Here is a 144179-nt window from a genome sequence, read left to right on the forward strand (position 1 = left end):
TTGTACATAGGAGCAGTATTATTGTAGTTATATTCTTGTACATAGGGACAGTATTATAGTAGTCATATTCTTGCACACAGGAGCAGTATTATACTAGTCATATTCTTGCACACAGGAGCAGTATTATAGTAGTTATATTCTTGAAAATAGGGAGCAGTATTATTGTAGCTATATTCTTATACATAGGAGCAGTATTATAGTAGTTATATTCTTGTAAATAGGGAGCAGTATTATAGTAGTTATATTCTTGTACATAGTGGCAGTATTATAGTAGTTATATTCTTGTACATAGGAGGCAGTATTATAGTAGTTATATTCTTGTACATAGGGGCAGTATTATAGTAGTTATATTCTTGTACATAGGAGGCAGTATTATAGCAGTTATATTCTTGTACATAGGTTGTGTTGGTGTGATATGCAATGTGGATATCATTTTGTGTATATTTCTATTTCACTGATTTTCATAGTGTTTTTTTTGTGGCCTTGCATGTCTATAGCCTTAAGCCCCCGTTACACATAGCGATATCGCTGGCAATATCGCTGTAACGTCACCGATTTTGTGACGTAGCAGCGATATATTGCTAGCGATATCGCTATGTCTGATACTTACCTCCAACCGGCTCCCCCGCTGCTCATCGCTGGTCGCGCGAGAACGTCCTGGATCATTTCTTGTCGGGCGCTTCCTGCTGGGCTTCCTGTGGCGCCGACGCGTGGATGCGGGCGGGAGGACGTCAGGATTGCCTCGTCTGACAGGTAAGTAGCAACCCCCGACCCCTGCGATGTCGCTGGTGAGATCTGCCTGTGTGACAGCTCACTAGCGACCACTTAGCGATGCACCAGCGATCCATATCGTTGTCGGGATCGCTGGTGCATCGCTAAGTGTAACGGTACCCTTACTGTATCTGTCTCTTGATGACCCCCTGAAGTTCCTTAATCCCCAAGGCTCCTTTGTCTCCTCAACCTGTCTGACTACCCCTGGACATAAGGAGGGGGCTGGGGAGGACAGGAGCTGTACACAAGGAAGGGGGTGAGGAGGTGGACAAGTCAGTTCCTGTTTGGAGAGCTTCGTGAAGACTGCACCCCAGAGAGAAGGACCCATTTTATCCTCTGGTGCTAGAGTTTTGGAATCTCGTCTCCCTGGACATTTTATCCTGTTACTGGACTGCATTCTTGTTCTGGACTATTGCATCCTCAGTGTGGTGGATTGTTTATGGACCTTCTAATTTTGCCTGTAATAAAGGTCTTGGGATTGTTCACACTTCCCTCGCTCTGTTGATTGTGTGGTATAGGAGAAGGACCCCGTGACAATAGGGGCAGTATTATAGTAGTTATACTCTTGTACATAGGAGCAGTATTATAGTAGTTACAGTATATTCTTGTACATAGGGGGCAGTATTATAATAGTTATATTCTTGTACATAGGGAGAGTATTATAGTAGTCATTTTCTTGCACACAGGAGCAGTATTATAGTAGTTATATTCTTGAAAATAGGGAGCAGTATTATTGTAGCTATATTCTTGTACATAGGGGCAGTATTATAGTAGTTATATTCTTCTACATAGGGGCAGTATTATAGTAGTTATATTCTTCTACATAGGGGCAGTATTATAGTACAGTAGTTACATTCTTGTAAATAGGGAGCAGTATTATGGTAGTTATATTCTTGTACATAGGGGCAATTTTTATTATAAAACCAAACAGAAAAACAATTATAATAAAACAAGAATTATCCAGCATTACAAACACAAATCACATAGGTTACATACACAAGCACTAAATAATCAGATCATATTCATAAATAAATTAAAGTGTCCACACCTGGGTGAGTGGGGAATCATATTTCCTAACTGAATTTTACGTTCCTCCATAACGTTATGTTTCCCGGACTCCTTCCAACTTCTAGTGATTTTATCCTCCAGAGTTCTGACATAACCTGATTGGCGGCAGCGGTGTGATCGAACGGCTCATTGTGTAGTGACATCCGGGTTCTCATATACCAGTGATAATATTTGATGACACTGATTATAATGTACATCGTCTCTCTGTCGATGTCACTAACATTGGAGGGGACACCATAGACTATGTCAGGGTACTTTAGGGTCCGCAGTCTGGGGATTTTTAGATTAACTGACACCTCCTCCCAGATCTTCCTCCCTCCCCAGCAATTACCTATAAAGTGCTCCATAGTCTCCTCCTGCTGACAACTGTAAAATAATGCTTATCTTGTAAAATACTCAGGACTAGTTACCAGATAAAAATATAGTGGTTTATTTGGATTCTTCCATCAAAGAAAAGATTATTACAGAAAAACATAAAAATAGGTGAAAGAGAGGATTGTCCATTAGTTCATTGCAAAAGCTTGTCACCTTCTTTCTCTGAGATCCCACATGGCAAAATGGTAAAATGGTGTTTGGCTCTGTTCAGCTTCTCAAATAGCAAGGTTACATACCAGCTGTTCAGCTACGTCCGTGCAGAAATGACATCTTGCGTCTGTGTCTCATGATGGTGAGGGAATGATCGAGCGACCTCTACAGTTAGCCATGAATTATATACGTCTCTTAAAGCACGTGATCCAGGTATATATGGAGTTGTCCTGTACCATGAGCCAAGCTTAAAAATAGCCTATGTCGTGTAAGCTAAAGCAAGGTACAGAACTGAGTCTTATAAGAAATTAACAACCAAATTATTAATATTTAACAATTCCCCCTTTTGAGGGAGACAGACATTAATTGGAACCCTCAAAATATATAACAAGATCTTCTTTCTTCTTTTCTTCTTCTTTGACAAAATAATTTAATATCAATAATAATGATAATATCAGATTACCGTTATAAGTACTCAATGACATAATTGATGTGAATTCATGTTATGGTAAGCCGTGAACAATATTCATATAAAATATGTATAATTATACTTCCCTAAGTCTAAATTGAAGCATCTCAGGTCCAGTCATCATCATCTGGTGTCATCTGGTCTTCATTTTGATGTCTTCTGTCTTCTTCTTGGTTCTTTTAGAAACACAGTTTTTCTATAGCATATAGATGTTGTAGAAATCGTGTTGTGTATCAAATCAAAGACCATAAATTCAAATGTTGATAAGAAACAAAGTCTATGGATGAAATGCAGCTTTAATATCTGTGCAGTGTCATCTTTAAAAACCTGGGCTTACATTGGCTCGCCTTGGATATTTCTGGAATCCTCCATCGGCACTTGTCTTTGAACAGGTGTCACGTCTTTGGTCAGCAAAGCAAGGGTTAAAATGACTCTTCCTTGCTAAACATAGCACAATAACCAGTCCTTGTCCTAATGCACTGGACATATGTCAGGGTTGTAGCTTCCTGACAATTACCTTATTGTTCACCAGCCTTCATTGAAGCTTTACAGGTGATTGGAAACCCCTGGAACTTGATAAGAACGTGATAACACCTTTCATCTCAGCATCATAGGATCATCGTCCTCTGGTTATCAGGTTAGACACTTTAATTGTGACTGTCAGTGGTGGATACTGCACTTGTAATTAACACAGTTCATTTCTCAGAAATCATAGCTTTGTTACCTTCTGGGACTTGTGGATAGCGGCATTCTTCTTCTTGCAACTGATAAGAATCAATAAAGTTTAGAAATATGAAAAGTCTTTATTAACGTAATTTCAGTATCTTGCTTGAAGTCTTCATTCCCTTTTCTATACCAAATCTGGTAATTTTCCTATCCTATATCACAGCGTACCATAGCAATCAGTAATATCCATATAATTATTATCAGAATTTGTACCATATATGGATTTCAATGTTTGAAATAATAAACCAATAATAAGTGATAATACATTATTATCCATATTTTTTCATGTGATAGAACATTTTTTATGTCATAGATGTAATTACCTTTTTCAACCCATAGGTGTCAGTGTGTTTTATGTAACCAGTGTTTTCATCTTTATTAATAAGGAATATATTTATTATACTAATAATATGTAGGAATGTGTAGCCATGAACCAAAATAAGAATATATGAGTGAGCGAATGAATGAATAAAAGAATTGTTGCATATAACTCAGAAGTGAAACATTTTTCTTTGTAATAGAACCATATCATTGCTATATTTAATGAAGCAATATTCTATAGTTATAGTAGATATTACTTTACTAAATATTGCTGAAAGAAAAAAATAAAAATTTAAGAATTAAAATAAAAATAGATTAAAAAATTGAAAATTAAAAATAATAATAATAATAAAAATAAAAATAAGAATAAGGCCTTTATGTTGATGCAGAGTAGTTATGTCTTCAGTAACATATACCCTTAATATTTTCATGATATGGATTATTTCATAATTGTCATAAACTTGTGTTACCAAAATATTCAAATTATGCAACTTTGCATATAATTCTTCTCAATGTTAAGAAATGACTCTTTATAATACCTAATGTTATTATACCCAATACTTATACCATTGTACCTTATTAATAATTATTTTCTATTAAAATGTGTGAAGAAGAGGTATTAATCAAATGTGATGATGTAGTCAGGATCAAAAACATATTTCCCCCTTAATACCAAAAAATATTGTTTCATAAAATAATTCATTTATCAAAACCAAAATGAAAAATAATTAATTTATAAATTGTGTAAATATTATACTTGCTTATACCATTATTTGTCTGAAGAGGTGTGACCATTAAAATTAATTTGAATATCATAAAATTATCCTTCGGAAAAAAAAATTATCCTTTGGAAAAATTAATTTAAATGTAGATTTTCTTCATAAACCATTTTGATGTGCAATTGCACTTATCCACAATTAACTAAGTCAAGAAATAATAATTACTATAGAAATATATGTTGTAAAGGTAATATTTCATTATATCTTAATATTCTAATAATTTAACTGATCTGCATATTTCTCCTAAAGATAAAGGCTTTTGGGTTTTTTCTTTCTCTCTTGCATTCAGAATCCTGAGGCCTCACATACAAACGTATCACATTACTCGCTCAGCAGCTGCTCATACACTCAGTCACTGTCACTCAGACTGTGTCATATATTATCCCACATACGAAGGTGTGATGAATACACATATTTTAACCCTAATTATCAATGCATTGTAAACTATTTAAATTTAGTCTTAATATTTCTTTGAATATTCCCCAAATACACATGACATAAATATATGTTGTATAGCTATACTTGACATTTAGGCCTGAAAAAAAATTCCATTGGTTTGCAAAAGTTGAGACCCCCTTAAAATTCTTTTCCTAAAGAACAGGGACATAGTATACTGGTATACCTATTAGAACAAGATTCAAATTTCACATGCTGTGGTTGTCATGTCATGCCATGCAGTAAAGGCACACACACAGAACACTTTTTAAAATACAGTTAGTTATTTCCTTTTAAGTGTTAAATATAAAATCATGCAATTATTGCAACTTCCTGTGTAAATAAAGGCAGAAATTCTTGTAAGAGAATTTTTCCCGATTAAGTCCTGCTTTGAAATGAAAATTCTAAGGAAAAATAAAAGATAACGTTAATATCATATTCATAATTCTAAATATTACTGGAGTTTCATTAAAAAAAACAATTCTACAATCTCTACTTCTACAAACACTATATACTGTATATACTGTATGAATGTATATCTATCTACCAAACTATAGAACTACAGATTATACTCTATAAAATAATTACATGTAACTGACTAATACATTGCATAACACTTTTACACAATATATATAATTACTTTTTCTAGCCAATTCCTACTCCCATACTTATTTCTCTGCAAAAAATATCCTGAAAGGTTCTTGCCATTTTGAAGCTGATAGATTCTTGGAGCAGAGTATTCAGTTTACAGGCCATGATGTCACTCACCACCTGCTTCTGTCTGTCACATTCGGCCATCTTTGTTACAGAAAGAAGATCAGAACTCATCATTTTTCTTAATTCATTCTGTGTCTTTTCGGTGATCCTTTGCATCATTCCATATGGCTTAAAACAAACATGTGATTTTCTTCGTTCTTCATAGATTTGATTTTGAGGAAAACTCATTTTAGAAGGCTTTGCTGATACAGGCTTCTGATAAGATTTTACTCTGCCTGTCTTCACAAAATTAGCACAATTTCCTTTCCTTTCACGATTCTCGTGTTTCCTGGCAAAATCAAGGGATTGCGCACATTCAAATAAAGAATCTTTTTGTGACGCAATAACACGAGATGCAGGATTTAAAAACCAAAATTTGCTTACAAAACTCCTTATGAGGGACTGTGTTTTGACATTCTCACTCAGCATTTTGTACAGACGTTCATATATGGACATAAACGTAAAAGTACATTCCTTCCGACCAATCCTTAATTTTAGAAGAATATCAATATCTGGATGATTTTCACTTGATGAACAAAAAATGAGAATTTGTAATCTATCCTTATCAGTTAAATTCTCATGTGTTTCACCAGATAACTTTAAAGTCAATCTCCTAGCAAACTTTACAGGGATCCACATTTTGAACAACTGATTCTTCTCCTCGTTAGATAAATCAAATTTGTCAACACAGCTTTCAAAAACCTGAGTTTCTACAAACATGGATTTTGTTATCATATGCAGGAATGATTTTGCATATTTTTATCAAATTTTTCCTTACGTTACTTCGGAGTTGGGCCCGTGAGTCGTCTATTTTTAGTGGTACGTCTTTCCCTTGTACGTCATCTACGTCAGTTCTGAAGTCTCCTCCTACTTCTCCATCTTGTTCCACGTCTGCAAGGTCACCTTCAATGGCTGCTTCTACTTGTAACTGTTTCTCCACATTACAGTGAATCTCGGGAACATCACTATTTTCCTTCACACAATCATTTTTGGATTTCTCTGACACAGATCTATGAAATATATCTACCATCTGTAGAATATTTTTTAATTTATCTCTTTCTCTGTTGAAAAACTTCTGATTCTCTTTTTCACACTCGGCATATAAGCTGAGCCATAAAACGGCTACATTAGACTCATCTACAGAATTAAATTTCAATTTACTCTGCTTAGCATAAGAAGTAATGACATCCATTTTATTTCTCTTACCTTGAAATGTCTCAGCTTGTTCCTTTGATGGACAACGCTGGGCTCTTGTCTTCACACGTCTGGCTTCAGCACTTCTGGCACTTTGGCACTTGTAGAACTTCTCAATCTATCTGGCAATTCTTAGTCCTCACTTCTAGATTCTGTCTGATTCTTGTGATTAGTGGAGTTCCTGATAACTTGCACATATGACTGACGTTAGCAAAGTTCAATTCCACTTTTGGGCAAGTTGAGGGAAATCCGCAAAAAAATACAAAAATTCAGATCTGGCTGGCTCTCCAATGTAAAATAATGCTTATCTTGTAAAATACTCAGGACTAGTTACCAGATAAAAATATAGTGGTTTATTTGGATTCTTCCATCAAAGAAAAGATTATTACAGAAAAACATAAAAATAGGTGAAAGAGAGATTGTCCATTAGTTCATTGCAAAAGCTTGTCACCTTCTTTCTCTGAGATCCCACATGGCAAAATGGTAAAATGGTGTCTGGCTCTGTTCAGCTTCTCAAATAGCAAGGTTACATACCAGCTGTTCAGCTATGTCCGTGCAGAAATGACATCTTGCGTCTGTGTCTCATGATGGTGAGGGAATGATCGAGCGACCTCTACAGTTAGCCATGAATTATATACGTCTCTTAAAGCACGTGATCCAGGTATATATGGAGTTGTCCTGTACCATGAGCCAAGCTTAAAAATAGCCTATGTCGTGTAAGCTAAAGCAAGGTACAGAACTGAGTCTTATAAGAAATTAACAACCAAATTATTAATATTTAACAACAACCAAGGGGACAATTCCGATCAGAGACACACAGATGTTTCAGGTTCCCCCTGACAAAGAGCAGAGTATGCAGTGAAAGCCAAGTGACATCGAACAGTTTAGGAGGAAGTCGTTTCTCATTTAGGAACCTAAGGCTTTCCTGCAGGGTGGTGGTGACACAATCTCTCAGGGCCAGTGGAGAGTAGAAGAAAGTCCTACACACACGAGCATACAGGTCTCTTCTCGTACTGCTCTCAATGTAAGACCTCTCCAGTTCCCACCTCCTAACACACTTCAGACTGTAGTCCAGATACTGGGGGAGGTGGTCACCTGTCCATCTCCTCCTCTTGAGACTACCGCCTCGCACCCAAGATTCTGAAAAAGGCAATATCCAGTACCTGATACTATTTACCCACAGGGAGCTACTGTTTGAGTCCATGTTCCCAAAATTCACCTTTAGAAACAAGGAGTCAAAGTAAACCCTTGGATTCAACATATCCAGCCCACCCTCTCTCTGCGGTAGGTACGTTATTCCCCTCTTTATTAGGTTCAACCTATTCCCCCACAAGAGCTGGAAGAACAGGCTGAAGAGCCTCGCTGAGAAAGATTCTGGCAAAGGAAAAATGACAGAGACATACAAGAAAACGGGGACCATGTAAGTCTTCAACATCCTGACTCTTTCTCTGTAGGTCAGCCTCCAGTTCTTCCATCGCTGAACCTTTGCATTTCCGGTTTCCAATTTCTCCTCCCAATTTAGTGTGGCATTATCATCCCTCCCAAATTTAAGACCTAGGATCTTAATATGGGTGGAGGCTTTGGCAAACTGTGGGAGATCAAAGCTGGGCTCAGTATCTAATGTCCACAGAGCTTGACTCTTTTCAAGGTTGACCAGAGACCCAGAGGACTCTGAGTAGCTTCTGATGGACAAAGATAACATCTGCACCTCTCGAGGATTGAAGATCACCATCACATCATCCGCATAGGCAGCAACATTCAGAGGCAGGCAGTGGGGGACCGGCACCCCCTGAAAATCGCACTCCTGCAGTGACCTCAAACGGGTCTAGGGCAAAAACATACAGGAGCGGACTCAGTGGGCAGCCCTGCCTCACCCTCGCCCAAACTCCAAAAGTGTCACCCTGTCAACCATTAATCAGAGGAATGCTCACCGCCTCTCTGAACAACGTCTTCAGCCAATCCACAAATTGGCCCGGATTACCGTACTTTGACAGAGTGGCCCACAGATAGTCATGATCAACCCTGTCTAAGGCTTTAGCCTGGTCCAGACTAACAACATATCTCCCACACCGCAGAGCTTTACATCTCTCAAACATCTCCCATATCGAGATGACTGCTCCAAAGATGTTCCGCCCTTTTACTGTGCCAAACTGAGAGCCTGCCAACAGTACCGGGGACAAACAGACTAATCTAGAAAATAGGATCTTTGCTAGAATCTTCCTGTCTACTTTCAAGAGGGCAATCGGCCTCCATTTCTTGATGTCGCTCGGCTCTTTACCTTTAGACAGCAGAATTAATGAGGACACTCTCATGGATGGAGGCATCAGGTGATTTTCTAGACAATTTCTATACACATCCACAAGGATTGGAGCCAGGAGGTCTCTGAATTTCTTATAAAATTCTGCTGTTATACCATCTGGACCTGGTGCCTTCAGATATAATTTATCAATAGCATCCTTAACTTAGAATCATAGAATCGTAGCATTGGAAGGGACCTCCTGGGCCATCTGGTCCAACCCCCTGCTCAAAGCAGGATTCGCTAAATCATCCCAGTCAGATGTCTGTCCAGCCTCTGTTTGAAGACTTCCATTGAAGGAGAACTCACCACTTCTCGTGGCAGCTTGTTCCACTCATTGATCACTCTAACTGTCAAAAAGTTTTTTCTAATATCTAATCTGTGTGTCCTCCCATTCAGATTCATCCCATTGCTTCTAGTCTTTCCTTGTGCAAATGAGAATAAAGTTGATCCTTCTACAATGTGACAGCCCTTTAGGTATTTGTAGACAGCTATTAAGTCTCCTCTCAGTCTTCTCTTTTGCAAACTAAACAATCCCAAATCCTGCAACCTTTCCTCATAAGACAGGGTTTGCAGACCGGTCACCATTCTCGTTGCTCTTTTCTGAACTTGCTCCAGTTTGTTGATGTCTTTTTTAAAATGTGGTGCCCAAAACTGGACACAATATTCCAGATGAGGTCTGACCAAAGAGGAGTAGAGGGAAATAATGACTTCACGTGATCTAGACTGTATGCTTCTGTTAATACATCCTAGAATTGCATTTGCCTTTTTTGATGCTGCATCACACTGTTGACTCATATTCAGTCTGTGATCTATTAGTATACCCAAGTCTTTTTCACATGTGCTGTTGCTTAGCCCTATTCCTCCCATTCTGTATATGCTTTTTTCATTTTTATTGCCCAGATGTAGTACTTTGCATTTTTCCCTGTTAAAAACCATTCTGTTAGTTGCTGCCCACTTCTCCAGTTTATATATATCTTTTTGAATCTTCTCTCTCTCTTCTCTAGTATTAGCTATCCCTCCTAGCTTTGTGTCATCAGCAAATTTAATCAGTTTACCTTCAATTCCTTCATCTAAATCGTTGATAAAGATGTTGAACAATACAGGGCCCAGGACACAGCCCTGTGGTACCCCACTTGAGACATTCTTCCAACTCGATGTGCAGCCATTTATGACCACTCTTTGGGTCCGATCACTAAGCCAGTTATGAATCCACCTAACAGTTGCCTTGTCCATTCCATACATAGTCATTTTTTCAATAAGGATTGTGTGAGATACTTTGTCAAATGCTTTGCTGAAGTCAAGATATGCTATATCTACAGCATTTCCTTGATCCACCCAAGCAGTGATTCCATCATAGAAGGAAATTAAGTTAGTCTGACATGACTTATTAGTTACAAACCCATGCTGACTCTGTTTAATCACTTCATTCTTATCCAGGTACTGACATACATGTTGTTTAATAATTTGTTCAAAGATCTTTCCTGGTATAGAAGTCAGACTCACCGGCCTATAGTTGCCTGGGTCCACCTTCTTCCCCTTTTTGAAGATAGAACTTCCTCCATCATTAATTCTGCTGTCAAAGGAGAAAAGTCCAGATCATTAGTATCAGGCACTGCAGTTGCCTCCAAGAATTGAGCCATCTTATCTTTATCCAAAACTTTCCTCTGAAACAAGTCAGCATAGTAAGATCTCACCACCTCCAGGATACCCTCCCGTGAATCCTGCAATACACCCTGGGAGTCAATGAGACCCGTGACCATTTTTTTGGCCACCCTCTCCCTGCAATTCTCAAAGGGATCTGGGGCCCCTAAGGACCCATAATCCCGTTCAAGAACCAGGGAGGTATACCTGCTATACTGATACTGCCTTATCTCAGATTTCAGTCGGTCGATCTTCACTTTGTCATCCCCGCCCGCCGAATACAGTGACTCCAATTCTTTGCGCAGCTTTAGGTACTGGCTGTACTTATTCCTCCCTTTATTAACTGACAGTCTCTTTAAGAGGGATCTGATATCCTCCTTGACGTCCTCCCACCAGTCGGTCATGTTGTCATAGAAGTCAACCCTGTCTAGATGAAGCTGGATAAGGGAGTGAACACGGCTCTGAACATAGGCATCATCCAGGAGACTGAAATTGAGCTTCCACAACCCTCTACCAATGTCCGGACGGTTAGAGGTCACCAGAGAGAAGCACAAGGCGAGGTGATTAGAGTAAGGGACGACCATCTCACTCAAGGTGCTGACAGCCTCAGTAGGACTCACAAAAGCAAAATCTATCCTACTGCTCCTGTTGGAACATGAATACGTGAATTTTGGCTGTCGACCACCCTGTGTGAAAACGTCAGTCAGTCCTGCCTGCATTATGATGTTATGTAGGACCTTACCGTCCCTGGTCACTGTCCTGCCTGAGGAGCTGTCACCTGATGTCAGTATGGCATTAAAGTCCCCCGCCATCACCACTGGAAGAGAAGTGAAGAGGTAAGGCTCTGTGCACACGGTGCGGATTCTGCTGCGGATTCGCAGCAGATTTGGGCCTGCGGATCCGCAGCAGACATGCAGGTGATGTACAGTACCATTATTGGCTATGTGAAAAAAAAAAAACGCTGTGCGCATGCTGCGGATTTCGTGCGGAATAAAAAAAGCAGCATTTCACTTCTTTTGTGCGGATTTGCTGCAGTTTTCCACCTGCTCCATTCTACAAATCCGCAGGTGGAAAACTGCAGTGGAAAACCGCACAAAAATGCACTAAATCCGCAGGAAAAATGCAGGTCTTTTGACCTGCGGATTTAGTAAAATCCGCGCGGAAAAATCCGCGGGAGGATCCGCACCGTGTGCACATAGCCTTAGGCTTGACGTAATTAAACAGCTGGATCCTGTCAATCACTGTGGCCAATAGATGTTAATAAGCCGGAGTCGCCTACCATGGATAGTGACTTCCAGGACCAGACATCTTCCCATGACCACCTCCATCATCCTATGCACAGTCACATCATTGGTGTTAAACAGGACAGCGACCCCGGCGTAAGGCTCCACAGCCAGTGACCAGAAAGAAGGACCGGACCACCATTCCCTCTTAGCCTCTCTCATAAGCCCCAGAGATGTCAGTCGTGTCTCCTGCAGGAAGATGACATCTTTGTCCAGATATGTGAGATGTTCATACATCGCGTGTCTCATCCTCCTCAGCTTAATGCTATTCACATTACTCAAGGTCACTGTCAATGAGAACCCCGCCATCACAACACAATATAGAAGGAGCAGAGTAACAGCCATCATCATGAGTCAGATGTTCTGTCCACCACCGATGTCCATGTCAGACTCTACCTGAGGGTCTACAGATAAGGGCTTCCGCTTTGGCGGGGAATGGTCCTCCATGTCCCTGTCACACTCATCCTCCACTTTCCTCAAATCTTTCTCATAATCGTCATCATTAGACAGATAAAACTCCATACTTGTTGGACATGACCATCGCTCCTGCAGAATTCTGAACCTTCTTACTAGCACTCTGACCAGTGTCATATTCTGCCTCAGGTTTACGGGAGGATGTGTTCTTTTTCTTCTTTTTATTATGATTAATGCTCCAGTCATCAGATACAGACAGTGATGCTGAAGGGGGGGGCTATCTGAGGCTGCTGGACCTGATGGACGACCTCCATGTTCCCCTCTGCACCCTGCTTCTCTGGTGCTGCATGAATGGACTCCTGGTGGGCATCTGAGCTGGTCAGCATCTCTCCTGAGCCTCTGCCTCTGCCATCACAAACTCATCAGGGAAGACTCTGCAGATGTTGTGCCAGGCGTCTGGACAGTCCCTGTGAGGGTGGCCCATCTTACTACAGAGATTGCACCTGACGTCCCAGCAGTCAGGAGCGACATGGCCGATTGCCCCACACAGACTGCACTTCGCCACAGTACAGGCGTTATCCAGATGACCTTTCCCACCACATTTGAAGCACTTTCTGGGTTGCCCGGGATACTAACATCTTCCCTTCTCCCTCCCAATGAAGAAGGAGTTGGGTAAGTGGGCAGTGATGTTATCATATTGCCGCAGCTTCATCAAGACCCTCCAACCCACTGTCCAGATACCATCCTCATCTCTGACCTTGGTCAGTCCAGAGACGAGGTCACAGTGTCTCCAGAGCCACACCTCGATGTCCTGTGGAGGAACGGCCTAATTCCAGAAGGTGATGTTTACTGTGACTGTGTCCGGCCTGGAGATAGGAACCAACACAAACTTATTCCAGCCCTCAGCATCTCTGAACTTGGGGTAATTGGCCAAGAATCTGTCCAGGTGAGACATGAACTTGAAGCTGACCTCGTAGCCCTGCCTGTCCTGAAGATTAGACACCGCCAGTATCTCATTTAATACAAACCCCATCTTGCCGCATAGCAGCTCTCTCACCACATACCTGCCTTGTGGCAGATACTCCTTGGCACCTATGTATTTAAACCGCACCACATTAATACGTTTGAATGTCTGGCCGGTATACCTGGCGCTGGAAGTGAAGGATGCAGCTCCAGGCATTCCTGGGGGGCACCTGCCGGGTTACACTGGGCTCACTGACAGGGAGAGGGCCTGCAGCAGGGGGGGCTGTCACACCTTGTGGACTAGATGGCAAAGGGGGATAGTCACACATATCATTCACATTATCATGAGCAGCATCATTATCATCAGACAGTGTGACGTCAATTACAGAATGTGAAACCCCTCCAACCCCCGACCCCATGGGCACAGCATCACCAACCTCAGTCTGTGCCTCAGCCACAGTCTGTGCCTCAGCCTCATCAGCACAAACAGTCACACAAATACTGTCCTGCACCTGTGTGGGGCACTCTGGGACCTGTGGTGCCTCAAATGGAGTCTGCAGTGTGTGCTCTTGTTCACACTGAGCTGCCTGCTGCTGCAGTTGTTTTCCCTCCTGGAAGCAGAGGCGGGCAGCCTGTAACACTGGCCATGTCCACTGCTGGGGGGGTCCCGTCCTGAATATCAGAGGTCCTGGTCTCTACAGCATAGTCCTGCTTATAGGAGGCGAACCATTCCCATTTCCTGTAGGTCTCTGCCAGGGGCCCCATGCTCTCCAGCACAGATTCAGTGTCCTGCACAACACTTGCCAGCTGTACACCCAGTGTGTTCAGTCTCAGGTCATATGCATCATTACTGGCAAGATTAGTGGTCTTTAGGCTATAGATGAAGTCTACCTCCATTTGCAGTGCTTTTTTTTGCTGCTGTAACTCAGCCAGTTTTCGGACAAGTCCCAGTATCTCATTCGATAGCTGCAGCTCGGGTGCACGCGCCGGCCCCACAGGCTTAGTCTAAACCACAGGTACAGGGCTTTTGAACACAGTCTTGTGCTGCTCCACCACGGATGGTTTTGTGGCTCCTTGGCTGGATGCAGGCTCCACAGCAGGCTTATCGCTGCCACCTGATTGTGACCATGTGCATCCTGACCACGCCATACTGCCATGTTGCTTTAAGTTCTCCTGGATTGTCTGTCTTTCCAAAGACGTCCGTCTCTGCCTGGGAGCAGGAGAGGTGATCTGCACAGCTGGGGCCGATCTCACCTGTGCACCAGGCAGGAGCTGCTTACCAACTGGGGAGTTACATGACTTCACATTGTGCTGGATTCCATCACTCACTGACACTTTTCCTTCTTGTTTCTTTGCTGGGCTTGGAGCAGATTTTCCTCCCAAAACTTTACTCACAGTTTTTTCCTCCTTCATAGAACTGCTGCAGCTTTGACTCGCTGCATTCACTGGTCTCACAGTGGCTTTGGGATTAACATTTCCATTGGTAGAAGCCTGGGAGGCTTGTACCAGTGTAGGCCGGGAAGTCAGGGCCTTTCCTGGGGAGCTTCCCCGCCCAGGGTGGCCCCTCCCTGGGCTTGCTCCAGACATGAGGAGATCCACAAAACACAACCTCACAGCTAGGAGGCAGTATTATAGTAGTTATATTCATGAACATATGGAGCAGTATTAGGCCTCTTTCACAGAGGGAGAGAGAATTTTTATGTGCCAGAATGGTTGAAGGGGTTAAATTAAAGGAATAGAAATCATTCCGGGCATGTTCAGTTTTAAAAAACGGAATCCGTCGCCGTATTCCGTCTTTTGACAGACAGCGATGGATCCTGCACCCATAGGCATCCATTATAGCCAACGACGGACAGCGCTGGATCCGTCATTGTCCGACTTTTCGATGTAGACAAAAAACGTTGCTATGTCCGTTGTATCCGTCCGACAGACACAGAATTTCCGACGGATCTGTCGAACGACAGATGAAACGTGTGGCCGTCAATCGCTAATACAAGTCTATGAGAAAAAAACGGATCCAGCGGCATCAGTCACCGGATCCGTTTTTTTTTTTCACAAAACGACGGATTGTGACTGATGGCAAAAAACTGATGTGTGAAAGAGGCCTTAGTATTACTGCCTATCAGCAGGATTCAGTTTTGGATGTGACATGAGATTGTACTGATCACCAATAACAATGTTCACATTTTGGTTTCCCATCTCCTTTTCTGTTTGTTTTCAGGAACTGATGAATAATTAACAGGAAAGTCTTGTTCGTTTTGCATTTATGATTAAATTGTGGAAAACTGCGGACTGTGTGCAGCGATTCATCTTTAATGTCTCAATATCATAAGATTTTAGGTTTCATCTGTTGTTACCATTGGTTGCAGCGGAAACGAAGAGGAAATTAAACTGAAAATTGAGTCCAATTATTATTTTATGATTCATATCTTAGTTTGTGCCTTTACTTGATACAAGAAGACAAAATAGGCAGTTAACTATTACAGTACTGATTCTCTACACTAAATAAGATATTTTCACCACAGCACATCTGATGCCAGAGAAAAATCACGACACAATGAGCTGTGTATCTAATCTTATCCTGTGTGATACTGTCTGCTGATCTGTGTATCTAATCCTATCCTGTGTGATACTGACTGCTGAACAGTGTATCTAATCCTATCCTATTTGATAGTGACTGCTGAGCTGTGTATCTAATCCTATCCTGTGTGATACTGACTGCTGAGCAGTGCATCTAATCCTATTCTGTGTGATACTGGCTGCTGAGCCCTGTATCTAATCCTCTCCTGTGTGATACTGACTGCTGAACCATGTATCTAATCCTATCCTGTGTGATACTGTCTGCTGTGCTGTGTATGTAATCCTATCCTGTGTGATACTGACTGTTGAGCCGTGTATCTAATCCAATCCTGTGTGATACTGTCTGCTGAGCCATGTATCTAATCCTATCCTGTGTGATACTGACTGCTGAGCCGTGTATCTAATCCTATCCTGTGTGATACTGACTGCTGAGCAGTGTATCTAATCCTATCCTGTGTGGTACTGACTGCTGAGCCGTGTATCTAATCCTATCCTGTGTGATACTGACTGCTGAGCCGTGTATCTAATCCTATCCTGTGCGATATTGTCTGCTGAGCTGTGTATCTAATCCTATTCTGTGTGATACTGACTGCTGAGCCGTGTATATAATCCTACCCTGTGTGATACTGACTGCTGAGCCGTGTATCTTATCCAATCCTGTGTGATACTGACTGCTGAGCTGTGTATCTAAACCTATCCTGTGTGATACTGTGTGCTAAGTAGTGTATCTAATCATATCCTGTGCGATACTGACTGCTGAGCCATGTATCTAATCCTATCCTGTGTGATACTGACTGCTGAGCCATGTATCTAATCCTATCCTGTGTGATACTGTGTGCTGAGCTATGTATCTAATCCTCTCCTGTGTGATACTGACTGCTGAGCTATGTATCTAATCCTCTCCTGTGTGATACTGACTGCTGAGCTGTGTATCTAATCCTATCCTGTGTGATACTGTGTGCTGAGCCGTGTATCTAATCCTATCCTGTGCGATACTGTCTGCTGAGCTGTGTATCTAATCCTATTCTGTGTGATACTGACTGCTGAGCCGTGTATCTAATCCTATCCTGTGTGATACTGACTGCTGAGCCGTGTATCTAATCCTATCCTGTGTGATACTGACTGCTGAGCAGTGCATCTAATCCTATTCTGTGTGATACTGGTTGCTGAGCCCTGTATCTAATCCTCTCCTGTGTGATACTGACTGCTGGCCATGTATCTAATCCTATCCTGTGTGATACTGACTGCTGAGCCGTGTATCTAATCCTATCCTGTGTGATACTGACTGCTGAGCTGTGTATCTAATCCTCTCCTGTGTGACACTGACTGCTGAGCCATGTATCTAATCCTATCCTGTGTGATACTGTCTGCTGAGCTGTGAATCTAATCCTATCCTGTGTGATACCGTGTGCTGAGCTGTGTATCTAATCCAATCCTGTGTGATACTGTCTGCTGAGCCGTGTATCTAATCCTATCCTGTGTGATACTGACTGCTGAGCCGTGTATCTAATCCTATCCTGTGTGATACTGTCTGCTGAGCCGTGTATCTAATCCTCTCCTGTGTGATACTGACTGCTGAGCCATGTATCTATTGCTATCCTGTGTGATACTGTCTGCTGAGCTCCTGTATCTAATCCTATCCTGTGTGATACTGACTGCTGAGCTGTGTATCTAATCCTCTCCTGTGTGATACTGACTGCTGAGCCATGTATCTATTGCTATCCTGTGTGATACTGTCTGCTGAGCTCCTGTATCTAATCCTATCCTGTGTGATACTGACTGCTGAGCTGTGTATCTAATCCTCTCCTGTGTGATACTGACTGCTGAGCTGTGTATCTAATCCTATCCTGTGTGATACTGACTGCTGAGCCGTGTATCTAATCCTATCCTGTGTGATACTGACTGCTGAGCCGTGTATCTAATCCTATTCTGTGTGATACTGACTGCTGAGCCGTGTATCTAATCCTATCCTGTGTGATACTGACTGCTGAGCCGTGTATCTAATCCTATCCTGTGTGATACTGACTGTTGAGCAGTGCATCTAATCCTATTCTGTGTGATACTGGTTGCTGAGCCCTGTATCTAATCCTCTCCTGTGTGATACTGACTGCTGGCCATGTATCTAATCCTATCCTGTGTGATACTGACTGCTGAGCCGTGTATCTAATCCTATCCTGTGTGATACTGACTGCTGAGCTGTGTATCTAATCCTCTCCTGTGTGACACTGACTGCTGAGCCGTGTATCTAATCCTATCCTGTGTGATACTGTCTGCTGAGCTGTGAATCTAATCCTATCCTGTGTGATACCGTGTGCTGAGCTGTGTATCTAATCCAATCCTGTGTGATACTGTCTGCTGAGCCGTGTATCTAATCCTATCCTGTGTGATACTGACTGCTGAGCCGTGTATCTAATCCTATCCTGTGTGATACTGTCTGATGAGCCGTGTATCTAATCATCTCCTGTGTGATACTGACTGCTGAGCTGTGTATCTAATCCTATCCTGTGTGATACTGACTGCTGAGCCATGTATCTATTGCTATCCTGTGTGATACTGTCTGCTGAGCTCCTGTATCTAATCCATCTAATCCTATCCTGTGTGATACTGACTGCTGAGCTGTGTATCTAATCCTATCTTGTGTGATACTGACTGCTGAGCCGTGTATCTAATCCTATCCTGTATGATACTGACTGCTGAGCTGTGTATCTAATCCTATCCTGTGTGATACTGTCTGCTGAGCTATATCTAATCCTCGGTGACTCAGGTACACAGCACAATAAGGCTATGTGCACACGCTGTGGATTCTGCTGCGGATTTGCAGCGGTTTTGGCCCTGCGGGTCCGCAGCAGAATTAGCTGTGGTGTACAGTACCATTATATCCTATGGAAAATGGTAACCGCAGTGCAGACGGTGCAGATTTTTCCTGCGGTTTCTAATCCACAGAAAGAATTGACATGTACTCTTTTCTGCGGATTCCGCTGCGGTTTACCATCTCCTCCATTGTAGAGATGATAAACCGCAGCCTAATCCGCAGATAAACCGCTGGTCAGGATTTACCTGCGGATTTTTCAAACTCCGCAGACCAATCCGCAACATGTGCACATAGCCTAAGGGTTCTGCGGTTTTTGCTGTGGATCCGCTGCGGATTTGGCCTCTGTGGATCCGCAGCAGTTCTGCAGTTTACAGAACAATGCAAGTCTATGGGATTTACATTCTGCTGTGCACACGCTGCGGTTTTTCAACTGCGGAAAAGCTGCGGTTTTAAATCCGCAGAAAGAATTGACATGTCAATTCTTTCTGTGGATTCCCACCTATTCCATTGCCCAGGTGTAAAACCACAGGGGGAAACCGCTGGCCAATCTGCAGGTAAAACCGCAGGTCATTTTACCTGCGGTTTTACCTGCGGATCCGCAGATACAAATCCGCGGGTGAATCCGCAGTGTGTGCTCATAGCCTAAGGGTACGTGCACACGCTGCGGATTGGGGTGCGGATTTGGCCGCGCGGATTTTGTAAAATCCGCAGGTAAATCTGCAGGTCAAAAGACCTGCGGTTTTACCTGCGGTTTTGCCCTGTGGTTTTTCATCTCCACAATGGAGGAGATAGGAAACCGCAGCGGAATCCACAGAAAGAATTGACATGTCAATTCTTTCTGCGGTTTTGAAACCGCAGGAAAACCGCGCGGAAAAATCCGCACCGTCTGCACAGTGGTTTTTAATATCCATAGGATATTATGGTACTGTACACCGCAGCAAAAGCTGCTGCAGATCCGCAGCGGCCAAATCCGCTGCGGAACCGCAGCAGAACCTGCAGCGTGTGCACACACCCTTAAGGTACTGTCACACTTAGCGATATCGCTAGCAATATCACTATAACTTGTGACGTTATAGCGATATTGCTAGCGATATCGCTGTGTCTGATACTTACCTACGACCGGCTCCCCCGCTGGTTATTGCTGATCGCGCGAGAACGTCCTGGACTGTTTCTCGTCGTCAGCTTCCTGCGGCGCTTCCTGCTGTGACGACGAGCGACGTGTGGAGCCGGGCGGGAGGACGCAGGATCGCCTGGTGTGACAGGTAAGTAGCGATCCCCGTCCCCAGCGATGTCGCTGGTGAGATCTGCCTGTGTGGCAGCTCACTAGCAACCACTTAGCGATGCACCAGCGATCCTGACCGCGTCATATCGCTGGTCGGGATCGCTGGTGCATTGCTAAGGCTGGTTTCACATTTGCGCTTTTGTGCGCAGCGCATCGTGCGCACCCGTGCGCATGCGCACTGCGCACCTATGTTTAACATGACGTGCGCATGTTTTTGCGCACACTTGCGTTTTCGTGCGCATGCGTTTTTTTGTCTTTTGCGCCAGGTGCGCCAGACGCAACATGTTGGATTTTTTGGTGCGCCCTGTCTCGGCAAAAAAACGCATGCGCACGCTTGCGCACGGAATGCGCAAAAACAACACATTGAAGTCTATGGTAACGCATGCGTGCGCATGGTCTTGCGCACGGTTGCGTTTTTTTACGCATGCGTTTTTGAGTGAAACAAGTCTAGAATGTTCTCTAGACAATGGAAAAAACGTCACACTTAAAAACGCATGTGCATAAAAAACGCCAACGCATGCAAAAAACGCATGTAAAACGCAAACAACGCTGCGTTTTTTTTACACATCAGCGTGCGCATGACGTTAAAAAAACGCGCGTTTGTTTTGCGTTTTTCTTTGCGTTTTTTATGCGCCCGATGCGCTGCGCAAAAAAACGCTAATGTGAAACTAGCCTTAGTGTGACAGGACCTTTAGACACCTTATTCCTGCAGGTGACAGTTGTCAGATCCTATGTATATGTGATAGTGGGAGCAGAACAACCAATCAAATCGCGACTTTTGTTATCTATTTCGCTAAGTAGGTATGATAGCAGTGATGTGATTAGTTACTGTCAGTAACGCCTTTCCTCTTCTTTTATTCAGATTGTAGCTGTATGTAGATGCCTACTCCACCTGCGAGAGACGATGGGGGTTATTATACTCTGTATATATGTGTATACAGTGTATTCTTAACACACCTCTAGCATCTGCCAGCATTAAGCATGGCCGCTCTGGCGCCGCCGATTCTGACCAATGAGCTCTTCCGGTTTGGTCACATGATCGCTCCTCTCCGGCAAGATGGCGGACGAGCTGCCTGCAGAGGTGGACGTGGTGCTGCTGGGCACAGGTGGGGACACGGTAGGATGTGGTATCGGTGTGTGTGAGTGACCCGGCTGGTGGGAGTCCAGGGGCCACGGAATGTGGGAGGAGAGCGGCATGTGTCCCCCCAGGGGCCCCTCATATACTGGACGCTGCTGACATCACCTCCAGCCATGGCGTCACGTGTATTCCTACCCTCAGCTGCACTTATAGATACAGTGTGGTAATGGGAGAAGCGAAGAGCGGTGTCGTGGCCACTGAGGTATGTGCAGAACACCAAAGCCTGTCCCAGAATGTGTCGGAGTACAGGGGGGATATAGATATTCAGGGAACAGGGGGGAGGATACAGATGTACAAAAAACATGGAGAATATACAGTAGCTCTGCAAGTATCAGGGGTGATAGATAGATACAAACAGCGCAGATATAGATGTACGCGGCCCAGCTGGGACATAGATGTACAAGGAACAGCGGGAATATAGATATTCAAAAAACAGCAAGGATATAGATCTATAAAAAGGGGGATATATACTCCCCCCTTCTATCCACTCTACTTCTCTACCTTTTATTCTTTCTACGGCCTGTTTCACACAGCAGTTTTTTTCTCTTCAGTCAAAATCTGCTAAAATAGCGGATCCGTTTCTGTACTGACCACAACGTTCGTCACCGGACCGTTATTTTAACGGATCCGTCAAAGGAAGAATTTTAAAGGAACCGCTGCCTGGGGAAGGAGAGACAGAATGAGAATTTTTCAGCCGCCAGAACAGAGTTTAGGGTTAAATTTGCGGCAGAGTGAAGTCTTTCGGGCATGCTCAGTGAGAAGTGCAGATCCTGCCGCCCAAAAAAACGTTGCATGGTCCGTTTGGGCATGTCGGCGGACGTCAAAATTTTGGTAGATCCACAAAAAACCGGATCCAACAGATGGCCATCCATCAAGATCCGCCGGTAATGCATCTCAATGGGAAAAAAAAAAGGATCCACCAAGAATAATGCAAAACGGCGGATTTTGACTGATGGACACAAACAGATGTGTGAAACAGGCCTACTCAGTTAAAAATTTGTATTTTGTTACAACTGATGTGCACATCTTTTCCAGGGATCTACGTCAAAGATTTTGTCTGTGACTCACGAGTTTAAGCAGTAAAACTTAGACGGATACTACCTGGTTTACTGCATAGCAACAAGTATCAAGCAGTAATATATGAGATGTAAATATACGATTAGTAAGATCAAACTGGAAATGTAACAAACTAATAATGCTTGATCATATCAGTCACATGTAATGTTATTTCTCTTTGTTAAACCAATAAAAAGATGTTTAAAACAAACCAAAAAGAGGGATATAGCTATACAAGGAACAGTGGGGCTATAGATGTAGCGGCACAGCAGAGATAGATGTATGCAGCTCAGCGAGGATATGGATATACACACGTGGTCAAATTTATTGGTACCCCTCATTTAATGACAGAAAAACCCACAATGGTCACAGAAATAACTTGAATCTGACAAAAGTAATAATAAACCAAAAATCTATGAACGTTTTCAAATGAAAGTCAGACATTGCTTTTCAACCATGAGGACAGAATTTTTTTTAAACAATAAAACATGAAATAGGCCTGGACAGAAATGATGGTACCCTTAACTTAATATTTTGTTGCACAACCTTTTGAGGCAATCAAGCGATTCCTGTAAAGGGCCTGTCACACTAAGCGATATCGCTATAACGTCACTGGTTTTTGTGACGTTATAGCGATATTGCTACATGTGATACCGCTGCCCCGCTGGCAATCACTGATCGCGCGAGAACGTCCTGGACCGTTTCTAGTCGTCGGCTTCCTGCTGTGGAGACGAGCGACGCATGGACGCAGACGGGAGGACGTCAGGATCGCCTCGTCTGACAGGTAAGTAACGACCCCCAACCCCTGCGATGCCGCTGGTGAGATCTGCCTGTGTGGCAGCTCATTAGCGACCACTTAGCGATGCACCAGCGATCCTGACCGCGTCATATCGTTGGTGGGGATCGCTGGTGTATTGCTAAGTGTGACAGTACCTTAACTGTCAATGAGACTTCTGCTCCTCTCAGCAGGTATTTTGGCCCACTCCTCAAGAGCAAACTGCTCCAGTTGTCTCGTGTTTGAAGGTTGCCTTTTCCAGACAGCATGTTTCTGCTCTTTCCAAAGATGCTCAATAGGATTTAGGCTCATAGAAGGCCACTTCAGAATAGTCCAATGTTGTCCTCTTAGCCATTCTTGGGTGTTGTTAGCTGTGTGTTTTGGGTCATTATCCTGTTGCAAGACCCATGACCTGTGACTGAGACCAAGCTTTCTAACACTGGTCAGCACATTTCTCTCTAGAATCCCTTGATAGTCTTGAGATATCATTGTACCCTGCACAGATTCTAGACACCCTGTGCCAGATGCAGCAAAGCTGCACCAGAACATAACAGAGCCTCCTCCATGTTTCACAGTAGGGACAGTGTTCTTTTCTTGATATGCTTCATTTTTCCGTTTGTGAACATAAAGCTGATGTGCCTTGCCAAAAAGTTCCATATTTTTTTTCTCATTTGTCCATAGGACATTCTCCCAGAAGCTTTGTTGCTTGTCAACATGTAGTTTGGCAAATTCCAGTCTGACTTTTTTATTTTTTTTTTTCCCAACAATGGTGTCCTCCTTGGTCGTTTCCCCTGAAGTCCACTTTGGCTCATACAACGACAGAGGGTGTAATCTGACACTGATGTTCCTTGAGCTTGAAGTTCACCTTTAATCTGTTTAGAAGTTTTTCTGGGCTCTTTTGTTACCATTCTTATTATCCGTCTCTTTGATTCGTCATCAATTTTCCTCCTGCGGCCACGTCCAGGGAGGTTGGCTACAGTCCCATGGAGCTTAAATTTCTGAATAATATGTGCATCTGTAGTCACAGGAACATAAAGCTGCTTGGAGGTGGTCTTATAACTTTTACCTTTTAACATGTTTGTCTATAGTTTTCTTTCTAATCTCCTGAGACAACTCTTTCCTTTGCTTCCTCTGGTCCATGTTGAGTGTGATACACACCCTGTCACCAAACAGCACAGTGAGTATCTGTAGCCCTCTATACAGGCCACTCACTGATTCCAAGATTGTAGACACCTGTGATGCTAATTAGTGGACACACCTTGATGTAACATGTCCCTTTTGTCACATTATTTTCAGGGGTACCATCATTTCTGCCCAGGTCTATTTCATGAGTTTTATTTTTAAAAAGATTCTGTGGAAGCATGGTGAAAAGCAATGTCTGACTTTCATTTGTTCATTTTCATAGATTTTTTTAGTTATTACTTTTGTCAGATTCAAGTTATTTCTGTCACCATTGTGGATTTTTCTGTCATTAAACGAGGAGTACCAACAATTTTAACTGTGTGTATATGCGGCACAGCGGAGATATAGCTATATACGCTGCAGAGCAGGGATATAGATATACGTGGTGCTGTAATAGTGGGGTCAGTCACCAGAGAGGTGGAAACTGACAAAGCGGAGTCACCTGGAGGATTGCGGCGAAGAACGGCATTATAGCAGGATGAGCAAAAGATCAGTGTGGTTGGAACATGGTGTTTTATGTGGCACAGAGGGGATATAGATATTCGCAGACCTCCACATGTAGTCAGTCCTCCAACCACAGTAAGTAATGCCAAAAATCCCATGCATAGTAAAGCCAACAGTAACAATGGGTGGGTACAGATGTACGAAGACAAACAAGCCCAATAACAATCAGTGCAGATCCCATATTAAAAAGATCACTTCTGTCCAGGGAAAGAGATGAAAATGAGAGGGACACGGGCTGTATGGTGCCAAGAGGACAAACGGGAATACAGAGGCGGCAAAAAACCCCAAACATATTACTTGTAAAATCCTCGACATGCTTTCACTTAAAAGTGCACACAATGGGGGAGATGAATAAACTGTCTAGTAGCAAAACTGGCCTGGTTGCCCATAGCGACCAAGCAAAGCTCAGCGTTCACTTCTCAATAGTAATTGTAATGAAAAATTCACAATTAAACACTTCAAAGTTAAGATTTTTTAGTTTCGTTCAACTTGTAAAGAATTTTTTTGGCCGTCAATGCACAACCATATGAAATGGTCATAAATACTAAGAAAATGGATAATCAATAATCACACATAAGATCATTACCTCGATAGGTAAATCTAAACAGGAATCCATACATATCTGTACAGGGACAGCCTACCTACAAGTATCTGGAGCCCCGACGCGCGTTTCACCCTTCTTCAGGGAACGTCTGTGACATCATATATGATTGATATGAGCCCCTCTTATAATACTTCAGTACTAATATCTCCAGACATTACACCATATATGAATATCAGCCCCTCTTATAACGCTCCTGTACTGATATAATATCTCATATTGGGGTTGCGTTTTACATCTCCTTGCGCTGCCTCTGGTCTCTCCTGTTGACCGATCTCTGTGGTTAGTGGGGGGTGGGGGATCAGTATTTACTAATGGTCACAAGTTGCATCCATCCCTTGAAAATTGTGTATATTTCCGTCTGGCCGAGCGTCCTGCCCATTAATAATCAGTAATGGAGCATGAGGGAGCGATTCCGCCTCGCGCTCCTGGTAAAGTAAGATCTATTCGTCCTCCGTGGTTGTCAGGGGGCTCCGTGCCCCCCCTGCACTCACACACCAAGACTTATCTTCATTTTTGCCTCTGATATTTTTTATCTGCTCATTGTGTATTGATTTCTCTTCTGCAATGATAAAAATAAATGTGGCAGCTGCAGAAGTTTTAGAAAGTTTGTGTCTTTCATCTTTTCAGTGGAGGGTGAGTATTAATTATGTCTGCTCTCAGAGCAGTCAGGTCTATTCACAAGGGGTTAATCCTAAGTAATGAGGGAGGCTTTCGCCCCCCACCCCAGAGAATGCCTCACACTATCTTACACTGGGAATGTCTATGAGAACAGAGGTCTAAGGGTATGTGCGGATCCGCAGACAGTGTACAGTACTTTGTTATTCAATGGGATTTTAAATCCGTAGTGCACACGCTGCGGATTTTTCCGTGCGGAAAAGCTGCGATTTTAAATCCGCAGCATGTCCATTCTTTCTGTGGATTCTGCTGTGGTTTGACACCTATTCCATTGTCCAGGTGTCAAACCGCAGGTCACTTTACCTGCGGATCCGCACAAAAAAATCCGCAGGTGAATCCGCAGTGGTGTGGTCTATATTTTTTTTTTTTTTTACTCTGTCAGCAGCCTTACATTATACTATAGCTTCCAGCACATTGTACTTTCCATTACCTACATGTGGTATGTATTGAGTACAGCCTATACTAGTACAGGTTTAGTTGCGAGCAACTGTCATTGCTTATCTTCCTATATTTTCACCGAGGTCTAAGGGGTAAGGTTTCTCCTTGTGGAGAGTGACATGCCAGCTCTGGCTTGTCAAGGTAAGGAGGCTGATTCGCCATGCAATGCTCCTCTGGGGAAAAGTGGGGGTGCGTCTTATGGTCCAGATGCACTTACCAGGAGACACCATCCGAGGCTGATGGGCGGCGATTTGGCAGATGATCGGTGGTGCGGGGGCTCTGCCGACATTGGTGGAAATCCCAGAGCCCCCGCACATCCATCCCGGGCTGGTGCGGCACTTTTGCAGGTGTTCGGCGGTGCAGGGGCTCCGCCGGCATTTTGTGAAAGGAGCCCCCGCACTTCCATTGTTGTAATGCTGATTTGAAAATGGCCGTGCATAGTGAGCACTCGCGAGACGAGATGTCGTCCCGGGAGACGAAATCTCGTCTCCTGAGATCTCACTCTGCGCTTGCGCCACCTCCGGCGGCCATTTTCCTGAAGCTCAATTCAGCATTACAACAATGTAATGATGAATTGAGCTTCAGGAAAATGGCTGCCTCCGGCGGCACATGCGCAGAGTGAGATCTCAGGAGACGAGATGTCGTCTCGGGAGACGAGATCTCGTCTGCCGAGATCTCACTATGCGCGGCCATTTTCAAATTAGCATTACAACAATGGAAGTGTGGGGGCTCCTTTCACAAAATGCCTGCAAAAGTGCCGCACCAGCCCGGGATGGATGTGCTGGGGCTCCGGGATTTCCACCAATGCCGGCGGAGCCCCCGCACCACCGATCATCTGCCAAATCGCCGCCCATCAGCCTAGGATGGATGTGTGGGGGCGTTCACAAAATGGCAGAGCCCCCACACCACCGAACCTGCTGCACCAGCCAGGGATGAGCCACACCACCTCCTGTGACCCCACTCCACCAGCGTTCCATATCACACCCTACCCTCCAGGTAAGCTGAATAATTCGGACTGTGAGACGGACCCTCATTTGACGCATTAATTTTTTTCCCTATTTTTCTTCAGAAAATTTGGGGTGCGTCTTATAGTCTGAAAAATACGGTAATATGCAAATTGCCTCTTCAGAGAAAAAGAGGACTTGAACTCTATTGCCCCACCTGTTGGTAGTAGCGATCCTACAAGTCACAATCAACCCTTTAACGTGTCTTGTAATATGACTTAGGATAAAAGCCAAATCAGAATCGCTATTTGCAGACACGGGTTTCGAACTATTGGCCCTCATCAGTGCAAAGTATGAGAACTGATTTGGCTAGGTGAGAGGCCCTGGACTGAGGTCTAAGGGGTAAGGTTTCTCCTTGTGGAGAGTGACATGCTAGCTCTGGCTTGTTATGGTAAGGAGGCTTATTCACCATGTAATGCTCCACAAGGAGAAACCTTACCCCTTAGACCTCAGTCCAGATCACTAGCCAAATCAGTTCTCATACTTTGCACTGACGAGAGCCAATAGCTCGAAACACCGTGTCTGCAAAGTGAGATTCTGATTTGGCTTTTATCCTAAGTCATATTACAAGACTCATTAAAGGGTTGATTGTGACTTGTAGGATCGCTACTACCAACAGGTGGCACTATAGAGTTCAAGTCCTCTTTTTCTCTGAAGAGGCAATTTGCATATGAGAACAGATAAATTTGATCAGTGATAGTCTTTTCGATAGATGGAAAGGAAAGTGAGGGATTTTTTTTAAAATGGCATCTTTTTATTTTACTCCAGAGCTGCACTCGCTATTCTGCTGATGATCACTGTGTACGTACTGTACATTACATCACTGATCCTTAGTTACATCCTGCTGTATTATACTCCAGAGCAGAACTCACTATTGTGCTGGTGCAGTCACCGTGTACATACATTACATTACTGATCCTGAGTTAGGTCCTGTATTATCCTCCAGAGCTGCACTCGCTATTCTGTTGGTGCAGTCACTGCATACATACATTACATTACTAATCCTAAGTTACATCCTGTATTATACCCCAGAGCTGCACTCTCTATTCTGCTGGTGCAGTCACTGTGTACATACTGTACATACATTACTGATCCTGAGTTACATCCTGTATTATACTCCAGAGCTGCACTAACTATTCTGCTGGTGCAGTCACTGTGTACATATATTACTGATCCTGAGTTACATCCTGTATTATCCTCCAGAGCTGCACTCACTATTCTGCTGGTGCAGCCACTGTGTCTGCTGACATCTGAGGTGACTGCAGAGTTCCCCTTTCTCATTAGAGCTCCATCTTGTGGCTTTGTTCCTTGCTTTACACTGCAGTTCTGTTTTGTGTGTACTGAGCTGTGATTATTGCCCCAGGTTCAGTCTTTGTTGGTGTCAGGGTCTTTCTGACCTCCCCTTTCCCGTTACCGGTGTAGATTATGGCTCTATATTCCTTGTGATGTCACCTCCTCCCTGTTCTGTTGTCCAATGATCCAACTTTTTTAGCTCCCATTGATTCCAGAATATTGGATTTTTGCTTTTTAATTTGTCTCTGAAGAATACCTGAATAGTGATTCTTCCTCCCTGACACTTCACACCTGGAGATCCGTCTGTGCTAATAATGATAATGTCTGTTTCCGCAGGCCTGCCGGAGTCGATCATTGCAGCTGCCTGCTCCCGGATCGGACAGCGCGTCCTCCATCTTGACTCGTAAGTAGCCCCAGATCTGCGGCTGTGCCCACCATGGTTTCCAGTAAAGCCTTTCTTGGTTGTACGTTGGATCATCTACAGTAGGTACTGTGGCAATTCTGGACAGTGAGAATGTTATCAGGAGCCCTGGAGATAATGGTTAGAGACTTTACAGAGCGATTCTCTGTCATGTGACTTTCCGTTACTGCCGGGTGTACGGAGACCCGGAGCCATCTGCTGCTTGCCAAGTGGTGATAACAAAGGTTATACAAATGCCATTGAGGAGGATTTATGCTCCGTTCTGGTCATTTGCATTTCGATTGGCTGATGTCATTAGTTCCCATTGACTGATCTGACCGGTACCAGGTTGTAATTGAAGGAGGGTGGTCTGTATGTACCTGCCGCCAGTGTCAATCACCACGGCCTCAGAGAGGCGCCTCCATGGAGGGCGGACATGGCAATAACAGCAATTTATTATCAAATATTATAATGGACATGTACATTCTTGAAGATGCTCCAAGCCCTGGTCCGGAGTAACTCCACAGATTATGATATCATCGTGAGAGATCTGTGCATCACCTGACTGTGCACATCCATTTGCTGCAGAATGTAGTGTCCATTCTGGTGATGTTAGGGGGAGGCCGGACCGCTCACAGCTTCCTTATGTGGTGTTTTATCCCTTCTGCACCCCCTTTTTAAGTCAGTTGTTTTCTGTCACGTCATTAGAATTCACTCTGAAATTGGGGTCTGCACCCTAACTGGGGTGTGAAGCATACCAACAAGTAGTAAAATGAGCCCAAGTTGGGGAGTGAGGAATTGTATGCCCATTATGTGACTGCATCTTGCTAAATCGTTCCACGTCTAAATGATCCGGATGGATGAGGTCTCTCCCAGAGGACCGAGAATGTATCACCAAGAGTTATATTATTACATGCCATTAACACCCGGCTACACTCTGTTGTTCCCTCTTGCTTTCCCCGTGCTTTCTTTCTTCCCTGCTCTTTTTTTTTTCTTTCCTTTTCCCCGCCTTTCTTTTTTTTTCTCTCACATTTGCTTTTTTTTCCTTCCTTTTTCCTGCGCTTTGTTTGCCTCCCTTTCCCCACATTTTCTCCCTTGTCTTTATATTTCCTTTTTGTGTTTCAGAAAAAATTACTATGGTGGAAATTGGGCAAGTTTTACATTTTCTAGTTTACAGACGTGGATTGCAGACTGTCAGGTACGTGATGTTCAGTAACCTTCTGACAGTCTGGGATGGGGGATTGCTAGCAGCACAGATGTACATGCACATACATTGTGTACAGCATCTCGCAAAAGTGAGTACACTCCTCACATTTTTGTAAATATAACTTTTCATGGGACGATACTGAAGACTGTCTAAACCTCTGGCAACAAAGTGAGTACACCCCTAAGTGAAAATGACCAAATTGTGACACTTTTGGGTGTTGATCATTATTTTCTGCCTTAACTCTCTTGCGCATGGAAGTCATTATTTTCACTCTTCCCTTCTCCTTGACGACGATATGGAGCTGGTGGATGTTGGAGACCTTGCACTCCTCCACCTTCTGGTTGAGGAGGCACCACAGATGCTCAGTAGTATTTAGGTCTGGAGACGTGCTTGACCAGTCCAGCACCTTTACCCTCTGTTTCTCTACACGGCAGTGGTGGTCTTGGAGGTGTTTGGGGTCGTTATGTTGGAATAGTGCCCTGTGGCCCATTTTCCCCAGAGAATCATGCCCTGCTTCATTATGTCACATGTTGGCATTCATAGTTCCCTCAGTGACCTGTAGCCCCTCCCCCTAGAGCCGGCAGCCCCAAACCAGTTTTTTTTATTCCATTCACACAGGATAAAATCTGTCAGGAGGAAATATTACTCACTACACAATCTGAAGAACCTCATCCAGAGACATTGAGAGCATCAGGCCTCTGATCTTACTTGGATATTGGGACTATAAAACTTTCACACCACTAATCTAATCCAGTTAAGGATTCATTATCTTACCTCAGTTTGTTTGTATGTCCACTTATTATGCCTTGCCACTGTTTTGTTGTTTTTTTTTGTGTGCATATATTTGTTTCTTTAGATACTTTGTTATACCATGCCTGAGGTGAGACATAAAAGAGGTCTTGAAAGCTGCTGTGTAGCATCATTTATTTTGTTTGTTTGCCATTAAAAGGTGGTATAACTATAAGATTGTCTTGTTTTTCCCACTGAGAGCATTCTTGAGTTATTTAGAGGACACTAGATTTAGACTGTTATACAAGCTGCACATTGACTACTGTACATTGTGTCAAACGATCAGATCTTCAGTGTTGTCCCATGAAAATTTATCGGGTGTTAACCGAAATGTCATGGGGGTGTACTCACTTTTGTGATAACTGTATATTTAGACATGTATATACAGTTGCTCATACATATAGATCGGGGACACTGAGCTTGTCTTCTCCTTTCCCGCATCCTCTAACATGTACTGTATGTATCACCTGTTACCACTCATATGACAAAGCTGAATGATTGCGGACCCCCGGAGTCCGCACACTACGCTGATGACGCCACAACCTCTCCAGTACCTCGGTCACATCGGACACGTGTTGATCACTGTGTAGTCACATGACTCTTATTTATTTTAACTTGCATTTTTTTCTTACATTAAAGCTGAGGTAGATTTTACAGAAATATTGCGATTGTTACAACATAATGTTTCCCGTTTCCAATGTCATCTGTTACCAGAAAGAAAACATCCGCACAGAAGACACCGGGATAGGAAAGGAAAACATCCTGGAAAATGAAGAAGCTCTGCTCCTGAACCAGCGGGACAAGACCATACAGAATATCGAGGTTTACACTTACTCCAGGTAAGAGACAATCCTGCCATAGTGTAGCGTTGCACGGCCAGCTCCAGGACACTGGCCAACTGGAAACAGTCAGTAAGCTTAAAGACTGACGCCACCATGACAATTTATCTGAGTTTCTATAACACAAGGGCACTTAATTCTCCTCCATCAAATAATTGTAGAAAGTGTGGCATAAGGATGGCATATGCCAGAATGCATATCACCAGCACAAGCTCAGCAGAATAGTGAGTGCAGCTCTGGAGAATAATAATACAGGATGTAACTCAGGATCAGTAAAATTGTATGTACACAGTGACTGCACCAGCAGAATAGTGAGTGCAGCGCTGGAGGATAATACAGGATGTAACTCAGGATCAGTAATGTAATGTATGTACACAGTGCCTGCACCAGCAGAATAGTGAGTGCAGCTCTGGAATACAGTCATATGTTAAAGTTTGGGCACCCCTATTAATGTTAACCTTTTTTCTTTATAACAATTTTGTTTTTTGCAACAGCTATTTCAGTTTCATATATCTAATAACTGATGGACTCAGTTATATTTCTGGATTCAAATGAGGTTTATTGTACTAAGAGAAAATGTGCAATCTGCATTTAAACAAAATTTGACCGGTGCAAAAGTATGGGCACCTTAACATAAAAGTGACATTAATATTTCGTAGATCCTCCTTTTGCAAAAATAACAGCCTCTAGTTGCTTCCTGTAGCTATTAATGAGTTCCTGGATGAAGGTATTTGTGACCATTCCTGTTAACAAAACAGTTCCAGTTCAGTTAAGTTTGATGGTCATGACAGCCCGCTTCAAATCATCCCACAGATGTTCAATGATATTCAGGTCTGGGGACTGGGATGGCCATTCCAGAACATTGTAATTGTTCCTCTGCATGAATGCCTGAGTAGATTTGGAGCGGTGTTTTGGATCATTGTCTTGCTGAAATATCCATCCCCTGCGTAACTTCAACTTCGTCACTGATTCTTGCACATTGTCAAGAATATGCTGATACTGAGTTGAATCCATGCGACCCTCAACTTTAACCCCTTCAATACCAAGGGTGGTTTGCACGTTAACTACCGGGCCAATTTTTACAATTCTGACCACTGTCCCTTTATGAGGTCATAACTCTGAAACGCTTCCGTGGATCCCGGTGATTCTGACGTTGTTTTCTCGTGACATATTGTACTTCATGTTAGTGGTAAAATTTCATTCATATAACTTGCGTTTATTTATGAGAAAAACGGAAATTTGGCAAAAATTTTGAAAATTCCACAATTTTCCAACTTTGAATTTTTATGCCCTTAAATCACAGAGATATGGCACACAAAAAAGTTAATAAGTAACATTTGCCACATGTTTACTTTACATCAGCACAATTTTGGAACCAAAATTTTTATTTGTTAGTAAGATATAAGGGTTAAAAGTTGACCAGCGATCTCTCATTTTTGCAACACCATTTTATTTTTACGGACCACATCACATTTGAAGCCACTTTGAGGGGTCTATATGATAGAAAATACCCAAAAGTGACACCATTCTAAAAACTGCACCCCTTAAGGTGCTTAATACCACATTCAAGGAGTTTATTAACCCTTCAGGTGCGTCACAGGAATTTTTTGAATATTTAAAAAAAATTAACATTTAACTTTTTTTCACAAAAAAAATTACTTCAGGTTCAATTTTTTTTTTATTTTACCAAGTGTAACAGGAGAAATTGGACTGCAAAAATTATTGTGCAATTTGTCCTGAGCACGCTGATACCTGATATGTGGGGGGGAACCACTGTTTCGGCGCATGGCAGAGCTCAGAAGGGAAGGAGCGCCGCTTGACTTTTTCAATGCAAAATTGGCTGGAATTCTGATCGGACGCCATGTCGCGTTTGGAGAGCCCCTGATGTACCTAAACAGTGGAAACCCCCCACAAGTGACCCCATTTTTGAAACTAGACCCCCTAAGGAACTTATCTAGATATGTGGTGAGAACTTTGAACCCACAAGGGTTTTTTCCACAAAATGATCTTTTCACCCCCAATTTTTATTTTCCCAAGGGTAACAGGACCCTAAAAGTTATTGTGCAATTTGTCCTGAGTACGCTGATACCCCATATGTGGGTGTAAATGACTATTTGGGCACAAGGCAGAGCTCGGAAGGCAAGCAGCGCCATTTGACTTTTTTGGCTGGAATTGAAATCAGACACCATGTCGCGTTTGGAAAGCCCCTGATGTACCAAAACAGTGGAAACCCCCCACAAATGACCCCATTTTGGAAACTAGACCCCCCAAGGAACCTATCTAGATGTGTGGTGAGAACTTTGAACCCCCAAGTGCTTCACAGAAGTTTATAACGCCCAGGCGTGAAAATAACAAAAAAATTTTTTTTCCACAAAAATGATATTTTTGCCCCAAAATTTTTATTTTCCTAAGGGCAACAGGAGAAATAGGACCCCAAAAGTTGTTTTGCAAATTGTCCTGAGTAGGCTGATACCCCATATGAGGGGGTAAAACACTGTTTGGGTGCATGGCAGAGCTTAGAAGGGAAGGAGCACCATTTGACTTTTTCAACGCAGAATTGACTGGAATTGAGATCAGATGCCATGTTGCGTTTGGAGAGCACCTGATGTGCGCAAATAGTGGAAACCCCCAATTCTAACCCTAACCCTAGCCCTAACCCTAATGGGAAAATGGAAATAAATACATTTTTTTAATTTTATTATTTTTCCCTAACTAAGGGGGTGATAACGGGGGGTTTGATTTACTATTTATGGCGGTTTTTATGTTTGACAGCTGTCGCACGCTAAAAGACGCTTTTTATTGTAAAAATAGTTTTTGCATCACCACATATTGAGAGCTATAATTTTTCCATATTTTGACCCACCGAGTCATGTGAGGTCTTATTTTTTGCGGGACGAGTTGACGCTTTTATTGGTATCATGTTCGGGCATGTGACATTTTTTGATTGCTTTTTATTTCGTTTTTTGGGACGCAGAATTTACAAAAACCAGCGTTTCATGAATTTCTTTTGGGTGGTGCGTTTACGCCGTTCCGGGTGCGGTAAAATTTATAAGGCGGTTTTATTCTTCGGGTCAGTACGGTTACAGCGATACCTCATTTAGGTCTTTTTTTGTTTTGGCGCTTTTATGCAATGAAAACAATTTTATATAAAAAATAATTATTATTGCATCACTTTATTCTGCGAGCTATAACTTTTTTATTTTTTCGCTGATGATGCTGTATGGTGGCTCGTTTTTTGCGGGACAAGATGACGTTTTCAGCGGTACCATGGATATTTATATGTGTCTTTTTGATTGCGCGTTATTGCACTTTTTGTTCGGCGGTATGATAATAAATCATTATTTTTTGCTTCGTTTTTTATTTTTATTTTTTAAGGGGTTCGCTTAAGGGGTTAACTATTGGGACAGTTTTATAGGGTGGGTCGTTACGGACACGGCGATACCAAATATGTGTACTTTTATTGTATTTTTTTTTTATTTTTTCACTTTTTTTTATTTATTTATTTTTTTTTTACTTTATTACAATGTCCCAGGGGGGACATCACTGTCCTGTGACAGATCGCTGATCTGTCACATCACAGATCACTGTGACAGATCAGCGATCTGTCACAGGCACTGCACAGGCTTCCGCATGCCTGCGCTTCCTGCAGGCCCCCGGAGGTCCCCGTCGCCATATTGGATCCGGGGACCTGCAGGAAAGGAGCCCCCCGCAGCAGCGCTGCACATTGCGCTGCCGTGGGGGGCTCAGGGAAGCACGGAGGGAGCCCCCTCCCTGCCGATGCTTCCCTTTAACCCCCGGTACACCGCGATCGTGTTTGATCGCGGTGTGCAAGGGGTTAACGTGTCGGGGGCGGTCCGTGACCGCCCCTGACACATTGTGCCGGGTGTCAGCTATGATAATTAGCTGACACTCGGCCGCGATCAGCGGCGCTCACCACGTGGGCGCCGCTGATCGCAATGACGTAATATTCCGTCCATGGTAACTAGGTCCATGGTCACATGGACGGAATATTACGTCATTTGTAGGTAAGGGGTTAACAAGATTCCCGGTGCCAGCATTGGCCACACAGCCCCAAAGCATGATGGAACCGCCACCAAATTTTATTGTGGGTAGCAAGTGTTTTTCTTGGAATGCTGTGTTTTTTAGCCTCCATGCCTAACGCCTTTTTGTATGACCAAACAACTCAATCTTTGTTTCATCAGTCCACAGGACCTTCTTCCAAAATGTAACTGGCTTGTCCAAATGTGCTTTTGCATACCTCAGGCGACTCTGTTTGTGGCGTGCTTGCAGAAACGGCTTCTTTCGCATCACTCTCCCATACAGTTTCTCCTTGTGCAAAGTGCGCTGTATTGTTGACCGATGCACAGTGACACCATCTGCAGCAAGATGATGCTGCAGGTCTTTGGAGGTGGTCTGTGGATTGTCCTTGACTGTTCTCACCATTCTTCTTCTCTGCCTTTCTGATATTTTTCTTGTTAAGCCCAGAAGTGGCAGGCCAAGAACTGTACCTGTGTTCTTCCATTTCCTTACTATGTTCCTCACAGTGGAAACTGACAGGTTAAATCTCTGAGACAACTTTTTGTATCCTTCCCCTGAAAAGCTATGTTGAATAATCTTTGTTTTCAGATCATTTGAGAGTTGTTTTGAGGAGCCCATGATGCCACTCTTCATAGGAGAATCAAATAGGAGAACTACTTGCAAGTGGCCACCTTAAATACCTTTTCTCATGATTTGATACACCTGGCTATGAAGTTCAAAGCTCAATGAGGTTACAAAACCAATTTAGTGCTTCAGGAAGTCAGTAAAAAGTAGTTAGGAGTGTTCAAATCAAGAAAATGATAAGGGTGCCCATACTTTTGCACCGGTCAAATTTTGTTTAAATGCAGATTGCACATTTTCTGTTAGTACAATAAACCTCATTTGAATCCAGAAATATAACTGAGTCCATCAGTTATTAGATATATGAAACTGAAATAGCTGTTGCAAAAACCAAAATTGTTATAAAGAAAAAAGGTTAACATTAATAGGGGTGCCCAAACTTTAACATATGACTGTATAATACAGGATGTAACTCAGAATCAGTAATGTATGCACACAGTGACTGCACCAGCAGAATAGTGAGTGCAGCTCTGGAGTATAATACAGGATGTAACTCAGGATCAGTAATGTTATGTATGTACACAGTGACTGCACCAGCAGAATAGTGAGTGCAGCTCTGGAGTATAATACAGGATGTAACTCAGGATCAGTAATGTAATGTATGTACACAGTGACTGCACCTGCAGAATAGTGAGTGCAGCTCTGGGGTATAATACAGGATGTAACTTGGGATCAGTAATGTATATACACTGAGGCTGTTCTTGTATATTCCTCCTTGGATACTGTCTCATTGATCCACCATGGTCTCCTACCTGTGGTTTCTGTAGACAGTACAGGAGGATGTGCTTCTCCCGAGCATCTTTTTATAATACACACTACCTTTCTTCTTTCTCACTCCACAAGTGACGGCTTCTAGTAAAATCCAGATTACCCGGCGTCTGTATTTATTAGTGCAGTGAAATAAGGGAAGCAGGTAACGGCCGTTGTTTACGCTTTGTAATATTCTCTCCGAGCTTTGTGGCGGGAGAGTCCTTGAGGAAATTTGCTCATAAATATTATGACCGCTCCACATAAAGCAGGTTTGTCCAGGTAGCGGCAGAGAGCTCCGTGGACCGCCTGAAACAATCTATGAATTCGGATATTTTTTATGCAAACTATCAATCTCCTGAGCGGTGTAATGTGTCATTCAAGAGAGTGAAGCAAAGAGGACGAAGACAGGACAGTGGACGTCCGGGACGCTGGCGTCCAGAAAAGTATTCAGAGAAGTGTCGCGAGGTTATTATCGTTTCTTTGTAGTGAGGTGTAACAAGGAGTTTGAAGGTGGAAACATTGAGGAGACTTCACGCAACCTGGTGAAGAAGTCGCCAAACACGCTGCTCTGGATTATCGGAATCTCCACTTAGCGCTTTGCCACCACGGCACTGCTTGCTGTACATATTAGGAGATTTAGAAGACAAAAGCCAATCATAAATTGGATAGCACGTTTTTAAGATATGCACACCCAGTTCTAATTTTTGTGTCTTTCTTGTGCGCTTGTTTTGATTGTCTTCTGAGTCCATAGCATTTTTTTTTGCAGGACAAGTTGTATTTTAGTAATTCAATATTTACTGTACTGTGTATTGTACTGAAAAAGGGGGAAATAAATCCCAAGTGCACTGACGCGGTGTAAATTACCGCCATTCTACTATTTTGTGTTTAAGGTTTTATTTTTATGGCATTCGTGGTGCTGTATAAATGACCCGATGCCGTGATCCTCCAGGTCCGCATCATTATGGCGATAACAAATTTAGATGGATGTTTATGCTGTGGTTTTTTTCTTATTGGAATGTGCACATTGTAGATTCAGACTGAATGCAGCAAAACAAAGAGAGGGAGGAACAGAAATGGAAACAAAGAATAAAGAAACAAGTATGGGGAAAAAAACTGGAATATTTGTTACACCTCATATTGCTTCTGTGCCCCCTGTTACTCTGATGATAACAATACACTCCTTGACTTTATTCTGCCACATTAGGTTGTCTTCTGGAATGGCTCTCACCCGTCCCGGGGGAGGACCCTGAATGGATGTAACCTGTCCCGGGGGGAGGACCTGGAATGGCTCTCGCCTGTCCCGGGGGATGGCCCGGAATGGCTAAATGCTTGTTACCTGCTTTTCACCTTCACTCTGCTTCCAGCTCATCCCAAACTATCTCCATTTGGTGGAGTTCAGTGATTGTAGAGGCAGTGTCATCTCATGCAGCCTCCTTGTCGCTTATTCTTGGTCACACAATCCGTGCATTGCCTGGAAGTCTTTTGTGTCGTTGGTTGCTGTAGATCACTGTGGTGGCCTTGCTTATAGAATCGTAGAGTTGGAAGGGACCTCCTGGTCCAGCCCCCTACTCAAAGCAGGATTCGCTAAATCATCCCAGATAGATGTCTGTCCAGCCTCTGTTTGAAGGCTTCTATTGAAGGAGAACTCACCACCTCCTGTGGCAGCCTGTTACACTCATTGATCACTCTAACTGTCAAAAAGTTTTTTTCTAATATCTAATCTGTGTCTCCTCCCATTCAGTTTCATCCCATTGCTTCTAGTTTTTCCTTGTGCAAATGAGAATAAAGATGATCCTTCTACAATGTGACAGCCATTGAGATATTTGTAGACAGCTATTCAGTCTCCTCTTAGTCTTCTCTTCTGCAAGCTAAAAAATCGCAAATCCTGCAACCTTTCCTCATAAGACAGGGTTTGCAGACTGGTCACCATTCTGGTCTCTCTTTTCTGAACTTGCTCCAGTTTATTGATGTGTTTTTTTAAAATGTGGCGCCCAAAACTGGGCACAATATTCCAGATGAGGTCTGACCAAAGAGGAGTAGAGGTAAATAATGGCTTCACGTGATCTAGACTGTGTGCTTCTGTTAATACATCCTAAAATTGCTTTTGCCTTTTTTGCTGCTACATTACACTGTTGACTCATATTCAGTCTGTGACCTATTAGTATACCCAAGTCTTTTTCACATGTGCTGTTGCTTGGCCTTATTCCTTCCATTCTATAAACTGTGTTCCAAATTATTATGCAAAAAGAGTTTCGGAGTGATAAGGTTAGAATTTTTTTTGTTTGTCATTTAAACTCAATGATGGTGATGTGTGTCAGGGCTCTTTATATCACTGAAAGCAATTGCAGATACCTGTGCAAATTAGTTTGGCAGGTGTGTCCAAATAAAGGCAAGACTACTTAAGAAGGCTGTTCCACATTATTAAGCAGCCTACATTTTTTGCCAAAATGGGAAAGAAAAAGGATGTGTCGGCTGCTGAGAAGCAACAAATTGTGGAGTATTTAGGTCAAGGCATGACTACAATCAACATTGCCAAGACACTTCATCGTGATCATCGCACAATCAAGTATGTTGCTGATTCCCAGCACACACGTGTGCGTGCTGATAAGGAAAAATTGAGGACTCTTTCCAACAGGCAATTGCGTCAGGTTAAAAGAGCAGCTGCAAAAATGCCTTGTCATAGCAGCAGACAAGTTTTTGAAGCTGCTGGTGCCTCCAACGTCCCCCGAACAACAAGATGCAGGGTCCTTCAGAGGTTTGCAGCTGTGCGTAAGCCATCCTGTCGACCACCTCTATCCACTGCACACAAGCAGAAACGGCTCCAGTGGGCCAAACGATACATGAAGACTGACTTCCAAACTGTTTTGTTCACCGATGAGTGCCGTGCAACGCTCGATGGTCCAGATGGATGGAGTGGAGGATGGCTGGTTGATGGACACCCCATGAAAACACGGCTAAGACGCCAACAAGGAGGAGGTGGAGTAATGTTTTGGGCTGGAATCATGGGGAGAGAGATTGTCGCCCCCTTTAGGATCCCTGAAGGGGTAAAGATGAACTACATAATCTATGTGGAGTTTCTAAAACAGCACTTCCTGCCATGGTTCAAGAGGAAGAACCGTGCTTTCCGCAGCAAGATCATTTTCATGCATGATAATGCACCGTCTCATGCTGCAAATAACACATCTGCATCTCTGGCTGCTATGGGCATAAAAGAGGACAAACTTATGGTGTGGCCACCATCTTCCCCTGACCTCAACCCCATTGAGAACCTCTGGAGCATCATCAAAAGGAGTGTCTATGATGGCGGGAGGCAGTTCACATCTAAGCAACATCTCTGGGAGGGTATTCTGTCCATATGCAAAACAATTGAAGCACAAACCATCCAAAAACTGACAAATTCAATGGATGAGAGAGTTCAGAAGCTTCTTTCCAACAAGGGGTCCTATGTGCAAATGTAACATCACCTAGAATAAATTTGGACTTGAAAACTGTTTTGATTTCATTTTGTTATAAGCTGATAATGCTTATAATTTCACAATTGACCATTTTTTTTGTTCAAAATAAAAAAGGTTGAAAACTCTGCTGTGCATAATAATTTGGAACATGCATTTTGAGTGTTTCTTATTTTTAAAAATATACTGTTTTCATTGGCAGTTTGTTCAAAAACATTGCAATTATACTAGAATATTAGATGACTGGAAAATAACAATGACTGCAATTCATATAGGTAATTTAGAGAAAATATGAGGAAATATTTTTTGCATAATAATTTGGAACACAGTGTATATGCTTTTTTCATGTTAAAAACCATTCTGTTAGTTGCTGTGGTACCCCACTTGAGACATTCTTCCAACTGGATGTGCAGCCATTTATGACCACTCTTTGGGTCCGATCACTAAGCCAGTTATGAATCCACCTAACAGTTGCCTTGTCCATTCCATACTTAGCCATTTAATTTGGTCGTCCATGACAGCACCACCTGAGAGAGGGGATCCGCCCTCCAGGAACAGGAAATCCTACAGATACATAAGGGCGGCACCTCTCCCACGCATCAGTTGGTTTCCTGTTCCTGGAGGACAGGATTCCCTACAGATCATGCCATCATGGATGAGGAATCCCCAGGCCTGCTGTCCGACTCAGGTAGCGGGGGTATCCTACTTCGGGCAGTGCGGAGTCCCCTGGAAGCACCACGGTGGCCCGCGCAGGGTTCCACGTCATTGTGCGGGGCAGGTGGGTGCGGGGTCCGGCGGATGCCCGTCTCCTGGGTCGGGTCGGCGCCGGCAGGTACGTATGGCCTCTCCTCCCCTGATCCCGATCCTTGTTCTGGCCGGTGCGGTCCCCCTCAGCCTGGATCGCGTGCGGGGGGGGGGGCTGTGTGTCAGGCGCCGCCATGGCGCTGGTGGCCTGCGCGTCCTCGCGCGCCCGTACCGGAAAGGATGCGGGGGGCGGGGCCGGTAGCGCTGGTGGTCTGCGCGCCCGGACCGGAAGTTACGCGGCGGGGCCGGCGGTGCCGGACCGGAAGTGACGAGGCAGGGCCGGTGACGCTGGAGGTCTGCGCGTCCTCGCGCGCCCGGACTGGAAGTGACGCGGCGTGGGGCGGGGCCGGCAGCGCCGGACCGGAAGTCGGGTGCCAGCGGTTTTCTCCCTCCCCGTGTCGCCAGGCGCTGGCAGAGCGGTGTGGGCGGGGGGCGCGGCACGCAGAGGGAGGGACGACAGGGAAAATGGGGGAGGGAGGCAAAAATCAGCCCCTGGCCACATCACCTTTGAACCCGGATTACCGGGGAGAAAAGGCACAGAGGCACTGACTAGCGGCTTCAGCTCAGATCCATACCCCAGCGGGAGTCGTCTAGGAAGAGAAAGAGGGCGAGTTTTTCCGGGTCATGCTCTTCAGCTGACCCTAGAGGGAATGAAGAGTCCTCAGAGCCCTCCACTTCTGCGTCCTCTTCAGAGGAAGACGCCAGTCGTGTCTGCCTAGGTCTGGAACAAGTGGACAAACTAGTCAAGGCAGTCAGAGCGACCATGGGGGGGGGGTTAACAGATACAAGACCTGAACGGTCTGCAGAGGACCTAATGTTCGGGGGTTTAGACCCCAGGAAACGTAAGTCGTTCCCGTTAAACGACAAGGTCCAAAATTTGATTAACAGGGAATGGAGGAAACCTGAAAGAAAAGGCTCCCTACCACCAGCCTTTAAACGGCGATATCCCTTTGAGGACCCTGTGGTGAATAAATGGGATAAAGCCCCGAAATTGGATGCAGCAGTGGCTAAGGCGTCCAAAAAATCCGCTATCCCCTTTGATGACATGGTCTCGTTTAAAGAATCCGCTGGATAAAAAGGCGGACTCCTACTTGAAAGGCACATGGGAGATGTCGGCTGGCGCCCTGAGACCGGCGGTTGCAGCTACCTGCACGGCCAGATCTATGATGGTCTGGCTGGACCAGCTAGAAACGCAGTTAGAGGACAGAGTTTCGAGGGAATCTGTCTTGAAAACCCTACCCACCATCCAGGATGCGGCAGCCTTTTTTAGTCGACGCTTCGGCAGATTCCGCAAGAATGGCGGCCAAGGCCGCAGGGCTATCAAATGCAGCCCGACGGGCTATATGGCTAAAATGCTGGCCCGGGGATATCCAGGCCAGATCCCGGCTGTGCTCCATCCCGTGTGAGGGGGAATATCTATTCGGACCAGTCCTGGATGAACTCCTGGAGAAGGCTGGCGACAATAAAAATAAATTCCCTTCCCTGCCCACCCCTTCCTATAGACGTCCCTTTGCTAGGAAAAGATTTTTTCGGAGGAGGTCATCCAGAGACCAGGGCAGATGGGAAGATAAGAGGAAAGGTACCGGCTTTATGTTTGGCGGGGGACGCCAAGAAGCATCCCGTGAGACCAAGAAACCTCCCCAATGACTAGAGGCCCCGGTGGGAGGTAGACTATCGGCCTTCTTCCAAGCCTGGTCGCGGATCTCGAACAGTAACTGGATCCTGGGGTTGGTAGGCTCAGGCCTAAAGCTCGAATTTGCCTGTGTCCCCCAGAACAGTTTTAGGGTCACCCTGCTCAGGTCTTCCTTGGCGGAACAGACTGCCCTAGAAACCGAAGTTGTTGACCTATGTCAGAAGGGAGTATTGATAAAGGTACCAGAGGCGGAGAAGGGCGAAGGCTTCTACTCCACCCTATTCTTGGTCCGTAAACCAGATAATTCCTACAGGACCATAATTAATCTGAAAGCACTCAACAGATACTAGGTCATTCGGCCTTTCAAAATGGAAATGATCAGTTCCACAATAAAGTTGCTGTTCGAAAATTGCTTTATGGTGGTGTTGGATTTAAAAGACGCTTATTACCATATACCCATCTATGCGTTTCCTTAGAATGGCAGTTCATTTGGAGGGGTCGTTACAGAATTTTCAATATGTCGCCCTTCCCTTTGGTATAGCAGTCGCCCCCCCGGGTGTTCACTAAAGTTATAGCTGAAGTTATGGCCCATCTACGGGAGCTAATCACAAGCCTCAGCAAAAAGGTGACTGAAGACTGGGACGTCATCGCTGCCCGTCTCGTCGAGCCCCCTGATCTGGCACCAGTGAGAACATCTGGATTATCCGAATATATCCGCATGGTTATACTCCCATCTTTCTGCAGGTGTTTGTTGTTTTTGTTCCTGTGTCCTAATAATGAAAGTCAGTAATCGAGCAGACTCGGCGCAGACATCCCCACCCCGCGACTCTTTATAAGGTCGATTCTATTTTTTTTTTTTTTCCTGTCGCACATCATCGGTTATTACACACGAAAAATGATTGTCCAGCGAGGCGTAAACCCGAGCGCTTGCGTCTCTGAGCGTGTTCAGCACAAAATGTGCGCAGAGCGTGAGATCAAGCAGAAGCCATCATTAATCCGACAGCATTAACCTAAATAAAAAAACAAAACTTTCTCATCTGCATTTCCTCTGTGAATTTCGCGAAGGGTGTGTGTGTGTGTGTGGGGGGGGGGGGGCGCTCACTGCTGCCGCTCCGCAAACTGGTGTCTTGGATTGTTTCCAGCATGTTCTGTCTGGCTGATCGCGGCGGTACCCCCGGCGCAGTGTCCTCAGATTCTGCCGTTACCTGTGGTGTGATGTATAAACACAGGACTGGCAACAGATTGTTTATAGATCGGAGACTGCTCCATTCTCTGCCGTTATGTCACAATCTGCCCACTTCACTGTGAGGGGCACAGCAAGTGCAGAAAGGTCCTCAACTTTGCAGCCATCTTTGTGTTTTACCTTCTTGTCATTTTCAGTATCTCTGCTTACTGCATCCCACTATATGGAGCGACAGAGGCTGGTTATCGTTCAGATTTACCTAGCCTCTGAATGTCCAACCTGGAGTCCTTCCACCTCCGAGCCCCGGTGCAGTCGCACCGGCTGTACATGCGCTATGTCTGCCCCTGATGTGACTTAAATATGAGCGTCTGAGCAAAGGGTCTGAATACTTATGATCATGTGATATTTCGGTTTTTCTTTTTTAATAAATTTGCAAAAATTTCTACCTTTTTTTTTTTCCCGTCAAGATGGGGTGCAGAGTGTACATTAATAAGAAAAAAAATGAACAATAAACTTTTTTAAATTTACCAAATGGCTGCAATGAAGCAAAGAGTGAAAAATTCAACCTCTTTCTGACATCGGACGTAATGATTCGTCCATGTGACCTGGCACAATTTGACAATAGACGGATCATTACGGAGGTGGATGATAAGGTTTCCTCGGAGCTGGAGGGCTACTTTTCAAATAAACGATAATGGGGAGGTCTCTGATGAGACCATTTGGTCTGCTCACAAAGTGGTGGTTAGGGGGGTTCTCCTACAACAAGCTTCATATTTAAAGAAGAAAAGAGAAGCCAGTAGAGAGGCTCTGCTCTCCCGTTTACATTATTTAGATGCTATTAATAAGGCTGCACATACGTCCTCTGTCTCTGAGGAGATCTCCCAAATTAGATTTAATTTAAGGGAAAATTTCCTATACAAATATGCATACAATATGAGGAGACTTAAAACTAACTTATATGCTACCGTGGACAGGGCGGGAGCGCTTCTAGCTCGCAGAGTTCATAAACAGGAGGTCATGTCACGAATTGACCACATATTGGATGAGCAAGGTAGAGCCCTAAGGAACCCATGGGACATAGTGCAAGCCTTTGCTCAATATTACACTGCCCTCTATAATTTAAAAGATGCCTCCACCCCTCAACCTGACCAAACATCTATTGATGCATACTTAGATTCTGTTAATTTGCCATGTATTACCATTGACCGATTAAATTATTTAAACGCCCCCTTCGCGGCTGCAGAAATTCAGCAGGCGATTAAACAGACTAAACTTCATAAAGCCCCAGGCCCGGATGGCTTAACGAATGATTATTATAGGACCTTTTCTCAGCAATTAACACCATATCTACAGCGTCTGTTCACACACTGGAGAGACGCTGGTACTGTGATGGCCCCTAATTTAGAGGCCACTATTTCCACTATACCAAAACCGGGGAAATCACTCACACATCCCGGAGATTTCAGACCCATTGCTTTGTTAAATTCAGATGTCAAACTGTTTGCTAAAATCATAGCATCTAGACTGAAACGAATTATACCGACTATAGTGTCACCAGATCAGGTGGGCTTTGTTGCAGGACGGGAGACGAAGGATGGCATACGACGTATGTTGAATTTGATTAAAATATCTGAGCTGTCTGGCCAACCCAGTGCATTCCTGTCACTTGATGCTGAAAAAGCTTTTGACAGGGTGCACTGGGGATATTTAAGAGCAGTCCTGAAGAAATTTGGACTGTCGGGCCCTATATTATCCGCAATCTGTGCCATGTACTCGACCCCCTGCGCCAGGGTTTTGACGTCTGGCTTCTTGTCCGGCTCGTTCCAGATCACGAACGGTACGAGACAGGGGTGTCCGCTCTCACCTGTTATTTTTGCGCTGTGCATGGAGCCGCTTGCCGAGCGCATTAGAATGTCGGCGGGCATTTCTGGGTTTAGGGTTGGACAGGTGGAGTACAAAGTCGGTCTATACGCCGATGTCATTCTATCCTGTGTAAATTTCGAATATTCGTTTTCTGCGATTATTTGTGAACTTGGGGAATTTAGCAAGGTCTCATACTATAAACTGAACCCCACAAAATCCCTGTTTCCGGTGGCGGTTCCTTGTGCGGCAAAGACAAGGCTGGAGGCCATTTTTCCGTTTAAGTGGATGAGAGAGGGTATTCCATATTTGGGCATTACACTGACGGGTTCTGAGCAGATTGTGGATAGGAACTTTACTAATTTGGAAATACAGCTTAAGAAACAATTGGAGCAGCTTCATGCTGTCCAGACCTCCTGGATTGCAAGGATTAATGCCTTTAAGATTGTCCTACCTAAAATATTGTACCTACTCCGGTGCATACCAATGATAATCCCTAAAAAAAGAATTCTAAGATTACAAACTATGGCATATAGTTATATTTGGTCATATAAAAAGTCTAGGATCTCCAGGGCCCTAATGTATTTCCCGTATAAAAAAGGGGGACTGGGGGTACCAAACTTGTTAAAGTATCATAAAGCCGCTATAATGACGGGACTGAGAGACTGGTGGCAAGCGGACAGAGACCATAAATGGCTTCAAATAGAAAACTATTATGCTACCGCCAGGTCTACCCGATATATTTTGGAGGCTGAAGCTATTAAAACTACTAAATATTCCCCACTTTTGCCAACTATGAAAGCTGCGCTACATCATTGGCGGACAGTGGTCGCATCTCTTATTAAACTATCACGCCACTCCATATCGTTAAAGGCCCTTCAGATGAATATTCCATACCTTAATCTTCAGTCATGGGTTGCTGCCGGAATTGTGAGTCTGGGAGACCTAGTGGGGAGTGGTGGGTTAATCCCGTTTGACCAACTGGCTGCTGAGTTTCCGGCCACCCGGAGGTGTTTTTACCAATACCTACAAATACGTCATATGTTGCATAATTCACCGGACTCTGTTTTTTTCAATTCACAACTAAATAACACAGTTAACGGTTATTTTCTGCTGCCTGATTCTGGCCCGAGAGGTATCTCATTATTATATAGAGCCCTGAATGACCCGCCGGATAATACAAAACTGCCCTCTATGATCAGCTGGGAGCCGGATCTGGGTTTTCTCTCTGAACCTGTTGACTGGGAGGAAGGATTGTGTGAAGTTGTACGGGTCTCTTCATGTGTGAACCATCTGGAGCAGTTGAAAAAGACGCACCTGAGATGGTACCATTTCCCGGTCCGAACGGCACATTTTGGAGCTGGTGGGTCTGGTGAATGCTGGAGAGGGTGTGGGATGAGGGGTACTCTTGAGCATACTTGGTGGTCCTGTCCAGTGCTTCAGCCTTGGTGGAGGGGTGTTGATTTATTGATCTCACAAGTCTTGGGTATCCAGATGACTCTGACCCCAAGCCAGGCCATTTTACACATTGGCCTGAATGAAATTCCTCATATTCTTAGAGGTACGCTGTCACATATTTTGATAGCTGCTAGTGTGACAGCGGCTAGATGGAAAGATCCCACCCCCCCCCCCAGAGGTTGCAGGACTAATTGATAGAATTAACACTCACTGCCAGCTTGAACTAGCACTAGCTCACTCCATGACCGCCATAATAAAAAGACAGAGCATTTGGCACCCCTGGATACATAGTAGACACTCCACGGTTGCCCCGCTCCAGCCTGCTTAGCCGTATATAATTAAGATGCCGGATATTAGATATTGGATGTTGTTTGTTTTCTTTCCTTTTTGGAATATATTACTGTACTGCAGTCTGCAGAACACTGAGACTTATTGTGTACTTGCTGTTACACATAGTTCTATCGATGCCACTAATGCCTGTTCCTCCCCTCACCCCTTCCCCTCCCCCTTCCTTTCCTGTTTTTCATTTGTCGGTCCCCACTTTCTGCTCCTTATTTTCTCCTCTCGTTCCCCTAGTTTCATATATATGGTGGTTGTAACTATGGTTGTCATTGTTTTGACTTGTTTTCTTGTTCAACCTCAATAAAAATAATTGAGGAAAAAAAAAAACAAAAACATGCAAACCACCCTTGGGGGTAAAGGGGTCTGAATATTTTCCGTAACCACTGTAACTCAGGATCAGTAATGTAATGTATGTACACAGTGACTGCACCAGCAGAATAGTGAGTGCAGCTCTGGAGTATAATACAGGATGTAACTCAGGATCAGTAATGTAATGTATGTACACAGTGACTGCACCAGCAGAATAGTGAGTGCAGCTCTGGAGTATAATACAGGATGTAACTCAGGATCAGTAATGTAATGTATGTACACAGTGACTGCACCAGCAGAATAGTGAGTGCAGCTCTGGAGTATAATACAGGATGTAACTCAGGATCAGTAATGTAATGTATGTACACAGTGACTGCACCAGCAGAATAGTGAGTGCAGCTCTGGAGTATAATACAGGATGTAACTCAGGATCAGTAATGTAATGTATGTACACAGTGACTGCACCAGCAGAATAGTGAGTACAGCTCTGGTGTATAATACAGGATGTAATTCAGGATCGGTAATGTATGCACACAGTGACTGCACCAGCAGAATAGTGAGTACAGCTCTGGAGTATAATACAGGATGTAACTCAGGATCAGTACAGGATCAGTAATGTAATGTATGTGCACAGTGACTGCACCAGCAGAATAGTGAGTGCAGCTCAGCTTGTAATGTGTTTTTGTGATGAAAATTGGTAATAGTTTACTTTCTTTTCTGTGTTGTTGATTAGATACAATTTTCTTAGAAGAAGTGATTTAGCTTCTGGTGTCTATAAATTACAGATTTTAAGTTTTCATTTTTCTGCCTTTTTTACCTTTTAGAAATGAAGATTCAGAGAATGTTCAGGAAGTTGGGTCGCTCCGTGTAAATTGTGAGCTTTTAACTACAGAGTCCAAGGAATCGGATGCTCGATCCACCACCTCTCAAAATGTCGATATTGCTGATGTTACAGCAGAGTCACAGGACGAGCCACAAACAGAAATTGCAGCCACCGCTAACAGAGAAGAGTGTGTGGACAGTGACCAAGCCAGCGGTAATATCAGTGGGGTGGAGCCCGGCTCCAAACTGGGGAATCAGACTGAGCCCCAAAGAAATGTCACCTACTCTGATATTGTCAGAGAAGGAAGGAGATTCAATATCGACCTGGTCTCCAAGGTGAGCGAATATGAAGTTTCTTTATATTCTGTAGTAATTGTCGTTCTATAAACTATTCTACGTGATATCCTTAAAGGGAAGGTGCCGCAATTTTATATAATTTGCAAAAAAATAGTAAGTTACAAAACATGTTGTTTCAGCAAATGTTGTACTAACCAGGATTTATGGTTTGTTTGTAATAATGTTTTCATGTAGCCACTGGGCGCTGACATCTTGATTTGCAGATCTGTGGAGGACTCATACAGTCTGCAAATATGGCCGTCCCTGCACATAGGAAACTGCGGTCGGCTTCCGACCGCACATTGCAGCCTCAGTAGCAGAGAACTGGGCACGCCCCTGTGGGCTGCACCATTCACTGCTGTAGGTGTGGCTGGGCGCCATTTTACTGTAGCCCAGTGCTATCTGCTGAGCTCCACTTACCCTCTATCACAGGACCACTTGTGGCATAACAGGTCCTGTGTTGTGAGGAGAGGCTGTAGATATGGAGAAGGTGGTCAGCAGAGGAGAGAAGCGCTCACTGGAGCCGGAGGATGGAGAGTGGTGAGTGCGGGTGACTTTTATCTATGCTCCTCTGTACTGCTTACTCCAGGCTCAGCCCTGTGCTTCCTGCTCCAGCGTCCTCCTGCTCTGTCTCCGCCTCCTCACTCACAGCCCCAGTGATCTCCGGTAATCTGACACCTTTGCTTTTATGGCTGTCTGAGGAGGACAGTGACTTATACAGCCCATAGTCTTGTGTATAATTGGGGGGGGCTGGAAGTTTCACCAGTGTGGGCATATCTGTAATACTGTCTGCTGAGCCGTGTATCTAATCCTCTCCTGTGTGATACTGCCTGCTGAGCCGTGCATCTAATCCTCTTCTGTGTGATACTGCCTGCTGAGCCGTGTATCTAATCCTCTCCTGTGTGATACTGCCTGCTGAGCCGTGTATCTAACCCTATCCTGTGTGATACTGCCTGCTGAGCCGTGTATCTAATCCTCTCCTGTGTGATACTGACTGCTGAGCCGTGTATCTAATCCTCTCCTGTGTGATACTGACTGCTGAGCCGTGTATGTAATCCTATCCTGTGTGATACTGACTGCTGAGCCGTGTATCTAATCCTATCCTGTGTGATACTGTATTATGAGCCGGGTATCTAATCCTCTCCTGTGTGATACTTTCTGCTGAGCCGTGTATCTAATCCTCTCCTGTGTGATACTGTCTGCTGAGCCGTGTATCTAATCCTCTCCTGTGTGATACTGTCTGCTGAGCTGTGTATCTAATCCTATCCTGTGTGATACTGTATTCTGAGCCGGGTATCTAATCCTCTCCTGTGTGATACTTTCTGCTGAGCCGTGTATCTAATCCTCTCCTGTGTGATACTGACTGCTGAGCCGTGTATCTAATCCTCTCCTGTGTGATACTGCCTACTGAGCCGTGCATCTAATCCTCTTCTGTGTGATACTGCCTGCTGAGCCGTGCATCTAATCCTCTTCTGTGTGATACTGCCTGCTGAGCCGTGCATCTAATCCTCTCCTGTGTGATACTTTCTGCTGAGCCGTGTATCTAATCCTCTCCTGTGTGATACTGTCTGCTGAGCCGTGTATCTAATCCTCTCCTGTGTGATACTGTCTGCTGAGCTGTGTATCTAATCCTATCCTGTGTGATACTGTATTCTGAGCCGGGTATCTAATCCTCTCCTGTGTGATACTTTCTGCTGAGCCGTGTATCTAATCCTCTCCTGTGTGATACTGACTGCTGAGCCGTGTATCTAATCCTCTCCTGTGTGATACTGCCTACTGAGCCGTGCATCTAATCCTCTTCTGTGTGATACTGCCTGCTGAGCCGTGTATCTAATCCTCTCCTGTGTGATACTGCCTGCTGAGCCGTGTATCTAATCCTCTCCTGTGTGATACTGCCTGCTGAGCCGTGTATCTAATCCTCTCCTGTGTGATACTGACTGCTGAGCCGTGTATGTAATCCTATCCTGTGTGATACTGACTGCTGAGCCGTGTATCTAATCCTATCCTGTGTGATACTGTATTCTGAGCCGTGTATCTAATCCTCTCCTGTGTGATGCTGCCTGCTGAGCCGTGTATCTAATCCTATCCCGTGTGATACTGCTCTCCTGAAATACTCTGTGCTGCTGTCACTCTGCTCCCAGAATCCTTGCTGCCTGCCATCCTCGGTGACCGAAGACCCCATTCCTCTCCTCAGATCCCGTCCTGGCGATGTGTGAAACCGAGGGGACAGGGGCCTGATGTATGGTGGAAGGAGCAGGGCGACAGCAGCACAGAGTATTTCAGGAGAGCAGTGTGCTGGTCTGTGGGGGGCGCCCTGTTCGGTGCCAGGGATTGTACAAAGAGCGCTGTGTTTTATTCACATGGATGGACCGTCTGCTTGTCTGCTCCACAGAAATCCAGGAAACATGTCTGCTGATTGATGGCCTGTTCTGATCCAGACTTTACATGCAAAGACAGTCAGTAACTTTGCAAGCCCCATCAAAATGGCTGCTCACTGTGTCTATAGATGTCATAGGTTTTTGTGCCAGATTTCAGTAGCTGCTCCCCCTAGTGTTAACAAGTGGAAATGCCAAACTTTTTAAAATTATTTTTCATATTTTGGAAAATTAAAAACAAACGATAATATTTTTTAAGAAAATGTAAACATTAATTCTTTACATTTTTTCAATTGCTGAAAAAAAATTTTTTGGATGGCACCTTCCCTTTAAGTGATTCTGTTGTTATGGTCCCGACATGGAGCTGGTGGTAATGATTTTACATGTCCTGAGCTCCTCAAAGCTGATTCATGACAACAGAACAACAGACCACCTTTATAGATGAACTAGCTGAAGAGCTCGTAGTAACGAACTACGGTTAGTTATAACAAATTATAATGATTATATCCATATATACTGTATATATAAAACTGAGTGTATAGCCTCACCCACTCCGCATAGCCACAATCACTATAATATCCCACGTCAGCCAGAGCTACTGGACTACTACCCCTAATATCCCACATCATCCCATCAGCCAGAGCCACTGGACTACTACCCCTAATATCCCACATCATCCCGTCAGCCAGAGCCACTGGACTACTACCACTAATATCCCACATCATCCCGTCAGCCAGAGCTACTGGACTACTACCACTAATATCCCACATCATCCCATAAGCCAGAGCCACCGGACTACTACCCATAATATCCCACATCATCCTGTCGGCCAGAGCCACCGGACTACTACCCATAATATCCCACATCTTCCTGTCAGCCAGAGCCACTGTACTACTACCCATAATATCCCACATCATCCTGTCAGCCTGGGGTCCGAACCAGAGCGCTGAGTGGAACGGTCCTAACTTTCATGCCAGGGATCCCTTTAAGAGAGGCCTGGCGTCTGAACCAGCGCGCTAAGTGGATTTTCCCTGACTCCCATACCAATGATCCCTTTAATAGAATAGTATAGCAAATCTCCAAACCATATCAATAAATTACACAGGTCAACGAAAAAAATTTTTTTTTCTGGTGTCCAAAATATTTTAATGAATTTGGGGTATTTTTGGGGTGCTGATTCTGAATATGTCATCAGTTTTGCCAGATTGGCTCAAGTTTTTGAGATTTTTGGTATCTTATTTATAGCACTTGTTGGTAAATGCGACGCATCATCTCATTAATTTCTTTGGATTAGTACTTGAACTGAGCAGTTCTCAATATAGTTTTGTGTTAATTAGTGTTCTAAAAGTTTGTTCATAGCTTGATTTTTGCACTAACTTTATGTTGTTGTCTGTTTTCCAGTGAAAAGCATGAACTCATCATGAAGAAGTTGTCTTAACGATCCAGACTCATTCTGTTACATTTGTGGTGAATATACACTGCCAAAACATAGAAGAAACATAACAGACTTCGTCAAAAAAGTGTATTTTGCCTATTTTGGGGTTATGCTTGGGGACCAAGACAAGTTTTGGGCACCACACATAGTGTGCAAAGCATGTATCGAATTATTACGAAAATGGAGCAAAGGACAAAGAAAAAGCTTCAAATTTGGTGTTCCAATGGTGTGGAGAGAGCCAAAAAATCATCATGATGACTGTTATTTCTGTGCAGTGCAAGTGCAAGGATTCAATAAGCATAAGAAACGAAAATGGGAGTAACATGGAATCTGCAAGAAGGCCTGTCCCTCATTGTGAAGATGTGCCTGTACCTGTGTTTACCATAAATAACAGTCATCATGATGATTTTTTGGCTCTCTCCACACCATTGGAACACCAAATTTGAAGCTTTTTCTTTGTCCTTTGCTCCATTTTCGTAATAATTCGATACATGCTTTGCACACTATGTGTGGTGCCCAAAACTTGTCTTGGTCCCCAAGCATAACCCCAAAATAGGCAAAATACACTTTTTTGACGAAGTCTGTTATGTTTCTTCTATGTTTTGGCAGTGTGTATTCACCACAAATGTAACAGAATGAGTCTGGATCGTTAAGACAACTTCTTCATGATGAGTTCATGCTTTTCACTGGAAAACAGACAACAACATAAAGTTAGTGCAAAAATCAAGCTATGAACAAACTTTTAGAACACTAATTAACACAAAACTATATTGAGAACTGCTCAGTTCAAGTACTAATCCAAAGAAATTAATGAGATGATGCGTCGCATTTACCAACAAGTGCTATAAATAAGATACCAAAAATCTCAAAAACTTGAGCCAATCTGGCAAAACTGATGACATATTCAGAATCAGCACCCCAAAAATACCCTAAATTCGATGAAATATCTTTGGCACCAAAAATGCTGTTGACCAGTGTTATTAGTGGCAAAAACAAACAATGTTTTTTTTACCATGTTCAATAGTGAACATAAGAGCAACGACTCCAGTATAGCTTAAAACAGATCAGAGAATTGAGTCTACGCTCGTATACAAAAATACAAAATTTATTAAGTCATAAAATGATGACATATACAAGGAATAAGTACAAAAAACATTGAATAACATACATGAGCAGAAGAAAAGTATATGAGGGTAAAAATTGATAATCAATTTAATGAACTAAATACCCTAGATCTTAGCAAATAACCTGCCCACAATAGAAATGCTAATAGGGCGGGAGTTAGTGAAGTGATTAAATCAGCTACTTCTAAAAAGGGGCAGCATAGAGCAAGAGACACAATATTACACCCCAGACTAAAGGAATTACACATGAAGGGATATTCCAAAATAAGCATATAATGAGTCATATAATACTCCTCAAAAAAGTGTTATGAGGAGTAATATACATATGCTGGGGGGAAACTAGAAAAATTAGTCTCTGCTGTTGCTGACCACACAAGAAAGAAAAGCTTAGTGATAGTTAGATGACATAGTAAAATAGTTACCCGTCATATTGCAGATCCCAGGGGCAGGGAGAAAAAACCCCAACGCACGTTTCGGTGTGGATGTCCTTCCTCGGGGCATGGCTTTAATGAGCCCAGGTTCCCATTTAAATATCCCCTCTATGTCCCAATCAACCAATAAGGGCGCAGATAATAAATGGCGCTATATCGCCGTCATAGACAGGCGTCCTGTGCAACCCATATATGTTGTCACCACCCCTTACAATCATATCAGCCAATAGTATTAAGCAGATGGAGGTATGCCCACCAATGGTAAGTTACTACATCATTGGCCGCCTCCCATGAAGTGAGAGACTGGAAAGAAAGAGAAAGTCCCCCCTGCCAGCTTCATGCCCTGTCGTCACTTCCGCCCATAAAGGGGCGGAGGGACGCAATACTAAAGAGAAGAGGTAGTACATCCGCCCAGGGCAGACCAGCACGTCACTACCGCCCGGGAGTCACGTCACGTGGAACGACCGGCGTCTGGCCGTAACCAGGCAACATGGCAACAACACGGGCAGCAAGTGCGTGCCGGAAATACCCGGCGGTATCCAAAGTATATACACTAGATCAAGATGACCGAATAGTGGCAAGAAAAGAATAGAGTCGGATGAAGCAGACAGCGGGAACAGTCAATACAAACCATTATATATTTTCCCATATAAAGGGCATAGTCATCAGGGAGCATTAAATGCACACAATATACAGTTAAATGAATATAAGATAATCAGAATATAATTCCATGACCATAAATGCAGAGATTAACGGAAGGTCATAATAAAGTATACAGTCACTCGTCATCAGTACTACATATTAGCGCAAATACATCCACATAAATAAAAAACACGTGAGAAATGCAAAGGCATATATTAAAGATGTCATATAGATTAAAATTAATATACAATATAGATGACGTAGCATATGATATACAAAATATCCAATGATGTATTATATAACTTGCATTAGTATATGTTATGGATAGTCCATCTCTGATTTTCTTAATACCTAAATAAGACAACTACACATGAAGCCTGTTTTAGGGACGTCAAATCTTGACAGAGTATCCATGGTTCTTGATGACAAACAATGACATCTTGGATGGCATCTTGTTGAGGGACAGATAATGGGACCAAGGGTAAGATGGCATAATTGGTCACTAGAAGAAATACACACAACAAAAATAAACAACAAGTACCAGCATTTGTTAAAAGCCAATTAAAAATGGGGCAAGGAAAATCTAGGATTAAGAGGGACCAAACTTAATAGGGGAAGACAAGGAAGAGGTCCAAATGATTCACAGAAAGGAGGCAAAGCCCTGTTATGAGAGGGCCAAGAAAAGCCATCATACTTCTCTTTTACATTCACAAAATAGGACAAACAAACAAACTGATAATCATATTAGATTTATTTAGAAATTTAATGGCGAATGGGCAACTATGAGGGAGTGCTTATAACGGCACTGGAATGTTCTTAAAACTGACCCATCCCTAGCAACCATTTTACCGGAAAGGCCCCTCATGACAGCGAGGAGAGGCAATAATCTATCTGATACATTGGTACATAGCCGCTATGCCCCACGGGTAAAAAATGTCTTCAACTCTAAGGGTCCACCCCAGGGATGTTTCCCATGTGGGAGCTGTGTGGCGTGTAAAACCATTATACGTACCAATAATTTTATCTCGTCTGATGGCCTCCAACAATTCTCTATTAGACAATATATCACCTGTAGTACTACACAGGTGATATACTATTTGTGGATGTAAAAAAATTTACGTCGGCCTAACCTCACGTCAACTCCGAACCCGTACACGGGAACATGTGCGGGACATCATGGCGGCAACTTCCGTCACAGATCTCTCGACCCTTAAGACTATACCAAAACACTATAAATTAGTCCACCAATGCAATCCTAAGTCTTTTCTAGTTAGGGGAATACAACACATTCATAGCGGAATACGAGGTGGAGACATACAGCGCTTATTAGCGCAGAAGGAATGCAGATGGATCACCATCCTAGGAACTATGTCCCCACGGGGTCTGAATGAGTCAGAGGGCTTTGCCTCCTTTCTGTAAATCATTTGGACCTCTTCCTTGTCTTCCCCTATTAAGTTTGGTCCCTCTTAATCCTAGATTTTCCTTGCCCCATTTTTAATTGGCTTTTAACAAATGTTGGTATTTATTTGTTGTTTGTTTTTGTTGTGTGTATTTCTTCTAGTGACCAATTATGCCATCTTACCCTTGGTCCCATTATCTGTCCCTCAACAAGATGCCATCCAAGATGTCATTGTTTGTCATCATCAAGAACCATGGATACTCTGTCAAGATTTGACGTCCCTAAAACAGGCTTCATGTGTAGTTGTCTTATTTAGGCATTAAGAAAATCAGACTTGGACTATCCATAACATATACTAATGCAAGTTATATAATACATCATTGGATATTTTGTATATCATATGCTACGTCATCTATATTGTATATTAATTTTAATCTATATGACATCTTTAATGTATGCCTTTGCATTTCTCACGTGTTTTTTATTCATGTGGATGTATTTGCGCTAATATGTAGTACTGATGACGAGTGATTGTATACTTTATTATGACCTTCCGTTAATCTCTGCATTTATGGTCATGGAATTATATTCTGATTATCTTATTTAACTGTATATTGTGTGCATTTAATGCCCCCTGATGACTATGCACTTTATATGGGAAAATACAGTGCCTACAAGTAGTATTCAACCCCCTGCAGATTTAGCAGGTTTACACATTCGGAATTACCTTGGCATTGTGACATTTGGACTGTAGATCAGCCTGGAAGTGTGAAATGCACTGCAGCAAAAAAGAATGTTATTTCTTTGTTTAATTTTTTTTTAAATTGTGAAAAGTTTATTCAGAGGGTCATTTATTATTCAACCCCTCAAACCACCAGAATTCTGTTTGGTTCCCCTAAAGTATTAAGAAGTATTTCAGGCACAAAGAACAATGAGCTTCACATGTTTGGATTAATTATCTCTTTTTCCAGCCTTTTCTGACTATTTAAGACCCTCCCCAAACTTGTGAACAGCACTCATACATGGTCAACATGGGAAAGACAAAGGAGCATTCCAAGGCCATCAGAGACAAGATCGTGGAGGGTCACAAGGCTGGCAAGGGGTACAAAACCCTTTCCAAGGAGTTGGGCCTACCTGTCTCCACTGTTGGGAGCATCATCCGGAAGTGGAAGGCTTATGGAACTACTGTTAGCCTTCCACGGCCTGGACAGCCTTTGAAAGTTTCCTCCCGTGCCGAGGCCAGGCTTGTCCGAAGAGTCAAGGCTAACCCAAGGACAACAAGGAAGGAGCTCCGGGAAGATCTCATGGCAGTGGGGACATTGGTTTCAGTCAATACCATAAGTTACGTACTCCACCGCAATGGTCTCCGTTCCAGACGAGCCCGTAAGGTACCTTTACTTTCAAAGCGTCATGTCAAGGCTCGTCTACAGTTTGCTCATGATCACTTGGAGGACTCTGAGACAGACTGGTTCAAGGTTCTCTGGTCTGATGAGACCAAGATCGAGATCTTTGGTGCCAACCACACACGTGACGTTTGGAGACTGGATGGCACTGCATACGACCCCAAGAATACCATCCCTACAGTCAAGCATGGTGCTGGCAGCATCATGCTGTGGGGCCGTTTCTCAGCCAAGGGGCCTGGCCATCTGGCCCGCATCCATGGGAAGATGGATAGCACGGCCTACCTGGAGATTTTGGCCAAGAACCTCCGCTCCTCCATCAAGGATCTTAAGATGGGTCGTCATTTCATCTTCCAACAAGACAACGACCCAAAGCACACAGCCAAGAAAACCAAGGCCTGGTTCAAGAGGGAAAAAATCAAGGTGTTGGAGTGGCCTAGTCAGTCTCCTGACCTTAACCCAATTGAAAACTTGTGGAAGGAGCTCAAGATTAAAGTCCACATGAGACACCCAAAGAACCTAGATAACTTGGAGAAGATCTGCATGGAGGAGTGGGCCAAGATAACTCCAGAGACCTGTGCCGGCCTGATCAGGTCTTATAAAAGACAATTATTAGCTGTAATTGCAAACAAGGGTTATTCCACAAAATATTAAACCTAGGGGTTGAATAATAATTGACCCACACTTTTATGTTTAAAATTTATTAAAATTTAACTGAGCAACATAACTTTTTGGTTTGTAAGATTTATGCATCTGTTAATAAATCCTGCTCTTGTGTGAAGTTTGAAGGCTCTAACTTATTTGCATCTTATCAAACCTGCTAAATCTGCAGGGGGTTGAATACTACTTGTAGGCACTGTATATAATGGTTTGTATTGACTGTTCCCGCTGTCTGCTTCATCCGACTCTATTCTTCTCTTGCCACTATTCGGTCATCTTGATCTAGTGTATATACTTTGGATACCGCCGGGTATTTCCGGCACGCACTTGCTGCCCGAGTTGTTGCCATGTTGCCTGGTTACGGCCAGACGCCGGTCGTTCCACATGACGTGACTCCCGGGCGGTAGTGACGTGCTGGTCTGCCCTGGGCGGATGTACTACCTCTTCTCTTTAGTATTGCGTCCCTCCGCCCCTTTATGGGCGGAAGTGACGTCGCGGCATGAAGCTGGCAGGGGGTCTTAATTTCTTTCCAGTCTCTCACTTCCTGGTAGGCGGCCAATGATGTAGTAACTTACCATTGGTGAGCATACCTCCATCTGCTTAATACTATTGGCTGATATGATTGTAAGGGGTGGTGACAACATATATGGGTTGCACAGGACCCCTGTCTATGACGGCGATATAGCGCCATTTATTATCTGCGCCCTTATTGGTTGATTGGGACATAGAAGGGATATTTAAATGGGAACCTGGGCTCATTAAAGCCATGCCCCCTGAGGAAGGACATCCACACCGAAACGTGCGTTGGGGTTTTTTCTCCCTGCCCCTGGGATCTGCAATATGACGGGTAACTATTTTACTATGCCATCTAACTATCACTAAGCTTTTCTTTCTTGTGTGGTCAGCAACAGCAGAGACTAATTTTTCTAGTTTCCCCCCAGCATATGTATATTACTCCTCATAACACTTTTTTGAGGAGTATTATATGACTCATTATATGCTTATTTTGGAATATCCCTTCATGTGTAATTCCTTTAGTCTGGGGTGTAATATTGTGTCTCTTGCTCTATGCTGCCCCTTTTTAGAAGTAGCTGATTTAATCACTTCACTAACTCCCGCCCTATTAGCATTTCTATTGTGGGCAGGTTATTTGCGAAGATCTAGGGTATTTAGGTCATTAAATTGATTATCAATTTTTACCCTCATAAACTTTTCTTCTGCTCATGTATGTTATTCAATGTTTTTTGTACTTATTCCTTGTATATGTCATCATTTTATGACTTAATAAATTTTGTATTTTTGTATACGAGCGTAGACTCAATTCTCTGATCCCTTTAATAGAAGCCTGGGGTGAGAATCAGAGCGCTGAGGGATTTACCCTAACTTCCATATCGGAGATCCCTTTAAGAGAGGCCTTGGGTCAGAACCAGAGCGCTGAGTGGATTTTCCCTGACTTCCATACCGGAGATCCCTTTAAGAAAGGTCTGGGGTCAGTACTAAAGTGCAATGTGAATTTGCCCTAACTTCCATACCAATGATCTCTTTAAGAGACCCTGGGGTCAGAACTGCAGAGCTGAGTGGAACGGTCCTAACTTCCATACCGGGGATCCCTTTCAAGAGAGGCCTGGGGTCAAAACCAAAGCGCTGGATGGATTTGCTCTGACTTCCATACTAATAATCCCTTTAAGAGGGAAGATGTGCCTGTGGGATGGAGGATAAGTGATGGGTATATGGGCACGGTAGGGGGGATTCATTTCTGTCATGTGCTCTGTGCTCCTTTCCGGTGGGTAGACAATGGCTGGGAGCTTATGTTTCCAGGGATGCTATATTTTTCCCACCATGTCAGTGTCTGCTGAGGTGTTATCAAGTGGGAAAACTGTTGGTCAGACTCACAACAACCAATCACAGCTCAGCCAGTTTTAACCAGCTCTGGTGAAATGAGAGATGCTTTGTGATTGATTGGACACACACACACTCATTTTTATATATAGAGATGTGCAGAAAAACAATGAAAAAGCCTTGAAAAGCCAAACTGTGTAAAATTTGTAATGATGCCCAATTAACTCCAAATAAATCCAATTTAAATATAAAAAATGGCAGAAAAGGTGAACAACCCCTTTTAAGAATTCTGTGGCAATTCTGATTTATACATTGTATACATACATTACTGATCCTGAGTTACATCCTGTATTATACTCCAGAGCTGCACTCACTAGTATGCTGGTGCAGTCACTGTGTACATACATTACATTACTGATCCTGAGTTACATCCTGTATTATACTCCAGAGCTGCACTCACTATTCTGCTGGTGCAGTCCCTGTGTACATACATTACTGATCCTGAGTTATATCCTGTATTATACTCCAGAGCTGCACTCACTATTCTGCTGGTGCAGTCACTGTGTACATACATTACATTACTGATCCTGAGTTACATCCTGTATTATACCCCAGAGCTGTACTCACTATTCTGCTGGTGCAGTCACTGTGTACATACATTACATTACTGATCCTGAGTTGCATCCTGTATTATACCCCAGAGTTGCACTCACTATTCTGCTGGTGCAGTCACTGTGTACATACATTACATTACTGATCCTGAGGTACATCCTGCATTATACTCCAGAGCTGCACTCACTATTCTGCTGGTGCAGTCACTGTGTACATACATTACTGATCCTGCTTTATACTCCAGAGCTGCACTTACACTTTAGTTAGAGTTGCCTTTCAGAGTTGTTACCACTGCTTATTCTAAACTCTCCATGGAGCGTCTTGCTTAATTCTGGAGCCGTTTTTCTCTCCTCGGGTATGACTGAACAGTTGTACTTTTGTGCCTCACAGCTGTAATAGCTGCTTTTCCCGTTGTCATCCAGTGTTCCTACAAGCAGACTCCATATTTTGTAATTTTCAAAAATATTAAAAATGGGTAACTTTTTGTTGAATTTTGTTTTTCTACTTAAAGGGACAGCGCTGTTATCCAGGCTGATCCCGTCTCTCCTTTGCTTTTATCATGGTGACAGGATGTGTTGCCTGTGTGTGGCAGATCAGAGAATGACTCTGTCATTGCATCTAATATTTGCATTTCTTTACTTGCCACTGGCCACAACTGACTGATCCCATCCACTTAATTAGCTCTTATGGTTTATTTTCCTATAAATTCTTTTTTTTTTCCTTTTAATAATTGCACCGTGTAGAGGGCATGAATATTAATGATCCCGGCCTCCCTTTTCTTCTCATAATATAGATGTAAACCGAGAAGAAATGTCTCTTATCAGAGCGAGAGGATCCGCTGCCTCCACGATTCATCACTGTGATCAGTCTCTCTGTCTTGCTGCAAATCAAAGACATAATTGAGTTCCTGAGGATGGATTAGGCAGAAAAATCATTTACTCTGGATGCATTTAGCAGCAATGTCAGGGCTCGGAGGCAGAAGACCACTCTTGTGTTTTTTACAACTGGTTCCCTGCTTGTATGACAGAGATCCAGGTGCTGTGTGCCCGGGTTACAAAGTGATGCAGAGCGTAATTTCTCCTTCGTCTCATTGGGGGACACAGAGACTGTGGGTGTGTGCTTCTGCCGCCTGGAGGCCGACACTAAGTGTACAAAAAAAAGAGTTAGCTCCTCCTCCGCCGCATACACCCTCGCCCCTAGGCCGGGCGTAACTCAGTTTTTTGCTTAGTGTCTGATGGAGGCACACGCAGTCTGGAGTTCCAGACTAGTTTTTTTTTTTTTTTTTTTTCCCTTCCTTTTTTTCTATGAAGATAAGATAGGGGCGACGGATCCTATAGAGAGGATCCGATCTCCCCAAATCACCAACGGGCGACCACGTGTGAGTAACCCTCCACGTGTCCTCTCCCGCACCGAGGGACACATCTGGAACTTTTTTCCAGACATCTATTTTTTAACGAAAGAGGGGCAACGCGTCCTGATTAGAGGACTCGGTTTCCCCACAGACTTCATCGGGCGCGTGTGAGCAGAACCAGTGGTCAGCCTCCACGTTGTTCCTCTCCTACAGTAGCAGTGTATGGAGGCCCCGTCCACCCCTTGGTTGTGAGTCCAGGGGGTTGAATCGGAGGCGCAGGTAAGAGCGCTCAGGAGCGGGGATTCCGGTACAGGGGAAGAGGCCGCGAGTAAAACCGACAGAGCCAGACCCCCCCCCCCTTCCCTTCACGGCGAATTGGTCCTGCTCACCTATTTAATATATGGGTCTGCTCCGGGAGCGCTCCGCAAATTGGCGCTGGTGAGTAGCGGTAGCCAGGGCGTTGCACCCGGGCTCCGCACGCCGCGTGTATCGGAGCGGGCCGCGGCCCCGCTGCAAGAGGAGCCGCGAGTATCGCGCGAGGCCGCGCGCCGACTTCCGGTGGTAGCCGGAAGTCCCGCCCGCTGACTTCCGGTGGTAGCCGGAAGTCCCGCCCGCTGACGCGGCGGTGGCGGCGGCGGGGACGTGCGATATAGGGCAGGAGGTCAGAGAAACGGCGGGCGCACAAATCTCAGAGACTTCCGCCCTAACACCTCGCTTCCACGCAGGGGTACTGCGGACAGGAGCCGGTGGGTGAGTGTAACTCCGTGTGGAGAACCACGCTGCTTGTCAAGGAAGAGGTTACCCTCCTCCTCCTTCTACTCTGCCTTCAGCCTGTGCAAGTATGTCTGCAAAAGGGAAAGCTCACTCTTTCCTTTACGCGGTTTGCGTGTCCTGTGGGGTCAGGCTGCCAAAGGCACAGGCGGGTAAATATTGTGAAGCCTGTGAGTCGGAGCGCGCCCAGGAGCCCCCCACTGTTTCTGAACCCAGGGGTCAGGACCCCCCGGAATGGGCGGTGTCCTTATCGCAGTCTATGCTGTCCCTTACAAGGGCAATTGAATCCCTTCAGGGCCCGGGCAGAAACAGGGAGGGGGGTCTGCCAGCGGAAGAGAGCTCGTCCTCGTCTCAGGACCCTCCAACCGTTAGAGGTCGCTCCAGTACCAGGCAAGCTCATATCAAGAGGGTTCGTTCTCCGTCGGCCGGACCCTCCGGGGCTTCGGCGGCGGGTATTAGGGCGTCCCGTTCCCCGTCACTAAGCTCTGGGAGCGATCAGGATGAAGGAGAGGAGGAAGAGGCCTGGAATCTAGAGAGTCTGGGGTTCCAGGATTCGGTGGACAGTCTCATTGAGGCAGTCAACCAGACTTTAGAGATCGAGGACGATTTGCCCACAGCCTCAGGTCACAAGGTCTCTTTTAAGAAATCCAGGCGACCACATAGAAGATTTGCCACGCATCCGGAGTTTGAGGAGCTAGTCCAGAAACATAGAGATCACCCGGATAAGCGTTTTGCAATGCAAAAAGCGCTGCAGGCAAAGTATCCGTTTCCTCCTGAGCTCCATAAAGCTTGGGTAGAGTCGCCAGTAGTGGATCCTCCGGTGTCACGTTTAGCATCAAGATCGCTATTGTCGATACCCAGTGTTTCCTCTATAAAGGACCCAACTGATCGCCTCATGGACGGGCTTGCCCGCTCGGTATATGAGGCAGCAGGGTCGGCTCTGGCCCCCTCCTTTGCGGCGACTTGGGTGGCTAAGGCCATGGTTTCGTGGGGGGACGCTCTGTATAAGGCCCTCCAGGACAGGGATCTCCCCGCGGAGGTCTTAGAGGTGGCAAATCAGATGTCAGGAGCAAGTGATTATCTTGTCAGCGCCTCACTGGACGCGGCCGAGTGTTCGGCGGTGGCGGCGGCGAATGCGATCGCCATTAGGCGTGCATTATGGCTGAGACTGTGGAAAGCGGATTCTATCTCTAAAAAATCCTTAACCTCATTGCCGTTTCAGGGCAATCGACTGTTCGGTGAGAAGCTGGATAGGCTTATCTCAGAAGCCACAGGGGGAAAGAGTAGTTTCCTTCCGCAGCAGAGAAGTCGCCCGGCATTCAGGCAAACGCAAAGGCGTTTTCGACCCTTTCGTAGCCCCTGGGGGGGGACGTCGGCCAGGGCATACTCCTCCGCAAACGATGGCCAGAGTAGGGAAAGACAAGTCTCTTACAGGGCCAATCCGCTGGGTAGAGGCCGAGGCCATTTACCCAGAGCGAAGGGGGCCAAGCCCCAAAAACCTCCAGCTAAATGACTGGAGGCACTCCGTACCTACGGACGACAGAGTGGGCGGACGCCTACTAAGGTTCAGCCACGTTTGGGTCGCAGTGACACGCGACTCTTGGGTGGCAGAACTTGTATCGTCCGGGTACAAGATAGAGTTTGTCGGACGGCCACCTCAGCGATTCTTCCGTTCGCGACTTTCCATAACAGATTCGCAGGCGAAGAGTTTGTTACAGGCTGTAGCGTCGCTACAGCACAAAGGGGTCATCGCCCCAGTGCCGCAGAGCGAAGAGTCGCAGGGGTTTTACTCCAATCTTTTTTCGGTCCCCAAAAAAGACGGGACTGTGAGACCGGTTCTGGATCTAAAGATCCTAAACAGATTCATCAGGGTCAGGCGATTCCGGATGGAATCCCTCCGCTCGGTCATTGCAGCCATGGATCCAGGGGAATTCCTGGCCTCAATCGATGTGCAGGATGCATATCTGCATATTCCGATATTCCCTCCACACCAGAGGTTCCTGCGATTTGCGATCGGAGGACGTCACTTCCAATTCGTGGCTCTGCCCTTCGGTCTGGCCACTGCCCCCAGAGTCTTTACAAAGATAATGGCGGTGGTTATGGCCATCCTGCATGCACGGGGCATAACGGTGTTACCTTACCTGGACGACCTTTTGGTAAAGGGGCCGTCGTTTCAGGAGTGCCAGGACAATGTCAGGATTACTCTGGATACCCTGGCCCGTCTGGGCTGGCTGATCAATTGGAGCAAGTCGTCCTTGGTTCCAGCCCAAAAGATTGTGTTCCTAGGCATGATTTTCGACACCTCCCGGGGGCTGGTGATCCTCCCTCAGGACAAGGCGCAAAAAATCAAGCAAGGGATACGGAACCTTCTACAGCCGGGCTCCAGGTCCATCCGGTATGGCATGAGTGTTTTGGGCAGAATGGTGGCGGCGATAGAAGCAATCCCGTTTGCCCAGTTCCATCTCCGTCCGCTTCAGCATGCGCTCTTGACAGCATGGGACCGGAGGCTGCTGTCTCTCAGTCATCGGTGCAAGTTGTCTCCGCTGGTACGGGGTTCACTCCGGTGGTGGACTCGCGACTCGTCTCTGGTCCAGGGGAAACCCTTTCCCCCGGAACAATGGTTGGTGGTGACGACCGATGCAAGCCTGCAAGGTTGGGGAGCAGTTTTCCAGAGTCACATAGCCCAGGGGCGGTGGTCCGTTCAGGAGATAGTTCTCCCGATCAACATTCTGGAGATACGGGCAATACGATTGGCCCTACAACATTTTCAGTGTTTCTTGAGACACCAGCCGGTGCGCGTCCAGACGGACAATGCTACAGCAGTAGCATATGTCAACCATCAAGGGGGCACGCGCAGCCAGGCAGCCATGCGCGAGGTCGGACTGGTACTACGTTGGGCGGAGAAGAACCGCGTGGTAATTTCAGCGGTGCACATCCCAGGAGTCGAAAACTGGGCGGCAGATTTTCTCAGCCGACAGGGGGTCGCGGCAGGGGAATGGTCCCTGCACCCCGAGGTCTTTCAGCAGATCTGCCAACGGTGGGGGACACCAGACGTGGACCTTATGGCATCCAGAGAGAATGCCAAAGTACTAAGGTTTGTTGCTCGATCCCTCGATCCGCAGGCAATCGCAGCAGACGCGCTGGTGCTCCCGTGGAGCCAGTTTCGTCTCCCGTACTTGTTCCCCCCGCTGCCGCTGCTTCCAAGAGTTATCAGGAAAATAAGGAGAGAGAGGGTTCCAGCAATTCTGCTAGCCCCGGACTGGCCCCGGCGGGCCTGGTACGCAGATCTGGTCCAACTAGTGGTGGACGTACCCTGGCGTCTTCCAGATCGGCCGGACTTACTGTCCCAAGGGCCGATCTGCCATCCGAACTTAGGGGCCCTGTGTTTGACGGCGTGGCCATTGAATCTTGGCTGTTAACACAGGCAGGATTCAGACGCGATGTGGCGGCCACGATGGTGAGTGCCCGAAAGCCTTCCTCGGCGAGGGTGTATCATCGAACTTGGGAAGTTTTCTTCCGTTGGTGTAGGGATCGTGAAGTGGCTCCTCTGGTTTTTTCGATCCCCAACGTACTGGCTTTTCTACAGGCAGGGCTGGACGCAGGGTTGGCCCCGAGTTCCCTCAGAACACAAATCTCGGCCCTGTCGGTACTTTTCCAACGAAAAGTCGCTTCCGTCTGGCAGGTTAGGACGTTTATGCAAGGGGTCGCACATTTAGTACCCCCCTATAAGGCGCCGACGGAATCATGGGACCTGAACTTGGTGCTCAGAGCCCTTCAGGAGGCCCCTTTCGAACCATTGCAAGAGGTATCCTTGCCTTACCTGTCCAGAAAGGTCGTTTTTCTAGTAGCCATAACGTCTATTAGACGGGTTTCGGAATTGGCGGCCTTATCTTGTAAACCGCCGTTCCTAACCTTTTATAAGGATAAGGTAGTTTTAAGGCCAGCTCCCCCCTTCTTGCCGAAGGTTGTGTCTGCATTTCATATCAACGAGGACATCGTCTTACCTTCGTTTTGCCCGGCACCGGTGCACAGGGTAGAGAAGGCTTTGCACACCCTGGATCTGGTAAGAGCTCTTAGGAGGTATGTGACAAGGACGGCGCCATTCCGCCAGACAGATTCTCTATTCGTGGTTCCAGAGGGACGGCGGAAGGGGCTCGCTGCGTCCAGAGCGACTTTGGCCAGATGGGTTCGCCTGACGGTCCAAGAAGCTTATCAAATCAGTGGCACGCCGGTTCCGGCAGGGATCAAGGCTCACTCGGCACGGGCAGTGGGTGCCTCATGGGCACTACGACACCAGGCTTCAGCGGAGCAGGTATGCAAAGCAGCTACCTGGTCCAGTTTACATACGTTTGTCAAACATTATAACGTACATACCCAGGCATCCTCGGATGCAAGCCTGGGAAGAAAAATTCTCCAGGCAGCAGTTGCGCACCTCTAGTCAGGGGCGCAAATTAGCATGGATTGGGTGAGCTAAGATCCCGCCCAGAGGACTGCTTTAGGACGTCCCACAGTCTCTGTGTCCCCCAATGAGACGAAGGAGAAACATGGATTTTTGTGAGTACTCACCGTAAAATCCTTTTCTCCGAGACGCTCATTGGGGGACACAGCACCCACCCTATTAGCCAGTTGGCATCTGTTTATTTTGAATTATACAAATCCTTATGTAAGGATCAGGGTGGTCCCTTTTTCAGACGTATAATTTCTTGCCTGAGTTTAAGGCGCGTTCTCCTACTGCTTATGCACTAAACTGAGTTACGCCCGGCCTAGGGGCGAGGGTGTATGCGGCGGAGGAGGAGCTAACTCTTTTTTTTGTACACTTAGTGTCGGCCTCCAGGCGGCAGAAGCACACACCCACAGTCTCTGTGTCCCCCAATGAGCGTCTCGGAGAAAAGGATTTTACGGTGAGTACTCACAAAAATCCATGTTTTCTACTACTATAGATACTTACAATATTCCTAATACAAAGTATATTAATGTTACAAATAATATTGTAGTTCACCGTAATTGATCTTAAATTATGTGTCATCAACCACCGGGGCATGTACAGTATTATTATTTATTTATATAGCAGCATTGATACCATGGTGCTGTACATGAGAAGGGGTTACATACAAATTACAGATATCACTTACAGTAAACAAAGTAACAATGACACGTGGTGAGCGCCGCTGATCGCGGCCGAGTGTCAGCTTATTATCACAGCTGACACCCGGCACTGTGTGTCAGAGGCGGTCACGGACCGCCCCCGACACGTTAACCCCTTGCACACCGCGATCAAACATGATCGCGGTGTGCCGGGGGTTAAAGGGAAGCATCGGCAGGGAGGGGGCTCCCTCCATGCTTCCCTGAGCCCCCCACAGCAGCGCAATGTGCAGCGCTGCTGCGGGGGGGCTCTTTCCCTGCAGGTCCCCGGATCCAACATGGCGACGGGGACCTTCGGGGGGCCTGCAGGGAGCTGGCTTCCTCATGCCTGCAAAGCGCAGGCAAGGAGGAAACCTGCACATTGCCTGTGACAGATCGCTGATCTGTCAGTTATCTGTGATGTGACAGATCAGCGATGTCCCCCCGGGACATCCTAATAAAGTAAAAAAAAAAAAAAAAAAAAAAGTGTAAAAATAATTTTAAAAAAATCGCTTAATAAATTTAAAAAAAAAAAATCCCTAATTCATTTTTTGGAAATAAAAAAAAAACAATAAAAGTACACATATTTGGTATTGCCGCGTCCATAACGACCTGCCCTATAAAACTGTCCCATTGGTTAACCCCTTTAGCGAACCCCTTAAAAAATAAAAATAAAAAACGAAGCAAAAAATAATGTTTTATTATCATACCGCCGAACAAAAAGTGCAGTAACGCGCGATCAAAAAGACGCATATAAATATCCATGGTACCGCTGAAAGCGTCATCTTGTCCCGCAAAAAACGAGCCACCACACAGCGTCATCAGAGAAAAAATATATAAGTTATAGCTCGCAGAATAAAGCGATGCAAAAATAACTTTTTTATTTAAAATTGTTTTTATTGCATAAAAGTGCCAAAACATAAAAAAATGACACAAATGAGGTATTGCTGTAACCATACTAACCCGAAGAATAAAACCGCTTCATCAATTTTACCGCACGTGGAACGGTATAAACGCACCCCCCAAAAGAAATTCATGAAACGCTGGTTTTTGTTCATAGTTCGTCCCAAAAATCGGAATAAAAAGCGATCAAAAAATGTCACGTGCCCGAACATGATACCAATAAAAACGTCAACTCGTCCCGCAAAAAATAAGACCTCACATGACTCAGTGGGTCAAAATACGGAAAAATTATAGCTCTCAATATGTGGTGATGCAAAAACTATTTTTACAATAAAAAGTGTCTTTTAGCGTGTGACAGCTGCCAAAAATAAAAACCGCCATAAATAGTAAATCAAACCCCCTGTTATCACCCCCTTAGTTAGGGAAAAATAATAAAATTAAAAGAAAATGTATTTATTTACATTTTCCCGTTATGGTTGGGGGTGTGTTGGGGTTAGGGTTGGAGTTAGAATTGGGGGGTTTCCACTGTTTGGGCACATAAGGTGCTCTCCAAATGCAACATGGCGTCTGATCTCAATTCCAGCCAATTCTGCGTTGAAAAAGTCAAATGGTGCTCCTTCCCTTCCAAGCTCTGCCATGTGCCGAAACAGTGGTTTACCCCCACATATGGGGTATCAGCCTACTCAGGACAAATTGCAAAACAACTTTTGGTGTCCTATTTCTCCTGTTGCCCTTAGGAAAATAAAAAATTGGGGGCAAAAATATCTTTTTTGTGGGAAAAAATATGATTTTTTTATTTTCATGCCCGGGCGTTATAAACTTCTGTGAAGCCCTGGGGGGTTCAGAAGTGCTCACCACACATCTAGATAAGTGCCTTAGGGGATCTAGTTTACAAAATGGTGTCATTTGTGGGGGGTTTCCACTGTTTAGGTACATCAGGGGCTCTCCAAAGGCAACATGACACCCGCAGACCATTCCATCAAAGTCTGCATTCCAAAACGTCACTACTTCCCTTCCGAGGCCCGACGTGGGACCATACAGTAGTTTTCTCCCACATATGGGGTATCAGGGTACTCAGGACAAATTGGACAACAACTTTTGGAGTCCATTTTCTCCTGGTACCCTTGGGAAAATAAAAAAATTGGGGACTAAATGATCATGTTTGTGGAAAAAATACGATTTTTTTATTTTCACGCCCGGGCATTATAAACTTCTGTGAAGCCCTTGGGGGTTCAAAGTGCTCACCACACATCTAGATAAGTTCCTTAGGGGGTCTAGGTTCCAAAATGGGGTCATTTGTGGGGGGTTTCCACTGTTTAGGTACATCAGGGGCTTTCCAAAAGCGACATGGTGTCCGATCTCAATTCCAGCCAAAAAAGTCAAATGGCGCTGCTTCCCTTCCGAGCTCTGCGATGCGCCCAAATAGTCGTTTACACCCACATATGGGGTATCAGCGTACTCAGGACAAATTTACAATAACTTTTAGGGTTCTGTTACCCTTGGAAAAATAAAAATTGGGGGTGAAAAGATCATTTTTGTGGAAAAAATATTATTTTTTAATTGTACCGCTGTACGTTATAAACTTCTGTGAAGCCCTTGTGGGTTCAAAGTTCTCACCACATATCTAGATAATTTCCTTGGGGGGTCTAGTTTCCAAAATGGGGTCAGTTGTGGGGGGTTTCCACTGTTTAGGTACATCAGGGGCTTTCCAAACGTGACATGGCGTCCGATCAGAATTCCAGCCAATTTTGCATTGAAAAAGTCAAACGGCGCTCCTTCCCTTCTGAGCTCTGCCATGCACCGAAACAGTGGTTCCCCCCACATATCAGGTATCAGCATACTCAGGACAAATTGCAAAATAACTTTTCCAGTCCAATTTCTCCTTTTACCCTTGGTAAAATAAAAAAAATTGAACCTGAATTATTTTTTTTTGTGATAAAAAGTTAAATATTCATTTTTTTTTTTTAAATATTCAAAAAATTCCTGTGAAGCACCTGAAGGGTTAATAAACTTCTTGAATGTGGTTTTGAGCACCTTGAGGGGTGCAGTCTTTAGAATGGTGTCACTTTTGGGTATTTTCTATCATATAGACCCCCTCAAAGTGGCTTCAAATGTGATGTGGTCCGTAAAAATAAAATGGTGTTGTAAAAATGAGAAATCGCTGGTCAAGTTTTAACCCTTATAACTTCCTAACAAAAAAAAATTTTGGTTCCAAAATTGTGCTTATGTAAAGTAAACGTGTGGGAAATATTATTTATTAAGTTTTTTGTGTGCCGTATCTCTGTGATTTAAGGGCATGAAAATTCAAAGTTGGAAAATTGCGAAATTTTCAAAATTTCGCCAAATTTCCATTTTTTTTACAAATAAACGTAAGTTATATGAATGAAATTTTACCACTAACATGAAGTACAATATGTCACGAGAAAAGACTGTCAGAATCACCAGGATCCATGGAAGCGTTTCAGAGTTATTACCTCATAAAGGGACAGTGGTCAGAATTGTAAAAATTGGCCCGGTCGTGAACGTGCAAACCACCCTTGGGGGTGAAGGGATTAATGTACACCCTGCACCCCATCTTGACTGAAAAAAACCCAGAAATGTAGAAATTTTTGCAAATTTATTAAAAAAGAAAAACTGAAATATCACATGGTCATAAGTATTCAGACCCTTTGCTCAGTATTGAGGAGTAGAAGCACCATTTTGAGCTAGAACAGCCTTGATACTTCTTGGGAATGATGCAACAATTTTTTCACACCTGGATTTGGGGATCCTCTGCCATTCTTCCTTGCGTCAGGTTGGATGGTGAATGTTGGTGGACAGCCATTTTCGGGTCTCTCCAGAGATGCTCAATTGGTTTAGGTCAGGGCTCTGGCTGGGACAGTCAAGAATGGTCACAGAGTTGTTCCGAAGCCACTCCTTTGTTATTTTAGCTGTGTACTTAGGGACATTGTCTTGTTGGAAGGTGAACCTTCGGCCATGTCTGAGGTCCAGAGCACTCTAGAAGAGGTTTTCATCCAGGATATCTCTGTACTTGGCCGCATTCATGTTTCCTTCAATTGCAACCAGTCGTCCTGTCCCTGCAGCTGAAAACACCCCCATATCATTTTGCTGCCACCACCTTGTTTCACTGTTGGGATTGTATTGGGCAGGTGATGAGCAGTGCCTTGTTCTGTGCACATATACCACTTAGATTTATCACCAAAAAGTTCTATCTTCATCTCATCAGGCCAGAGAATCTTATTTCACATAGTCTGGGAGTCTTTAATGTGTTTTTTTTTTTTTTTTTTTTAGCAAACTCTATGCGTGCTTTCATATGTCTTGCTCTGAGGAGAAGCTTCCTTTGGGCCACTCTGCCATAAAGGCCTGACTGGTGGAGGGCTCATCTGATAGTTGACTTTGTGGAACTTTCTCCCATCTCCCTACTGCATCTGTGGAGCTCAGCCACAGTGATCTTGGGGTTGTTCTTTACCTCTCTCACCAAGGCTCTTCTCCCTCGATTGCTCAGTTTGGCCTGAAGGCCAGGTCTAGGTCCCAAACTTCTATGTAAGGATTATTGAGGCCACTGTGCTCTTAGCAACCTTGAGTACTGCAGAAATTCTTTTGTAACCTTGGCCATATGTGTGCCTTGCCACAATTCTGTCACTGAGCTCCTTGACCAGTTCCTTTGACCTCATGATTCTCATTTGGTCTGACATGCACTGTGAGCTGTGAGGTCTTATTTAGACAGGTGTGTGCCTTTACAAATCAAGTCCTATCAGTTTAATTAAACACAGCTGGACTCCAGTGAAGGAGTAGAACCATCCCAAGGAGGATCACAAGGAAATGGACAGCATGTGACTGAAATATGAGTGTCTGAGCAAAGGGTCTGAATACTTATGACCATGTGATATTTCAGTTTTTCTTGTTTAATAAATTTGCAAAAATTTCTACATTTCTGGGTTTTTTTTTCAGTTAAGATGAGGAGCAGAGTGTACATTAATGAGAAAAAATGAACTTTTTTGAATTTACCAAATGGATGCAATGAATCAAAGAGTGAAAAATTTAAAGGGACCTGAATACTTTCCAGAACCAAACACTGTGCATAAATACCGCACCAGAACCAAACACCGCACCAGAGCCAAACACCGTGCATAAACACCGCACCAGAGCCAAACACCGTGCATAAACACCGCACCAGAGCCAAACACCGTGCATAAACACCGCACCAGAGCCAAACACCGTGCATAAACACCGCACCAGAGCCAAACACCGTGCATAAACACCGCACCAGAGCCAAACACCGTGCATAAACACCGCACCAGAGCCAAACACCGTGCATAAACACCGCACCAGAGCCAAACACCGTGCATAAACACCGCACCAGAGCCAAACACCGTGCATAAACACCGCACCAGAGCCAAACACCGTGCATAAACACCGCACCAGAGCCAAACACCGTGCATAAACACCGCACCAGAACCCAGGAATCCTGGGCTATTCTTGTCTGGAATAGAACTACTGGAATTTCTGAACTGTTGGTTGCCAGATGGATGAAATTTCTTGTGCTTATTTATGTCCATGGCATAGGAGGTAAGTGTGTGTGTGTATATATATAATATATGTATATGTAATTTTACTATGTATATCTTGCAGACCTGTTCCTCCGCGCTGTACAGATCCCATCTCATCTGTCGCTCTCTTTACTCTGCAGTTTCTATATTCTCGTGGACTGTTAATCGATTTATTGATAAAATCCAACGTCAGCCGCTACACAGAATTCAAGAACGTCACCCGGATCCTCACTTACCACTATGATAAGATAGAGCAGGTTAGTGATTGACAGTAGTAGCCGTCAGGTTGGCGGATCAAGAATAAGGAAATTCAGAATTCATAGAAATGTTCCATTGTAACCCTCCCGGTAGGTGCCGTGTTCTCGCGCCGATGTCTTCTCCAGCAAACAGCTGTCTATGATCGAGAAGAGAACGCTGATGAAGTTCCTGACGTTCTGTGCAGACTACGAGCAACACCCAGATGAATATCAAGGTATCGTCCAATGTGGAAAGATCTCTCATCACTAGATCTATTGCTTTGATATCTGATATCTGTTTCATATCCATTGATTAGAGATCAGGGAATTCATTCACAGTCCATTGGTCCTGGCACAGATTCCTGTGTGGCACGCCGCAATGATGGCATCGCTGGGATCCAGGCAGGTAGATGGAAGTTCTGTACCAGGTCGGGCTTCTGTGCAGTGGCCACGGGCTACTGTACCAGGCAGGGCTTCTGTGCAGTGGCCACGGGCTACTGTACCAGGCAGGGCTTCTGTGCTGTGTTGACGGCATACTGCACCAGACAAGGCTTCTGTGCAGAGGCCACAGGCTTCTGTACCAGACGGCTTATGTGCAGTGGAAACAGGTTACTGTGCCAGGCATGACTTCTGTGCAGTGGCCAAGGGTTACTGTACCAGGCAGGGCTTCTGTGCAGTGGCTACGGGCTACTATATCGGGCTGGACTTCTGTGCAATGGCCACAGGCTACTGTACCAGGCAGGGCTTCTGTACAGTGGCTACGGGCTACTATATCGGCAGGACTTCTGTGCAGTGGCCACTGGCTACTGTACCAGGCAGAGTTTCTGTGCAGTGGCCACTGGCTACTGTACCAGGCAGTGTTTCTGTGCAGTGGCCACGAGCCTCTGATGTAACCGCTGGACCAGCGTCTGTGAGTTAATTCACTCATCTCTTCTATTTAGATGACTTGAAGCTTTTCATGGGAAAACCTTTTACTTCTTATCCTCCAGTAACATCCAGACCTGTTTTCATGAATGAATTGCCCCTTTTTCTCTGCCCGGCCCCGTTTTCTGTGCGGTTATTGCTCTGCTTGTTTTAGATGTACATGTTAGCGGGGTGTTTGCATTATTGGTCCTAGGCATTAGAGCAGTCGTGCAGCTTATGTTGTTGATGCAGCTTTGTGTGTGTTCGGAGTAGAGAACATAATGTGAATATCACTGTTTCCTGCACAGATCACAAGGAGTCCACTTTCTCAGAGTTTCTCCAGTGTAAGCGGTTATCTCCCAGTCTGCAGCACTTTGTCCTCTGCTCCATTGCGATGGTGTCTAAATCCACCAGCACCATTGATGGGCTGAAGGCGACACAACATTTCCTGCGCTGCCTCGGCCGTTATGGCAATACTCCTTTCTTGTTTCACATGTACGGTCTCGGAGAGATCCCTCAGTGTTTCTGCAGGTGAGTGCAAAAGACGACATGTACCCATGAGTGTATGGAATGGCCGCCGGCACCAAGGTCCTCGCCGAAGCTGCTGGAAAAGTTATCTGCATCTCTGCCTCCTCACAAGCTAAACAAAACCTAGACAAAACTGACAGTGATTGACATGTATGGATGTGATACTTATCACATATGTGGCTTTGTTACAGTTTTATCCACTCTGTCAGCGCAGCATTATCTTTGCCTCTCATCTATCAATGCAGAAGTGAGAGGTGCTGTAGGACCCCTTTAATGCCATCCTGCCTCCACTATACATGTACGTTAGACAGTGTGTGGGTGTTATATGGCCGGCTTCCATTAGTAGCATCAGAAAATGGAGCTGGCTCTGATCGCTGCTGTTTAGCCACTTAAATGCCGCAATCAGTCTGACCATGGCATATAAGCAGCGTATTCCTGGTGGGATTTCCAATTCCGGTCCCTATCACCCACCTTCTACAATGCATTTGCAGGGTCCCCATTTCGGGGCTTCATAAGACACAGTTTCTCCTATATGCCGCAATATGTTGAACAAGCGACCGGACGATCGCAGGCTGGAGCCTCTAGAGCAGGGGTCCCCAACCTGTAGCTCGGGAGCCACATGTGGCTCGCTGTCCCTTGAATTGTGGCTCTCGACTGTCTGCCAGCTTGGTGCATTAGGTCCAGGTCTACCAAACCGTATGAGGAGCACATCTCAAAATGGTGAATTTTGTGAGTAGCCCTGTGCAGATGTGGATGCACATATACTGGATTTAGGGGTTTAGAGATGTTTTAGGTATGGTACACTGAAGGATGATACTACCTGTTAGACGAAGTGCTCAAAGCTGGCTGTGACAGTGTGTTGTGAGTCCTTGATGATAGATTACTGATTGGGGAGTATTGTGGGAACCCCTGGATCTCAGTGTACTGCTTTGGAGTGATTTCTGGGGAAAAGCTTTGGTCATCATTATACCTGTAATGGGGGCTTTGGTTGGCACTACATTGAAGGGGGTAGGAGCTGGATGTGGCTCGCGCCCCTCTCTGTGCTGAATGTGGCTCGCGACCCTCTGTCTAAGCTGAATGTGGCTCGAAAGGTTGGAGACCACTGCTCTAGAGCGACCAAGAAATAAAGTGAAAAGAGAAACAACCTGTTCTAATCGCCGCGCTTTTCCACAGTTAGAAATATAGAAATTAGCGAAAAGCATCTTCAGTGTCACCGCGTACTGAAAAGTGATCTATAAATATTAATTTTTAATCTGCACCCTAAATGTTGTAAAGAGAAAAAATATATTTTTTTTTGCAGTCGCTGCCTCTCTGCAAAAAATTGCGATAAAATCCTTAAGTCAAAATTCTGTTACTAAAAACTACAGCTCGGTGCAGAAAACAAGTGTTCACATGGCTCCATCAACAAAAAATAGAAACGTTAAGAATGTCACATTGTTTCAAAGTAAATATTTTATTTTACCCACTGAAATCTATAACAAAAGAAGGTTATAACTTTTGTGTTGCCGTAATCCCAGCAACCCGAAGAATCCTGTTACCAGATCACTTTTACTGCACAGTGACACCAAACATGAAATCCCAAGACCGGGGCAGATTGTGTTTTTGTCATTTTCACCTGCTGCTTGTTCAGAAAAATGGGGGGAAAAAAAACATATGCTAAAGTGATTTATGTCATTCAAACTACAACTCGTCCCGCACAGATCAAGCCTCTACCGGGTTTGTTAGCAAAATAATATAAAAGTTGACACTTGAAATAAGGGGAGAAGAGAACAAGTGTGCAAAAAAACAAATCAAATTATCACCGTGTTATGAAGGGAGAACATTTAGTGTAAAGCACAGATTCTTTCCTTAGATCTGACATCCCACAATGCACTGTGCTCTGCCCCAACAACCTAGAACAACAGCCTCAGTAAGACTATCAGGAGGCTGCAGAGGTGGAAGTGCTGCAACCTAAGGGCCAACAGAAAAGCAGTGTCGAGTGCAGGTTTGGCTGTGACTGGAGTACAGCTGCAGAAGACACAGCACAGGTGCTCTGCAAATGCCAGCTCCAGTGTGATGGGGAATATTTATGCTCTGCTGCTCGGTGATTGCAAAGTCTCTATGAGCTGCTGATAGATGGAAGAGAACTGTCAGCGATGAATGCGGAGATGAATGCTGGAGCAGCCGGTGCCTCTACATTGTGTCACAGGGTGAAAATTCCTTTGCAGTGACGCCCTGCTCCAACCTGAGGTGGACGACCAAAACATTGGAGTGTTTCTGTGATGTCCTGGGGATTATTAGCATTATGCTGTGGTCAACCGCAAATCTGACTCTTCCAAAATTACTTTTGTCAGGGTAGAATTCCAGAAAACTCATTAAGAGATTGTAATATTAGCTTAGAGGGACCATGTGCATCACTATGTCTTATTATACTCCAGAGCTGCACTCACTATTCTGCTGGTGCAGGCGCTGTGTACATACATTACATTACTGATCCTGAGTTACATCCTGTATTATAATCCAGAGCTGCACTCACTATTCTGCTGGTGCAGTCACTGTGTACATACATTACTTATCACATGCTGATCCCGAGTTCCATCCTGTATTATACTCTAGAGCTGCACTCACTATTCTGCTGGTGCAGTCACTATGTACATACATTACATTACTGATCCTGAGTTACATCCTGTATTATACTCCAGAGCTGCACTCGCTATTTTGCTAATGGAGTCACTGTGTACATACATTACATTACTGATCCTGAGTTACATCCTATATTATACTCCAGAGCTGCACTTACTATTCTGCTGGTGCAGTCACTGTGTACATACATTACATTACTGATCCTGAGTTACATCCTATATTATACTCCAGAGCTGCACTCACTATTCTGCTGGTGCAGTCACTGTTTACATACATTACTGATCCTGAGTTCCATCCTGTATTATACTCCAGAGCTGCACTCACTATTCTGCTGGTGCAGTCACTGTGTACATACATTACATTACTGATCCTGAGTTCCATCCTGTATTATACTCCAGAGCTGCACTCACTATTCTGCTGGTGCAGTCACCTGTTTACATACATTACTGATCCTGAGATCCATCCTGTATTATACTCCAGAGCTGCACTCACTATTCTGCTGGTGCAGTCACTGTGTAAATACATTACATTACTGATCCTGAGTTATATCCTGTATTATACTCCAGAGCTGCTCTCACTAGTCTGGTGGTGCAGTCACTGTGTACATACATTACTGATCCTGAGTTACATCCTGTATTATACCCCAGAGCTGCACTCACTATTCTGCTGGTGCAGTCAATGTGTACATACATTACATTACTGATCCTGAGTTACATCCTGTATTATACTCCAGAGCTGCACTCACTATTCTGCTGGTGCAGTCACTGTGTACATACATTACATTACTGATCCTGAGTTACATCCTGTATTATACTCCAGAGCTACACTCACTATTCTGCTGGTGTTTTCTGTATCAGACTAGTGCTTACAGTATGCACCTTGTTGACCATGCCTTTTACAGAATGAAATGTGTTGCAGCATCAGTAATCACTTTCAGAGCTGCAGTGAATGTTCATCCGTGCAGGGGCAGAGTTCCTCCGCATCATGTGGAGTTGTGCTCTCCCCTTTATAGGACCTTTTGTTGCTGTTGAGTGGAGGTCTCTGTGCCCATCGCTCTTTTCAGATTAAAGGTGGAATCCGTCTATCACGGAGGTGAACGTTGTAACCAGAGGCTGGGTGGACTGCTGCTCCGGCATAAAACACAATCCCTCCCTAACTCTGATTTCACCTCAAAATTATATTTTGCAGTCCGGAATGTGACACATCTGAGCGTTTTATCACTGCGCGGTAATGAGGAATATTTCGGGCGATTGTTTAGTATGTATAGTAAAGTGTTGAGCGCGGCATCCATATATCATCCCTCAGTGCCGTTATCTGCAGCTTATCAGAACAAGGTGTCGTTTTGCGGGTGATTTCTAGCCGCCGTCCAACATTCCATTTTAATGTAAACCTCTTAAGCGATTCTCGCGGCCGGTTCCTCCTCGTGTTCTCATCAAGGCCTCTGTTATATATGGCGCGCATGCATATTTATGGGAATGATCCAAAGACATTTGGAAGTCACATCCTGCACCTCATCAGAGGCTTTACCGCATAAACGGAGGCCAAAAATGTCGGCTTTAACGCAAACGTCTGGTCGACATTTACCCTTCGCTTCATTTAAGGCGACGCAGGTGGAGCAGGACGTGCCGGATTTATTAGACTGTTCTACAATTTTCCAATACTTTGATTCAGTTCCTCACCTTTACAAGATCTCTGCTTGTTGTCAGTGAATTGTTTATTTCCAGAGGGTGAGAACCTGTCCTACAGAAGAGAGCTTGGTCTCCAGACTGTTACACTGTATCAGTGCAGGTCACATGTGACAAAGCATCAGAGATTTTGTGATTCCAGACTAGGTACAATTGTAGCGATGTGCCAGTTACAAGATACTTGTGGTTCTCAGGATGAATCTGTGTTTCCATTCATTGACAGCAAGCAGAAAACGTAGGATGATTACGAATTTGAATGTTTTTCTCACACTTTGTCCTATGCACGATAGCTGGGTGTTGGGCGGAGAGGTCAGCTGCTGCTATCAGGCCTTGCATAGTCTTCAATCAAGTGGGAGAGTATGACTAAAAATCCCTTTAAAGGGGTCCACTCGCACAAGATGTACTACATCTTGGGGGCCCACTCTACCCGGGTTTCAGCTTCCAACATCTCCCATACACTGTGTAGGATAAATAGCACACTGCATGTTCGGGTTGGGCTCGGGAGCTGATCCCGCTCCATATAGCGCAGGCCCTGGCTGTATTGTACAGCTGGCACCCAAGTCTAAGTGCTGCAAATATCGCAGTTTAATTGTTTTAGGTGTCGCTGTCTCTCATGATCGCTGCATTTAAGAAGCTGGAAATAGGGGAGATGTCCCTTCTGATACCCATCGCCTCATTCCTGCAGGCTGACATTGTTACGGCAGCCTAGGTGGCTACTGAATTCCTCCATGTCTGCCATGATTGAACTTCGCAAGACTTCGTCACTCTTTCCGTAGAATAAAATAGTACCATATTGTGAGTCGTACAAACAATCAAGTGATCGTCGGTTCCAGTCCAATAAAAAAGGGGGAAAAATATCTTTAAAATAAAAAATGTAAGTTAATGTCACCTCCTGATTTTCAGAATGCAAGTTAAAGTTTGGATGTCAAAATGGGAATGGAAAGACTAAAGGTTTCTAAAAAAAAAAAAAAAAAATACAAGCCCTGAAAATAAAGAAATCTTGCGAAGCGAGAAACATGACATCAGAGGGGCCCATGTGGAAGCTGCCGTGTAAGGGCTCCCCAGGGCACATGCACTGCGGGGCTCACTCTGCGCTTCAGCACATTTAGAGGTCTCTCCACTGTGTGTTACAGTTAAGGAGACGGAGAAGGGGGCTGGCTTGGCTGTTAGTGCGCCCCCTTCACGTACAGCATGGATGACATGGCGGTACAAGAAACACTGTGGCTGAAAACTGGGGGGACTCTGGAAAAGATCTTCTTTTGGAAATGGAATGTAAGCTTTACCAAAATCTGGAGCTTTTATGTCTTTTAGTAGACAGTTCAGGAATTACCAGTCCTGACCCTGTGCAGTCATCAGTGGCGCCCCCTATAAGCTTATGTTGTGCTGGTCTATGTTTCTGGCCCCCTACAGACAATCCTGCCCTTGACTTCTGCTGTACCTCACTTTTTGAGACCCGTCTCCTCCTAGGTTGCCCCGGATTGCATAGTCCTGCCGAGCGGAGTTTGTCTCCTCACTGGAGGATGCGCAGCGGGGAGGAGGGACTATATATCATTGTGTAGCCGACTCTGCCATGATGGATGGATAGATTGAGAAAGTAACTCAATAATCTTCATTTTCTTTGCAGGTTATTCACAGATCATTGAGCATTATCGTTAATAAAGCGCCTGTGTCCTTGGTGCTCGCGCTGCAGGAAAAGTCACTGTAATCTGACTAGAACTGTTCTGCTCTGCACCCTCGCCTCTACCAGCAGTCTTACCCTCCACCTGCAGATCACCAGGGTGGGGGGGGGCAGGCACCTGTGATCATGTGTGGGGGCATATGTCTGGAATCTGTGCTTTCTAAAGAGCTTTTAAACAGGCTCTGTGCATTGTTACCACCACACCAGGGATGTGCTAAATGCTCGTCCTCCTGAGTACACCCAAACGTGTAAAGGTTTGGTGGATTCTAAAAATGAAATGTACATTTGGAAACTTGAGTCTTAATCCTACTGCACTCCCTGATTGTTCATTGTCTGCAGAGAACTTTCTCTGGTGAATTGCATTGAGAAGTGTAATTTATTTACTAGGTAACTACACCAGCGTAATAGTGAGTGCAGCTCTGGAGTATAATACAGGATGTAACTCAGGATCAGTAATGTACTGTACACAGTGACTGCACCAGCAGAGCTGTGAGTTCAGCTCTAGAGTATAATACATTACATTGCTGATCCTGAGTTACATCCCGTATTATACGACAGGGCTGCACTCACTATTCTGCTGGTGCAGTCACTGTGTACATACATTACTGATCCTGAGTTACATCCTGCATTATACTCCAGAGCTGCACGCACTATTCTGCTGGTGCAGTCAATGTGTACATACATTACTGATCCTGAGTTACCTCCTGTTTTATACGACAGGGCTGCACTCACTATTCTGCTGGTGCAGTCATTGTCTACATACATTACAGTACTGATCCTGAGGTACCTCCTCCTGTATTATACGACAGGGCTGCACTCACTATTCTGCTGGTGCAGTCACTTTGTACTTACATTACTGATCCTGAGTTACATCCTGTAAATACAAAGTGACAGCACCAGCAGAATAGTGAGTGCAGCTCTGGAGTATAATACAGGATGTAACTCAGGATCAGTAATGTAATGTATGTACACAGTGACTGCACCAGCAGAATAGTGAGTGCAGCTCTGGAGTATAATACAGGATGTAACTCAGGATCAGTAATATATGTATACAGTGACTGCACCAGCAGAATAGTGAGTGCAGCTCTGGAGTATAATACAGGATGTAACTCAGGATCAGTAATGTAATGTATGTACACAGTGACTGCACTAGCAGAATAGTGAGTGCAGCTCTGGAGTATAATACAGGATGTAACTCAGGATCAGTAATGTATGTACACAGTAACTGCGCCAGCAGAATAGTGAGTGTAGCTCTGGAGTATACTTATCCTGAATTATCTGCTATATTCATGTATGGACACACTGTTTCCAGTGTGTTGGATTATAGGAGAAGTTTTTCTGTTTTTCTTACTTTCCTTACATCTTTTTGCCCCCGATAATCCAGAGTTTAGTTATCCCTCAGTCCTGGTGATTCCTTTTTTCCCGGCCTGTTCCTGGATCTGCTGTACTGATGTGATGCAGTAGAACATCCTGATCCATTCTTTCTTTATCCCTTGTAACTCGCTGAAGTTCAGCACAATTGACCATCTGTAGACTAAAGAGGGCAGAGTCACCCGAAACCCATCCTGCTACGCCGTTAAAAATAATCTGAAGGAGTAATGTATTGAGTCAGGGTATCTTGTGCCTTCCGGCATCTGTCTCCTCTGATCTCTCCCTGAGGCTCCGACGCTCGCTTGTAAGATTCATCTCCAGCAAGAATCCATATCTATCTATAGAGGCTGCGGAGTCTCGGCCAGGCGGGAGTCGCTCACAATGTCTTCAGCGAGGACGGTGGCAGCCATTCGATGGATGGAGTCGTGGATATCAGCTCTGGATATTCTTCTAATTAAAAATGGTTCACAGTAAAATTGCTTTATTTTGTCATCGATAGATGCCCATATTATGCTATGTTCTGGAGTATTGGACGGTTTTAGTAGTTCAAAAGCCCCTCAGGTTAATGAATGAGATTTTGCTAGTCTTGGACCCTTTCTGATGAGTTTGGGACCCTTCCCCCACAAGTATTACTGTTTCTGCACAGTCCTGCAGGGAGATGCGTGATCTCTAATATTGAAGCGTTCTCCACCATAATGCGGTGTCTGCACTTGCTGATTATTTGCGGCAGATTTTCTTTCCAAATTTGTAGTACTATAGCAGCTGCAAAGTGGATGAGAATTGTAAAACTGTCTGAGTTTGTTGCCCCTACAGAAATCTACCTGAATCACCGATGTTACCATCTGCCGCATGCCAATTCTGTTGCTGAATCTTTTTTTTTTTTTTGCAGTACTTCCCCGTTGAGTTCAATGTGGAGGTTAAAATTCATGTAAAACCCAATTTTTTTTTTTGCAAATTTTGCCGACAATTGCCTGCGGGTTCAGAGTTAAAAAAATAAATAAATAAAAGTCCTCTTTATTTCTATATTTTTTTATTCTTTATGTCCATTTTCTGCAGATTGTCGTCTGGCAGTGAGCGTTTTGCCTTGGACATATGATTGGCGTTTGGGCACATCGTGTGCCGTCCCCGCAGTCGCCACGACCCCCCCTGCAGCAGCGGCAGCAGATGCGACGAGCCTCCAGCCTCTTTTCTTTTCCTGTTACATTAGTGTTTAATTAAAGCAAACAACTCATTGCAGGCATTTAGCTTCTCTGCGAAACGTAATGAAGATTTATTCTGAGAGTGACCTTCACCGTAATAACCGAAACTGTAATCAGCAGAATTAATAAAATAATCAAATTGTACGCAGCCTCATAAATCACGACGAGCCGCGCTGTCAGGGCCCCCGCTATTAATGGGGCCTATTGTTTTGCAGCTGTATTAAAAAATTACAACTGCTGATTCTTTCTTTGATAGAAGCTGAAATGGCATTTAAAGGCTGCGCGGGCCGGCCGGGCCCCAGATTTTCACAACTGTTAATTTTGCCGTAATACGATTTGAAGTCAGGAGGGCAAAGTTGAAGCTGAGTGCATCCTGCGGAGCGTCTGTCAGCAGAACTCCGCTTATTACCGGTGACAGGAGCAGGTTAATTACAGGGAGGAGTATCACTTTAACAATCTGTCGTTGTGCTGGAGCTTATAGCACCAGGGCTGCTCCGCCGCGGGATCCAGGCAGTGACATGGACGGAGCAGAACTCCCACAATACATTGTTTCCCCATTTATAGCATAGGGGCCCTCCCCGGGAGTCTCCTGCTCATCGTCCTGATAACATCTCTTGTTCATCGCCTTTGCAGAGCGTTACACGATTGTGCTGTCAGCGCAGCGTCCTTCTCGTCGCTTTCTGCTACGATCAGCCAGGCGGCACGGTCGAGGGGTACAAAGCGCAGGAGAAATCAGGTCTCACTTTGTGAATAATGGAATATAAACAATAAAGTCGTCTTTGTATTTGGATCCGTCGTGTGCACAAATATCACTAATTAAACCAGTCCGATCATCTTAAACGATTATTTACTGCCACGTGGATAGGAGTTGATTGCTCACTTCTAGCGTTGCTGCTTGTGTGGAAATCCTAGACTCCGACCGGCGCTGTGTCTCCTGGGAGTCCTGCTCGGTGCGTCCTCCACCCATCAGAATTAAATTCCAGCACATCCTGCAGGTGATCGATCTAGGATCTTGAACTTTATTAGACAAATAATTATCTGTATCTTATAGTCGCAGTCCATGTTCCTCACCGATTATCTGCTGAAAGTGGTGCCGCCATTGGTGAACCCACTGCCTGGAAGGAGGCACTGTACAATATGTAGGTAGATGGCAGGCGTCACTTTGACTTGATGCTTACAGACTATCACCTCGTCAGACTGCCAAACATATTCCTGACTTCAGACCAGGCCGTCTCCTAACATTGCTCACATATGGTGGATAATTTTGCTGGTCAGATGGGCACCATTTTTGAAAATCATTCACTGTTGCAAAGTTATCCTGCACTCCAAGCGGAGAAAGTTTGTGATTACTGAAGATATTCAGGCAGGAAGTTTATTAGTAATGGACTTTTTCTTTCTGTTGTGTTTCCGTAATCTGTGCCAAATTTATCCATGTTGGAAGATGTTTGTTAAATTTGGTGCATCTTGAGATACTAAAGTTTTTTTTATTTTTTATAGAAATGTTACTCCACTTCTTACTCCACCCTCTTAATGGAGTGTTTCCAACCATTTTTTCTTAGACTTGCTATTCATAAATTTGGCTACTCACACCCTACTTTGAAAATTGCAAAAATTAGTGTCGTTGCTCAGCAACGTATGTTTATGCTGTACACAATTTGGCGAATCACAGTGGTACAATTCCAACTTAGCTTCTTGTGTATAGTGTATGTTATGAGCATTAGGTTGTTACATAGTGGGTTACGTTCACAGGGCGTAGTGTCCTATTACTTTTTGCTAATTTTTATTATTTGCATTAGCTGATAAGACCCTGTGGGGGGCAGGTATCGAGGCTTTTGCACACGTTTTGTTTGTTGTACAAGGCACAAATATTGGCAAATGGCATTTTTGCACCGCTGATTAATCTTTTTTTTTTTTTTTTTTGTCACTTTTCAAACGTGGGCATGACTAGCTGAGCAACATTGTAGCCAGATCTTTGAATTGTAACTTTTTTCAAAATTTGTAAGCTCCCCAGTGAGCGGGTAGTGAAGCAAAAAGGTAGAGCAAGTTTTCTACAAAGTTATGATGTGCCAAAAACTTGTCAAATTTAGCAAACCTAATGCAGCACTTTGATACATTGGGAGCAAATAATGACTTCACTGCCAGAAGGAAAAGTCGAGAAGACCTCTCATAAGAATCCCACCCCCCTATTGATCGACTGGCTCCTGTTTATCATTGTTTTTGCATCTTTTTCTGGCGTAAAAATGGTTCTAATGACTTTTATGGTTTGGCTTATTTATTTCTTTTGCTCCTATTTTATTGCTTAATATTACGCGATTAAATCTGTGTTGTTTTTTCGCCTGCCGTTATGTGTGTAGTTTACCTTATTCAGATATTTTTGGGGAATTAATCATTTGTAACTTTTTGAGATGTCGTAAATTTTGGTGCAATTGTTCTCTAGTGCTAATGGAGCTAAAAATCTGTCTAATTTTATTTATTTGCTGTTAAAAACTAACAGGCATTTAGCAAGGCAATGTTTTTTCTAAAAAAAAAAACAAACAAAAAAAAAAACGTAAAGGCCAAAAAAAAGCATCTTCGATTTTGTGCAAAGCTTATCAACCCACTTCCACCATTTCAGCACCACAAAATAGAAAAACAATGCAAGTAATGAATCGGGGCTTTTTGTTTTTTGCCGCATCTTGCTGGACTGGATACAATGTAACAAACACCAGATTGTTTGAGCTTTTTTTTTTTTTTTTTTGTATTTCTTTAGTTTATAGGTTAGTACTGATTATTGTATCTTGTGATTTCTTGGATACAATGTAACACACCAGATGAAATGTGTTTTTTTTTTTTTTTTTTAAGGCTCTTGTTTTCTACTGATGATTTTGTATCTTGTATATAATGTACAGCGACGGATCTGTTGCACAATTAGATTTGTTTTTCTCCTTGCAGGATGAGCGCTGTGTTTGGGGGCATCTACTGTCTACATCATTCTCTACGGGGCCTGCTGGTGGACGCACAGTCCTCGGAGTAAGTCTCTTTCCCTTTAACCTTGCTTTATTTACCTGTAAAAAGTAAAAGAAAAATGCTGCAGTCGATTTAAGGGGGAAAAAAAACTTCAAAGAGCCTGGCGGTATTTATGACATATCAACCTTGATTAAAACTAATCTGTGTATTGGTCCTCCACAATGAAGGCAGTAGGGCTCACAGTATAGAAAATAAATTAATTTTCCCCTGTGATATTACTACAGCTCCTGATCATCCAGGCTTGGAAGACAAATCATTTGAGCTGCCGGGGGGCTGGCGATGACTGATGTTAGTTTTTCTTCTGGCCTTACCAGTCTAATTGATTTTCATCAGATGACACAAAGCTCCTGTTATTGCAGGGAATTTTTTTTTTTTTTTTTTTGTAGATGGAGCTCACCTAAAGACTCATCAGATTAATCTTTGCTGATAATGCATGTCACTCCAAGAGAAAAGACTTTAATGAGTTCTAGGTAGATTGTTGTCATAAACTAGCCTGCCCTTTCTATCCCTGAAGGTTGCGTTAACCTCGCAGCCCCTGGCTTGGACCCGGTTCACGTCTGAGCCTCATTTCAGGGTTCTCCTATGTGTAATGACTGACGGGTGACATTTGTTTCACTTGGCTTTGATGCTTATCGTGAATTTCATCGTATCGTTTATATTTCTCCAGTCGCTTCCAGAGCTGCATTCTCGATAGCTCGGTATCATACTTTCATGCAATAGTTTCATATCCCTCTTTGTTAACATCATGTTAAATTTCTTGTCCCTACCAGAGCGACATTTTATATTGTGCTTCTTTTCCTCGGGATTGCTGACTTCTCTGGTCATCCCCTGCTGGTTCAGTTATTGCATGTGGTGGTTAGTCTGTGGCATCATGTTAGATGTATTCTACTCCAGCCACTTCCAGATCTGCGTTCTCGATAGCTCAGGTTCATATTGTGATGTAATAGTTTCATATTCCTCTTTAATAGCATCACTATAGGGAGAAAAGGCTTCCCCGACTTCCTGCAAAGATAAATGCTCGCCTCCCATCAACCGGGGGCCCGCCCCTCATTAACTGTGGGGCAACAGTGGGCACGGCCCGCCTCTGACTGTGGGGTGGCAGTGGGCCCGCCCCCTGCCAGCTGTGGGGCGACAGTGGGCCTGTCCCCCGCCAACTGGGGTGACAGTAGGCCCCATGCCGACTGTGAGGTGACAGTGGACCCCCGCTGACTGAGATCAACAGTGGGCCCGCCTCCCGCCCCTGTTGGCTGCTTTCACACTTTGACTGCAGCTTTGGATGTGACTAGAGTGTATATGATATGTAAGCTTGGAACAAGTTCAGTAAAGCAAAGGATCTTGAGGTCCTTGTAGACTTAACCCGTAAAATGCCACTTAGAAGTGGAGCACTGCTTCCCGTCATTTTGGTGTAGGCTCTTGACTCGCCTTCGCGAGGTTGGCGTAGTGGTGGTTGCGGCAGCGGAGTGCTTCCTTTCATGCTCACAGAATAGAGCCATTTACTCATTATGTTTTTGTAGCACCTTTCATGTCCTTTGAGCGACTGTTCTGTCCCTGAATTACGGCCGTAATGTTCAGCCAGCAGATAAAGAAAACGGGGGTGGGGGGGAAGGTGCAAACATCGCGGTCTCTTCTCTAAAGCGGGTCTATTTCTGTATGTGGTGTAAATCAAAGCGTGCTCCCTGTGGATAATAATGGGGGAAGGGGTGCCTTTACTTCTGTAACATTGTGACAAATGTAAGAAATTCCTGACAATTTAATTTCTTGCTTGAATCACTCTGTTACTCTGTTGCCTCCTGCTTACATTGTGGGTACTTTGAGTTTGTGGCTACAGGTCACCTATAGGAACATATATGAGCTGTGTAGCTGGCTGTTCATGGATTGGAGATCCTCACATATAGGGACAGATCCCACACTGGAAGGTTTCCTTCTAACTTGCATTTATAAGGCATATAGGGGTGACATAGCAGCCATAATGAAGAGCGATGAGGTGGAGTCTCTCCTGGTCACAGACCTGAGCCTACCAAATAAATACTCCTTCATCCAGAAAATAAAGGAAGGGTGAGGTGGTGCACTAGGAGAAGACCCATAAGGTTCGTGCTCTTCTGTGCACCCCGGTCATAACAGTTCTTTTTGCGTTCAGTGGTGGTACATAATTGGGTCATAAAGCTGGCAGGAGAATTTGTCTCTTTTACTGGGCTCCCAGGGAAACTGGCTGCAAGTAGGAGTTACTACAACCTCACTGATGGCTGCACAAAATTTTTCCTAGTTAAAAATATGGTTGGGTCCGGAAATATTTGGGCAGTGATGCAAATTTTGGCTTTTTAGACAATTACCAAACCATTTTCCAGATACAGTCCTGTAATCAATCTGGGCTTAACATGACTACTCTCAGCCTTTATTTGAGGGGATTCACATCATAATTGGAAGGGTTTAGGAATTGCATCTGTTTAATATGTAGCTGCCTCTTTTTAAAGGACCAAAAGTAATTTGACAATCATCTCAAAAGCTCTTTCTTGGGCTGAATGGGCTTTTTCCTCGTTACTCCATCATCAGTTAAGCAGGTAAAAGGTCTGGAGCTGCTTCCAGGTGTGGCATTTGGAAGCTGTTGGTGTGAACCCACAACATGCGATGAAAGGAGCTTTCAATGGAAGAAAAACAGATCATCATTAGGCTGAAAAAAAAAAAAAGAAGAAACCCATCAGAGAAATAATAGAAATGTTAGGAGCGGCCAAATCAACAGTTTGAAACATTTTTCAAAAAAACAGGGTGCTCTCGTGAGCTTGAGAACTCAAAAAGGCCTGGACGTCCACAGAAGACAACAGTGGTGGATGATTACAGAATCCTTCCCATGATGAAGAAAAACGCACAACATCCCCCCCCCCCAAGTGAAGACCACTCTCCAGGAAGTCTGTGTCTCAGTATCTAAGGCTAATTGGCGTTCACACTTGCGTTTGGCTGGTCTGCGTACTTCCTCCCTTAAGCTCTGCCTACTTCAGCATGCGTCCTGCGTACCTATCTTTAACATTGGGTACACAGGGATATGCGTTGTATGTGGATGCGTCCGCATGCAGTGTTTTGATGTGCCCGTCGTCCGCGCGGGCACATCAAATCGCCGCTTGCGGATGCATCCGCATACATTGCATGTCCCTGCGTACCCAGTGTTGAAGATGGGTACGCAGAATGCATGCGGAAGTATGCGGAGCTTAAGGGAGGAAGTACGCAGACCCTACGCAGGCCAGCCTGACGCAAGTGTGAACTTAGCCTAAGTCCACCATAAAGAGAAGACTTCATAAGAGCAAATACAGAGGTGTCACCACAAGGTGCGAGCCATTAGTCTGTCTGAAAATAGGCCGGAGTAGACTTTGCCAAAAAAAAAAAATCGAAAGAAGTCGTCAAGTTCTGGAGAAGCAAAACTATGATCAACCTGTACCAGAATGATGGGAAGAAGAAAGTCTGGAAAAGACTTGGTACTAATCCTGATCCTCGGCACAGCACATACTGTGTAACACATAGTGGAGTGGTGTGCTGGCGCAGGCATGTATGGCTTCCCATAGCACAGAGTCATAGTGGTTATGATGGATGAGGTCAGAAGGAGCCAGCTGAATCCTGTGTGTGCAGGGCGAGACTTTCTTCTCAGATTCCACCAAATGCAGCAAAGATGGACGATGCTTCACAGGACAGATGACAGTGACTCTAAACATCCTGCGAAAGCAAAGAAGTGGAATATTCTGCAATGGCCGAGTTTTCGCCAGATCTCCGCCCATCGAGCCGCATTTCACAGGATGAAGACAAAACTGTCCACAAACCAGCGAGATCTGAAGACAATTCAATAAAGGCGGCAAAGCCTCACACCGGAGGAGACCAGCGACGCCCATGACCTCCAGACTTCAGGCCATCATTTCTGCAAAGCCTCATATCGGAGGAGTCCAGCTTCGCCCATGACCTCCAGACTTCAGGCCATCATTTCTGCAAAGCCTCATATCGGAGGAGACCAGCGACGCCCATGACCTCCAGACTTCAGGCCATCATTTCTGCAAAGCCTCATATCGGAGGAGACCAGCGACGCCCATGACCTCCAGACTTTCAGGCCATCATTTCTGCAAAGCCTCATATCGGAGGAGACCAGCGACGCCCATGACCTCCAGACTTCAGGCCGTCATTTCTGCAAAGCCTCATATCGGAGGAGACCAGCGACACCCATGACCTCCAGACTCCAGGCCGTCATTTCTGCAAAGCTTCACACCGGAGGAGATCAGCGATGATGACTGCCATGGCCTCCGGACTTCATGCTGTCATTGCTGCAAAGCATTATCTACAAAAACTAGACATTTTATTTATGGGAAAGTGAATTTGTCAAATTATTTTTGAGCCACTCAAATTCGGAGGCATTGTAGTAAAACAATGGCAATTCCTAAACGTTTCACAGAATATTTTTATTAATTTCCTTTAATTAAACCTGGAAGTCTCCACTTCAATTGCATCTCAGTTCTTTTTGAATCCTTAATAGTGGCCTGCAGAGCTGAAATAACGAAAATTCATGTCTGGTCAAAAATTTCTTTACCTAGTTGTATACACATGAGAAATCCTTATGTAATTTCTCACTTCCCTACAGGTCCGGCCACAGGTCCAAGCTCTCTACACACCCTGATAGATAGACAAATGCTCCGTGGCACGCCCGGCTCAGGGCATGGGATGAGGATCAGCAGTTTGCGGATGTTACTAGCTGCTTAACATTGCCACAAAGCAACATAAGTGATACTTTGTGTTTCTCTGTTCTGTTTGAACACAGAAACAGAATTTATTTGCAATACCGATGCAAACAGGATTGGAGGGGCCCCACCATGAATGTGGGGTCCGTCTACCTTCTGTTGTGTCAGTTTTTAGAAAAGAAACAAAGTAGGCTACGCTTTACCGCAAACAAAACCCAGAGGACAACCCCTAATAAATAATCAGTGGAGTCTGTATTCCTGTTTGCATCTGTTACACTGTGTTTTATCCTGTTTGTCTGTTCCTCTAAACAAAACATCAAAATGAATATGGAAATGTGTACAGAGCCTAAAAGTATTCTCCACTAAGCAAAATCTATTATACCAAGATCAATAATACCGCTATGAGGGTAAATAACGCCATACTGACCATTACTAAACACCACTGTACCAAGACCAATAATACCGCTATATGAGAGTAAATACTGCCACACAGATCATTGCCAAACGCCACTGTACCAAGACGAAATATACAGTTATATGAGGGTAAATGCCACCATACTGATTATTGCCAAACACCACTGTAACCAGGACCAATAATACAGCTATATGTGGGTAAATACCGCCATACAGATCATTGCTAAACATTACTGTGCCAAGACCAATAATACCGCTATATGAGGGTAAATACTACCACACTGATCCTTACCAAAGACCACTATTCCTAGACCAATAATACCACTATGAAGCTAAATACTGCCATACTGATCATAAGCATACACCACTGTACTAAGACCAATAATACCGCTATATGAGGGTAAATACCTCCACATATTAGTAAACGCCACTGTACCAATCTCCACCTTTAAACCCCCATTCCACATACAGTCCTGTGTAAATAACCTCACTCCCTCCCTTCATCCTTACAGGTCAATATAAGAATACAACACTCTCCTCTAGAGTTCAGCAAAGTGGTTAGCCGTACCCTGGTCCAGTAGCCGCTCCGTGACCGTCAGACCAGAGCCCGCGAGCCTACTTCTGCCTGCTGCCATCCCTAGCTGCATTTTTGATTAATTGTCCTCTCATGATGTCATGTCTATGTCATACCACAGCTATGATGCTGCATCTGACCTACTAAGCCAAAGAGGAATGCCAGCAGACAGGTGACTTACAGGCCTGTGGTCCGATGGCCACAGACTTCTGATAAGGCTCAATACCAGGGCCCCGTAAATCTTTTCATTCAAAATGCCTCTCCTCTGTTCCCCCGCTACTCCTCTTGGCCCCCCTGCTTCCCCATCCTGCAGGCCATCACTCCGTTCGCCCCATCTATACACAGCCCCATCCCGCAGGACATCACCTTTTACAGCCCTTTTTACACAGCACCATCCTACAGTACAGTGCATTCGTTACTTACCGACATGCTCACCGCTGCTTTCTGGTATTAGCTCCGCTATGTAATAAAGGAGGCTTGGACGGCGCAAAGAAGTGATATTATTGAGCCACCTGATGTCTTCTGTGTTTCTTCAGCCTCTGTAGGCCTGAAACCGCCTATGGCTGACTAAGTGGTGGAACGGAGAGTCGATTTCTCTTCTCTGCCACTGTTGTTGCCAGGTGGTCATTTTGGCCCTGCTGTCCTTTAACCTATGTTATGTCATACCTATAAAATATCCTGCCCCATTACCAATGTCTCTCCCTCCATTACACACATTATATTATGTTGCACTCCTGTTTGTTACGTTTCGGTTTACACTTTTTCACTTCTCACCTCGCCCTCCAGATCCTGTTCCTCTTCGTGCTCCTCCGGCAGGCAGCACAGGGTTAATCCCTTTTGCTTTGGCTCTCTTTTGCCGGAGTGGTTTCAGCAGGTGTTTTGTCTTCTCACGAGCGTCACTCTGGATACAAGACGCCGGATTTGCATTTTCTTTCTTGAGGATGAGTGCGGTGAGCGAGATCCATCACGGTGACGTGTGATTGAGTTAGATCTCACCGTAATAACAGAAGGTTAATGTCTCCGCACCGCACAACTGTCACCTGTGTGAGCAGGTTACCAAAACCGTCCTTAATGCAGAGCAGAAGCGTCTACGCTGCCAGAGGTCGTCATATATATTCAGTGTGTCTGTACATTACAACGCCACGCAGTGATTGGCCATTTAAAGGGAACCTGCGCTTTGCATCCTAGGTAAATGCATTATGTAAAGCGGAGCCATGAATATATAATACGAGGCTTATTTGTGTTCCCCTGCTCAGGAGACGTTATAAGGTGTCGCACAAATCATTACCACCATGGATGCATTACTGTGTTATTAACCACATACATGGAAACAATGTCAGGAAATAAAAATGTCCATATATCTGCAAATGTTACCTATAGAATGGGCGAGGGGAGCGAGTTATTAGCTCTCAGTATAAACCAAGGAATTAGAGGGCTCCTGCAGGGTAAGGAATAAGAAACGGCGTCATTCTGGTCTGCGGCAGTATCTGCTTCTGCAGCTCATCTTCATTTAATCCTAGACAATCGCTTTAAAGGGTTAATCAAGGACAGGTGAAATGTGTCAACCCTAATTCTCCATAATATGCAGGTTTGGGTGCAAGGAGATAAGCGGCACCTAGACGTCTCTAGCACCACTTATTCCCAGGGGATAACTGGAACACTGAGCACAAAAATAAAGGACGCTCCACAATCTTTGTATTTTTCCTAATTTAATGATTGGCAGCAATCAAATAAAGTTAAAGCCGTTTTCTGCAATATAATATCAGTCGGGTCCAACTTTGTTTCGGAGACCCCCATTGATCAACTGATTGAAGGAGTTACGGTGATTCACTGGAAGCGGCACAGCTTTGTGCAACCTGTAGTGGTCATGATTGATACTGCAGTCTCTCCTCCATAAAAGTGACAGACAGAACTCGCCATACAGTTTATGGCCACTAGATGATGTACTTGAGATAAGGTCATCAACACTTAATCTGAAAACCCCTTTAAGATAAATTCCATATTTGCCCCTTTTGGGGTTGATCTGCTGTAGGACCTGGAGCCTCAGATATTGAAATGTCATCTGAAAATTGAAGAAAAAAAGTTTGTCCAGAGTAGGCTCCCGGTGTATATGGGGTCTCTTGTCTACTTCACCTTCAGCAGGTTTACCAGATTGCCAGTGGTCCTCCTCCAAGAAACAGTTCCCGATGGGCGTGTGTTCCTTCTCGCGTCCAGAAGGAGCGCCCATCCTGCCCCAGGATGAATTTTGGAGCCAGAGTCAGGAGATAAAATCCTGGATCCTGGGGTCTCTGCCCCTGCATCATAATGATCAGTAAATACAAGAGCCTGTGGTCATGAATAAAATATTAAAGGGAAGTTTACATCATATGATTTAAATCTAATACAATAAAACTTTTTGGAATACTTTTGCTTCAATTCTTCAACTTTCAAGATAGCTGATTGCTGTCAGTGAATGAGAACTCGCAGTAATCCTGTCCTTAGCGAGTGTTCTGTCAGCAGAGCAGTGGATACAATGTCTTGGTGCAGACCATGCTCTGACCTCCAGGTTCTTTGCTGATGGGTATCACTCACAGATCATTGTCTACACTGGATACAATGTATCCGCTTCTCAGCAGAGAGCAGGACTAGGTATGTTGAGGGTTATTGCCTTTGGAGGTAAAAAGGAGTGTTTTTTTATTCACTGACATCAAACTAAAATCGTAAACTGGTGAGAAAGTTTTGTCCAGTTTCTCCTCTGTGAAGTCTGTATTTTTGTTTTGTGCCAGATTTTTAGACATGTTGTCTATTCTGAAGTCCATTTGCTACTTTTTTGGTTGTTTTTCTCTGTTTGCCGTTCTGGGTATGGTTTTCATGTAACCCAGATGAGGATGAAACATTATTTGCAACTTTGTGCCATCCCTTTTTGGAATGATGATTTTTTTGTTCTTTAGAAATTTTTGCAGTTTTATTAAAGGGTTGTGTGTGAAATTTTAACAAGTCATGTGAGTTTTGCTCTAGAAAGGGTCAAATAAAGATTAAAGAGCAGTTTTCATTTTGTGCAAAGGAAACCGCGTTCACCATTTGAAGAATTTGGCACTGATGAATAAGGGACAAAAAAAAGTGGTTTATTAAAGCCCCACGATTGATGAAACTAGCCAATGATCTATTAGAAAGTTGTAGAACTTTACAGTTATACTTAGAAAAACCTTTAATCTACAGTTTTATAAGGGATAAACTCTCCGGCGGAGGAAAGTGATAATAGATGGCGGCATCAGATAAAATCGCTCGAGAGGTAAATGTGAAGGGAACTTCAGCAATATTTCTCATCTCCGTAACTTTGGAGGCGACTTCTCATCATAAAATCTAGCGCTGTAATCAATTTGTACATAATTTTTTGGTTGCCACATCCACTTAGGACACAACTGCCTCCCTCCCCCCTTGGAAACGTGTCCCTCAAACTGACGCAAAAATCCAATAAATTTATATTTCTTTAATAAAAAGAAAAGGTGGAAAATTGGTTGGAAATTTACATACTCGTGCTGAAATATTGCAGCGAGGGCTTTGTCAGTGGCGAGCAGGTCCGTCTCAAGGATGCGGCCCTTAGTCCATTAGTTTGGATAATGAGGTCCATAAAGAACCTTTATAACTCATGGCGGTGCGGGAGATGGATGGCGCTCGCCATTCTCCTCACCAGACACATCGAGAGAAGGTCAATGGAGGCCGAGCGTGATTCATGGCCCAACATCAGATGTCACCGCGGGCGGGTCACCGAGTGATGGTATACAGGGTGTATGTATGAGGAATGAAGGCTATCGAGACCGGGTCAGAATCTATGTATGTGACTAGTGTCTGTCTTGTTCAGTGGGATTTTTTGGTAGCTCTGATCCATTTTTTCCTATCGTTCTTAATTTTAGGATGTTACCAGATTATTTCATTTGAATTTAGTAGGAACATTTCTTCACGGGATTGATGTCTTCGTATCATTTGTATGGTAGTGTCATTGCGGCCCCCTGATAGTGTTTGCAGACCCTCTAATTATTGTGCATGAAACCATCTGATTATAAAGCTATACTTTGTCACCGCTACAGAAGGGGTTAATGGCGGAGCTCGGTGGCCACGCTCTTAACACCTGATCCGTGTGTCACGGGCTTCGTTTCATTAAAGTGACGTTTAGGAGAACTGCAAACCCGTGTGACCCGTCCGTTGATGAATGATGAGTGACCCTGAGACCCCTACTACATTATTACATGTCCACCATTACTGCCTCCTTAGAGACACAACTTTTATCCATTTATTAAAGGGGCAGTTCAGTCTTGTTGCTGCTGATCTCTGGCTCATAGCCCTCTCACAGTATATGCATCTTTTAATGTTTGTGTGGTCCGTATATCTGACTGTTTCCTACCTCTGTGGCTGTAGGTGTAAAGCGGTTGTCGACAGTAAAGGTAAGCGGATCCACTGCCGCTACGTGGTTATCGAAGACGGTTACCTGCCAGAGAACGTCTGCGCTCAGCTCTGCTACAGGTACGGGCCCCACAGATGGGAAGCAGGGACTTGTCATGTGGGCTGTGCATGAATGTGGGGTTAAATAATTGAGGTTAAAGGAGTATTTTGCATCTGCAAGGGAGCGAGGCGATATCTGTGGAGCAGTGTTTCTCAACTCCAGTCCTCCAGACCCACCAACAGGTCATGTTTTCAGGATTTCCTTATCCAAGAAGTATCATTTCTCCTTGCGGAGAATGACATGCTAAGCATGTCGAGATGAGGAGACTTAAAGCCGCAATGCTCCTATGGGAAATATGCTAATTATGCAAATTGTCTCCAGAGAGAAAGAGGACTAGAACTCTAGTGCCACCTATTGGAAGTAGCAATCCTAAAAGTCAATGTCGACCCTTTAACGAGTCTTGTTACATGACTTAGGATAAAAGCCAAGCCAGAATCTCAATTTGCAGACACTGTTTCGGGGTACTGCCCATCGTCAGTGCAAAGTGTGAGATCTGAAGAGACAATTTGCATAATTAGCATATTTCCCAGAGGAGCATTGCGGCGTTAAGTCTCCTCATCTCGACATGCATAGCATGTCATTCTCCGCAAAGAGAAATGATACTTCTTGGATATCGGTCAGACGCCTCTCTCACAGCCAAACCAGATCTCACACTTTGCACTGACGAGGGGGGCAGTACCCCCGAAACAGTGTCTGCAAATTGAGAATCTGGCTTGGCTTTTATCCTAAGCCTAAGTCATGTAACAAGACTCGTTAAAGGATGGACATTGACTTTTAGGATTGCTATTTCCAATAGGCGGCACTAGAGTTCTAGTCCTCTTCCTCTCTGAAGAGACAATTTGCATAATCAGGATTTCCTTAGAATTGCACAGGTAATGGAACTAATGCTTGAGCAGGTGATAAAATTATCATGTGTGCAATACTAAGGAAATACTAAGAACTTGACCTGTTGAGGACTGGAGTCGAGAAACACTGGAGAAGGGTAAGACCATCTCATTACAGATCAATACTTTGTGTCACTGATAGAACAGGTTAGGCGAAAAGATTGTCAGCCCCTGACTACAGGCATAATGGCAGTGGTAGATCGTCAGCTCTTGGAAACAGACACAATGGCAGCGATGGATTGGCAGCTCCTAAGGACAGGGATGAAGGCAGCGATAATTGTCAGCTTCTGGGTGTAAGGATGATGGAAGTGATTGTGAGCTCCTGTGGATAGGGCCGATGGCAGCTGTTGATTGGCAGCTCCTGAGGGCAGACATGATGGCAGCGATGGATTGGCAGATCATGGATACTGGCATCTCCTAAGAACAGGGATGATGGCAGCGATAATTGTCAGCTTCTGGGTACTGGGATGATGGGAGTGATTGTGAAGTCCTGTGGATAGGGCCGATTGCAGCTGTTGATTGTCAGCTCCTGTGGACAGTGATGATGATGGTAATAATAGTGAGCTCCTATGGATAGGGATGATGGGAGTGGTGCTAGTATATACATATGCAGAAATAATGATGTGCAGATCGTTGTCTTCTCTCCCAGACAGATTTCCAGAGCGATCCTGATCACCGACCGATCCATCTTGATCTCTGATACAGACCAGGAGGTAGGTGGCGTCCATATGCACTGCAAGAGGGGAGGGTTATTGGCTGCTGACCTCTCACCCGTTGTGTATAATTATCTATCAGTGATACATAGATGTTTTGCGGCTTCTGAATTCACTCCGTGTTTCCGACGGAGACACCAGATGGTCCACGCGCTCGTCTTCAGCATTGACGACGTCTGAGATTTAATTGGCTCCAGATTTACTGTAAATATTAGTAAATAATGGAGAATAATATAGTGAAGCTGTCGACGCTCATGGAAAATAAACTGCCGCCGTCTACCACAACTAATAAAGCCAGTTATATAAGGATTGTTATCTATCATGAATCAGTGTCTGGAAAACGGGATCCGAAATGCTCTGAACCCCAGAAATCTGCTCTGCTGGCACCGAATCCGACGATCTTCAGAAACATCTCACTGCGGAAAGAGTGCAGAGCGGCACAGTCACCGCTGTATTATCTGGGGTTTTATCTTCTCTATTGGTGTATCGTGGGGGCGGCACAGGGGGCAGTGGTCCTCAGCATAAAATTAGGGGTACAGAATTTAAAACTAAGGGAAAGAGGCATCGAAGACCTGGATCTGACACCCAAACTCATGGCAGGGTCCCCGGACTTCAAAACTTTGTCAGATTCGGCCCTTATTATTGCACAAGAAGCCAATACAAGCAGATCCTGTGGTAGAGCCACGGCCCCAATGCTCTCCATCCTGTAGGTCACAGGCTTCTGCGGTCCGGCATACTAAAGACGTCCGAGACGAAAATGCTACCTCTCTGCGTCACTATGTATCTGTCATGTATCTTGCTCGTGTCCCTATATCCTTCGCTCGTGTCTCTGGAGCTGTTGCTCGCGTCCCTGGGTCCATCATGATGCACCATCTTTTTCTCTCCTCGTAGATTTCTGTACTGACGGTTCCCCCGGATGATGAGCGGCGGACCGCCATGCACCTGACCGAGCTCTGCGCCTCCACTAACACCTGCATGAAAAACACTTGTAAGTTGCAATGTCGTCCTCAGGGCCTGACCGTCCCAGCCTCCTGAAGTACTCTGTGCTGCTGTGGGTACTACAGGATTTCATTCTGCCTCTCCAGTCATATATGCAGGCTTCTGTATATTTGTGACTTCCCGGCTCGGCAGCACCTCTGATTACACGCAGGTTTTCTCTCGGGGCACTTCCTCCGCCCTCTGATCCTCCGACAGCTCGTACAAGGAGTAGTGATTTGGGGATTGCCATCGTCATTCTCTTCCACATTCCCGTCTTGGTGGGAGCGTAATTTCACTGCAAATCCTCACTTTCAGGACACGTGTAGAACGTGGGTCACTCTACCATTTTCTGCTTCATAGATGGCGCCACTGACTCTGGATGTGGGATTCAATACCTTTATCAGCCAGTCATTATTTCCATGCTGAAAATCAGAGCGAGCAGATTATACTTTGTGTCAAGATCTCTGCTTGCTTTCAGTTATTGGAAAAATTCAGGTTAAGGTATTTTTTCCACTGCACCAGTTTGTCACAATTGTATGCAATCCTTTGTGAGCTGAAGAGCCTGTAACAAACTGTCAGCACAGAAGAGAAAAGTGTGTACTTTGTAGGGTGAATATTTCACATTTGCCAATAGCGATAGAAGGGAGCTGGGTATGTGTAAACCAAAAAGTGAGTATTAGAAAGGAAAGGTGGCATTCATGTAGGGGCAGGGTTTCTGGCGGCATTCCCGTAGAGGCTGGGTTTGTGACGGCGTTCCCATAGCAGTAGGGTTTGTGGCAGTGGTTAACACTCTCAGAAACGTTGGCAGCTACAGAATTTATCAGTTTTCAAATATTAAAAAAATGTAAATCTTTTTGGCACAATAATTTTTTTTTCTTGCCACTTTTCAAAATGGATCATACAAATGGGCGGGGTTTCACACGAGGGGCAGGGCCTGATACAAACTAATAGGTTTTTCAATACCAATAGCCTGAAATTAGTGTAGATTTTAGCGCAAGCCAATTCTTGTGGCTTAGATTTCAGGACTATTAGACGCCCCAAATTTAGAGGTCTGATAAAACGTGTTGCTGCGGTAACTTCAGAACGGTGTACAGTAAAACAATAAATTCCCCCTTTTTTCAGCCTTTTATATGGCGCAAGCAGATACTGCAGCACTGTACAGAGACCTATTGACCTAGGTGTTTTTTGTTTTATTTTTCCTGGAGGGGGGGTGACATTCATCACGAGAAGGCGACTCCTGCCACTCCCCCCATCCTGATGGCTGCCGAAACACTAACAAATTGTCCTGGAAAATATTCAGTGGTGATGAAACACGGTTCCAATAAATCCCCGCATGTTGTGAGCACTTCATTAAGGGTAAATGAGATCGGAGTGAGCAATCGGCGCCGTCAGACAATGGCGGAAGAAAAATATACAAATCTCTCACCTTTGATCACCCGGCAGGAATGACAGCCCCATAATCGGCATCGCCAGCTGACCGGAACCAAAGTCGTTCGCTTGATTTCCCCCTCTAAAGAAAATAAAAATAATTTCCTGGCGCTAATGATGGCGTGGCGTAGATAAAGCTCATCGCTCTTTCTACCCAGAGAATTACCTGCAGACAAATGCCAGCCGCGCAGTGACTGATGCCACTCCACCCGAGTAAATCAAACATAATCAGGAGCCGCGCTGATGAGGTTTTATGAGTCCGTCAGACCCGAAATGACACGAAGGCGATATTGAAATTAAACGCCGGCGGATCTGATGATTTTATAACCGACTGGAGCAAAAATCTATAAAACCTATTTTAAATCAATTAGTCTTTGCCTTAATGATTCCCTTCTTAACGACATGTTCCTCATCTGCTAAGTAGTGTGATTAACAGAGACCCACAAATCTGCCCGGGTGGGGTGGGCAACGCTGGCGTGGGAAGCAATAAGTGTCCAACAATCCCAGACTCCCAAAGGGCAAATTTACTCATTTTTTTGTGAAATTGGGAAAGCATGGGGTGGATCACAACCGATGAGTCTGGGAAAGCTGGGTGACAGCCTGTACAATAACTCTATTGCGGGGCGGATTTTATGTAGATGTTATGATCCAGCTTTACGGATTGTGAAAGGTAAATCTGCTCAAGTCTGCAGTAATATGGATATAAATGATATATCATGGCAGATCTGGTCGCAAGTGAGGTACCCAGCTTTCCTAAACACCTGCATGGTGCATCTGATTAGTTGTGCATTAAACTATCTCTGTGTGTTGGTCGTATCTGCTGTTCTGGAACTTATAAAAACTGAGTTGGTGGTAATGAGGGGCAGAAATAAAAGCATTGCCTGCTGCACAATAAGGCAGGCTCCCAGAAAAGCTGGGTTATTGACATTAATGGTTAAGTGTTCATTCAGTGCAGTCGCCAGTGAGATTTTCTCCGGGGCGGTCAACGAGCTTTACTGATCCTAAATAGCAAATCTGCTCACGTTTCAGGGTCCATCAGTATGGTCACTCAGCTTTCTCAGACCCCTGAATAATGCATCTTCTAAATGATCTATTGGGACGACAATGAGGATCTATTGCCACAGTCCAGGAAAGCTGGGTGACCACCTTTTGGGTGGCTGTGTGGATAATAACCCAGGTTTTCCTGAAGGGATATAAATTATGCTCACTTTGCAGGCTGCACAGATCAGGGTTCTTGTAGATGTGATATTACCAATTGCTGTGAAATCTGCATCATTTTCGCAATGAAAAGCGCAATATTGCGTTTCACTGCTGCAGAAAGCCCCTAAGGTCCAGCATGAAGATCCTTAATGTCCACATGTCTCTGAAGCGGTACGTTTCATCCGCAGTCAGTCCCGTCACCCAGGTCTCGGTTATGGGAGCTTTGTGCTTTTCATCTCATTGTTGCATTGTTTCCAACTTTTGGGCAAAAGGTTAAAAAAAAAAAAAGTTTTGTAAATAATTAGAGCAGATTTCATTAAAATCTAAATGAATGTCTTCCTCCCGGTTCGGTGGTGCTCGGCGTTCCCGTGGTCCACGGCCAGGCTCCGTGTGTCAGTGGGCGAGATAATTGTCGGGTTGCAGACTACATAGGCCCCACTGTTTAGAGCTATGATCGGATTACGGCACCAAACCAGATGAGACTAATTATTATTAAACATGAAAAGGAGATTGTACCTCGTTAAGACTTTGATCTCCTGCGATAAAGGGAAAAAAAATCCGGTTCATTAAAAGTTTATGGAAGTTGTATACCAAAGTCTTTGGAGACTTAAAGTGTCCTTTGATTGCCAATGGGCATCAGACAGTCGCTTTGTAGAACCAAATGATGTTTGTATTTGTCGGCCGGCGCGTCTATTAATTACGCCGCTCCTTTCAGTATTGTTGCCTTACTTTACCTAATGAGGAAACACATCAAGCGTTAACAGAAAAAAACAACACCCAAAACTAGAACTTTTCATTAATTTTTCGAGGTGTTTTGGCTTTGTTTGATGTCCAGATTCCTTTTGTCAAACTAGAAGACGCAGCATGCCTTCCCCAGGTAACTTAACTCTAGTGTATGGCACAACAATAACTGAGGAAAGAACCATGTTATCAGATTGGATTAAGAATTTTTAGCACTCATTGGAATGGACTTTCCCTTTAAGAATATTGGTTGATAAATGTAACAATCGATTGATACAATTGGCATCGGTGTAGCAGAGCCCAGATTGTGAATGCCGGTAACTGCGTTTTGTCGTGGGGCTCGTTTTCAGTGTCTTAATTAAATGTCTGATTGCAGATCTCGTCCATCTGACGTGTGCGTCCTCAAAGATGACGGCACAAGAAGACCTGGAACCGGTAGTGAAGAAGCTGTTCACACTCGACTCAGAGGAAGGTATGAGGCAAAGATATAGCTGCACGCCAGTGCTGTGCCCTTGAAAACACAGGTGGCCACACCCACATGTCACTGGCCATTACTATATAATGACCACACCCACTGACCACACCCACCAATCATGTGCTGTAAATATCTACAGTATATCAATATCCACATTGATTACCTTTTATGGGTAACCACATCCTCCATATGTACGCTGCACTCACTGATTAACTTATATGGCTAACCACACCCACGCCACATTAACCACACCCTCCATCCGTGTGTTGCACTAACTGATTACCTTATATGGCTAACCACACCCACTCAGCATTGACCACACCCTCCATCCCTATGCTGCACTCACTTATTACCTTATATGGCTAGCCACAACCATTCCTGTTCCAGTATCTTCCATGTAGCGATCTTGGTTCCATTCTACGCCACGTTGCGGCAGAGCGGCTGATAAGCTATGATGATGTATTCGCTGTTCTCCCGCTAAGCGTCCCCCACAGCCCCCTGTGTTGCACTTTGCCATTTTTTCCCATGCTGTCGACTAGACAGTGGTAGTATTTTAATTAAAATGTCAGAACAAATATTGTCGGAGTCTGGGAGAATGAATCAGCGGAAGGAGTGAGCAGCGGCCCATGGCAGGTCGGCCACACAAAGTCACCTGCGCCAAAGACCTTCATTCATTTTCCTGCTCTGTGAGTCATAGGAACTTTTCAGTGTTCTAGCAACTTTCAAAACTTTTTTTTTTCTGAGCCGCTTTTTGCATTTTATCAAGAGACCATTTGTTCACAGGCTGTTAAATTTAATTTCCATTTTAAACGATTCCTTAACTTAACAAAATCCATGATAAAAGCCTCGCTAATGACATACCCGCTAAAGTTATTGTGACTTATTGGCCAAGCTAACACTCTTAAAATTTCTCTCCCCGTAATAATATATTCACTGAAATTAAACTTAGATTCCCCTAAAAATATCTTCTACACCAGTAAATCGAAGGACAGGTAAATTTTATTAGTTTAGACCAGGGGTGGGGAATCTTTTTTTCTGCCAAGGGCCATTTGGATGTTTATACCATCCTTCTGGGGCCATACAAACTCCGCCCACAAAGTACATCCTGACTCTGGCACTGGTTTCACGACTTCATCTTTCATTGCATGCCCTTCAGTATTTCATTAGTGAACACTGCGTGTGTGTGCTAACAGAGCAAGAAGAAATTAATGAGATTGTGGCAATCAAAATACAGCTCCCTGCCCAAGAATGCAGTCCCTGAGAATCTGCAAGGGGGCCTGATAAAAGGTCATCGAGGACCGTAAATGGCCCTGGGGCCTGAGGTTCCCCACCCCTGGTTTAGACTTTGATGGTCGGGAAATCCTAAAACGTTAACCTAAAAGCCTGCTGAAGTTCCTCGGGGGCGGGTCCACAGAAACATCATTAGATTGGATCATCGGTCTGTGGACCTGCCTGCAAGGAGGTGTTCAGTATATGGTTACACTGTATATGTCATCTGTTACTTGTTTATTCATTCAGTGGTCTCAAATTTTCTTACATCCTTTCGAACCACTGCCGTGTCTCCAACAAGGGTTTAAGAATCTGAGTTGTAGTGACCTGTTTGGCATGGTTTTATCCCTTGGAATCAGTGGTTACCAGAGTAAACTATAGTAGATCTTTACGACAAAAATGTATTTACTCCTGAGTTGTTTTTACCAGAACCTCTAATTTAGTAATTTAGAAATTATAACAGCAACGGTACCGAGCTGCATCCTGAATGTATTATGTATCTCTCCATATAGGTGTCGCTCTATTTGGACAAACTAGGATCAATCGCTGGTATATAAAGCGAGGATGTGGAAACCACAATAAAAATGCGACCATAGATCCAAATAGATAAGATTGCAAATTCTCTTTATTAAATTATGAACAAGACAAGACAAAATGGGGAACATATGCAAAGGACAATCAAAAGGTGCAATAGTGTAAATGCTGACACGAGCAGGACCTGCCCCAGTCCACCTGAGCTATCATGTTAAATAGTTAATATATATATATTCCTACTCCATATAAGGAGCAGCACATATTAGATCTAAATAGATCAGACAAAAAAATAATATATGTCGTACACAGAAAGGGGGCCAATGCCCATCATCTATCATACGTAATATATACATGTACTATCCCAATGAAGTAACTTAAAAGGTTACCTTTAACACTACTACCCTCGGGCCATATAAAGCACGGCTCACAAGTGTAGGGAAGGGAGAATGGTGCAGTGAACAGTGCCTATACTGCACCAGCGGGCAAATAACCCGCCCTAATAGGGTAAAAACCCAAAACACGTTACCTCAATGGAGCCTCAGGATGACCAGGCGGTACGCTCGTCTCCCCAGACGAGACGAGCGTACCGCCTGGTCATCCTGAGGCTCCATTGAGGTAACGTGTTTTGGGTTTTTACCCTATTAGGGCGGGTTATTTGCCCGCTGGTGCAGTATAGGCACTGTTCACTGCACCATTCTCCCTTCCCTACACTTGTGAGCCGTGCTTTATATGGCCCGAGGGTAGTAGTGTTAAAGGTAACCTTTTAAGTTACTTCATTGGGATAGTACATGTATATATTACGTATGATAGATGATGGGCATTGGCCCCCTTTCTGTGTACGACATATATTATTTTTTTGTCTGATCTATTTAGATCTAATATGTGCTGCTCCTTATATGGAGTAGGAATATATATATTAACTATTTAACATGATAGCTCAGGTGGACTGGGGCAGGTCCTGCTCGTGTCAGCATTTACACTATTGCACCTTTTGATTGTCCTTTGCATATGTTCCCCATTTTGTCTTGTCTTGTTCATAATTTAATAAAGAGAATTTGCAATCTTATCTATTTGGATCTATGGTCGCATTTTTATTGTGGTTTCCACATCCTCGCTTTAGTAATTCAGGGAAAGATTTTGATTTAAGTGTGAGCTCCCTGCTGAATCGCTCCTGTAAAAATCCATCAACTTACTTTACATATGAACTTTGTGAGGGCCTTGCCTTTGCCGGCTCAGTTGTGTGTGTGTGTGTGTGTGTGTGATTTTAGTTGTGTGTTTGCAGTGAGGCATAACTTGTATAAATGGAGTTTAGTTTTAGATTTGTGGGTGGAGATAGGTATTACTTGGGTTGGATGTTGGGTGTTTATGGTTACATTTCTTTGCCATGAACTCACTGTATCCGCAGTGTTGTTGCCACCGGTGTGCCTGCCGCCTGTTACATCCCCAATCTCTGATCTCTACACACTCTTCAGCTCTGGACTCTGCTTTTGTTATCGTGGGGGAAAGAGAGCAATTACCATATGAAGAAATGACACTTAATAAACCGATAGCGGGATCAGCGAGCGGCCTGTACACAGGCACTTACATGAGATGCGTGTATGGCGGAGACTTTCATCTGCTTAGTGGAATCCATTAGCCTCCAGTGCTCCCCTCGTCATGTTTATTGCCGTACCCTGACATTTGTATTAATGACTTCCCTGACATTTCAGCCTGACATCTCCATGCATTCTTTATATCCCGGTAATAATACAAAACGTATTTAATCCTGTTTTGTCAGATGCAGCAAAATATGTAATTGTATAAATTCTGACGCCTGCAGCTGCCACCGAACGTTTATGTAGATTTTCTGTATTCTGGAGTGTATGTGGCGACCTCCCAAAGACCATGAGCGGGATGGGGATGTAAGAGCAACTCGAGGATTACATTGTATCCACGCCAACTGTAAAACACTATACTATGTATTCATTATGTATCAGGAGTGGCAAACAGACTGCTACCAGGAGTGACATGTAGTGCAGAACACAGCTCCGGAGATCATTGGTGTTAACGAAGTCCGGAGACGTCTGTCACACAACACACAAAGCTGCACTTATATAATGTGTATAAAGGGGTGCTCCAGTCTGAAAATAAAGCTCAATGCCCCTGTTATCTCTGAACTCAGTATTACTGATTTATATATAATCTACATGAATAGTTGAACTATGTACAGTACATCTTGTGTTATACTCCAGAGCTGCACTCACTATTCTGCTGGTGCAGTCACTGTGTACACACATTACATTACTGATCCTGAGTTATATCCTGTATTATACTCCAGAGCTGCACTCACTATTCTGCTGGTGCAGTCACTGTGTACACACATTACATTACTGATCCTGAGTTACCTCCTGTATTATACCCCAGAGCTGCACTCACTATTCTGCTGGTGCAGTCACTGTGTACATACATTACATTACTGATCCTGAGTTATATCCTGTATTATACTCCAGAGCTGCACTCACTATTCTGCTGGTGCAGTCGCTGTGTGCAGCACTACTCTTCCCATCATCCTCCCTTATATTCCGCCTCCTCGCTACCTGTGCACACTCCAGTACATTGATAGTTCAGAGTTCTCGTATTTGGGCTCTTTAGGATCATTTTACCAGATGAGGTACAAAAGGGGCGGCGTTTACTGCAGCGCGGCCCTCTGTGCTGCGGCTGCTGCTTTGATCGTGAACCAGAGGAACTAATTAAAGCTCTGGAGCTCGGGCATCAGTGTATTGTTCTGTTCATTAAAAGGCCGGTATCTTCTTATGTAAATGTTTCCTGAATGTAAAATGAAAAGTTCTGCAGCTTTCTTATAGCCCTAGTGCCTAAATTGCTAGCCAGTTTAAGATTTCGGCTTACAGCTGATATCACTATTCATCCTTTTCCTAATGTTGATATCACTGTCTTTTTTGTATATAATATTGAGGTCACCAGTCTTCCTGTATCAGTTACTGATGTCACTGCCCTTCATCTGTCTGTTAATGCTGATGTCATTGTCCTTCATCTGTCACTGCTGATGTCACTGTCCTTCATCTATCTGTCACTGATGATGTCACTGTCCATCCTCTTTTGCTCATGATGTCACTTTACTTGTAGATTGTGGCGCGGAGCTGAAGAAGCCGCAGGCCCTGTGGGTTTTGTACTTTAATATGAGAGACTCGTCTGTAATCGAGCGTCAGTCATATGCTGGGCTCCCCACTAACGTGTACGTGTGCAGCGGACCTGACACCGGCTTCGGGTATGATGTCGCGGTGCAGCAGGTGAGCGCTCTTCTCCTTTCTTCCTTTGTAGCTGCACTTATTCTTTGCATATTACTCTGTCGCCTAATTGGGGGACACAGAACCGTGGGTGTTATGCTGCTGTCCACTAGGAGGCGACACTATGCATAATCTGAAAAAGATTAACTTTGGCTCCTCCTCTGCAGTATACACCCCTGGACGGCGTCAGCCTTCTCCAGTTTTTGCTTAGTGTCGCAAGGAGGCACACCTTTTTTCTTCTGTTTTTTTTTTTTCCTTTTTTCGTCCGGAAATACAGATGAAGAAAAGAGGGTCTCCAGCGAGACTCCCGGCATGGCTCCCTCCTCGGTCCCCTATTAGGGGTACCCGGTTGAGGTCGAGGTGGCTATTCCCCATGTCGCTCCCTCCCCAGTCCCTCGGGTCCTGGTTCGAGGTCGAGACCCCCCTCCTTCCCCAACCCCTTTAAGGGGTCTGGGTTGAGGTTGAGGCGAGGATGAAGACCCCCTGACGGTGACAGACGCACCCTCCCTAATCCCCCGCAGGGGGCATTAGGTTGAGACGCCTCAGGTAGGGTCGGAGATCAGGCAGCACTCCGCAGCTTCCAGGGACCCCAGGCCGGCTGAGGGATCCTGTTGGGGCCGGGGGAGGGTGCGGACTGGATGGCACAGCAGAGACAGGGCTTTTCTGTGTCCCTGTCTCTGCAGCAGCAGCGGCTCCATAGCGCTTCAGGGGCCCCCCATACAGAAACCGCTACCCCTGCTACCCCCACCGCCATCCAGTCGACCATTCTGGGGGGGTCTGGTACAAATCCGCCCCCCCCCCCGGACTACCGCGCCGCTCTGGAGCCCTCGTGGGCATCAGGCCTCTAATTTAGACCGCGGCTTCGGCCTAGCCGAAGCCGCCGCCTTTTCCCCGCCCCCGGATGACCAAAATGACACGCTGGAGTGTCATAGAAGGGGCGGATTGAGGCAGAAAGGGCGCGTTTTTACACAGCCCAGCGCGCCCTTTTCAGCTCTCCGCCCCCTCCTCCCTCTCCTCAGAGTCCCGGTGGCCATTTTTTCTGGATGAGATCCAGGAGAGGAGCATCACAGTGGTCTCCGGGGGGCACAGAACTGGGATCTGTCGGCGCTGGACCTAGGGGCACACCGGTGGGGTAAGCTCACAGCTGGGTTCTCATTACTCAGCTGTGAATCTATACTTCCTATAAGGCTCTCTGTGGGTTCCCTCTGCGTAGCCACCCCTGTACGATCCCTTATAGCCAGCCTCTGTGCACTATGCCGGGCTCAAGGAAGAGAACCAGGCAGGAATGTTTCTATGCATTCTGCACAGCCTGCAAAGCTACGCTCCCTAGTGGCAGCACGTATCCGCACTGCCGGGACTGCATCCAGAACTCTGGGTCAGAACCCCAGGGAGTCCCTACTGACGCTTCAGTGTCACAGGCCACGCCGGAATGGGCAACTCAGATGTCTCAGTCTATGACACAGTCCATAGGCAACCTAACTGCTACATTGCTGCAAGCTCTGCAGAGTCGGGCCCCGGCTATGGACGGTACACAGCAAACTGACAGCTTGTCTCAGGAACATGCTGCTTCCGACTCTCACAGACGTAAGCGGACCCACAGGTCTCGATCACCTGAGTCGCACTATAGCACAAGGTCGTCCCCCTCCAGGGAGAGACAGCGTCATTCTAAGTCTCCTGGGCAGTCCCCTGCCACAGACAGTGCAATTTACCACAGGGATCCCCCACCACAGAAGACCCCCGCCCCAGGTCGCCCTCCAGGGATCACCTTAGCGAGGCACAGGATTCGGAGGGCATCTGTGACTCCGACTCAGATAACGAAACGGACAGGTCCGTGGTACCTTCTCCCCCTAGCAATACAGCGCTAGTTGAGGACATAATTTCTGCCATTCATCGGGTGCTAAAAATTCCAGAGTCGGCCCCGGAAGTCCCAGAACATAGGATTTGCTTCGAAAGTGTTCAGAAACCACCTAAGGTCTTCCCTAATCACCATGAGTTTGAGAAAATACTTACCAAACAGTTTGCGCAGCCTGAGAAAAAATTCGCTAATCGCAAATATTTGGAAGCGAAGTACCCCTTCCCACAGAAAGACACCAAACAATGGACAGATCCACCTGAAGTGGACCCTCCGGTTTCTAGGCTAGCAGCGCAGACTTTACTCTCTCTGCCGGATAGCTCAACCCTCAGGGACGCAGCAGACCGGCAAGTAGAACGCATGGCTCGTTCTATTTTCGAAGCGGCAGGCGCCTCTCTGGGCCCTGCGTTTGCTTCAGTTTGGGCAGCCAAGGCCATCCTGGCTTGGGCCAAAAAACTACAAGAGGGTCTTCAGGCTTCAAATCCTGAGCTCTCGGACCAAGCGGCCCAGATAGCAGTGGTAGCAGACTACATGATTCATGCAGCCCTGGATTCCGCCAGAGGTGTAGCGGGAATAGCATCAAACGCCATCACGATCCGACGCATCCTCTGGCTGCGAGAATGGAAAGCGGATGCGGCCTCAAAGAAGTCCCTCACGCGACTTCCGTATTTTACCGGAAGACTTTTCGGCGAAAAGTTGGACACCATGATAGCCAATGCCACTGGGGGTAAGAGTACCTCTCTCCCTCAACTAAAACCAAAACGCACGTTTAAACGAATAAACCAGAAGCGATTCCGATCCTTTCGGAATTCCTCGGGCTGGTCCGTTTCGCGCCCAGTGCAAAACCGTAACCGTTCTCCATGCAGGGACAACCCACGGACGCAGCAGCGACCGGACAGGGCTTGGCAGTCGAAAGCAGGCCAAGCGAAACCCAAGGGAGGAAAACCTCAGAACTTCGCTTCATCATGACTTGCGACCTCCGGAAGACACCCCACCAGTAGGCGGCCGACTTTTACTCTTTCAGCAAGTCTGGCTGCCTATTACAGAAGACAGGTGGGTCGGGAAATAGTGTCTTCCGGATACAAGATAGAGTTCACTTCCGTTCCACCGAACCGGTTCTTCCTTTCTATTCCTCCAACACCACCAGAAAAGGCTCGTGCTTTCCACCAAGCGGTTTCCTCTCTCCTTCAATCAGGAGTTGTGGTGCCGGTTCCCGCGAACGAGAGATTCCGAGGATTCTACTCAAATTTGTTCGTAGTCCCCAAGAAAGGAGGCGGCGTCCGACCCATACTGGACCTAAAACAGCTCAACAGTTACGTACGGGTCCGTCATTTCCGCATGGAGTCCCTCCGGTCCATAATTGCATCCATGGACCAGGGAGAATACCTCGCCTCCATAGACATACAGGATGCGTATCTCCACATACCAATTGCTCCCGCCCACCAAAGGTTTCTCAGGTTCGCGGTCAACCAAAACCACTACCAGTTTGTCGCCCTTCCGTTCGGACTCGCCACGGCTCCAAGAACGTTCACCAAAGTCATGGCGGCCACCATGGACGTCCTGCACTCAAGAGGCATTCTAGTCGTCCCGTACCTGGACGACCTCCTCATCAAGTCTCCCACTTTCAAAGACTGCGAGGTCAGTGTCTCAATCACACTAGACACTCTGAGTCGCCTAGGATGGCTAGTCAACCTACAGAAATCGTCGACTATCCCAACTCGGACTCTAACATTCCTGGGAATGGTATTCGACACTGCCAGGGTCCTGGTGCTCCTTCCCAAGGACAAGACACTGGCCATCCGTCTGGGAGTTCGCACACTCCTTCGCAGTCCTCCTCGATCTCTCCGGTTTGCCATGAGAGTCCTCGGCCGGATGGCAGCAGCAATAGAGGCAGTGCCATTTGCCCAGTTTCACCTCAGGGTCCTTCAACTAGCCATACTCAGATCTTGGGACAGGAACCCCTTCTCCCTCGACAGGGAGTTCAGGTTGACGTCATCAACCAGGAGGTCCCTGCATTGGTGGCTCAAACCAACCTCGCTTACACGAGGGAAGCCATTCCTCTCAGGACAATGGAAGATCCTGACTACCGATGCAAGCCTGACAGGCTGGGGGGCGGTGCACCTACATCACAGGGCAAGTGGTCACTGAGGGAAGTGACATTGCCCATCAATGTTCTGGAAATCAGGGCCATCCTCTTGGCACTGAGAGCCTTTCATCACTTGCTTGCAGCCTCGCACATACGGATACAGTCGGACAATGCCACGGCTGTGGCATACGTGAACCACCAAGGCGGGACCCGCAGCGCCCAGGCGATGAGAGAAGTGGCTCATATCCTCCGCTGGGCGGAAGACACGAGGTCGGTACTTTCTGCGGTACACATTCCGGGTGTAGAAAACTGGGAAGCCGACTTCGTCAGCAGGCAACGAATGGACTCGGGGGAGTGGTCTCTCCATCCCGAGATTTTTTGCCAGATCTGTCAACGCTGGGGAACCCCGGAGGTGGACCTAATGGCATCCCATCTCAATACCAAGGTCCCCAATTTCATGGCCAGGACACACGACCCGCGGTCGCTCGGAGCGGATGCCCTGGTCCAGGACTGGTCCCAGTTCCGACTCCTGTACATTTTTCCTCCCCTCCCCCTAATCGCCAGGGTCGTGAGGAAGATCAAGCAAGAGGGAGTTCCGACCATCCTCATCGCGCCAGACGTACATGGTACGCCGACATCGTCCAACTTACAGCAGACGCCCCCTGGCGTCTACCCGACCGTCACGACCTTCTGTCTCAAGGTCCGTTCTTCCACCAGAATTCAGGGGCTCTCAATTTGACGGCATGGCCCTTGAAACCTGGATTCTAATTCAGGCAGGTTTATCACCGGCAGTCATTGCAACTATGATCAGGGCAAGGAAGCCTGCCTCCGCCAAGCTCTATTATCGTACCTGGAGAGCTTTCTTTTCTTGGTGCGAATCTCATGGACAAGTCCCACTCCCTTATTCCCTCCCGAAGGTACTAGGTTTTCTTCAGTCGGGCCTAGATGCCAAGCTATCCTTAAGTTCGCTTAAGAGTCAGGTGTCGGCGCTTTCAGTCCTTTTTCAAAAGCGCATTGCTATTAAACCTCAAGTAAGGACTTTCATCCAGGGAGTTTCCCGATTGGTTCCTCCCTACAAACGTCCGCTGGGTATGTGGGACCTCAATCTGGTCCTGACAGCATTGCAAGCTCCACCCTTCGAACCTCTTAGAGGAGTTCCACTCTCCATTCTGTCTCAGAAAGTGGTTTTTCTAGTGGCGATCACCTCGTTACGCAGAGTGTCGGAATTGTCAGCACTTTCCTGCAGACGGCCTTTCCTAGCCTTTCACCAGGACAAGGTGGTTCTCCGCACGGTACCATCCTTCCTTCCGAAGGTTGTGTCCAACTTTCACCTCAATGAGATTTCACTGCCATCCCTTTGCCCGGTTCCGGTTCATAGAGTGGAGAAGGCTCTGCATACGCTTGACCTCGTCAGAGCATTGCGGATTTACGTGTCCAGGACTGCACCTTTCCGGAAATCTGATTCCCTCTTCATTCTTCCGGAAGGTAGTCGCAAGGGGCTGCCGGCTTCCAAGGCTACCCTTGCCAGGTGGATCAAGTCCACCATACATGAGGCCTACCGACTTAACAGTTCCCCTCTTCCGGCCGGTATCACGGCACACTCTACACGGGCAGTAGGGGCCTCCTGGGCCATTCGGCATCAGGCTTCGGCACAACAAGTGTGTAAGGCGGCCACTTGGACTAGCCTACACACGTTTACGAAACACTACAGTGTTCCTACCCAGTCCTCAGCGGATGCGAGCCTGGGTAGACTGGTTCTGCAGGCGGCAGTACCCCAAGTCTAGGGAACTGTCAACACAATATTCGTCCACTGCTTCCCACCCAGGGACTGCTTTGGGACGTCCCACGGTTCTGTGTCCCCCAATTAGGCGACAGAGTAAAGGAGATTTTTGTGTACTCACCGTAAAATCTCTTTCTCTTAGCCTTTAATTGGGGGACACAGCTCCCACCCTGTTGCCCTTACGGGCCGTTGTTTACTGTTGAGTTCTCATATTGTTCTTTGAGCTCGTACATAGTAGCCTTCTTACAGGCATGGTTATGTTATTTGGTTACGTTCCTCCTTATGCTTTGGCACAAAACTGGAGAAGGCTGACGCCGTCCAGGGGTGTATACTGCAGAGGAGGAGCCAAAGTTAATCTTTTTCAGATTATGCATAGTGTCGCCTCCTAGTGGACAGCAGCATAACACCCACGGTTCTGTGTCCCCCAATTAAAGGCTAAGAGAAAGAGATTTTACGGTGAGTACACAAAAATCTCCTTTTTACTGTTTTTGAATTTTTCTTTTCCAGGCGGAGAATATATTTCGTCACATGTTTCCCACTGAGGAGTTCTGTCCTGCAGCACCGAACCCAGAAGATATCATATATGATGGGGAGTCCGCACATCCGGGCGCGGCGGAGTCTCCACAGCCGGACGCACGAGAGCCAAACCAGTTGGCTGAGCTGCAGGCGAAAGCATCAAGTGATAACCTCTCCGATGCTGCAGAAGAGCCGCATCCGGTATGATCCCACAGACGTGCCTGACTTTCCCGATCTTCCCTGCCAGCATCATCTACAAGGGCTTCAAACTGCGTATCTGTGAATGCCGCGATTAGGACAGGACCGCACGTACATGCTCTGCTGCTGTGTCTTACTTTATCTTATGTCGAACAATGTAACAAGTGTCAAACTTCTATTACTTCTGTCATTAAACTTCCAAATCCAAATATCCTGCGCTCCAGGCAAGGACCTCATTATCCAGCGTGTCCAGCTGGCGGACATCAATACCGCTTCATATATCAGTGTGCGCTTTCTATGTTCACGTGTATTATTTATTGGCTTTGTATATATTTAACTGTTAAGGAGTTTATTCTGAGACTTGTAGTCTCCTAAATAAATGCCCCCACGTTGCAGCTCAGTGATTCGCTCTGTGGTCTTCCTGTTCCGTCTGTTGTGACTTGACTAAGACTGGATCTTGTTAGCACTGGTTCTGTACTGGCTAGTCCTGGGGTGCGGAGTCTAAAATAAAGCCGATTGTGTTATGGATACATTATATTTCCAGCTTTTAGTTTTGCTTGTCTATTGATTATTCCTGTATGTTGGCATCGATATAACATTCTACCTTCCCCAGCTTTGTTTCTCCTCTTCAGTTCTCCGTGGTTCTCTGCCATGTTGCCGTGATCGCTCATTGAGTGCCGCTCTCTCCACATATGTTTTTCGGCAGGTTGCTCGTCGCCAACTTGTTTCATTTCAGTTTAATGTTGATGCAATTAAATTCTCTATGATTTCAATATTTATGACCAGGTGACAAACAAAGCAATAATTTACTCCCACAGCCGTGCCAAATTCACAATTTAATTAAGTGGAAGATGATGAGGGAATTTTGGGTGATTTCTAATAAATTTTTGACTGCAGCGATTACTGTTACTATGTGTAGATGATTCCGGGCTGCAGGGAACGTTTGGACGCGGAGACAACGCACCCGACTGTTACCCTTCCCCCATCTTTACTACTTAAAGAAAAAAAAGGAATATGATCTGCAACCTGAGACTGTCCAGGTGTTGTGTTACTACAACTCCCAGCAAGCCTCACCAACAAACCTGAAGATAAAAAACAGTCTGCAGAAAAGGCACAAGTAGTGGTTCCTGGTCTATATGTACCACCTAGTGGTTGCTGCAGACATAATCTTATCTTGTATTTCTATATACAGGGAACTTCCCCTAGTGGTGGCTGCAGACAGGATCTTATGTATCGCTGTATAGAGGGAACGCCCCCTAGTGGTGGCTGCAGACAGGATCTTATATATCTCTGTATACAAGGAGCTCCCCCTAGTGGTGGCTGCAGACGGAATCTCATCATATATTGATATGCAGGGAGCTCCCACTAGTGGTGACTGCAGACAGGATCTTATCATGTATTTCTGTACATAGGGAGCTCCCCCTAGTGGTGGCTGCAGACAGAATCTTATCAAGCATCTCTGTGTACATGGAGCTCCCCCTAGTGGTGTCTGCAGACAGAATCTTATCATGTGTCTCTTAATAAATGTAGCTCCCCCTAGTGGTCACTGCAGACAGGATTTTATCATGTATCTCTGTATAGAGGGAGCTCCCCATACTGGTGGCTGCAGGCATAATTGTATGTATTTCTGTATACAGGGAGCTCCCCATAGTGGTGGCTGCCGACAGAATCTTATGTATCTCTGTATACAAGGAGCTCCCCCTAGTGGTGGCTGCAGACGGAATCTCATCAAATATCGATATGCAGGGATATCCTATCCACCACCCTAGTGGTGGCTGCAGACAGAATGTTATCACGTATCTCTGTATACAATGAGCTCCCCCTAGTGGTGGCTGCAGACAGAATGTTATCCTGTATCTCTATACAGGGACCTCCCCCTAGTGGTGACTGCAGACAGGATCTTATCATGTATCTCTATATACAGCGAGCTCCCCCTAGTGACTGCAGACAGGAACTTATCGGGTATCTCTGTATAGAGGGAACTCCCCTAGTGGTGGCTGCACGCATAATTGGATGTATTTCTCATTCGTCTCATTGGGGGACACAGGTACTGTGGGTGTATGCTACTGCCACCTGGAGGCTGACACTAAGTGAACATAAAAGGTTAGCTCCTCCGCCGCATACACCCTCGCCCCGATTGCGGGCGGAAACTAGTTTTTTGCTTAGAGTCCTTGGAGGCACACACGTCTGGATGACTCCAGACTAGTTTTTTTTTTCCTCTACTATGAAGATAAGATCGGGGCGGCTGACCCTATTGCAAGGGTCCGATCTCCCCAAACCATCAACGGGCGAGCACGCGTTGAGTATCGCCTCCGCGTATCCTTTCCCACATCGGGGGGACATATCTGAGCCTTTTCCCCCAGACTTCTATTTTTTTGCGTTTGTTATTTTATGAAGACAGACAGGGGCAACGGATCCTATTGAAAGGGTCCGATTTCCCCAAACCATCAACGGGCGAGCACGTGCAAGTATCCCTCCACTATCCTCTCCCGCGACGTGGGACATAATGCCGGACTTAGCCCTAGTCCACCCCTAGATATTGAAACCATGGGGCTGTACAGAGGCACAAGATTAGTCCGTGCGGCCCCCCCCTGCTCCACCAATGCTAGGACGGCGGTGCGGCAAGGCGGCGGACGGTCCCTCTCCTCACCCCCTGAAGGGGTTAGACGGAGATAGGGTGACTGCACTGTCCAGAGGTTACCACATTCCCGCTACCTGAAATCATCATGTCTTCTCGTGTCAGGTATGAGGGCTGGGGAGGGCTCTGCTGCTTCGGAGTCCAGGCAAGGGGGAGGAGGATGCAGCTCCGGTCCCGTTTTTTCCCAAGCCCTGGCGTGGACGCCGGGTTCTAACGCGATTCCGGCGCCCATAGGATGTGGGGCGCCCGAGGGTGCTTCTGCGCGCCACCTCCCTCAGCGGGCGTGTAAAAATTTAGCCCGCGGCTCCGGCCGAGAGCTAGGCCGCGGGGAAGTTCCGGCGTGACGTCATTTCCGAAACCCGCCCCCCTTGACTAGGGCAGAAGCCGAACAAATTGAGCTCCCGGCTTCACTCCTGGGTAGGCCGCGACCGGGAGAAGAAGTGGTGGCCTACTTAAAGGAGTTGAGGAGGCAGGAGCACGCAGCGGAGCGGGGGGACACAGGATCGGGGTAAGCGTGAACCCAACCCTGGAGGCCACGTTACGTGCAGTTAGGGGTGCTGCTCCTCTTCCCCCTCAGCTCCCATCGTATAGGCGGTATTCGTGAGTGTCTAGCCTGGCAGTAATATGGCCGAAAAAGGGAAGACGCACACATTCCTTTATACTGCATGCATCTCCTGTGGAAGTATGTTTCCACGAGCTCAGACCAAAAAATGTGACGCCTGTGACTCCGAGCGCGCCCAGGAGCCCCCCCGCCTCCGTCAGAGTCCAGGGATTCAGATCCCCCGGAATGGGACCGTTCAAGCACCAGATAGGGGCAGACACGGCGGCTCGCCTGTCTGGGAGGGGTCGTCCACTTCACAAGAGCCTCCAGCCTGCAGCGCATAAGAAAAGAACCCACACAGTATCCCTGGGCCCATCCGGTGCTTCGGCATCCGTGAGGGCGGCGTCTCGTTCTCCGTCACCATTTTCCGAGGACGAGCAGGGTTCAGATGATGACGCAGGCGAGCCCCTGGACCTAGATACTCCAGGGTGTCGGGAAACGGTCGACAGTCTTATCAAAGCTGTCAATCAGACTTTAGGAATCGAGGATGACGTCTCCATGGCTTCAGGCCATAAGGTGGCCTTTAAGCGGGCGAAACGACCGCATAGGGTATTTTGCACTCACCCAGAGTTCGAGGACATAGTGCAGCGTCATAGGGAACGACCGGACAAGCGTTTCTCGGGTCAGAAAACGTTGGAAGCAAGGTATTCATTTGCACCGGAGCTCTGTAAGAAATGGGCGGAATCCCCAGTGGTGGATCCACCAGTCTCACGCTTGGCCTCGAAAACCTTGTTATCTGTGCCTAGTGGTTCTTCCATTAAAGACCCCACGGATCGGCTCATAGAGAACTTGGCCCACTCTGTATATTAAGCATCAGGGTCAGCTATTTCTCCCTCGTTTGCAGCAACATGGGTAGCCAAGGCCATGATGTCATGGTCAGAATCATTGAATAAGGTTCTACAAGATAGGGATCTACCGACGGAGGTGTCGGAAATTGCGAGTCAGATTGCCATGGCCGGTGACTACTTGATCAACGCTTCCCTGGATGCGGCCAATTGTGCAGCACTGGCAGCTGCAAACGCAATCGCCATTAGGAGGGCCCTTTCGATTTCCAAGAGGTCGTTCACTTCCCTTCCGTTTCAAGGTGGTCGTCTATTTGGGGAGAAATTAGACCAGCTCATTGCAGATGCTACAGGAGGGAAAAGCAGTTTTCTCCCACAGCAGAGGGTCACACCACCATTTCGCCAACCTCAGGCACGGTTTTGGGTTTTCCGTAACCCCGGGTGGACGGCAGCAGCCAATTCTGCCGCGCCAGCTCGCTACAACCAAGACAGGGACTGACAGGTCACATATAGAGCCAACCCACTGGGTAGGATGCGAGCTTGCCAACCCAGGCCGAGGGGGACCAGGTCCCAAAGATCCTCAGCCAAATGACTCGGAGCACTCGGTACCCGAGGACGGCAGAGTAGGCGGCCATCTGCACCAAATTTGCCACATCTGGAGCACAGTAGCACACGACTCATGGGTGGCGGAACTGGTGTCCTCAGGGTACAAGATAGTTTATCAGGTACCCCCAAAACGTTTTTTTTCTGTCCCGACTCCTCAAAGTGGAGCTCCAGGCAAAGGCGCTGCTAAGGGTCGTCAATTCACTCCAGCGCAACGGGGTCATTGTTCCCGTACCGGAGCACGAGAAGGCTCAGGGGTTTTATTCCAATCTGTTCACAGTCCCCAAAAAAGATGGGTCTGTCAGGCCAGTGCTGGACTTAAAGCTCCTGAACAAGTTTATCAGGATCAAACATTTTCGAAGAGAATCCCTCCGTTCAGTAATATCGGCCATGGAACAGGGAGAATACTTGGCGTCGATCAACGTCCAGGATGCCTATCTACATATCCCTATTTTTCCACCGCATCAGAGGCTCCTACGTTTTGCCATCGATGGTCGGCATTTCCAGTTTGTAGCACTGCCCTTTGGGCTAGCCACCGCCCCCAGAGTGTTCACAAAGGTAATGGCAGTTGTCCTGGCCATTCTACACTCCCGGGGCATAGTCGTCTTCCAATACTTAGACGACCTCTAGGTGAAGGGCCCCTCATTTCGGGCATGCGAGGAGAACGTCGGCATCACGCTGGACACCCTTTCTCGTTTAGGATGGTTGATCAACAGGAAAAAATCGTCCCTTGTCCCAGCCCAGAGGATTTCTTTTTTAGGGATGATTTTCGATACCTTCCGAGGGTTGGTAATTCTCCCTCAGAACAAGGCACTAGCGCTTCAGCAAGGGGTCCGAAAGCTTCTGCAGCCAGTCCCTCACACCATTCGATTTGGGATGAGAGTGTTAGGAAAGATGGTGGCGGCAATAGAAGCGATTCCGTTTGCCCAACTTCATCTTTGTCCCCTGCAGCACGCACTTGTCAGCCTGGGACAAGAGCCCTTTCACACTCGATTACTGGTGTCGGTTGTCCTTCCAAGTCAGGCAGTCCCTACAGTGGTGGACGCACAGTTCCTCCCTTCTGCAGGGGAGACTTTTCCCCAGAGCAATGGTCGGTGGTCACAACCGACGCGAGCCTCCTCGGCTGGGGAGCGGTTTTTCGCCGCCACACGACTCGGGGACGATGGTCGCAGCAGGATGCACGCCTACCGATCAACTTGTTGGAGATACGAGTGGTTCGGTTAGCACTGCAACAGTTCCAGCACTTGCTGGCAGGCCGCCCTGTTCGGATTCAGTCGGACAACGCCACAGCGGTGGCGTACGTAAATCATCAGGGGGGCACTCGCAGCAGGGCGACCATGCGCGAGGTGGAACACGTACTCCTCTGAGCTGAGAGCAACCACACGGTAATTTCGACAGTCCACATTCCGGGCGTGGAAAATTGGGCAGCGGACTTCCTCAGTCGGCAGGGTGTCGCATCCGGGGAATGGTCTCTGCACCCCGAGGTCTTCCAGCAGATTTGCCAACGGTGGGAAACACCGGATGTGGATCTGATGGCCTCCAGGGTGAACGCCAAAGTGCCCGTGTTCGTCGCTCGGTCTCGGGACCCACGAGCGATCGCCGTGGATGCGTTGGTTCTGCCATGGAACCAGTTTCGCCTTCCATACTTGTTTCCTCCACTTCCACTACTCCCGAGGGTCATCAAAAAAATCAAAACAGGGGGTTCCAGCAATTCTGCTGGCCCCGGCAGGCATGGTACACATATCTATTGTGTCCAGTTGGAATATTGTGTCCAGTTTTGGGCACCACATTTTAAAAAAGACATCAACAAACTGGAGCAAGTTCAGAAAAGAGCAACCAGAATGGTGACCGGTCTGCAAACCCTGTCTTATGAGGAAAGGTTGCAGGATTTGGGATTGTTTAGTTTGCAAAAGAGAAGCCTGAGAGGAGACTTAATAGCTGTCTACAAATATCTAAAGGGCTGTCACATTGTAGAAGGATCAACTTTACTCTCATTTGCACAAGGAAAGACTAGAAGCAATGGGATGAAACTGAATGGGAGGAGACACAGATTAGATATTAGAAAAAAATTTTTGACAGAGTGATCAATGAGTGGAACAAGCTGCCACGAGAAGTGGTGCGTTCTCCTTCAATGGAAGTCTTCAGAGGCTGGACAGACATCTGACTGGGATGATTTAGCGAATCCTGCTTTGAGCAGGGGGTTGGACCAGATGGCCCAGGAGGTCCCTTCCAACTCTACGATTCTATGATTCTATGATCTAGTGCAGCTGCTCGCAGATGTCCCGTAGCGACTGCCAGAGCGCCCAGATCTGTCTCAAGGGCCGATTTGCCACCCGAACTCAGGGGCCCTGCGTTTGACGGCATGGCCGTTGAATCTTGGATTCTAACTCAAGCGGCGTTTGGGCGCGAGGTGGTCGATACAATGGTTAGCGCCCGGAAGCCTACCTCGGCAAAAATTTACCATCGCAATTGGAAGGTCTTCTTTGGTTGGTGTCGAGAGCGCGGGTTTTCTCCTTTGATTTTTTGGATCCCCAACATCTTGGCTTTTCTCCAGTCGGGTTTAGACTCAGGGTTGGCCCCAAGCTCACTTAGGAGACAGATATCGGCCTTGTCCGTCCTTTTCCAGAGGACGATCGCTACGAATTTGCAGGTGAAGACCTTGATCCAGGGGGTCTCCCATTTGGTACCTCCCTATAGGGCTCCCCTAGACACCTGGGACCTTAACCTGGTTTTGAGGGTCCTGCAGGAGGCTCCTTTTGAACCGCTGCAAGACATTTTTGTCATACGTGTCCAGGAAGGTGGTATTCTTGGTAGCCATAACTTCCATTAGGCGAGTCTCGGAGTTGGCGGCCCTGTAATGTCGAGCTCCGTTTCTCACTTTTTTCAAGGATAAAGTGGTTCTCAGGCCAGCTCCCCCCTTTCTGCCAAAATGAGGATATTGTCTTACCTTCTGTTTGTCCGGCACCAGTACATCGTGTGGAAAAAGCGCTCCATGAGACGAAGGAGAAACATGGATTTTTGTGAGAACTCACAGTAAAATCCTTTTCTCCGAGACGCTCATTGGGGGACACAGCACACACCCTATTAGCCAAGTTGGCTCTTGTTTATTTAATATGCATTTTTTGTTGAGGTGAGGGTGGTCCTTTTTTTCAGACATATTGTTGTCTGCATTAAGGCTGATTTATGTTATGTTCTCCTACTGCTGTTGCACTAAACTGGTTTCCGCCCGCAATCGGGCGAGGGTGTATGCGGCGGAGGAGGAGCTAACCTTTTTTGTTCACTTAGTGTCAGCCTCCAGGTGGCAGTAGCATACACCCACAGTACCTGTGTCTCCCAGTGAGCGTCTCGGAGAAAAGGATTTTACGGTGAGTTCTCACAAAAATCCATGTTTCTTTATACAGGGAGCTCCCCTTAGTGGTGGCTGCAGACAGAATCTTATGTATCTGCAGCCACCACAAGGGAAGCTCCTTGTATACAGAGATACATAAGATCCTGTCTGCAGCCACAACAAGGGGGAGCTCCCTGTATACAGACAGGATCTTATCCTGTATCTATACAAGGAGCTCCCCCTAGTTGTGGCTGCAGACGGAGTCTCATACTTTATATCGATATGCAGGGAGCTCCCCCTATTGGTGGCTGCAGACAGAATCTTACTATGTATCTCTGTATATAAGGAGATCCCCCTAGTGGTGACTACAAATAGAATCTTATGTATCTCTGTATGCAGGGATCTCCCCCTAGTGGTGGCTGCAGACAGGATCTTACTGTATATCTTTGTATACAGGGAGCTCCCCCTAGTGGTGATTGCAGACAGGATCTTATCATGTATTTCTGTATACAGGGAACTCCCCCTAGTGGTGGCTGCAGACAGAATCTCATAATATATCGATATGCAGAGAGCTTGCATTAGTGGTGGCTGCAGACAGAATCTTACCATGTATCTCTGTGTACAAGGAGCTCCCCCTAGAGGTGGCTGCAGTCAATGTTATCCTGTATCTCTGTGTACAGGGAGCTCCCCCTAGTGGTGTCTGCAGACAGAATCTTATCATGTATCTCTGTATGCGGGGAGCTCCCCCTAGTGGTGGCTGCAGACAGAATCTTATCATGTATCTCTGTTTACGGGAGCTTTCCATAATGATGGATGCAGCCAGAATGTTATCATGTATCTCTGTATACAGGGAGCTCCCCCTAGTGGTGGCTGCAGACAGAATCTTATGTATCTGTATACAGGGAGCTTCCATAGCTAGGAGATGTTTGTTGGCTACAAAGTTGCCTCAATTCTCATCCTGTATAGTTGCCTATAGTTTACGACCTTACAAAGTACATAATACACACATGTATCACTGTACTCTGGCACCGTGTCACAGTGAATAAATCATCCTGCACCTGACCGCGTGCCGCGCTGCGCCATTCATCATGTGAGCGATCTGCCGGTTGATTCATCTTAATTTGCATGTGCTATTTCTAACATTACTGAAAATCCAGGAATACGTTAATTTCTATCTTGTCGTCGTCTTCAGACCTCCCTGCTGCTCTCACCAGCTGCTGCCTGCGTTTGATTTCACCTGCGCCATCTGCTGCGGTGTCAGGGCTGCAGGCAGATATTGTGGAGCGAGGATGGAAGGTTCTGGATTCATTTGGATTTTTTCATTTCCTCCAGAATCAATTATGTACCTAAATTGTCATCAGCCTGGGGTCACCGAATCTCTCCATGTATATTGTGTGGTAATGAGAAGTATGGAAAAATATGGGGGTGTAGATAAAATAGCAGTTCCATTAATATATTATCAGTAGTTCTGTTAGTGAAGACTATAAAGTGTCTGGTGTTATTGCCATATCTCCGCATGCATTGTATGCAGTCCTATGTATCAGCACAGATAACACAGTGATAACTCTCTGAGTACAGATAATGTAGTAGATGTCACCTGCAGTCCTATGTAACACCACAGGTAACAGTGATAACTGAGTACAGATAATGTAGTAGATGTCACCTGCAGTCCTATGTAACACCACAGGTAACCGTGATAACTGAGTACAGATAATGTAGGTAGATGTCACCTGCAGTCCTATGTAACATATTATGACCAGCTCTGCCTCCTGCTCCTGATCTCGGTCACATGATGCAGGAGTATTTGTTGTTTTCTTGTTACATTCTATTCTTTTCTGTGGCATATCTTACATTTCCGTCTCTTTTCATTTGATTTATTTGTGAATTATCCTGATAAATCCAGCGTCTTCTGATGCGGCGGATAGTTAGCTGTAGCTTTGGTGCCCTCGTTCTGTTTGCGCAGACCATTGTGTGTAGTCACTGTAATACAACTGATTCTTCTGCTTCTTTTCATGGTTTCTATTGAAAGAAACTTGTTTAATTCCATTGCTATTCAGCGCCGATCGTCTCCGGGAAAGATATTGAATCAAGTATTGAAGCGGAGGTGACCAGGGTTGAGAGCGAATAATGAGCCGCTCTAATCTAAAGTGTTTAAGCCGAGTTTATTAAACACATAATGCGAGGAGAAGGCGTCGCGACCCCCGCGCTGTCACCGCGCCTCCGTGCTGCCACGCCGGCTTGTTGTGTCTTATTAATTGCAAACAGCTCACAATAAGACCCCAATTGTTTCACGGGAACATGAAGCCCAGAATACAGCTGAGCACAAAGGGGAATCTTATAAAATATGTGAAAAGCGTTTTACCCCAGATCCCAGGATGCATGGGGACGAGAGACCGCAAAGAGAAATTAGATGGGTGGCTCTGTGTACTGAAAGGTATTTACCCCCCTCATCTACAAAGTCTGTTACAAAGTTACATGACTGCATTACTTAATGATGAAACTTTTCAGATTGTTTCTCACATGGCGAGGTGGATCCTTGTCGCTCCTGGACCTGACCAGCCTTTGGTATGAGGCCCAGATGGATGATGTTGATACAGCAGGGGGTTCCAGATGAAACAACGGAGGCTGCGGTGGTGTAGCGAAACAGGAGGACAAACCGGAATTAAAGAGCAGTAAGAACCGGTGAAATAGAGCTGCGTTCCACAACAATGTGGCAATGGTGGCTCAGCACTAAAGCAGAACTGGCAGTGGTAAAGTACAAATAGCCACCAATATAACAGAGCTGAGTTTGTTGCAGAGTCCAAGGCAGAACTGGCTATCAGTAAAGCAGAGCACCCAGTGATCTATAAGAGTTGTGTTTGTTGTATGGTCCAGCCATATCACGGTTTTAAATACGGATTTTTATCCCCTTCAAATTTAGTCAAAATCAGCAAATAATCTAAAATCGGCACACGAATTCCCTGAGATTTTACATCAAGTAGAACATGCGAATTTCCAGAGATTTCACATAAAAAAAACAAAACAGTTAAATCATTGCCAATCAGAAATTTCAGAATCTCGCCTTTAGGTATTGTTCCCAAGAAAGAACATGGAAATTAACGACACAATACCCTCAGAAGACTCGTCCGTAACCTACGCTTTGTTTGACAGAGCAGTTCAACTCGTGCGTGCAGCGGGGCCTGGTGCCCTGCTGGCAAAATCCAACAGTCAGCTTTCCGCCTATTGCCCTTGCACCCTGAATGCTTCCATTTGTTGGGCTGTAAGGTGGACCAGCTGTTTTATTTTGATATGTGTCTACCGATGGGCTGCTCCATTTCCTGTCACTATTTCAAGCTTTTCAGTACCTTCCTAGACTGGGTAGTGCGTCACAAAACAGGCAGCAATTCAACAATCCACTACATCATTGACTTTTTGTTCGTCGGACCCAGGGACTCTAAACTCTGCTCCTTCCTTCTCCAAAAGTTTAAGTTTATATCTCGGCGTTCCACTATCGCCGGAAAAAACGATTGTTCCGTGCAACATGCTCCCTTTCCTCGGCATTGAAATAGATACCAACGAAGTGGTTTTTCGTTTACCAGCGGATAAATTACAAAAAAAACCACTGCAAACGGTTGAAAGTTTCTTCGAAGTGAAAAAAGTCACCCTACAGCAGATGCAGTCCTTGCTAGGTTTACTCAACTTAGCTTGTCAGGTAATGCCAGTGGGTAGAACTTTTTTGCACCAATTATCATTGGCAACAAAGGGCATCGCCCAGCCGGGCCACTGAATTAGACTCAACAGCTCCCTGAAGGTGGATTGGTTGGTCTGGAGGACATTCTTGGAATCCTACAATGGGCATACATGTGTCATCACAGGAAACGCCAAGCAAGCATCTAGGTTTAGCAGTGGGTGGAGATATCATAAATGGTTTTGTCGCAATCTACAAGGACCAATGATGCAAAAGTAGCTGGCTGGACCTATGGACCTCAGCCACCTGGGGCTGCAACCCGGCTCTGTTGGAGATTTTTTTTATAGTAACATCAGTCGAACTTTGGGGTAACAAATTAGGAAATACAAACATCAGATTTTTAACCAAGCACACAGGAATCGAAAAGAGCTTAAAACATCATGTCGTCTTCGTCCCCGCCGGTTCTCATGCTGTTGCACCACCTAGCACTGTTATGCCTTAGGGCCCCGTCACACATAGCTCTCTCGCTAGCGAGATCGCTGCTGAGTCACAAGTTTTGTGACACAACAGCGATCTCACCAGCGAGATCGCTGTGTGTGACAGCGATCAGCGACCGGCCCCCTGCCGGTATCGCTGATTGCTCTTGGAAAACCCTGGACATTTCTTTGATCACTGGTCTCCCGCTGGCCAGCACGCATCGCTGCGTGTGACAGGTGGGAGACCAGCGATCAGCTGGTAACTAACGTACACATCGGGTATCTAAGTGACGCACGTCCCTTAGAAACCCGATGTGTAAGTTACCAGCTCCCTGCATCAGCGCGCTGGTAACTAAAGTACACAGCGACGCCGCGCACTCGGCGATGCTGGTGAAGCTATCTGACAGCTCACCAGCGATCATGTAGCGACTCACCAGCGATCATGACACGTTGATATCGTTGACGGGATCGCTGGTGAGTCGCTATGTGTGACTGGGCCCTTAGACACAACATCAGGTGCTGCGCCAGAGTTACGTCTATTGTGGATAAGATTGTTAACTCTTTGTTATCTTCCGATTGGCAGGCCTTCAAAGTCTTCCCGACGCACAGCCATTGGGCCTACTGTGTCCTTCCCTTTGGGACACGGCCAATCACTGATGCCATTAATCCACGCCTCACTGACTCCGGCTACCTGGCAGGTTTATGGTAAGGCATAGGAAGAGTGGTGCTCGTTAATTAAAGGAAGACCAGTTGATACGTGTGATCTGGCAAGATGCGACGTGTTTGCAGAACTCTTGAATCAGCTCAAGAGTAGTGGTGCGTCAGGTACATTAACGCAACGGCATTTATCAGGAATAGCCTTTTTCTTTCAGCTTTTGGGATGGGCAGACGTAACTAAGTATTTTTTCATCAAGCAAGCCGTTAAAGGCTGGAAAAGGCTTCAACCTAGTCGGGAATGTCATCGCCCCGTTTCTTTTAGTCTGTTGCATGATATCGCAATCTCCGAAACGGTATGCAAGTCAAAATCCAAGTCAACCCTCATATCTACAGTGTTTGCAATCGCATTCTTCGGGGCGCTACGCATTAGCGAACTGGTGCCGCGATCAAAAACAGCTTCAGTAGGCGGGTTAATCAATGAAGATCTCGTCATATGTAGCAAAACTTTGCGCATTAGTGTGCGAAAATCCAAATGTGATCCCACCGGTAGAGGGATGTGGGTCTTTGTCAAGGCGTTAGATGGCTCTATATGCCCAGTAAAAATAGACACTATACGGTTATAAGACACGAAAGTAGATTCTTTCACACACCGACGGGTCCCAGCTTATTAAATACCAGTTTCACCCAATTTTTTAAAAAATGTCTAGAGGCAGTCGGCGTAAACCCAAAGGAATACGGACATATTCCTTCAGAAGAGGAGCAGTCACCAAGCAAGCTAGGGCCGGTGTAGTGGAAGTCGAAGTACAGAGATTGGGTCGTTGGAAATCTGCATGTTTTGCAAGATATATAAGACCAGATCTGCTCTAACACATCTCGTTTCTTATAGGCGGCTATAAACCCACAGTTTGGGTACTAGGGCATTCTTATGTTTATTGGGCGTACAAAAGGGCCAGCCTATGCCCAGGCCTGCTCTAACACATTTTGACTTACAGGTGGCTGTAAGCCCACAGTTTGGGTAGTGGAACATTCTTTTGATTATTGGGCGTGCAAAAGAGCCAAAATATGTCCTGGTTGAAAAACTTTTTTACTTCCCACAACTAGAGGTCAACTGGAGAGGCATCAGATGGCTTCGGTGGCATCACATCTTCCCGGAGATGGTCAAAATTGCTAAGACGACCAAAGGGCCCGAGATATTGGTGTTACACGCCAGAGGTAATGATTTGGGCTAGAAGAAAGGTGTCGAGCTCTATATAATAATGTCATCGGACATAGAGCGCTTTGTCTGTTTAATACCGGATATGGTGGTGGTGTGGTCAGAGATAATACCACGAGCAGTCTGGCATGGAGCTAAAGACCCCACAGCCATTGACAAATCAAGGAAAAAGATTAACATGAAGATGGCAAAATTTGTCAGAGAAAACTATGGCATCGTGGTTCGCCACCACGACCTGGAAAAAGCCAACTCAGACTTGTTGAGACCAGACGGCATTCATCTCACGGATATTGGGCTCGATATATTTTTAACTAATTTGCAGGATGGCGTTGAACAGGCCCTAATGATATTGTGTGGGGGTTGGAGCCCTGTGTAGGTTATACACACGATCCTCCATGGTGGTAGTGTAGAGGGGGGCAAAGGTTTGTAACCTCTCATCAGCTTCCTTGCCCAGCGATTAGTGATGGGGCCTTCAGCGATGAGTTCATTATGAATTTGTACTTGCCTCTCTCTGCTTATAAATTTAATAAGCTGTGACTGACCTGTTCAACCCATCCATGCCTGTCGGTGTTTTTGTTAATACGGGATTGGTGGGAGGCAGGGAGGCACTGTTTTACGTCACACAGGTCTCTGCAGTCTGGCAGGCATGGCACCGTATAGTGAACGTGCATCTGACTGCAGAGCCCCCATATAATTAAGCTAAAAAGAAACTCTGTGCAGTGCCTCCCCCTCCCACTACTCCCCCCAGGTGATGTCATAATTGGGACGCCACACTGACCAACGGAAAGAAAGATGAAGGGGCATCCAGCCACATTCTTAGAGGTTAAATTCAGGTGCTAGGGTCGGAGACTTCCTCTTTCTCCTCGGCTGACCCTTAGAAGCTTTTGTGACAGGAGGCTCACGGCCTAATACGTAGATATATGGTCACTTATCGTCAGACCAGCAGTCCGTAGATAAGGAAAGGAGGACTGGCGAATGGTCAAGAGGAAAAATTGCGCATACAATGAACAACTGGCTTCAGGCCTTCGCTGTCCTCGGCTGTATTATGGGACAAAAACATCCAGAACCCTGCTCGGAGTTATTTATCAGGATTTAATATACAACTCTTATAAGTCTCAGTGGTGTCGCTTGGAGGCGCTATGACGAGGAGTTCCGCAGGAGGCTAGCCCTGCAACTGGATCTAGGATGGGAGTAAAAGCGACAGAAGTCTGGCTACGGCTAATGCTTTCACAAAAGCATCCTCCTTTTTCATCAACAGTCACTAGTTTTTCAACTGCCACATGCCAGAACTCAGTGGTCGTACAGAGACCAGGGGCCTGCATGTTATATAATGAGGGAAACTGCCACTTCCAGGCATCATGTAAATATAGATACGACTGCTCAGCCTGCAGAGGTGGACACCCTGCATCTAGGTGTACCCGCCTTTCATACGGAGCGGCTACTAGGCAAAACGCCGGTGAGCGTACCCACAATGGGCCCATGGCTAAGCCTTTATCCTATTAAAGATGCTGCCCAGCAGTTATATGACGGTTTTAAAAACTTTTTTATTCCCTTCAAACTTAAACATCAACATCAAAAAATAATCTAAAATCTGCGCGAATTCCCCGAGATTTTGCATCAAAAAATTCAAAAAGTAGAACTAGGCAGGATGGCGGGCCCATTTACATCACTGCCTTTCAAAAATTTCAGAGTCTCACCTTTAGGTATTGTCCCCAAAAAAGAACCTGGTAAATATCTGCTAATACATCACCTTTCCTACCCAAAAGGTGGTTCGGTTGATGCAATACCACCAGAAGACACATCCGTAACTTACGCATCTTTTGACAGAGCGGGTGAACTCGTGCGCACAGCGGGGCCCGGTGCTCTGCTAGCAAAATCAGATATAGAGTCGGCTTTCCGCCTTTTGCCGGAGCACCCCGAATGCTTTCATTTGTTAGGCTGTAAGGTGAACCAGCTGTGTTATTTCGACATGTGCTTACCAATGGGCTGCTCCATCTCATGCCACTATTTCAAACTTTTCAGTACCTTCCTAGACTGGGTAGTGCGGCACGAAACAGGCAGCAAATCGACATTTCACTACCTAGATGACTTTTTGTTCGTCGGGCCCAGGGACTCTAAATTCTGTTTCTTCCTCCTCCAATAGTTTAAATTTATAGCTCGGCTCCTCGGAGTACCACTTTCACCTGAAAAAACGATTGGTCCATGCAACGTGCTCCCTTTCCTCGGCATTGAAATAGATACTGTCACGATCCCACCACTGACATCAATATGTCACGGACGGGGGGCGTGACGTACTGCCGTCAAACGGCTATCACATGTACAGGGGGCTTATCTTGGTTATCCCACCGCTGCCACAATGTGATAAAAACAGCAAGATAGCCTTGCCCTAACAATTTATCGCAGGGGGGTTATTTTGGATGTCCAACCACTGCCAACAATACTTCACGAACTGCAGGGATTTATGTATATCCCACTTTTCAGTTCCACTTTAGAACTCGCAGCTCTCCGGTGCCCCCCTTACCCTCAGGTCAGTCAGGGAACGATACATGGGATAATTGGTTGCCGGCCGGCTGCTTCAATGTGGACTGGCCACCCGGCCTGCTGCAGTGAGGGAATTATAAATGCTCTGGCCTCAGCCACACAATTAGCTTATAAAACCCCTTCGGTACCCAGGACCCAGTACACACTTCACTGCCACCAGTTCCAGATTTTCTCTTATTAATATTTAAACTTAATAGAGGGGTTCGAAGCTAACCCAAATCAGTAGCGTAATCATCTTATCTTAGAGGCACATAAGTTCGTTGTTTAGAGCATGGAGACAGAGCTAGTAAAGTTTATAGTTTATTCCCCAAAGATGGGCAGCGTTTTCAAAGATAAAAAAAGATTTTACAAAGTTGAGACATTAAGCTATGTACAATGCAAATATAAAATAAAAGGTTTAAAAGGCAGAAATCAAACTTACATTTGCTTAGATGGTCTTAGGCGAACCATGTGGGGAGGCAGGGCCAGATGTCTCCATTCATTTGAGATCCTGTTAGCATGGGATCTCCAGCTAGAATGAATGAAGGTTTAGCGGGAAATACCTTATAACTTTGGGCTAGTGACATCACAAAAGGGGCTGTCTGTTGATGGTCATCCCCTTGCTCTAGGGGTTAGAATCTGGTTCTGAAAACTTCCAATAGCCATAATTAGCAGAGGGTACCTCATACAGAAACGCACATAGTATCATCTTTTCCAGCTCGTCGCTGGCATTAATTCAAAACCAAACATGCAGTAATTATGTCACACCGTTTAGGAGAAATCCATTTGTCGGATTCTGTCAGTGCTGGAACCGTGAAAAACATGGGCTAGGATCGGCACCCTTCGCAGACATGTAATTTTCATATCTCTGTCGCGGATTGATTCCGAGATCTGGCCTCTTTAGTATTTCCCACACTTATCCAAGCACATGGTGCTTTAGACAAATGAAATTCTTTCCACTAGCTAATTAACATTCCGTTGGGAGGGGGAGAGAGCAGGAAGCAGCCAGAGAGCTGCTGTCTCAGATTACAAGCTGTGAGCTGCAGGGCAGAATGTACTTTCAGGTTACACTGGTGTGTGAGCTGTGGGGGAAGAAGGGGGGGGTCACAGCTGCTGACAGGCAAAAATCTCATCTGCAGTGTAATACTCAGGGAACATTATGTCATATCTCACAGTATCTGTGACGGACTCAGCTCCTGCTGAGCCCATTTTTGAGTGGACCCTCTGGGTCGTGGCACCCACCCACCGAGGGCGAGCTGACCTTGTGAGAATCCACCCCCTATACAGGGAGTGTCAGGGGCAAGACCAAGGGGGTGAGCCACCACGACTGCTGGGACCAGACGGCCGGCTCAGGGGACACTAGACGAGTGTCTGATGACAAGGACGAGCAGGAAGCAAGACGAGACTAGACGTAGGTGCAAGGTATCTTCATTAGAATAACACAAGATCACATACAGAGAAAACAAGCAAAACGTGCAAGGTGCGCGCGTGGGCACGCCAAGGTCCATAACATGGTACGTGCCAGATGGCACGCCTAGGCACAGGTAATGGCATGATGGCATCGGACTCCGGACTGCTGGCAAACCGACAGGGTCCAGGGATCAGGCCGCGGACGTCAGCTCCGGACATCAGGCCGTAGTCATCTGGTTCCGGACCTCTGGCAACGGTCGGCAGGTTCCGGGCATCCGGCAGGCAAACCAGGGTTCAGGCAAGGAGGCACGACAGATATCCAAGCAGGGTGCGTGTTTAGGGAACACGCCAAGGTCCAAGGCTAGGTGCGTGTGTAGGGGACACGCCAGGGTCCAAGGCTAGGTGCGTGTGTAGGGGACACGCCAGGGTCCAAGGCTAGGTGCGTGTGTAGGGGACACGCCAAGGTTCACAAACGAGACAGGGTGCGTGTGTAGCCACGCCAAAGCATAGAATAAGACAGTGCGTGTAGAGACACGCCAAGGCACAAGGTACAAGACAGTGCGTGTAGAGACACGCCAAGGTACAAGGTATAAGACAGAGTGCGTGTAGAGACACGCCAAGGTTCAAGGTACAAGACAGAGTGCGTGTTGAGACACGCAAAGGCACAAGACAGGGTGCGTGTAGAGACACGCCAAGGCACAAGACAGGGTGCGTCTAGAGACACGCCAGGGTTCAGAGCAGGGCTGCATGCTAGGAGCTACGCAGGGACGCACACCTCACTGGCCAATGCACACGGCTGTAATGCCAGCACGAGGCACGACTAAGGCACAGGAGGGGGCAAAGGAACCTTCGTGCTAGGAGCCACGCCAGGTTCAGGGCAGGGTGCGTGCTAGGAGCCACGCCAGGGTTCAAGGCAGGGTGCGTGCTAGGAGCCACGCCAGGGTTCAAGGCAGGGTGCGTGCTAGGAGCCACGCCAGGGCACAAGGCAGGGCTGCGTGCTAGGAGCCACGCAGGGGGCACGCCACACTGGCCAGTACACACGGCTGTACACAAACACGTGGCACTTACCACGGCACAGGAGACGGCCAAGGGGAACCCACGCCGGGGTTCAATGCAAGGACAAGGCAGGGAACAAGGCAAGGAAAACAAGCAGAAACAGAGCCAGGTCAGAGCGAGGACAGAGTCTAGCAGCGGAGCGTAGGCAGAAGCCCAGAGCCGGGCCAAGGGAAGACCTTGGGACTAGACAAAGAAACGAGCACTAAGGAGAGGAGAAATGGTGCGTGTGCCAGGGAGCACTACAGAGCACCATAGGAGAGAGCGAGGCAGAGCAAGCAAAGACTGAGACCATAGGGAGGAACACAAAGCAAGGAATAGCAAGGCAGAGAACACAGGGAGGACTACAAGTCAAAGCATAGCAAAAGCAAGACATAGCAAAACAGGCGAGGCAGAGAACACAGGAAGGACTACAAGTCAAAGCATAGCTAAGGCGAGACATAGCAAAACAGACTAAGACAAAGAACAGCAGAAGGACTACAAGGCAAAGCAAGGCAAAGATAAACATGGCACGAGAGACAACACAAGACATGGCACAAGACAAGAGGCGGAATACGAGCACGGAGCGTGTGCAGAGACGCACTACAGAGCAAAGTGCAAGGGCACAGAATAGAGGGAGCAACCCCACAGACCCAGAGCCTTGCAGGGAAGCAACACAATAATCAGGCCCTGAGCATAGGAAGAGGCGGCCTGATATAGGGCATAGCACCTCCTCCTCCAGGTCAGGACCAGGGGAGAACTTCGGGGATTCTAGACATGACGAGATGATAGCAGAACCAGACAGTGCAGGATCTTAGGAAACGTCACATGATCAGGGTTTCAGACATGACGAGATGATCAGCGAACCAACCAGTGCAGGATCCTAGGAAGAACACATGATCCGGGATTCTAGACATGACGAGATGATTGCAGAACCAGACAGTGCAGGATCTTAAGAAACATCACATGATCAAGGACTCCAGACATGACGAGAAGATCACAGAAGGCAGAGCAGAAACGCAGGGATCCTGCAGCTCAGACATGAGGTGAGTCTGCACACAGCTCTAGCGAACATGCAGGACAGCAGACAAAACATGCGCATGCACATCGCTCCAGGAGTTCTTGAGACAAACAGACATGGCGGACGTGACAGTATCATTACAGATACTATTGAAATGGTTTTTCATTTACTGGCGGATAAATTACAAAAAACACGGCAACGGTTGAAATTTTCCTCGAAGTTAAAAAAAGTCACCCTCCAGCAGATGCAGTCTTTGCTAGGTTTGCTCAATTTTGCTTGTCGCGTTATGCCAATGGGCAGAGCTTTCTCACGCCGTTTATCGTTGTCAACAAAAGGCCTTGCCCAGCCAGGACATAGAATTAGACTCAACCGCTCCTTGAAAGCAGATTTGCTAGTCTGGAAGTCATTCTTAGATTCCTACAATGGACATACATGGGTCATGATGCAGGAAACGCCGAGCAATGACTTAGGTCTAGGGGTTGGTGGAGATTTCAATAATGGCTTTGTCGCAATCTACAACGACCAATGGTGCAAAAGCAGCTGGCAGCTGGTATATACACACATTGTTTTTCCCTTTGGTTTTGCTTGCTTTTATGGCCAGTGTGAACATGCTTTTACATCATGCATGTCATTCAAGTCTACTCCAGTTCAGTTTTTTTGTTTTTTCTTCAGCAATTTTGTATTCAGTACAAATAGGGTGTGGCCTCCTTTCTACTGAGCTGTGTAGTTCACTTATAGTCCCTCTGAAGCTGGGTGTCTGTTTGGGACCCAGAGACTCTGCCACTATTCACACTAGGTAGGTTTTAACCGTTAGTGTAGTTACTATCTCAAATGGGTACACCTTGCCGTGGTGGGACAGCTTTATACTTTTTTGATCAAAATAGTGTTTACCAAGTACCCTATGTTATTTAATGCACTTGCTTTCTTACTTATTTATTTTCACTAGGGTATATACACACATTGTTTTTTCCTTTGGTTTTGCTTGCTTTTATGGCCAGTGTGAACATGCTTTTACATAATGCATATCATTCAAGTCTACTCCAGTTCAGTTTTTTTGGTTTTTCTTCAGCACTTTTGTATTCAGTACAATTATGGACCACGTCCACCTGGGGCCGCAACCCAGCATTGTTAGAAATTTTTTCAATAGTAACAGCCGTTGAGCTTTGGGGTACCCAATTGGAAAACGCTAACATCAGATTTTTAACCAAACAACCAGGAGCCGCAAAAAGTTTGAACAACATGTCTTCTTCCTCCCCGCCTGTTCTCACACTGCTGCGTCGCTTAGCGTTATTATGCCTTCGACACAACATCTGGTGCCGCGCCAGATTGTTAACTCTCTGTTGTCTTCCGATTGGCAGGCCTTCAAATTGTTCCTCCCCATCGCTCAGCCACCGGGCCTACAGTGTCCTCCCTCCCTCTGGGACACTGTGGCCAATCACTAATGCCCTTGATCCAAGCCTCAGTGACATCGGCTACCTGGCAGGTCTACGGTAAGGCATGGGAAGAATGGTGCTCGTTAATCAAAGGAAGACCAGTTGATACATGTAATCGGGCTAGATGCGATGTGTTAGTAGAACTCTCAGGTGTAGAAGCGCGTCGGGTACTTTAGCGCAACGACATTTATCAGGAATAGCCTTTTTCTTTCAGCTTTTAGGATGGACGACGTAACTAAATTTTTTTTTATCAAGCAAGCCGTTAAAGGCTGGAAAAGGCTTCAACCTAGTCAGGAATGTTGTCGCCCTGTGTCTTTAAGTCTGTTGAACGATATAATCTCTACGACAGTGTGCAAGTCACAATACGACTCGACCCTAATATCTACAGCATTCGCAATTGCATTCTTCGGGGTGCTTCGCGTTAGCGAACTAGTGGCACGGTCAAAAACAGCATCAGTAGGCGGGTTAATGAACGAGGATGTCGTCATATGTGGCGACGCTCTGCGCATTAGAGTGCGGAAATCCAAATGCGATCCCACCAGTAGAGGTACGTACACATCTCGTTTCTTACAGGCAGCCATAAACCCATAGTTTGGGTACTAGGGCATTCTTATGTTTATTGGGCGTACAAAAGGGCCAGCCTATGCCCAGGTGGAATAAATTTTGGTTTCCCTGAACTGGAGGTCATCTGGAGAGGCATCAGAAGGCTGCGGTGGCAGCAAATATTCCCCGAAATGGCCAACATCTCTAAGACGGCCAAAGGGCGGTGGTATTGGTATTGCACGCCGGCGAAAATGACTTGGCCAGGAAAAAAGGTGCCGAGCTCTACACAGTGATGTCAACGGACATAGTGTTTTGCCTGCTTATTCCCAGATATGGCGGTGCTGTAGTCAGACATAATACCACGAGCGGTCTGGCCTGGAGCCAAAGATCCTAAAGCCATTGACAAATCAAGGAAAAAGATAAACACAAAAATGGCAAAATTTGTCAGAGAGAACTATGGCATCGTTGTTAGCCACCACAAGCTACAAAAAGACAATTCAAATTTACTGAGGCCGGACAGGGTTCATCTTACAGATATCGGGCTCAATATATTTTTAACCAATTTACAAGATGGTGTTGAACAGGTTGCCTTAATGTTGTTGTGTGGGGGTCAGAGTCCTGTGTAGGTCATACACATGATCCTCCGTGGTGGTAGTATGGGGGGGGCAAAGGTTCGTAACCTCTCATCTGCTTGCTTGCCCACCGTCAGTGACGGGGGCTTTCGCCTCTGAGTCCGTTGCGAATTTGTATTTGCCTCTCTGCTTAGAATTTAATAAACTGTGACCGACGTGTTCAACCCATCCAGGCCTGTTGTTTTGTTATTATGGGATTGGTGGGAGGCGGGAAGGCATCGTTTACGTCATACGCGTCTATGCAGTCTGGTAGGCACGGCACCGTATAGGGAACGTGCATCTGACTGCAGAGCCCCCATATATATATTAAGCTAGAAAGGAACTTTGGGCAGTGCTTCCCCCCTCCCACTACTTCCCAGGTGATGCCATATACTAGGACAGCCACTGACCAACGGGGAGAAAGGGGAAGGGGCGTCGAAGTTTTGTCCCACCCTCCCTCCCTTATAAATTCGCAAATGTGCCGTGTGGCTATTGTATATAATGTTTATTTTAAGAAAAAATTTTTTGTTGTTTTCACTTCTTGCATGGTTTTTGTTGTATTCAATGTCACAGCGGTAGTATGGTAGGCGGCAAAGGTTCGTAACCTCTCATCTGCTTGCTTGCCCATCGTCAGTGACGGGGGCTTTCGGCTCTGAGACAGTTGCGAATTTGTATTTGCCTCTTTGCTTAGAATTTAATAAACTGTGACCGACCTGTTCAACCCATCCAGGCCTGTTGTTTTGTTATTATGGGATTGATGGGAGGCGGGAAGGCACCATTTACGTCATACAGGTCTATGCAGTCTTAAAGAGCTGTAAGAACCGGTGAAATAGAGCTGCGTTCCTCAGCAATGTGGCAATGGTGGCTCAGCACTAAAGTAGAACTGGCAGTGGTCGTAGAAATAACCACCAATGTAACAGCTGAGTTTGTTACAGAGTCCAAGGCAGAACTGGCTATCAGTAAGGCAGAACTGGCTATCAGTAAAGCAGAGCACCCAGTGATCTATAAGAGTTGTGTTTGTTGTATGGTCCAGGTAGAACTAGTTAGCAATAAAGCAGGTACACTACGTTTCAAAATTGTGCGGTCACCCAGACAATTTTGTGCTTTCCATGAAAACTCATACTTTTATTAATCAAATGAGTTGCCAAAAGAATTTAAAAGCTAGTCCAGACATTGACTAGGTTCGAAAAAAAGATTTTTATTTGAAATAATAATTTTCTCCTTCAGGCTGTGTGCCCACGTAAGCGTTTTTTAGGCGTTCGTCCCTGTCAAAATGCTTCAAAAACGCATAGAAGCATCCCAATCATTTTAAATGACTTCCGCACTTTTTGTGCACATTGATGCTTTTTTTCCGCGCAAAAACCGCTTAGCGGTAAAAATGCAGCATGCTCATTAATTCTGCGGAAAAGTCCGAGTTTTTGCTATTTTCTATGAGTCAGAAAATGCGCGGAAAAAACGCATCAAAAACGCGCGGAAATAAAACTCGCGCTTTCTGGGAAGGTGTCCGGTTTTGAAGCAGAAATTTTCTGCATACGTGGGCACATAGCCTCAAACTTTGCTTTCGTCAAAGAATGCTCCCTTTGCAGCAATTACAGCATTGCAGACCTTTGGCATTCTAACAGTTAATTTGCTGAGGTAATCTGGAGAAATTTCATCCTATGCTTCCAGAAGCCCCTCCCACAAGTTGGCTTGGCTTGATGGGCACTTTTTGCGTACCATACGGTCAAGTTGCTGCCACAACAGCTCTGTGCGGTTGAGATCTGGTAACTGCGCTGGCCACTCCATTACAGATAGAATACCAGCTGCCTGCTTCTTCCCTAAATAGTTCTTGCAAAATTTGGAGGTGTGCTTTGGGTCATTGTTCTGTTGTAGGATGAAATTGGCTCCAATCAAACCCTGTCCATGGTATGGGTATGGCATGACGTTGCAAAATGGAGTGATAGCCTTCCTTATTCAAAGTCCCTTTTACGTTGTACAAATCTCCCACTTTACCAGCACCAAACAACCCCAGACCATCACATTACCTCCACAATGCTCGACAGATGGCGTCAGGCACTCTTACAGCATCTTTTCGGTTCTGTGTATCACAAATGTTCTTCTGTGTGATCCAAACACCTCAAACTTGGATTTGTCTGTCCATAACACTTTTTTCCAATCTTCCTCTGTCCATTGTCTGTTCTTTTGCCCATATTAATCTTTTCCTTTTATTAGCCAGTCTCAGATATAGCTTTTCCTTTGCCACTCTGCTTTGAAGGCCAGCATCCTGGAGTCGCCTGTTCACTGTAGACGTTGATACTGGCGTTTTGCATGTACAATTTACTGAAGCTGCCAGTTGAGGACCTGTGAGGCATCAATTTCTCAAATTATAGACTATAATGTACTTGTCTTGTTGCTCAGTTGTGCAGCGGGGCCTCCCACTTCTCTTTCTACTCTGGTTAGAGCCTGTTTCTCTAGTCACCTTCCACGACAGCAGTATCGGAGGATGCCTCCCCGCCCTAATTGGGGACAGGAAATGCACAAGAGGTTAAATAATCCTCCCCTTCCTACTTCCTCCAGTGTTTTTCCTGTCCCCTATGGGGCATGAAGAGGTCCGGATAGTGCTGCTGTGGCCGGCGACCGGAGGCACTTTTCGAAATACCTGGAAGTCGGGTGGCCGACGGTCGGGGGCTCCACTCTCCTCCGTCTGGCAGGCCGCTCCCGTCTCCGCTGCAGCATGACTCAGGACCCCCACCTGCCTCTCCTGCGCCCCCCCAGTGGGGTAAAGCGAGGCGGCGACATGCGGCTGAGGTCCTCGGTGAGCTCCCCGGCGTCGTCCTCCCCACAGCGGCTGGCACACATGCGCATCGGAAGTGACGGGGTGCCGAACTTCTGGTTCATTATCCCAGCGCTCCTAGTGGAATGCTTAAGCGGCCAATATGGCGGCCGCCGATAGGGGCTGGCGGCGTCTCGAGCCCGAGCTAATTTATGGCCCCCTCTCCCCACACCGATCGGCCACCAAGGCGAACCGGGACTAAGGGGGCAGAGCCAGCGACTCCAGGAGGGGTGGAGGATGGGACGACCGCGGACAGCTGCGGAATCAGCCACAAGGAGGGGTGATCTAGATTGCCACCACCTGTGGACCAGGGGAGGAGGAGCACAGAACACGCTGATAGACCTCGGCTATTAAAACCCTGGTCAGAGGGCGTCCAGGTAAGGCCATTTCTGCACTGGTGACTGTGACTGACCATGGACGGTGATAAGCCCTCTCGATCTGCTTCTGCGGAGCCCAGCGTTCACCCTCCTACTGTAAGTAGCGGGGTGGGTCCCCCTTTATTCTGTCCGGGTGGTCTCTGAGGTGACTTAGCATGCCTTCTCACTCTATTTTAGGGAGACAAGGCCCCTGACCCCGTATAGAAACCAAGCCGCATGTCATGATCCAGGTTGGATCTGACAAGTTAAATGGACAAAGTGAACTTTTTTTCATTTGGCTTGGTGCCAAAGTGGTGTGATTGCCCCCGTGGCCATTAGAATTATTACACGTGGTGTCGTTCATTCTAAGTTGCTCCGGTGGTGGTGAGCGGTAGTGCACTTTAGTTTCTTTGGTTTAATGTGCACTTAATTACAAATCAGGTGTGAGGCTCTATAAAAGAGTTCAGGTGTGTTTGATCACTGGTGGTGATATTGCGAGTTAGTCATTCTCAAGGAAGCCTGGGTGAAAGAAGGAGCTGAATGAGAGTGCTGGGCAGCCCAGCCAGAGGGGTTGAGTCAGCTATGGAGTCTGCATGGAGGGCTGGAATGGCGTGGTGGAGTCGCAGTTTATGGTTCAGCAGGAGGTGCTTGCATGGCTTGGTGGAGTGGTGATGATAGTGAGAGTTGCACTCAGCATGCTGGAATTGGTTGCTGAAAACTGGACTCAAGCATGCTGGACTTTTTGGCAGAAGCTGGACTCATCTTTAGGACTCTGTTTACTGGGCAGCTGCAACTGGTGGTGGACTCTGCTCCAAGGCTGCACTATGGTGATGGATCCTGTGATGGTGATGGATCCTGTGATGGTGATGGATCCGGGTGGAGAAGATGCACGCAGGTGGTGGGCTCTGTTGCTAGGAGCGTACGCAACAGAGCAAAGTTAAGTGGTGTTCCCCCTGTATTGTCATTTTCCCTTGTGTGTGTTTAGTGCAGTGGTGGGATTAGTTTCCGCACCAACCAATTCCCTATTGAGAGTTTAGGGTCAGGGGAGTGCAGGAGGTCTCCACGTCCCTATTCCCTATCGCAGGGCCACCATTGTTAATGTTACCCAGGTTCCCCTTTATAATTTAAATTCGCCTTACTGGAGGCAGGGTTTCCAGACTATTATATAAATACGTGTAATACCTAAATTCGCCAGTTGGAGGCAGTGTATCCAGCTGCACGTCTTATTATTTAAATTCGCCCAACTGGAGGTGGTGTATCCAGGGTCACGTGTGTCATATGGGTTCGCCTTGCGGTACTCGCTGGTTCCAGACACACGTGACCGTGACACCTCAAGTGTGTGTGTGGTACCAAACTTTCCTCGACACATAGGAAGAAACTATGTCAGCCCTGCACGGATGACGTAATACGTGCAGAGCAGCCCTCCCTACTGGACAGTATAAAAACCCCCATCAAACAAGAAGTCCAAACTTCTATGCTGACAGTTGCCCAGACCCCGACACCACAGCCCCCTCCTGCTAGGAAAAGGAAAGCGGCCCCTGTGGAATCTGACTCAGATTCGGGCGAAATTGATACCTCTAACTCAGAGGATGCATGGGAGAATGAGAGTTCCACTTCCGCCCCCAAACCCGATAACAAAAAATACTACTTCTTGTCTGAGGACATGGGGGATTTAGTTAGTATGGTAAGGGGCACCATGGGATTGGAGGAGGTGGAAGTTGAATGCTCTATTCAGAATGAAATGTTTGGGGACTAAAGCCCAAAGACCAAAAGGGGTTCCCATTCACGAAAACATCCGAAACCTGGTTTTGCAGGAATGGGCCCTCCCTGAGAAAGGACTTAGTGTTCCCTCAGACCTGAGGACTCGGTTTCTCTTAGAGGGAGATTGCTCCCTATGGGAAGTCCCTAAAGTGGACGTGCAGGTGTCCAGGGTGACTAAGAGAACGGCTCTTCCAAAGATTCATCTCAGCTCAAGGATCCCATGGATCGGAAAGCAGAGAGCCTGCTCAGGAAATCCTGGGATGCATCCACAACCCTGCTAAAGGCCAATATAGCCTCTACATGTGTTGCCAGGTCCCTATTCCGCTGGCTGTGTACACTGGAAGACCACCTCACTCAGGGAACCTCCATGGAAGAAAACCTTGACTCTCTTCCACTATTACAAAAAGCAACAGGGTTCCTAGCTGATGCTTCTGCGGAATCCATACGAGTAGCAGCAAAGTCTGCAGTCCTCTCCAACTCAGCCAGAAGAACACTGTGGCTGAAGTCTTGGGGAGGAGACTTTACATCAAAAACAAAACTCTGTGCGATTCCCTTACAGGGGAATTATGTGTTTGGCCCAGCTCTGGATGATATCCTGAAGAAAGCCATGGATAAGAAGAAGTTGCCTCCAGAACAAAGGAAACCTAGGAATCGATTTTTTCGTCCCCCCCGTGACTAGCCCTCCCAGAGAGATTTTAAAGGGAAGGGCAAAACGGGCTGGTGGAGTTATCCAAAACGAGGTAAGGGCAGAAATATTCTGGACCCCAGCAACAGCAAAACCCTACGGACAAACAATGACAGTATTCCGGTCAGGGGCCGACGCTCGAATGTCATAGATCAATGGCAGTCCATAACCTCAAACCAATGAGTTCTTCACACCATTCGTGACGGACTGAGATTGGAATTCGAGAGTCCTCCCCCTCAATGCCTGA

General features: G+C 45.7%; 1 protein-coding gene across 3 annotated transcripts; it reads left to right on the top strand.

Moving 5' to 3' along the window:
• Positions 1-21272: 21272 nt before the first annotated feature.
• On the top strand, positions 21273-116183 carry CHM (CHM Rab escort protein). Of its 3 annotated transcripts, XM_073589887.1 has the most exons (15): positions 21273-21424; positions 29324-29390; positions 30513-30585; positions 32098-32222; positions 49497-49830; positions 74584-74700; positions 74795-74915; positions 75891-76113; positions 87597-87674; positions 97761-97865; positions 99379-99442; positions 100334-100430; positions 104166-104261; positions 109191-109354; positions 115577-116183. In XM_073589887.1, the coding sequence occupies exons 1-15, from the start codon at positions 21376-21378 to the stop codon at positions 115790-115792; spliced, it is 1929 nt and encodes a 642-aa protein (XP_073445988.1). In that variant the 5' UTR covers positions 21273-21375; the 3' UTR covers positions 115793-116183. The 3 variants fall into 3 exon arrangements, with proteins under 3 accessions (XP_073445988.1, XP_073445989.1, XP_073445990.1); XM_073589888.1 differs by lacking the exons at positions 74584-74700; positions 74795-74915; positions 75891-76113; ... (5 more) ...; positions 109191-109354; positions 115577-116183 and adding an exon at positions 57399-60600; XM_073589889.1 differs by lacking the exons at positions 49497-49830; positions 74584-74700; positions 74795-74915; ... (6 more) ...; positions 109191-109354; positions 115577-116183 and having other exon boundaries at positions 32098-32226.
• The last annotated feature ends 27996 nt before the right edge of the window (positions 116184-144179 follow it).

This window comes from Dendrobates tinctorius, unplaced genomic scaffold, assembly GCF_039654945.1.
Source record: "Dendrobates tinctorius isolate UK_male_01 unplaced genomic scaffold, ASM3965494v1 ptg000114l, whole genome shotgun sequence".
NCBI lineage: Eukaryota > Metazoa > Chordata > Amphibia > Anura > Dendrobatidae > Dendrobates > Dendrobates tinctorius.

Excerpts from the sequence above, each read along its gene's own strand:
- CHM (XM_073589887.1), top strand. The coding sequence starts at position 21,376 with ATGGCGGACGAGCTGCCTGCAGAGGTGGACGTGGTGCTGCTGGGCACA. Across the intron at positions 21,425-29,323 it reads CGTGGTGCTGCTGGGCACAG|GCCTGCCGGAGTCGATCATT; the intron begins GTGGGGACACGG and ends CTGTTTCCGCAG. Across the intron at positions 30,586-32,097 it reads CGTGGATTGCAGACTGTCAG|AAAGAAAACATCCGCACAGA; the intron begins GTACGTGATGTT and ends ATCTGTTACCAG.